The 144,179-nt window shown below is 38.7% G+C and overlaps 2 protein-coding genes across 5 annotated transcripts in view; one reads left to right on the top strand and one right to left on the bottom strand.

Moving 5' to 3' along the window:
• The window catches only part of p2rx1 (purinergic receptor P2X, ligand-gated ion channel, 1), a 24,908-nt gene extending 5,526 nt beyond the window's left edge, over positions 1-19,382 (top strand). Inside the window, exons 3-13 of one of the 2 annotated variants that reach the window (XM_048187864.1) lie at positions 794-865; positions 8,676-8,736; positions 10,789-10,876; positions 12,890-12,970; positions 13,337-13,478; positions 16,407-16,552; positions 16,885-16,975; positions 17,061-17,126; positions 17,838-17,933; positions 18,598-18,642; positions 18,760-19,382. In XM_048187864.1, the coding sequence (XP_048043821.1) occupies positions 794-865; positions 8,676-8,736; positions 10,789-10,876; positions 12,890-12,970; positions 13,337-13,478; positions 16,407-16,552; positions 16,885-16,975; positions 17,061-17,126; positions 17,838-17,933; positions 18,598-18,642; positions 18,760-18,765 (894 nt within the window). In that variant the 3' untranslated portion in view covers positions 18,766-19,382. Of the gene's footprint in view, positions 1-793; positions 866-8,675; positions 8,749-10,788; positions 10,877-12,889; positions 12,971-13,336; positions 13,479-16,406; positions 16,553-16,884; positions 16,976-17,060; positions 17,127-17,837; positions 17,934-18,597; positions 18,643-18,759 lie in introns of both variants that reach the window. The other variant, XM_048187863.1, reaches the window with a different exon arrangement.
• A 12,116-nt stretch (positions 19,383-31,498) lies between these two features.
• On the bottom strand, positions 31,499-134,673 carry camkk1a (calcium/calmodulin-dependent protein kinase kinase 1, alpha a). Of its 3 annotated transcripts, none has more exons than XM_048187839.1 (18): positions 134,003-134,673; positions 95,921-95,977; positions 83,298-83,706; positions 69,197-69,244; positions 68,933-68,986; positions 60,672-60,723; positions 60,363-60,496; positions 53,853-53,889; positions 52,507-52,528; positions 48,456-48,544; positions 44,744-44,943; positions 43,390-43,443; positions 43,125-43,198; positions 41,450-41,537; positions 39,887-40,015; positions 39,386-39,489; positions 35,723-35,770; positions 31,499-33,499 (listed from the first exon to the last, which is right to left on the bottom strand). In XM_048187839.1, exons 3-18 carry the CDS (start codon positions 83,598-83,600, stop codon positions 33,424-33,426), a joined length of 1,512 nt encoding a protein of 503 aa, XP_048043796.1. In that variant the 5' UTR covers positions 83,601-83,706; positions 95,921-95,977; positions 134,003-134,673; the 3' UTR covers positions 31,499-33,423. The 3 variants fall into 3 exon arrangements, with proteins under 3 accessions (XP_048043796.1, XP_048043797.1, XP_048043798.1); XM_048187840.1 differs by lacking the exon at positions 134,003-134,673 and adding an exon at positions 127,003-128,063; XM_048187841.1 differs by lacking the exon at positions 35,723-35,770 and having other exon boundaries at positions 134,003-134,672.
• Between the last annotated feature and the right edge of the window lie 9,506 nt (positions 134,674-144,179).

Raw genomic sequence — 144,179 nt, 5'->3', positions numbered from 1 at the left:
TACACACATATAGGCTATATTCTAAGACTTTAATAAATTACATTTAAAATATATTAAAATAGAAAGCAGTTATCTTAAATTGTAATAATGTTTCATTATTTAACATATTATTACATTCATATTTTTTACTGTATTTATTTGCTGTACCAACCCAAACCATATTCTATAAGTGTATTATATACATTCTGAATAATTGTCACTAGACCATTTGAATTCAGAAAATCATATAAAAATATATATATATTCACTGCATGTCTTGATTGATTGGTAATAATGATAATGCTACCTGACAGTGGTCAGAGTAAGACAGGAAGGCACTGTTGATAATGATTACAAGTTGCTGTAGTCACACTATAAGCTAAAAGTGCTAGCAGAGCAGAGACGTGAGAGATGGAATGACACTTTGGCTATTTGAGGCTGAGGTTAAACATTACAGTCAGCCTCAGACAAACACACCTGCCTCTCTGACACTGATGTAAGCTGAAAATATAGCCATATCTTCAAGCTTTTAATAACAAACCAATGTACAGAGAGTTTTTTTTTAGTGGTTTGTTATAGGTTTAGTTTTTGGTTTCATAAAAAGGACTTTCATCATGTCACAAAGGGGTGTCAAAAACAGAAGCCTTAAGTCATGCATGCACAGTCAACTTCAAAAACTCAATTTCTTAGGCAACCACTGCATTACCAAATACAGTGAGAAAGGATGTAAATTCAGTGTGGCACTCTGGCTCTGTTCTGTAACCCATCACATGCCGGTTTGAGTTTAGCAAGTCATTTCTGTTCTGTTTTCTAGGGTGACTCGTCTTTTGTTGTGATGACGAACTACATTTCTACTGAGGGACAGAAACAGGGCAAATGTCCTGAGGTAGGTAAAAACATGTTTCTTTCCTTTTCTCATCTTTATTATCTTTCATTGTTTGACTCATAGTTGTTTGTGATTTTTGTCTCAGATTAATATATGAGTCATTTCATGACCATCTTCAACCCCTCCCCTCCCCCTAAAACTTATCTGGTCTTTAATTCAGTGCAGATTTCATTTTGTGAGCATGGATAGCTGCATTTAAATGAATAATTTTTTTGTTGAATTCAAAATACACTTGTACATTCAAAAATCTGTGCATGTACGTACATGCTGTTTCAGTTTGAAGGGGCATGATGTTTCTGTAAGTGATCTTCCCTCATTTACATTTATTTCTTTGCCTCATTAAACTCATGGCAGTTGTCGGGTCATGAAATGCCTGATGAAGCATGAATTCAGCTTGCTTGTTTGATGACACATACCATGCAGTTAGAGTTGCAACTGGGCCTGTTCATACAAAATCTTCCCACATCTTCCATTCGGAATGCAGTTTGTCCCATATTTTAGCATCACCTGATATACACTTGAAACCACTGTATAGTTATTGCAGTAACACTTTACAATAAGGTACATTAGTTAATGTATTAAAAAAACGTGAACTAACCATGAGCAATACATTTTTTTACTGTATTTAATAATCTTTGTTAATGTTAGTTAATGAAAATACAGTTGTTCATTGTTTGCTCATGTTAGTTCACTGTGCATTAACTAATGTTAACAAGATTTTAATGATGTATTAGTAAATGTTGAAATTAACATTAACAAAGATTAATAAATGCTGTATACGTGCAGTTCATTATTAGTTCATGTTAACAAATGTAGTTAACTAATGTTAACTAATGAACCTTATTGTAAAAGTATTACCGTTATGGCTTTTGGATCAGTTAAAACGCACTCATGTCAACTTGCAGATCTAGGGTCTCATTTATAAAGCGTGCGTACGCATAAAACGGGGCTGGAAACGTGCGTACGCCAGTTCCCACGCAAAGGTTGTGATCTATAAAAACAAACTTGACAGGAGAATGTGCGCACCTTTAAGCAAACTTTGAGCCGTGCGTACGCACATTCTGGAGACAAAAGTGATATGAATTGAGATAGTAGATGTGCTACTTTCGATCACTTTTCCAGTGACACGCTGCTTTAATGAAAGCGAGGAGCGCTGGGAGCACAATAATTCCTCTTTAAACTAAACTGCAGATGTTATGACAAAATATTTTTTCGAGAATGACGATCAGTGATGCACACTTAACTTCGATATTATGGAAGACACTGCTGGATTCGGTGGTCGAACGGTCCGTTGTCCAGTTTGAATAGGTCCAATAATATCTTACTGTACAACCACAGCTGCAGGAGGTGTTGATGTCGTGTGAAGGATCTTCAAACAATTACCATTTGAAGGATATAATTTAAGGAAAACGATATGATTTGCATGTTTTCTTTATAAAATACTTTGTCAATGACGCGCCGAGTCAGACAATTGTATTTACACTGCAATAAATAGGCCTAAGTAGGCCGATCTGTTTCCACTAAAAATAGCCTATAAACTTCCTAAAAGATATGTTCACCTTATCAGCAAAACTGCATAAAAAAACTATTAAAATACTAACTGGCCAGTGGAAATGAATGAATCAACTCTATTCTAAAACCTTTATCTGAAGTATTTTATACAATTTTGTTTTTATGGATATTTTGATATATTTATTCTAAAACATAAAGAGGATATTGGATGATCTTTATCAATATAATGTGTGGCACAAATTGCATTTATAGTCCATATCTAATATTTTCCAATGTCTTGTACCTTTGACGGTGTTAACCATGGTGTCACGTGGATGGGAATATGTATGGAAATGATATGTAGATAAGGTTATGCATAGTAAAACTAGGCGTCGTAAGCTCCATATATGGTGATTTCGGGGAGGAGACAGGGTGGAGATGCACGTACGCACAATCTTCCCGCTGACTGGGATTTATAAAGGGATTTGTGTGCAGGTTCTGGCGTACGCATGGTTTTATAAATCTGATTTTGTAAATCTTTTTGCGCGTACGTACAATTTTAGTAGGGATCCTACGCACAGTTTTATAAATGAGACCCCTGGTCATTCTGTTCATCAGAAATTTAAATACTGCAAATTTTTCAGTAGATTTATTGCATTGCTCATTAAAGTGTATAAAATAAAAAACAGCTAAAGTCTGTACATCTTATGTACAGTTCCCATTCAGTCGGTCACGTTCGACGTACGACGGACAGACCGACGAATAGGAATCTCGCTAGAGAGGCCAGTCTACTTCGAGTGTAACTAAACGAGCCAATGCACATTGGCATGCAATCATATGCATCAGCTGCTTGCCCTGCAGCGCGGGTATATAATGAGCAGCAGGTGCGTTGCATCTTCAGCTTTTCGCTTCGGAGCCAAACTTCTGCAACAGTGTGAAGAAAGCTACTGAAAGCACGAGTGTTGGAAAACGAGTCAGCTCTTCGAGACGTCTCTTTGTTGCGGTGCAGGCGAACAGCGCAGCAGCAGGGCAGATTTTCTCCTTTGTTTTTCCTTTTGCCTTTTTATTTTGAGCAAAAAGCTGTAGTCAGTGTGAAGGCCGTTCTCAGGGCTGGTGAAACGGTGCGCCTAGAGCGCTAAAAAGCTGTTGTTACAGCTGGTAAGAGAGCGCCTTCAAGGAGAGTGCACACGACAGGCTGCACATTTCCCTGTCTGTGTTGCAGTGGCTTTTCCCCTGCGTGCTTCAGCACCTAAAAGAGTCAGTCCTTGAAAGAGCTTACACAAGTAGTTCGCGTCTTTTTAAAGATGTCGTTCTACTTGTGTGTTTCTGGATGCGGTCGTTACCTGGCGCCTCGGGATGGTCACCAACGCTGTATCGCGTGCTTGGGCTTAAGGCACGCTGAGGCGGCGTTTGTGGACGAGTCATGTACCCATTGTGGGAAGATGACCGTCGCGGAGTTGCGGTCGAGACTCCAGTTCCTGCAAAGGGGCGGAGTCCCGGTCCCCATGCCTCGTTCCAATCCTCCCCAGAGGGTTGCTTTGGGCAGCGGGTCCGGTGACTTGAGGATTACGGTGAGCGTGCTTCCTTCGGGGAACCAACCCCATAGGAACCCTCGCCCCTCTTGCACTCCGCAGCCAGTAGAGCTGCCGGGGGAACGCGGTGGACCACCCCAGAGGTGTGTACCATCCGTATCCTTCGGAGCTCCCCAAGACGACCGGATGTCGATCGCTGCATCGGAGGGTGAGCCTGACGCTTCTGGGGATGACGAGTCGGCGCAGCTGCCTCCTTCGGGAGTGACAACTGTGCCCGATTCAGACCCGGAAATGATGGCTATGCTTTCCCGGGCCGCCAACAGGGTCGGGCTCGTGTGGAATCCTCCACCGTGTCCCGAGCCCTAGAGGTTGGATGATTGGTTTCTCGGGGTGGCAAGGGCTGGTTCTCAGCCCCCCACCCCAGTACCTTTCTTCCCGGAGGTGCATGAAGAGCTCACTGGCACGTGGACGGCACCTTTTACTGCCCGAAACCGTGTCGGTGGGTCCTCCCCCCTCACCACCCTTGATGGCGGAGCGGCGAAGGGTTATACGCGCATACCCCCTGTGGAACGGGCCGGTTGCTATGCAACTGTGCCCTAACTCCACCTGGCGGGGGGAGCCGTCTCTCCCTTCCCGGGCCTGTAAGTACTCGTCGGATCTTACCGACAAGGCTTATCAGGCCTGTGGGGAATGATCTCATGATCCGCAAGTTCTGCAAGAACTTTGTGCCGCGACGGACCTCGCGCTTCGTGCGACGAAGGTTACGGCGCGGTCAGTGGGTCGTGCGATGTCCACCATGGTGGTCCAGGAACGCCATCTCTGGCTGTGTCTCGCGGACATGAGGGATACCGACAAGGTCAGGTTTCTTAATTCCCCCGTGTCCCAGACCGGCCTCTTCGGCGACGCGGTCGAGAACTTTGCCCAACAGTTCTCGGCTGTACAAAAGCAGTCTGAGGCCATTAGTCACATCTTGCCAAGGCGGTCAGCTGCTGCACCTCCACCGCCGGCGGCACCTCAGACTGCCCGTCGCCGAGGGCGCCCCCCTGCAGCCGCCCCCGCTCCCACGCCCCAGCAGCAGCAGCAGCCTCCATCCAAGCGGCGTCGTGGAGCCGGTCGCGGGCGGGGTGCCCAGCCCGTCCAGCCACCCCCTAAGAAGAAGGGTGGCAAGGCCAAGTCCAAGCGGCCCTAGGACGGGCGACCCGGAGATGGATGGGACTGCTCTTCAGGAGGTGGTGACCGCACCGCTCCTTCCCCCGGAGGAGGGCCGGGTGGAGAATCCTTTGTTTCCCTTTTTTGTTCCGCCGCTGGCTCAACAGCCGGCGGTACCCAAATTTTCAATGAAAGAGCAGTTTCCTCTATCTGCGGGTCCGAAGAGGGCTCGGAGAGCAGTGGGAGGGCAAGAACCTCACCACTCTCATCCACCTCTTCTGTCGCCAGCGGACAGCAGCGAGCAGCAGGTAGGCAAAACCTCGACTGCTCCCTCTGTCCACCCGTGGAAGCAGGTAAGTGTTGCACAGCACACTGTGACCCCGCTTCGGGCCGCCTCACACAGAGAGCCTCCCGGGCCGCGTCCCTGCGTTCCACCTCGCTGCCCCACGGCGGGTACGCCGGTGGTCCCCTTGGTGCCGCTTGTGCGATCTCTGGGAGCCTGGCTAGCGCTCCCCAGTCCGTCTCGCTGGCTCCTTCGGACCATCAGGCTCGGCTATGCGATTCAGTTCGCCCGGCGCCCCCCCAAGTTCAGGGGCATCCTCTTCACTACAGTGAAAGATGCCGATGCCCCTGTCCTGCGTGCGGAGATCGCAGTCCTACTGGCGAAGGACGCGATAGAGCCGGTCCCCCCAGCCGATTTGAGGTCGGGGTTCTACAGCCCCTACTTCATTGTACCCAAGAAAAGCGCCGGGTTACGACCGATCTTGGACCTGCGAGTTTTGAATCGGAGCCTCCACAAGCTACCGTTCAAAATGCTCACGCAGAAACGCATTTTCGAATGCATCCGTCCCCGAGATTGGTTTGCAGCGATCGACCTGAAGGACGCGTACTTCCATGTTTCGATTCTTCCGCGACACAGGCCATTCCTGAGATTCGCGTTCGAAGGTCGAGCATATCAGTAGTCCCTTCGGGCTGGCCCTGTCTCCCCGCGTCTTCATGAAAGTCGTGGAGGGAGCCCTCGTTCCCATGAGAGAACAGGGTGTTCGCATTCTCAACTACCTAGACGACTGGCTCATTCTGGCACAGTCTCGGGATCAGTTGTGCGAGCACAGGGACTTGGTGCTCAGTCACCTCAGCCAGTTGGGGCTTCGGGTCAACTGGGAAAAGAGCAAACTCGCCCCAGTGCAGAGGATCTCTTTTCTCGGTATGGAGTTGGATTCGGTCGAACAGATAGCACGCCTCACAGAGGAACGTGCTCGGTCGGTGTTGAACTGCCTGAATACGTTCAACGGCAGGACAGCGGTCCCACTGAAATTCTTTCAGAGGCTCCTGGGGCATATGGCGGCTGCAGCGGCTGTAACACCGCTCGGTCTGCTTCATATGAGACCGCTTCAGCACTGGCTTCACGGCCGAGTCCCGAGATGGGCGTGGCAACGCGGCACGTTCCGGGTGCCAGTCACTCAGGAGTGCCGCCAAACCTTCAGTCCGTGGTCGGACCCTTTGTTTCTCCGGGCAGGAGTGCCCCTAGAACAAGTGTCCCGGCATGCTGTGGTATTCACAGATGCTTCTGCCACCGGCTGGGGTGCCACGTACAACGGGCATGCAGTGTCAGGGGTCTGGACGGGACCCCATCTGCATTGGCACATCAATTGCCTCGAGTTGCTGGCAGTACGCCTTGCTCTGAGCCGCCTCAAAGGCCCGCTACGGGGCAAGCATGTACTGGTCCGTACGGACAACACTGCGACCGTTGCGTACATCAACTGTCAAGGTGGTCTACGCTCCCGTCGCATGTCGCAACTCGCCCGCCATCTCCTCCTGTGGAGTCGGAAGCATCTGAGGTCGCTTCGCGCCATTCATGTTCCCGGTGTGCTCAACCGTGTGGCCGACGAGCTATCACGAGCTGCCAGGAGAGTGGCGACTCCACCCCCAGGTGGTTCAGCTGATCTGGAGAGAGTTCGGAGAGGCTCAGGTAGACCTGTTTGCCTCACCAGAAACCTCCCACTGCCAGTTGTTTTACTCTCTGACCGGGGGAACACTCGGGACAGATGCATCGATGCCTCGAAGTGGAACCTGTTCGTCGAGTGGTGCTCTTCTCGCCGGGAAGACCCCCGAAGATGCTCGATCGGAGTCGTGCTTTCCTTCTTGCAGCAAGGGCTGGAGCGTAGGCTGTCCCCCTCCACCCTCAAAGTCCATACTGCTGCTATCTCCGCTTACCACGACCACATAGATGGCAAATCTGTTGGTCAGCACGACCTGGTCATCAGGTTCCTTAGGGGGGCGAGACGGTTAAATCCTCCTCGTCCCCCCTCCATACCCTCTTGGGACCTCACTCTGGTGCTAAGAGCACTTCAGATTGCTCCCTTTGAGCCTTTGCTATCGGCAGATTTAAAGATTCTGTCTATGAAGACTTTGCTGCTGGTGGCATTGGCCTCCATCAAGAGGGTAGGGGACCTGCAGTCATTTTCGGTCGACGAATCGTGCCTAGAGTTCGGGCCAGGTGACAGCCACGTGGTACTGAGACCCCGGCCTGGCTATGTGCCCAAGGTTCCTACCACTCCCTTCAGGGACCAGGTAGTGAGCCTGCAAGCGCTGCCTTCGGAGGAGGCAGACCCAGCCCTGGCTTTGCTCTGTCCAGTTCGCGCCTTGCGACTGTACGTAGACAGAACTCGAAGCTTCAGGACCTCAGACCAGCTCTTTGTCTGTTACGGAGGCCAGCAGAAGGGAAAGGCTGTCTCCAAGCAGAGGATGGCCCACTGGATAGTGGATGCCATCGCTCTGGCTTACCAAGCTCAGGGCGTGCTCTGCCCGCTCAGGTTGCATGCTCACTCCACGAGAGGTGTAGCATCCTCCTGGGCGCTGGCTCGTGGCGCCTCGCTAACAGACATTTGTAGAGCTGCGGGCTGGGCGACACCTAACACGTTCGCTAGATACTATAGCCTTCGTGTCGAGCCGGTCTCCTCCCGTGTTCTCGCCTCAGGTCAGAGGCACGGAGAGGCCCCGGCTTAGTGTCGGCTTGCTGCGCCACATGCGCGTTCTTACAATTACAGTGTTTTTCTAAAGTAGAAGCCAAATCAATATGCGTGTGATGGTGTGTGACACTTAAAATTGATTTATTTTTTACAACAGATTTAATTAAGTGATGTGACTGCATCTCAAATGCATTTTAGCACTTAATTCAGTCTTTAATACATGAGGCGTAGACTTTGTGTGTGTGTGTGTGTGTGTGTGTGTGTGTGTGTTGTTGATTGAAATAAAGTATTTCTCCTGCTGAACTTGGCAAATACACATATAACCTGCGTTTGATGATTTGATCTGTTTGTACTTTCCAGCTAAGTTGTTTTATACATTGCTAGACATCCTGTCTATTCATTCATTCATTCATTTTCATGCTCTCGGTTTACCTCGGTCTTATTTGTCTTTCACTTGAATCTCTAGGCCTATTTGACTTTATTGCCCTACATGCAAAGCATTGCTTAAACAAATGAGTCTCAAGAATTAGGTTTTGCGGTTATTCTGCCCCTTCTGTACATCCTGTCTCATTTGGATCTCACATTTGCATATTTTCAAGCAAGCAAATTTGGGCTTAATTAGACACTAATAGACATTAAAGTGCCTTTCCCATCTTGTGTGTGTTTCAGCTGTTAGATGGGAAGAACAAGTGCACCTCGGACGCAGACTGTGATGAGGGCAAATACAAACGTACGGGAAATGGTAAAGATTTAACTATTACTTGTTCCGACAGAAGGCACCAGCGCAGCAGACTAACTTCAATTCACTAACAGCAGCCGGGGGACAGGAGATCACTTATTGAGTGTCTTCTCATGGGCATTGTATAATCCTTTTGACCTTGACTGGTAACTAAATCAGCAAAGCAGTGGTCTAAGATTTGTACCGCAAAATTCAAATAAATCATGGGGTAAGAAAATAGGTGCACTTGCACGTAAGCATTTGGTTTCAGTTCCAACTCAGAAATGCTGGGGGCCTAATGAACTCTCGCTCTTCTAACTGACAAACCTGCACATCAGCCATGCTGTCGTCTCCGTAAGTCACTAACATTCATATCAAACATGCTTTGCTCTCTTGCTTTTTTCCTCTTGCTCACTGTTGTCTGTAATTCCCAGAGTTTCACAGGGCTCTTAAACAGATTCAGTTCACAAGAAGTTCCTTTATAACTTTGCCAAGTTTAATTTAATAATTCCTAGCAGCAGCATATGTTTGAGATACAAAGAAAACTGAATTAAAGGAATAGAAAGAAAACATTCTTGGTAGCCAAATTCTACCTTATCATTTACAACAGGAGCTACCCAAACATAAATAAATTAAACTCGTGTTAAAATGAATCTTGTGGCTTTTTTGATATCATTATGATTGGCAAAAAGCTGATTTGTAAAAAAATGCATTCAAACCCACATTACTGACTGATATCCTGATCTCTATGTGGGTCACAAATGCTCAAATATTGACTAAGTTTCACATGCAGCATAGCAGAATGATTTACTCCAGGAATACAGGCATAAGTAAACAGCACTATCTCACATGACTTTAAGTCGTGGGCGACTGGCACAAACTTACAACTAACTTCACCATACAACACATGCTATTAATCCTGTCACATACAGACTCTGAGAACTCGGGCCCCGTTTACACTAATGCGTTTTTGTTTTAAAACGCATACGTTTAGCTACGGTTATGCCTGTCGTTTACACTACCCCGGCGTTTTCGGACCTCGAAAACGGAAACTTTCGAAAGCGCTGCAGACCCCGTTTTAGTTTGAAAACGCCGGGGTTGCATTTCAGTATGAACGGACCTAAACGGAGACTTTTGTAAACGATGGCGCGGCTGCCCACGTTCGCTTTGCGTATCCTTGACGACTGTGCAAACAATAACATGGAGACTGAACTGCAATCTTTGCTGGCTTTGTTGTAATTTTTAGCAGTTAAACTCTGCATTTTTTTTTATACTACAGCTGCCTACATGCGCAAAAAGCAACTGTTTACACTTGTACGCGCATGCCCAGTGTGCTTGAACAGTCATGTGACATGCGTTTTCGGCCGCTGTGGAAACGACAGTGCAGACAAAGATCGTTTTCATTTTAAAATGGCGCTTTAAAACAAAAACGCACCAGTGTGAACGGGGTCTCAGGGTCTAATTTACTGTTTATGCCATGCTTTGGACTGCATTTTATTTCATGGTAATTGTACCATTATGTATTTGATGTGTAGCCTATTTGATGTTATGTGTACTTAATCATTGACACAAGGTTTGTCAATGCTATGCTACCACCAAAGCAAGTTCAGTGTTTGAATGCAAATGTTCCTGGCAATGTATAAAGAGTCAGACTGAAATTACAAACATATGACCAACTGCAATCTGATGAAAGCATTCCTTAATAGCTGGACTGATGGAATCGTCTGCATGCTCATTAATTCGGAGAAAAGTTAATTTAGTAACATCAAAGTCAATGGCTGCCCCTTGCTGAAATCTCACAGTTACTTACTAACAGGAACAGATGTGTATTACCCACACAAATGTATCTTATTTTTTTTATTTTATCTGCTACCCAATATTGTGGCAACATATAACTTTAAATCAATCAATTAGAAAACTACAGACATGATTCAATGATATACTCTGTCATCCCCCTTTGGAGCATGTGATTATGTTTTGATCAAGCTCTTGTTTCAGTCTGTTCTGATCCACTCCAAACCTCAAATACTTCCCCTTCCCTTATAACATTATGGTCTCTCTCAGGGCAAATGACGGGCAAGTGTGACACTACCACCAGTACTTGTGAGATCTACTCCTGGTGTCCTGTTGAAGACGACCGTAAAGTACCAGAGTATGGATGCTTATTTTATTGTTATTGTTGAATAACTGGATCAATCAAATTGGGGTGTCAAACAGTATCTTGAAATAATCAATGTGGCACGACTTTGACAGAACTGGGGCCCGTTCTTCGTATGTCGCTTATTACATCCGAGATCAAATGGCACATCCAAGATGATATCATCGTGCTAATCATGATCCGGCTAATTGGGTTCTTCGAACACACCTGTTGTGTATGATTAGTATCGCTGGATTGAGTTATCTGAGATAATTGCGCGTTCATGTGTTGGCTTAAAAGGGGATATGTATCGATAGTAGAAACATTGATCAGCAATGCAGCGATTGGCTGGAGTCAAGACGGCAACGTAATGACATCATAGAATGAGAAAAGACACCTGACGAAAAACTTGACGAATTTCTAGACATTTATATGGAAACAGCCAAGCGAATAAATGACAGAAGAACGACATAAATGTTAGATAAATGAAATGTGCACTATTATTTTTTTTTTACATGATTACCCAATTATTTAGGCTATATTCACAATTTCTATTATTTGTACATTCAATTTTTTATTTCAATGTTGTAATTAGCAACTAATTTACCTTTGAAGCATATTTGACAGCATTAATTAAAGTTTCTTAAGGGTCAAGATCAAGTTATCTGCATCTCCTGGGCTTCATCAAGCCACTCCCATAATATATGTCGCGGTTCAAATGCACAAATGCATGTATGGCATAGACATCTGTACATCATGTGTGTAAAACTCCAATAAAAAATATTACGTAATTATTCCCTCACGAATGAATCTCTCACAGAGTAAAACTGTCGGTGTCTATATTATGACACTACACGGCATTATAGTGTTATTTGCAAATTTATTTTTAAATATTATTATTGTCCCTGGTTTACATTAGGGTACTCTTGTGGGAAAGTAGCAGAGGCTGGGACAGACTTTAAACATCACCTCCGCTTAAAAAGATGCAATCTAATCCTGTTTACATGAAATAAGCCTGCTCCCGAGCAGGTTTGAGCTTACGGACCTGTTGCTATGACAGCAAGTCTAGGATGAGCTTCGAAGAACCAAACGATCCAAGATCATGCCAAATCGTCAACAATCAAATCCAGCTAACTGAGTTAGCGACGTACGAAGAACGGGCCCCAGGACTTCAGTTATTGTCCGTTTTTTCTTAAAGATGCAGTAAGTGATTTTTGAAAAACACTGTTGAAAGTGGATCGGACCAAGCACCACAACAAACTTGTAGCCAAACAGCAGTAGGGGGCATAGAGCAACAGGGAGATTTGAAGAAAGACTGCAGAAAGAGAGATGGCTGAGAGACATTACAAAAGAGAAAAGGCCAAAAATATCACTGGAAATAGAAATGTTACAATAGGGCAAGAAAAGCTTTCAAAGGCCTGAAAACGGATGCCAAGGTTGTGATGTTTTTGCTCTAGACATGAGTAACATTGGTTTTGAGTGGATGCTGCTTATGTACTTTATGTTAATTTTTTGTTCTTGTCGTTCGTTTGTTGTCTTCACTTTATTTTTCGTGAAGCTTTATTTTGCTGTGCTTCTGCTATAATAAAAGAGACATCCACTCTTGCATTGCATGTTTGTGCATTTTTGGGGTGGAGCAATGAAGGGAGGGATGTGTTTGTTTGGGTTGATTTCAAATATCAACAGTATTAAACAAAAACATTTTCAGGAATCGCTTACTGCACCTTTAAATGTAGCATCTTTTCAGTTAAAAGCCCACCAAAAAAGGTTTGGTTTCCCATAGGCCAGCAATATGTTATAGTTCAACTAAAATGTTTGTTACTGTTTATTAAACAGAAAACACTCACCATTTCTGTATGGCTTGAACTTCATGTAGACATCTTGGGAACAAGGGAATCAAACTACATGCCACAGTTGTCTTAAACATAAATGTATGTTACCTGGAGCATGTGACAAATTGTATTTAAAATGGTTTTGAATCAGCCCACAGCCTGATCCATTTAACTTTGTTTTGTCTCTCTTATGTAGCCCTCCAATCCTGTGGACAGCAGAAAACTACACACTGTTCATCAAAAACTCCATTACTTTTCGCCAGTTTAATGTAGTAAGGTAAATGCTTTCTTTTCCAAACTTTTAATGTTCTTTGTGGTATACTGGAGACTCCTAACAAATCAATTCAAACTGTATATCTTATATGAAAACAAAAAGTCAACTTTAAATGAGAAGAAAATATTTTGAAAGTGCCTTTCTTATAAACTTTAACAGGGGGTTCAATGGAGGAACTGTAGGAAGCCTTCATTCATTGTTTAACATCAAATTAACTTTTGTGAATTTGCAATAAGCAACATAAAAAAATGTTTGTACACTATGTCAATATGGTCCTTTACACATTGAAGGCCAGGCTTAAAATGCAACACACTGTTTTATCTATACGTTTTGTCAACGTTCTCCTCACATTTTTCTTTCTTTCTCTAGGAGTAACTTGGTGGAGAGTGTAAACCAGAGTTACATCAATACGTGTTTGTATCACAGCCAGACTGATCCACTGTGTCCTATCTTCAGACTAGGAGACATTGTTGAGCGCTCCGGGTTCAATTTCTCTGAGATAGCTTGGAAGGTAGGTTTTTGTCATTGATGATTGTAAATACACACACTCACACACACATTTGTTTTTTGTGAATTGTGGGGACTGCAGGCTGGCCATTTCAGTACCTGGATCCTTCTTCTACACAGCCACGATGTTGTAATTGATGCAGTATGTGGTCTGGCATTGTCATGTTGGAAAATGCAAGGTCTTCCCTGAAAGAGACGACGTCTGGATGGGAGCATATGTTGTTCTAGAACTTGGATATACCTTTCAGCATTGATGGTGCCTTTCCAGATGTGTAAGCTGCCCATGCCACACGCACTCATGCAACCCCATACCATCAGAGATGCAGGCTTCTGAACGGAGCGCTGATAACAACTTGGGTTGTCCTTGTCCTCTTTAGTCCGGATGACATGGCGTCCCAGTTTTCCAAAAAGAACTTCAAATTTTGATTCGTCTGACCACAGAACAGTTTTCCACTTTGCCACAGTCCATTTTAAATGAGCCTTGGCCCAGAGAAAATGCCTGCGTTTCTGGATCATGTTTAGATATGGCTTCTTTTTTTACCTATAGAGTTTTAGCTGGCAACGGCGAATGGCACGGTGGATTGTGTTCACCGACAGTGTTTTCTGGAAGTATTCCTGAGCCCATGTTGTGATTTCCATTACAGTAGCATTCCTGTATGTGATGCAGTGCCGTCTAAGGGCCCGAAGATCACAGGCATCCAGTATGGTTTTCCGGCCTTGACCCTTACGCACAGAGATTGTTCCAGATTCTCTGTATCTTTGGATGATGATATGCACTGTAGATGATGATAACTTCAAACTCTTTGCAATTTTTCTCTGAGAAACTCCTTTCTGATATTGCTCCACTATTTTTCGCCACAGCATTTGGGGAATTGGTGATCCTCTGCCCATCTTGACTTCTGATAGAGACTGCCACTCTGAGAGGCTCTTTTTGTACCCAATCATGTTGCCAATTGACCTAATAAGTTGCAAATTGGTCCTCCAACTGTTCCTTATATAACTTTTCTGGCCTCTTATTGCTACCTGTCCCAACTTTTTTGGAATGTGTAGCTCTCATGAAATCCAAAATGAGCCAATATTTGGCATGACATTTCAAAATGTCTCACTTTCAACATTTGATATGTTATCTATATTCTATTGTGAATAAAATATAAGTTTATGAGATTTGTAAATTGTGACCTGATCCAGCAAAATGAGTCACAGTGACCCAAATTTCAAAATTTTTATATATATAAATGCTAAACCAGGCTGAAGCTCAAATTATTTTAAAGTATTTATTTGAATTAACACTTTAAGACCTGAAGGCTTTTTTAGAGGTTTTTTTTTTTTTTTTTTCTGAGCAACACACACAAAAGTAAAGACCCATAACTCCAAAACTGTAGCAAGGCGAGTCAAAAGGTAGGTATCATTTGATAGAAAACATTTAAAATTTTAAGAAAATATAAATTACATTACATTTGGACATTTTCTTGCTGAGAAACAGCTGATAAAAGACAAAAATATATATACTTTTTTTTAAATAATTTTTCTTTTTTTTTATTTGACATGGAATAACTCAGGAACACAATAAGATCGCTAAAAAATTTTTTTTTGGTGATGCTCTCCTATATGTGAGTTGCATCTGGTTCAAATTTCGTGGTGATAGCATAAAGCATAGTTTGAAAAATTGTTGTTCATTTTTTCCGCAGCCAGGTGGCGCCAACGGGCGGTAAACTCCGGTTTAGAGGCGCTTCTCAGCACTCGTTAGGAGTTTTTCAAAATGGTTAGATGCATTAAAAAGATGAGATTCTAAGCTTTAAAATGATATCTATTTTGTGTTATTCCACGTTGGAAAACGAACATGGATGGGTCCGGGAACATTGGATACACACTGCATCCCGGAGAGATGAGAGACATGTTTTTAGCCAAGTATGTTAAATCATTCCGTGAGTAATATCTTGTGATCAACGCAATATATTATATTGATTTTGGATTCATTTTAATCTTGAGAGTCTGCTTTAAATATTGATGTGCCATTTTTATGATCTGTGCATTTTTCATGAAGTTATGAGCACGTGAAATATACATACTTGTATTCAGTTAGCAGCTGTGCTGTTTTTGTTGTAAACGCATATTACTCAGACTCATTAGAGGGTGAAAACAACGCAACAGAAGCATGTTGGAGGCTTGATATGAAAGCTTAAAGTCTCTGGTTTTGTATGCAAAAAGAATTTTTGTGCTACCTATATGGATTCAATTTTTATTGGCTTTTAAAGAGAGACACGCAAATGGGAGTTTTATTTTATAACGCGCGCTAGTCTGACAGGAGGATGGCTGGACCGATCGCGTGCCTATCAGTCGAAACGGGGCTTCCCATTGTTAAAAATCAGCGTTTAGGTCAGTGTGTTTACATTTCTAAGCTGTTTGATTGGTTCTATACAACGTGTAACACCATATTTGTAGAGCAGAGATAATGACGTTTCAGGGGATACCGGGAAATGATCATAAGTGACATGAGGAGTTGAGAAGTTCATTTCCAGCGAATTTAGTAAAACCATGTCAAATTTAATAGCCGTTTAAATACCTTTACTCAATTATCTGGACTATGAAACTTTGGGAGATTATTTTTGAAAGTATGTTCTTTGAAATTAGCTTAAAAAAAATAATCGATTTTTTCATTGTTTTTCCACATTATTGTCCCATATCTTAAAATAGAACGTTGCGACTTCCGACTCATTTCGCCAGATCGGGTCACAATTATTGAATTCCTTTTTTATTCACAATTTGTACAGTGTCCCAACTTTTTTGGAATCGGGTTTGTATTTAAACACACCCAACATTCAGTTATTACTATAACATTATTTATTAAAGGTTTACACAAGTATTATTGTTGTAGTGACTGGAAAAGACAGATGAAGATAATCCTCATGATATTTCCTGTGTGATGTGTTAGGGTGGTGCTATAGGAGTCCTCATTGACTGGGACTGCAATCTGGACCTGAATATTAGACACTGCAAACCAAAGTATGAATTCTATGGTCTTTACGGAACAGGGAAAAACGACAAAGAGGAGAAACCATCATTGGGATACAATTTTAGGTGGGTTAGAAAGTTTAATCCCTTATGAAAACAACAAACCTTTTGGAAACCGATGTGTAAAAGAGACAAACACGGCTATATAATGAAGTATTTTAGAATTTTCACTGCATAATCAAAGATTATTGGCTAATGTTCATGTTCCCTTAAAAGTAAAATTAGAGCTAAACTGAGAAAAGGTCAAACCTGCTGTACTGTGTTATTCCTAAGTCTGTGAACTTCAATGAGATCTCTGGAAAAAAATGAATAAAAATGGTTTTGAAGAACTTTATTAATATCTTATCAAAGCCTGGATTCACTACTTGAAAAATGATCTGTGCTACTGACTCTTTCAGATATGCTAAATATTATGTGGAGGATAAAGTGGAGAAGAGAACACTAATGAAGGTGTATGGTGTACGGATAGACATCATTGTTCACGGACGGGTAAGCATATTTTACTTATGGATCATTTACAAAGAAATTACGGCACATGCACATTTCAATTTGTGTCTTTCACTTTTTCTCACAGGCAGGAAAATTTGATATCATCCCAACGCTGACGGCCATAGGTTCAGGAGTAGGAATCTTTGGAGTAGTAAGTGGTGTACTTGTTCTGCAGCAACAATAACAGCAGCAGTGTAGCAGATCTATTCCACCAAGACCAAACATATCAACATTTTCATATCCATTACCATGTCAAACACTCTGAGAGTTGTCATGACAGAAAAGCTTTGTGTTCTAATGTCCATGTAAAAAGATGCATTAATGTGTAACTATATTACACAGTTCTATGAAATACTTGATTCTGATTAGTCCACTTTGGTACTCTGTGGCCAAATAATTTTGTAAATAAATAAATCCACTACCCTTCAAAACTTTAGGGTTGGTAAGATTTTTTTTTTTATTCTTTTAAAAGAAAAGGTCTCTTATCCTCAACAAGGTTGCATTTATTTGATCAAAAATCAGTAGTGAAATATTACAATTTAAAGCAACTGTTTTCTATTTGAATATATTTTAAAAATGTAATTTCTTCATGTGATGGCAAAGCTACATTTTCAGCATCATTACTCCAGTCTTCAGTGTCACATGATCTTTCAAAACATTCTAATATGGTGAACCATTTCATGTTTTCAGTGTTGAAAACAATGCTGCTTAATATTTTTATGGAAATGTTTTTTTTTCAGGATTTTTTGATGAAAAGAACAGCAGTTGTTTGAAACAGAAATCTCTTAACATTATACAATCAATGCCAACAACAACTATATGTTTACTGAAGTGAATTAATATTTGTTCTATTTTTTTTAAGGCCACCGTTGTGTGTGATTTGCTCCTTCTATATTTACTTCCAAAGAGAGATTTCTATAAAAGCATGAAATTCAAGCATACAGAAGTCCAGGAAGAGGTGAGTGTTGACTTTTGAATGAATAAACAGTATCCTGGATTTGTGATTGCTGGTGTGTAGTAACTTTATACAGATAGTATATTAGATGCTGGTTACTTATGGTAGTTCACTAGATGGCAGCAGAGACACAAATTTAGATGACATGCTAGAAAACGGTTACTTGAGCGGATGCAGATGCAGTGCTGTTTCCAAACATTTACATCAAGCTACATTCCCCTAGCGTCATTATGGAAACATCCAGGATACGCATAATTAAAATGTACTCATATGGTATACAAAGCACGCCTCACTTGAACTTAATGGAGTCTGTGTGTGTGTGTGTGTGTGTGTGTGTGTGTGTGTGTGTGTGTGTGTATGGGGGGGAGGAAAAGTACAACTACAAATGCGTCAGCAGATATCTTACTTTTGATCAGTATGCACGTGGGCAGTTAGCGAAACTACTGCATTCAAGTCCATGCAACACCACGGCTTCCTGTAGATATCTTTGCAGTGATAGTTACCGTAGCAACGCAGCAAATTGACCAAACTTGTCTGTTATGGAGAAAAAGTGAGGGCACATCTTAACCAGCAGGACTCCCACTCTAGCAGCTCTCTGAGAAAGAAAAACATTGTGGTTGATAAGAGCTGGGGAAATAATCTCAGATATACATTTTCCCATCCACAGAATCCAACCTTGCCCCCGTCAGAGAAAGAAAGAGAGATACAGAAGGTAACATACCATTTAAATCATTCAACCACAGGTCCCTGTAGAATTATAGCGTGTCTCCATAAACAACTTTTCAATTTTATTTGTGGTCAGAGTAATTCAGATTTTTGCTGTGCACAGGAGTGAAGTCAGACGGCTGCCATGACGACTACTGCACTGAAAAAAACAACAACACCTTAAGACGGTCCGAAGGAACTGTCAAACATCACTTTTCTTTTCTAAATTAATTTCTGTCCCAAACTACTGAAAACATATTCAATTATTGTTTTGATTTAAGACAGCTAATCTCCACTGGGTGTGTTAGTAGAGAGGCTCAGGGCTGTAAAGAAACAATTTTATAAGGTGTTAACAGGGTGTACAGAGTTTTTTACAGAAATTTTATTTTTGTCTTTACAAACAGGGTAATGTCTGGATATGTCACCCATATATTGTACAAATCTAGATACTGTATCTCCTTAAAAGAGTTATTTTACTATTCTTCTTGTAGCAAGTCAAACTGTGATGCAAACTGTGACCCTGTGATTTTTGTGTGAATTAACGTTTAGATGGTCAATGAATCATCTGAGGCTTAAAGGGTTAGTTCACCCAAAAAATAAATTATGTTGCTCATGCCGTTCCACACCCGTAAGACATTCGTTTATCTTCGGAACACAAATTAAGATATTTTTGATGAAATAAGCCTGCATCACCAGTAATAACACTTCCTTTTTCAGTGCCCAGAAAGCTACTAAAAACATTTAAAACAGTTCATGTGAGTACAGTGGTTTAACCATAATATTATAAAGCAACGATAATACTTTTTGTGCGCCAAAAATAACAAAATAGCAACTTTATTCCACAATATCTAGTGATGGGTGATTTCAAAACACTGCTTCATGAAGCTTCGAAGCTTTATGAATCTTTCGTTTCGATTCAGTGGCGTGATTTCAGAAATCCCGCCCTGGAGCTGATTCTAAACATTTAATTGGCCATGTCAATCACAATAACGATTGCCTACACCCAACCCTGGTCCCTAAACCTGCCAAAGTCCAAAACTGCCAGAGTCACGTGAACTATTGAAGTTTAAAAACACTAAAGATGTAACGAAGCCTCGTTTACTGAAATCGTGATTTTGGCTCTCTGAACCAATGATTTGAAACAAATGATTCGCAAAGCTTCAAAGCTTCACGAAGCATCATTTTAAAGTGCCCATCACTATATATAGTGGAATATTTTGTGGAATATTTCGCTATTTTGTTATTTTTGGCGCACAAAAAGTATTCTCTTTGCTTTATAATATTAAGGTTAAACCACTGTACTCACATGAACTGTTTTAAATATGTTTTTAGTAGCTTTCTGGGCATTGAAAAAGGGAATGTTATTGCTGGTGATGCAGGCCTCACTGAGCCACTGGACATGAGGGTGAGTAGTTAATGACAATTTTCATTTTTGTACTGAGCCAAGAGACATAGGACGACTCATCCCAACCACTCATTCAGGAAATCTGTTTCTTAGCTGTGCTCATGTTCTGTCTCTAAAAGTTTCAACATTTCAGGCCCATATATTTATTTGTTTGGAAAGTAGTTGTGCAGTCATTGCTGCAAAAACACAGACAGACAGATCAGGTAACTTAGAGTTCAGAATTTCTGCACACTCTTTCTTCTGACATAAAATAGTTTAATCTCAAATCAAAATAAAACCCTTTCAGGATAATACCCCCCACCCCACCCCAACATGAAACTATGTACAATCTTGCACAGTTTGAAAATCTGACAGACCACAAAAGGCTGTTTGGTTTTGTTGTGTACAAAATACTACTGTTATATGTGTGACTGTGTGTGTGTGTGTGTGTGTGTGTGTGTGTGTTGGATGTAATAAATTCACATGGACATCAGGTGGATGGTCACTCTGGGTTGCTTTACTGAATCTGTGACAAGAGAAGTCTGGGAAAACAGCACCAAATATCTGATGAGAATACAGCACATCGATGTCGCATATAAAGTCAGCAGGACGAGCTATGAGACTCTGATTATATACATTTTCTCAAATTGATCGTGAACATATAGTGGACAAAATTCTAAATAAAGCAAACCTTATATAAAACTATATATAAAATATAAAACACTAATACAGACAACTCACATTAATACAGTGAAAATATAAACTCAAGTAACCATCATTTTACATATTTTATATAAATGAAATGAGGAGAGAAGAACGCAGCCCTAAGACGGCGCAGTTACACAGGAGAACATGTGCGAGACGACACAGCACATGTGCTAATAGCTAACACTCAGCTAATATTTTAACAAATAACATGACAAAAACCGAACAAAACACATACCTGGGAAAACAGCACCAAAAGGCTTATCGGCAAACAGTGCATCGATGTTGCATATAAAGTCTTAAATGAAATAAACAGAAGTTCAAAGTTTACAAGTAGGCCAATTAACACACTCTTCATCGAATAGTCACAAATAACACATATTTTACTCGACTAGCACAACTAGGAGTTAACAGACAAAACAAGTAAACTTGTGTAGTTTATAGTTCAAACTTAGGCTTGGAAATGATCCAAACTTAGATGGAGCAAACATTGATGCAACTTACCAGCAGGACGAGCTATGAGACTGATTATATAGCTCCGCCCTGCAATATCATGTGCAGTAACAACAGTGACGCAACAGCCATTGGAGAGTTTCCCAATTTATACTGAATAATAACAATAATAAACTAACAAAGTTAGTTCCTTGAAAAATAACTTGAGCACCACTGTGTGAATCACTTCTGACAACTCGTTGATTATCAACTTCACATATAAGTCTGTTAGGGGGCCTAACTGATCTCCCTGTAGTGTAGTGTAGTGATGTGACTGGTTAATGTGCTAGTGGGCTGTTTGCAAATAACAGGAACATCTCTGTTATCAGGTACTTGCACACAACTGGAGGACTCATTGGGCTTAGATGCAGGTAAACTCTGTGTGCTCTGAAAAGGTTCAGGAACGTGCTCAGTTTCTTGACTGTGCTGATCATTATCAGAACACTGAAGGAGTCATCTCAATAGGGATGTCTGAATCTTCACCACAAGTGGCATCCTGCATAACATCACTGTTCCATTAACCATTCAGATGTCTTTGAAACAGGATCAATATCATCCATGAGAGCAGAATCAAGAGCACTGCCATGGGTAGCATCGGTGGAAGCTGATCGAACCGACTGCTCCTCATCATCCTTCCAGGATAAGAAATTCACTGGAAGTAACAGGTTTCTGTGCACCACTCTTTCTTTGCCAGTCTGGACATCCTTAATCCTGTACACATTAATCTCTGGTCTCGCTGATTGTACTTCATAAAGAACAGAGTCCCACTTGTCTGCAACTTTGCTCCTGCCTTTTTCTCCGCGGTTAGCCAGCAAAACTCGATCTCCCACTGCTAAGGGTGAACCTCTGACCTTCCGATTGTAAAGAATGGCATGGCAGTTCTGCTCTTTGAGACTGTGTTTCCGGGCAATTTCTGCAGCTGTGCTCAGGTCTCTTCTCAGCTCAGAGACAAACTGATGGCTGACCACCCTATCATCACAAAGAACATGCTGAAACATGATGTCGATAGGTAGCCTCGGGATACGCCCAAACATAAGATAAAATGGGGCGAGACCGGTCGTTTCATGAACAGTGCAGTTATAACTAAAGGTTAATGTCCATAGAAGCTGTGGCCACTTCGCCTTAGATTTGACTGGGAGAGCTCTTATCATATTCCTGAGTCCTGTTAAAACGCTCTGCTAACCCATTACCCATAGGGTGGTATGGTGTAGCGTGTGATTTTTGAACACCAGCCATCTCAAGCAGGTTCTTAATGATCTTGCTTTCAAAGTTTGCACCCTGGTCTGAATGTATTCTCTTTGGAAATCCGTAAACGCAGAAGTAGTCAATCCAAAGGCAATGAGCAACTTGTTTAGCAGACTGGTTTTGACAAGGGAAGGCATGTGCCATCTTAGAGAAATGATCCGTTACTCAACGACTTTTCCTGAAATCTGTTCAGCTCTCCAAAAATCTATACAAATGAGCGGCATCGGCTCAGAGATCCGAATGTGCTCAAGGGGCGCATGAGCATCTGGCTCTGGAGTTTTCCCAACAACACATCTCTGGCGGTTCTTTACGTAAAGCTTCACCCCTGGCCAAAAGAATCTTTTAGCTGCAAGGGAGAGAGTTCTTGCACACCCCTGGTGTCCGGCGGCATCATGAACGCCACGGAGAACATCATGCTTCAGAGAATCAGGTACAACATACTGAAAGAGTTTTCTATTCATCAGTCGATCCTTTTTCATTCTGTACAGCACATGATTACGGATCTTTAGTTTTTTTCCAGTGCTTCAAAAGGTTAAAGGACGTTTATGTCTGAGAACTTAGTTGATGACTCTACCGACTATGTTGTCTTGCTCTTGAAGACTGGCGAGTCTGGAAAACGGGATTGCAACAGATGGTTCTTCAATGGAGCTGAGTTGGACTGGCTACGGGCAAAGGACTAACTCCATCATCACAGTGAGCATCCAGGGCAGCAGAAACTTCAGCAGCATCAAAGGATCTGAGACATGAGTCATTCATGTCATTCTGCAGCTCATTCTCAGTTTCACCTCCACTGGCAGCCTGCACATTCTGACAGTGGTTAGTGACACGAAAGACATCTTGCACAGTACTGGTAACAACACCATTGACTTCATCAAAGAGGGAAATGTAAGGTTCTTTCAACAGACGATGGCTGACACAAGACTTAACAAAGGGCTCTCTGCTCAAAGCATCTGCAACAACGTTCTGCGTGCCTGGCACATACTTCAGGTCAAAGTTGTATGCAGCGAGCTTTGCCACCCATTGCTGTTCACATGCGTCCAATCTGGGTTTGATTAGAATATAGGTCAAGGGGTTATTATCAGACCATGCTGTGAAACGTCTCCCTTTTAGCCAGTCGCTAAACTTATCACAAATAGCTCACTTTAAAGCCAGAAATTCAAGTCTGTGTGCTGGGTAATTAATCTGAGACTTCGAGAGTGTTTTGCTTGCAATAGCAACTGGACGTGCAATTTTCTCATCAGGAGTACCTGAGATAACACAGCTCCTATGCCATCAAATGAAGCATCAGCAGAGAGAAAGAAGGAATGACTGAAATCTGGGTGAGCGAGAGTCACACTGTGCACAAGTTCTTGCTTTAAGATTACGAAAGCATCTTGGCACTCACTAGTCCAATCATAAGGCGAAAGCTTCACAACACTGAGTCGCTTCCTCATACGACCAGACTTCTTCTGAACTTTATTCTGTGACCGATCTGATAGGAGACTAAACAGAGGTTTCGCCTTAGCAGAACAATCCTGAATGAAGTGCTGATAATATAAAATCATACCCAGGAAAGATCTGATCTTCTTTTGAGAAGAGGTTATACCATCAGCTTCCATGAGATTGACAGTCTGGATGTCATTGATCACCTTAACTTTCTCTGGGTCAGTCTGAACACCATGCTCAGTGACAACATGTCCCAAGAACTTAACAGATCCCTGAGGAACATGCACTTCTTTGGAGCTAGCTTTAAGTTATGTTTAGACAGGCGTGAGAAAACCAGCTCTAGTCGGTCAAAAGCTACCTGCTCGCTTGGAGCGAAAACCATCAAATCATCCAAGTAGCAAAGAAGGCTAGTGAAATTTTCATCACCGAACACGGACATCATCATCCTCATAAAGGTTGCTGGCCTGTTTGTCAAACCCTGAGGTAGACGGTGTACTTCTTATGCTCTTCAAACAAGGGAACATTATAAAAGCCAGAAGTTAAGTCCATAGTTGAAAAGAAAACGTTTCCTCCCAGGGCTGCAAGTGCATCTGCTTGGTGTGGGAGTGGGTGGGCGTCCTTTACTGTCTTCGCATTCAGGCATCTAAAATCTGTACAAATACGAAGGTCGCCATTCTTTTTCCACACCAAAACTAATGGAGATGCATATTCACTCTGAGATTTCCTTATAATGCCCTTCACTTCCATCTCATTCAAGACAGTGCTCAGCTTTTCATAGTGGCAGGGGGCTACACGTCGATAAGGGAGTCGAAATGGCTTCTCGTCCACCAAGTGATTTTTGTGGACAAAGTCGGTGGCTTCCCCACAGTCCATCTTTCCATGAGAAAAGGTTGACTCGTACTTCTCAATGAGATTCAGAAGGCTATCCTTCCACTCATCTTTCAATTCACAAGCATTCAAATCCAGATCCTGCAGTCCTAACTTATTCAGCACTGTTACGGCCAGCTCGTTTCAAGCCACAACATAAAAAAGAAATGACACACCACCGTGCAATCAATACAAATTAATTTATTGATTTAACAAACATAATAATCACAAATAACAAACATAAATCTAGGGGAAAATAAAATATCAAGGGAAATAACAAAATAACAATAACAAAATCTTAAAACTACCAAAATAAGAAATGTATAAATAAAGAAAAAAAATAGAGAGAGATGTCACAAGAGCTGCTCCTGGGAGAACAATCCCACCAAGAGTGCTGCTCAATAAACAACCCTGAGTCCTTATATAGTCTACACCCCTAATCATTATTAATTAATTAATTAATCAGAATTGACACAGAACTCCCACACAGTCTGCCACCAACAGGTAGAGAGAAACACTCAGGGTCGTCACAAACACGTTTGCCCTCTCGTTACTGGTCCGCACATGACTCGCTGGACTCACAGCACACTGAACATTACTTTTCAGGGACTCAGGAGTAGACAACTCTTCAACAGCTATACAGGTAAAAACATCCACGATCTTTGTGTTTTTCTTAAGAACGAATACTTTGTCTATAGGGTTCATTATTTTGAACGGCACCCATCTACTGCCCCACATAGGTGTGATGACTCTCCCTATGATCACATTCTTTGGACGGCATTTACACAGGTTTGGCTCAACAATGACTGTGCTCCCCACAGAAACAGCTGCTGACTCAGGAAGCTGAGCCCAAGCAAGATGCTCATGGTGTGGTTCTAGAGTTATTTTCTCCTTCAACATAGCTGTGCCCACCTTGTCAGGCATGTCTTCTCTCTTCCATCGTTCCACATTTGAAAGAAGATACAGGAATTGGTGACATTCAATATCAGAGTTAGCTGGGCTTGACACAAGTCTCCAGTATCCTTCAGTTTCCTTCATTATTTGAATCAGCCACTTGATAGCGTTGCTACCCAGGATCAAATCATCGGTCTGACCTGGAACGACTAAAACTGGAACAACCATCTTGCAGGCATAGACTGAGAGTTCAAGTTCATACATCACTGTTGATGTAACACGTTGTCCACCACAGCCTACACTGATCTACAGCACAGATCTACACTGTTCTCCCTTAAGTGTAGATCTTCTAGTTTCCCAGCCCTTGAGAAGACGGAGATTTCACTCTCTCAGGACAAACAAAGCGTTTTTGTCACGACAATGCGTGAGGCCAGAATGATTAGGGCTCGAACAGACAGTGCATGTTAGGTCATTAAGTCCTTTTATTCGAGGCAGACTTCCGTTGGGCCTTGAGCGTCGACTTGGCTCTTTGCTGGTGGACTCCTTTAACAGGACTTTTTCCAACAGGCTCATGACTCGCTCTAATGCAGAAGCTTCCAAAGACTTAGACTGCTGGACATCAGAAGTTCGAACTGTCGAAGTGCTGCTGTCGACAGTTCCACTTCAGCTCAGTTCACAGAAATTTTTGTGGGTGCAGCATGACTCACTGCAGATACAAGACTGGTTTTGAGTGATATCCATTCAAAATATCTTGAACGTCTCGCACAAACCATGCATCAATTGTTTTAGATCGAAAAGTGATGGCAAGCTCTTTACAAGGGCAGTGACTGATGAACATGCGGGTTACCTCTGTACCAACCTGTTCTTTCAAATGTTCTGCGGCGACGTCAACTGTGCGGTTTAACCTGAGCCAGTACTCACAGGCATCCTCATCTGGTCTGGGTAAGGTGGTATAAAAGTCAGCCAGTGGGAGAGGAGAGCAGGGAGTAGCTTCAAAGTATTTCCTGAGAATACTAAAGATAGGATCAGGGTTATGCACAATATCAATGGCACTGTTCCTTATGCCAAATCTGACCACATCTCTTGCCTTGCCTCTCAGATGGATCAATTTCCTCCGCTTGTTGCTCTTTTTTTCTAATTATTACATTTTATGTAATCTCTCATGACATCAATTCATTCACTTAAGTCAACAGTATCAGAAACTTCACCTCTAAAGCTAGGCGGTTCTTTCACATTTCTGGAAATGGACAACTGGCTTTTGTAGTAAGTCCAGCATTTGTGAAGCTGATCGATCTGCTGTCACATTTTTGGAGGGACGACATACTGAATGTGCATCAACTGAATGTGTTGGGCTGAGTATGGTGACAATACTGTCAGCAATTTGCTGACCAACTTGCCTGATTATGTCGGTCAATGCAGTGATTACATCTGGGGACTGTGCGTTAGGGAATGGGGTGGAAGAAAACACACCTTGGTGCACTACTGAAGCATCTGATTCATGACTAGTGGACGAGCCCCCACAAACTAATGGATCTGAATTGGAAGCATGACTGTCTATGAACACGCGCTTCACACTGGATATCGGGCACACTGAACTGTAATGACTTTGGTACCTTCAATAAACCCCATCCTCTACCTTTACTTCCACAGATTGGAGTGTTATAGTCATCAAAACCACTCAGAATAAATATCAGCACACAAAAAATGAATAAAATAGATAGAAGGGGGAAAAAAAGAATTCTAGAAAGTGCTGTTAAACCATCCTTTGTAAATGTCTTTAAATCTCAAATTCTCAAAGTCTCTCAGTGAATAAAGTTTCTCTCATCTGATCAGTTTCTGTACAAGATTGTGTCCACCTGACTCCAGCGAAAACACTAAGATGAACCCTCGGCCACTTCAGATATCATCTTGATTGAAGAAACAACAAGTCACGGCACCAATGTGACTGTGTGTGTGTTGGATGTAATAAATTCACATGGAGATCAGGTGGATGGTCACTCGGGGTTGCTTTACTGTATCTGTGACAAGAGAAGTCTGGGAAAACAGCACCAAATAGCTGATGAGAATACAGCACATCGATGTCGCATATAAAGTCAGCAGGACGACCCACACAGCAGGAGACTCCTAGGCGGATCCGCATTCAAGTCGCCAAACCCGCATGACTGAAACGGACCCAAATGGACCCGCCACGGAGGTAAGGTTTTAATCGCGGATGCAGCGCGGAGCCACGGCAGGTCCGCAATCCGCCTTCGTTGCAGATCTGTCACTGCGCGCAAGTAGACGCCGATACGGGTCCGTTCGCGGATACGGTCCGGAAGCCGCGATACCTCCGCGGCGGATTCTTTTGCTGTGTGGGGAGCTATGAGACTCTGATTATATACATTTTCTCAAATTGATCGTGAACATATAGTGGACAAAATTCTAAATAAAGCAAACATCCAAGAAAATAAAATGTAAAAAACACTAATACAGACAATTCACATTAATACAGTGAAAATATAAACTCAAGTAACCATCATTTTACATATTTTATATAAATGAAATGAGGAGAGAAGAACGCAGCCCTAAGATGGCACAGTTACAGAGGAGAACATGTGCGAGAAGACACAGCACTGTGCTAATAGCTAACACTCAGCTGAGGCTAATATTTTAACACATAACATGACAAAAACCGAACAAAACACATACCTTGGAAAACAGCACCAAAAGGCTTAGGGTGTGTCTCAATCAGTTCCCTAGCTCCCGAGCTCGTGAATCAGTATATCGTGTACACGAATTCGGGCACTGGTAAGGACAGTAAAAGCTGCTGGTTCACTACACATTGGGACACTTATGACTCTATTTCCGGCGACGTGACAACGTCCTCATTGTACAACATCACTACTGGTATTTATGAACAACAACAGAGCTGATATTTTCTGACATTACTTGTAATGTTATTTAAAGTACATTATGATTCATTATTTGCTTATGTGCAACATTTCAGCCGTGAATAAATTATAAGTGTTAGCTAGATTATGCTCATTACCTGTCTAGCGATGTATGTTTATGCTGAAATATAATAAAATAACGGTTTGTATTTTTAAAAACATCTATCGTATTGTTATGTGTAGTGAGTTGGCTCACGTGATTCAAGTTTCGCGCTTCAGAACTTCCGTTAAGGGAGCATAGTGAGCATCGATGCTCCCTGGTTTTCACGGTGCATTGTGGGATTTTTCAGGGAGCGTTTCAGTGCCCTGGAAGGATTCTGCGATTGAGACAGCCCTTAAAATGGCTGACTCCCTGGTCAGTGCCCTGACTACTGAACTAGGGAGCTGATTGAGACACAGGGTTAGCCTATCAGCAAACAGCGCATCGATATCGCATATAAAGTCTTAAATGAAATAGAAGTTCAAAGTTTACAAGTAAGCCAATTAACACACTCTTCATTGTATAGTCACAAATAACACATATTTGACTCGACTAGCACAACAAGGAGTTGACAGACAAAACAAGTAAACTAGTTTGTAGTTCAAACTTGGGCTTGAAAATGATCCAAACTTAATTATTAAGACGGAGCAAACATTGATGCGACTTACCAGCAGGATGAGCTATGAGACTATATATATACTAATATGAGATTATATAGCTCTGCCCCGCAATATCATGTGCACTAACAACAGTGATGCAACAGCCAATGGAGAGTTTCCCAATTTATGCTGAATTTAACAATAATGTTTTTAAACTGGTGCATATGTATTATTTTTAGTAGTTCATTTTAATTGGTTGATTCCATGCTCATTTTTATCATAAACAATGATAGCCTAATAAAAAGCTAAATGAAAAAATATGAAGAAGGAAACGGAGTCACCTGTGATATCTTTATTGTCTTTGATTATGTCTATGTGTACAAAAAGCATGCAAAAAATAGCATCTTTATATGGTTTGGTACATATTTACATAGAGTTGCATTCAGTGCTTTCTCGGGTCATGCTCTTTTTTGTATATTTCCTTTGAATTTTTGTAATAGTTACATTCAGATCAATGCAGCAGAATACAGACGTCTATAAATAACCAGCAATATCAGGCACTCTGACACAAATAACTGGGCAGTTCAAACTGCAGGTATGTGAGCGAGACAATTTATATACATTAATCAATTCTGATATACTTTGAATCAACATTTGTAAGAAAGGGAAATTAAAAAAACATAAAGCTTTGTTTGCAAGAACGTTTTGCAGCTACAAAGTGTGTCAAAATGGCCACTTTTCTCTCACTTCTTTAAGAGACTCCTGTCAAACAACAGAAACCTTTATAAATTCGGGTAGACAAATGATCAAACCTCATCTATTGCACATGAGCTGAAACCTGGAAAAAGAAATAAAGCCTTCACACTTTAGTTGATTGCTCAGACAGGCATTTGCTGCATATGTTTAGCTTATACAAAAGTCCTGCAGGAAACAATTTAAAGGGGTTTTAGACATTATTTGTTTTAAATCTCAAATATCACATACATATCAAAAGGAATTGTAAAGGTTATAGCAAGTTAAGGGACATGCCGTACATCAAGACACTAACAGGTGCATAGCATACATCAAGAAGTAACTGACAAGACTATGCGATTGATTACACATATAAGAGAAGAAGGGGGGTCATTTAAAACCATTCGATGAAATTATACGCATACAGTAAACACACCTTAGAGCTCCTGGACACAGAATATGCTACTCCATTCTCTTTGTATTTCCAGAACAGCAGTGTCCAGACCCTGAGTACCACATACAGAATCTCAATACACAATGGAAATGAGACTCCATTTAATGCCTGAATCAAATACTCTATACAAACAGACCAAAAAAAGACTAGTCGTTTGGCACTGAAAATAGTTTTCCTGTGTAATTCAGTTTAAACAGAAAATAGTATGGGCAAGAACCAATTTAGAAGGAGTGTGTGCATTAGAGAGGGTCAGAGAGAGATGGGGGAAGAGACAGAACAAGGGAAGAATGTGTAGGAGTCAGAAAAATAGACCACCATCTGCACAGCATATTAGTGAAAACATAATGAAAGCGGTTCACTGCAGTTTATCAATCCATCTTCATATAAGCAATAATGAGTCATCTAAACGACTGACATCGGTTAAAGGTTTCCTCTAAGCACTTGCTGTTTACTAGAAATAATTGGCAGCTGACCTAATTATGTCAAGCTTTATTCTCTGAAAATGAATTAAAGGGACAGTTCACCTCGAAATAGTCCAAGCCATTTATATGGACTCTATCTGTTTGTAATCGGACTAGTAGCCTACTACTAGTCACATGTAACCACATCAATCGGAATTAATTTGCCAAATCCTATTGGAATTTCATCCGGATTTAAGGGGTGGTTTAAACCTTTTCTAATCTGTTCAATAGGACAACAAGTAACTGGGGTTTTTATGCTTTTTTTATAAAACGGTTAGTTCCTGTCCTCAATTCTGATTGGTCAATAGCTGTGTTTTATTCAAAATAAAACACGGCTATGACCGCTTCACCCAACGGTTCTGTGTATCACTACACAACACCCTTAGCAACCACTCTTAGCAACGTAAACTGTATGTTCTCAATTGACACTTTTCATTGAAGCTTACTGTATTATGTAGAAGAGTATTGTGAGAAAGAGATCAAGTGAGCGAGTTTATTATCTGCATTCAGATTTAGCATTTTCCTTCAGGTCAGTCCTATGTTCATAATAAAAAAATCTGTTTAAATGTCTGATGTATTATCTTGTCCTTTTAACAGTTAAGGGGTTTTCCCGTGACTGACAGCGCTAGTCAGAGCATTTGTCAGTTGCGTCTTGTTCTGTGTTCACAACAATTCTGTCTTTTCAATGTAAAAGTATTCGCTACTGACTGACACACTCATAAAGACAGTCTTTGCTGCCATCTAATGGCGTAATAATGTAACTTCTGTTGCTGTTCACGGTCAGGGACTATTTTTTCCGGCGGAAGGAAGGCTTTTAGTGACAGTTTACTTCATGATAGTTGCATTGATTCATATTTTTGGCTTTAATATTTGTTTTGTGTGGTAACCGTTTTATAAAAGCAATAAGGTACTTGCGGCTAGTGCTGTATCGTGAATAAGTCACGACTTATCCACGATACAGCACAGCCTCTCATATCTTATTGCTTGCTAAAAGCATTACCTTGAATGTGAATTTGGAAATTTTCATTCAGCTGGTCTACCATTTTTCTAACTCATTGGTCTGAACAGACAAACTGCATGTGCAAATTGGTCAGCGTTTCGTGCCAAGCATTTGTGTTGGTATAAACAGACCTTTGGTAAATGATAACAGTATTATATTTTGGGTGAACTGTCCTTTTAAAACTGAAACACGCTCAGTGATGATTTCACAATAAAAATCTAAATAATATGAGTGATCTGTGCATGTAATTAAATATCTCGACCACCAATGTGCATTTACAATGGTTGTCCATTCAGAATCTCTTTGTACTTTCAATACACGGTTCAAAAAAAAGAGGATGATGGGTTTGCCTGACATACGATCCCATGTAAACAAGGGTGTATTGTTTTGGACGGAGTTAATACAGGCCGTGAGGGACTGTGATGACATTGAATGGCAGTTCACTTTCGTTCTACAGATAACCACCATGTTCAGATCCTTTCCTCAATTGGCTTGTCTGTTTTGAGTGAAACTGACTCCCTCTCCTTCCACATCAGTGCACACTCGCTCGCCTCGGTGGCATGTTTGCATGTTTGTTGGAGCACCCGTTTGCACTGCTGACTGACAAATAGGCCTTTTGGAATGTGAAGACTTGGTAAACAATGACACATTCTGTTCCTGTAGAGACAAAGCACTGCAACACGAGAGCCCTGCATCCGGTGCGATCCAAATGTGGGATTTCTGACATCGACAAACATGGAGAAAAAGCCCTGTTCTAGATAATGCTTATACCAAATGTATGTTTCATGAGAAAGCCCTGTTTGCTAGAATTGACTGAAAATACAGACATTTATACATCAAGAGCTCTTTTAGTGTCTAGTAGTTACATAAGCCCCTTTGATTCACACTACAACACTGTGTGTGTGTGTGTGTGTGTCTGTTAATAAATTGTATCTGAATGAAATGAGAACATTTTGATAGTATGAAAGAAATGGAAAGCAACAGAGAAATGGAAACACCATAATTTGGAAAAGGCCATATTTCAGGCATGCTCTGACGGATAGGGAATTGCACATTAACATATACAAAAAGGCAAGACACCATAGCTATTATTTTATACACATGTACAAACGTTATGATGGCAGCACACTGCATCAATGCCATCACTGTTTTTAGCTTTATGAGGTGCCGTACCAAGTTAATATTTTAGCATCTTTTGAAAATGCTATAGTTTTTTGCTCTAGAAAGCTTATGACATAGTCTGTCTTTCAAACAAACCTGGTCCACTATAGATTCCTTCCAAAATCTACTTGTTCAGCCAGGATAAGAGAACAAATGTAAAAAGATCCAAACTGTGTGAAGGAGAAAGTTTGGTTTTCCGATGGATTACCAAGGCCAGGTTTTCTGAGACTTAAAAAGCAAGGAAAGTGATTCTTGTGCAAGACTGAAAAAAGTGAAAAGCCTGAATGACAAGCAATAGCTGAATCCAGTTCAATGTCAAGGTGAGCCTCAAGTCGGTGGAAACAGAGTGTAGTGTAAGTTTAGTCGTTTGGGTCATGATCATCATCTGCTCAAAGGGTTGGAAGTGTCTGAATGGAGAAGTGCAGACAATGAGGAACGCTTCAGGATCTATGGAGACACTCAAGAGGTGGGTGGTTCGTCCTCATGCAAGTCCTCGAGCTCGACTTCTCTTCCAGCCTCTCCACTGCTCCCCTTTCTGAGAGAGAAAGAAAAACAGAGAGAGAAATTAATCATTATCTTTCTAAATGATCCATGCTTTGATCCAGTAGTTGATCTCGAAAAGCCAGACTTTTGACTAACTATAGTCTATAAAGTCTTGTCCACTATACTCAGGCCAAGAATCGCCCACATAATCACAGATGCTTTGGCATAAAAAAAAAAAAAAAATATCAAGGCAATTAAATTTAATTGAAATAAAATTGATAGATAGAGGCTGTAAAATCAAGTTTTGAATTTCATTTAGGGAATCAATGATACCACAAAAATAAAATAAAAAAACGCTGCACTGTGAATGGTTGTACAGAAAGAACAGAAGAAATTAGCAGAAAATATATGAATACTTTGCGATTTTTGTCTGGCCAAGTAACAAGTATAGATTTTTTCAAAGACACTGTGCTTGAGAATATCTATTTAGTTGTTATTAAGTCCCTCAAGCAAAAATTAATATTTTTGATGACACAAATCTCGAAAACTTCAAAACAGTTAATACTTTGAAAGTGTCACTGTAGCAGCTTGGGTCAATATATATTAAAGGGATAGTTCACCCAAAAATGAAAATTTGGTGTTTATCTGCTTACCCCCAGGGCATCCAAGATGTAGGTGACTTTGTTTCTTCAGTAGAACACAAATGATGATTTTTAACTCCAACCGTTGCCGTCTGTCAGTCGTATAATGCATGTAAATGGGAACTCCATCTATAAGAGTCAAATAAACACGACAGAGAAATCCAAATTAAACCCTGTGGCTCATGACGACACATTGACGTCCTAAGACACAAAACGATCGATTTGTGCGAGAAACCAAACAGTATTTATTTAATTTTTTACCTCTAATACACCACTATGTCCAACTGCCTTGAGCATCCAGTGTGTGAGGTGTGTACGCGCTCTGGCATAGTTTAAAGGATTAGTTCACTTTCAAATAAAGTTTTCCTGATTATTTACTCACCCCCATGTCATCCAAGATGTCCATGTCTTTCTTTCTTCAGTCAAAAAGAAATTAAGGTTTTTGATGAAACATTCCAGGATTATTCTCCTTATAGTGGACTTCACTGGCCTCCAAACGGTTGAAGGTCAAAATTACAGTTTCAGTGCAGCTTCAAAGGGCTTTAAACGACTGTAATTTTGACCTTCAACCGTCTGGAGTCCATTGAAGTTCACTATAAGGAGAATAATCCTGGAATGTTTTCATCAAAAACCTCAATTTCTTTTGGACTGAAGAAAGAAAGACATGAACATATTGGATGACATGGGGGTGAGTAAATTATCAGGAAAAGTTTATTTGAACGTGGACTAATCCTTTAAACTATGCCAGAGCGCGTACACACCTCACACACCGGATGTCGTGCGCTCAAGGCATTTGGACATGATGGTGTCTTAGAGGTAAAAAATTAGATAAATACTGTTCGGTTTTCTCGCACAAACCGATTGTTTCATGTCTTAGGACATCAATGTGTCATCACGAGCCGCAGGGTTTAATATGGATTTGTCTGTCGTGTTTATTTGACTCTTATAGATGGAGTTCCCATTGATTAAAAATCATCATTTGTGTTCTACTGAAGAAACAAAGTCACCTACATCTTGGCTGCCCTGGGGGTAAGCAAACAAGATAAAAAAGATAAACATCAAATTTTCATTTTTGGGTGAACTATCCCTTTAAATACTACTGATATATGTTAAATAGTAAAACAGGAAACAGTTATTTTAAATGGTTTTTTGAATAGAACATTTAAGCACATTACTGTAACAATATATAATTGTAAAGCACATTGCTGTCCCTTTATATCATAAAACAAAAATCTGTTACATGCATTAAACAGGAGTGATGCATCTGTAGCCCATCTGTGGCTGAAACTATCCAGTATAAAACACTGAAAACTAGAAAAGTAGCACATTGACACAAACAATCTTGGAGGAAACACAGATGAACATGGGAAGGTTCTCTGCAGCAAACACAACTGCACACAGAGTGTACATACTGTAATGGGATTCAATGAAAGACCACAACATGATGTGTTTCACAGGCTTGGACTGTACCAAATACTTTCACTGCCATAAAAGTAAGAGAAATGCCACACAAGGACAGGATGGAGGCTGATATGACTTTTTCACTGACCCGTGGGAATGCATGGAGAAGGGCAGGGAATCTAACACAGGGCTTGAGTGACAAATGACAATGACCACCTGTCACAATGAGTTACCTTAACGAGGGCTGGAGTTTAAAAGAGGGCCGGAATGGCCAAGAGTCCCTGCAGCAAAGAGAGAGAGTGGAGGAAAGGGAGGAGAGCATCAGCAGTTTCATGTGAAGCAAAGCAGCAGGAACCAGGTCATTATAGAGACGACAGTAAGTTATTGCTGGTCAGAATGGCAATTACATCGATAGTCGACATTAGATTACATTTAAGTCGAGACCTGCAATAATTCAATACATTTAATTTATGTAAATGGACAGCATTAGCTTCAACTACAAAAAAAGAGAGATGCATGCGCCAGACGCTTTTTAAAAAACTTATCAAATGCCATGCATATTTGTCCAGAAGAGACAGTGTTTAACTCCTCTATATGACAAACACCAACAGGAAATATTACCATCTCCAGTCTGTGCTTCATAAGCATATGAATAGGTTACCCACACTCAACCTGCACTCTGTGGCTAAAAAATTAGAGCGATTTTTAAAGGTGCTGGAGGCCAGAAAAAAGTCCTGAAATGTAATAATGTGCAGCCATATTTTCATCACATCCAACAAATGAGTAGCGATACGGCAATTTCTTTCCCCATGCTCCCAGACAGGGTTGGTTCAGTGATGTGTATAGTGTTATACCGTGTCCTAACCAGGCCTGAAGCAACAACTTTTACACAGAAAGCAAAATGTGTCACGATGCAACAAACTGACAGTCAATAATAACACATTTCGTTTAATATACAGCTTTGGAATGGCGGGGTGGTGCTATCTAGCAGAAACAGAAAACTATAGGCTGACAAAATGCACTGATATTAAAATAGTAGCTGAAACCAATAAGCCTTTAATCATTCTGAGGTTATATAAATGTGTGTGTATATATTATATATATACATAAACTGACCTTTTCTTTGACTGACTGAACTCCAAGCGCTATATTTGGCAAAAAGCAAACACAGCACACCACCCAAAACACACCATATATTACCTACTGTGAAGCATGGTGGTGGCATAATTTTGTTGTGGGGGTGTTTCTCTTCATCAGGGACTGGGCATTTGGTCAGGATTGAAGGGAAAATGGATGCTGCCAAGTACATCCAAATTCTTAAGGAAAACCTGCATCCCTCTGCTAGACAACTGAAGATGGGCAGGTCATTCACCTTCTAACACGACAATGATCCTAAACATACCGCCAAAAGAACAATGCAATGGCTTAAGGACAGGAAGGTGAATGTTCTTGATTGGCATCTGATAGAAAATCTGTGGATGGACTTGAAAAAAGCAGTCCATTGCCACTTAGCACAAAATTTGACTGAACTTGAGAGTCATTCTGCAAGGAAGAATGGGCAAATATTCCCTAATCTAGGTGGGCAAAACTAGTACAGACATCTCCAAAAAGATTAATGGCTGTAATTAAAGCAAAAGGTGGCTCTGAAGTATTAAATCAGGGGACTGATGACTTTTCCAACCCTGTTATTCTAGTTTTTCCATATTTAATAATCCTCCAGAATGCTTTAAAATGATATTTTCACTTTGATGATGAGGGTTATAATGTGTACATATAGCTCAAAAAAGTTAGACTTAATTTATTTTATTTTCCAGGGTGTAATGTGACAATTTCAAAAGGCATCACTATATTATAATTGAAAGCATGAAAGGTGGATTTTGAGATTTGTTAAAGATTACATTTAACAGTGTTATTTAAGTGAGCACTAGATGGCAGAAATATAGGTTGAGCAGGGACAATGAAATGTCATGTATTAGATATATATCCAGTAATGGCAGATCACTAGCCGATATGGTCCCTGTACTATATTATAATGTGCCTGTGCTAAAACAGTTTGATAAAGTGTCAATATTCCGATAAAATAAATATTTAAGAGCGATGTAGAAATAATTAATGCAATCTTCATAAGTTTCACAAGAAATGACTTGTCTTCACAGAGTAACAACTGCAGTCAATTGAGTATGCATGAATGTTTGAGAAAGGGAGGGAGAGTGTGTGTTCGGTGTGTACAGAAAGTGTGTGTTTAGATGAAAAAGGTTATTAACATTGTGGGAGGTAGTGTATTCAACCTGACACTAAATTATGGATGACATGCAAATGGGCACCCCTGACAGCTGGAGATTTAAAGGGACATACAGTAGGGATTTTCAAAATTACGATGATGGCTTTCTACCAAGTGGGGGCACTGCTGCTTTTTATCCGTTTAATCAGAAATGCTACAACTCAGAGGGAACAACTAACCGACAAATGGCTAATAAAAAAATTATAGAGGTAAATGAAAATACATTCTTGGAAAAGAAGTCACCGGTCACAATATTGATCCACCTCATTCCCAATCGGATTGCACCTTTGTCAACAGAGAGAGGCCACACCAAACAAGCATGTCAAACAACCTTTTAGTTTTGATTATATGAACAATAACTGCATATGGCACATCAGGAAAAAAACAAAAACAAAATAAAAAAATCAATACAACCTATAACAGAGAGCATTCACCACTGCATTAAAATATTCACAAGGCTGACTTTGGTCTATCTGGGATGCATACAGAGATAACCACCAGACTGTTTGTATTGATCCAGGGCATTCAGAAGACAGGGAGCAACCCTCTGCTGATTCTGACAGGCATCTGACAGACAGCACACAGAGAGGAAGAGTGAGAGAACATTCTGCTGTCCTTGAACAAACCCCCTCTAATGTGGGAAAAGCAGCAGAGATGACTTCATGGAGACACTTACTGTCGCTCTAGTGGGCAGATACATTATCGGCAAAAAGCCCCTGAGAATAACTGTCAAAGGAAAGATGGTGCAAACAACATCCAGAGGAATTCAAAAGAACTGAATTATTGTTGTGACCTTTTTAGAACTTGTGTATATCTGTATATATAAATGCTGAAAATGAAAACTGAAATTTACATTTATAACTATAAAAATGCAAATAATGTTCATATATATATATATATATATATATAGGGTCAAAAGTTATGCTCATCAAGCCTGCATTTATTTAATCAAAAATACAGAAAAAAAACAGTAATATTGTGAAATATTATTACAATTTAAAATAATGGTTTTCTATTTTAATATATTTTAAAATATAATTTATTTATTTGATGCAAAGCTGAATTTTCATCAGCCATTACTTCAGTCTTCAGTGTCACATGATTCGTGACTGATCAAATAAATGCAGGCTTGATGAGCATAAGAGGCTTCTTTCAAAAACATTAAAAATTACAGGTACTGTGTGTATATATATATATATATATATATATATATATAGAGAGAGAGAGAGAGAGAGAGAGAGAGTCAGCCATCTCCTCAGTGCAATGACGAAGAGAAAGTTCTAGACAGGAATAGTGAAAACATCAAGTCCTGAAGCTCTGAATGTTACTGCAAGAGAAAAAAGACTGAATCATGCTACTATGGAAACGTATGCTGGCGGCAGGAGAAGTAATGGGTGACTATTAGCACACCTTTCTGTTCAAACAGATAGACATGAAGTCTGAAATATCATGGTGCGACCTTGAATGTGAGAGTGAAAAAAGCAAAGAATGAAAGAGATGAAATGCTGAAAGATTTCTGATGAAAAGGAGAGTCATTTGTATTTGTGCAGTTATATTACTATGGTTTCTAGTTGGTCTTCAGTTGCGTTGTTGTTTGTCAGTTTGGAACACTTACATGAGAAGACTGCCGGGAGCAGACATGGATCTCTCTTCTCGTCTGCTGGGACACTCAAATGGATTCCCAAAGGAACGCTTCCTTAACATGGCTTTCACCAATATCTACAGCATCAAAAGGAAAAGGCTTAACCTCCTTTACATATACAGTATCAGGGCATGCAGAAATACAACATTCACAAATACAAAATAGAGAAATGAAAGAAGAGCGGTCAGCTAAAATACGCTTTTCATTTACTGAAACATGATGGCGAGGAGGACTAATTCCAGGAAAGTCATCAGGGAAAAGTTTACAGTTGAGAAGCAAGGTCAGTTTGACATGTGTTGAGGTTTCAGTTTGTTTGGTTAAGGTCAATTGTGTCTTAACCTTCTTATTCATCCACTCATTGACAGCAGTACGATGCACTAAACACATTTGGCTTGTGTGTGTTCATGTAACTACAGTTCAGCAGCTCGTGTTTTTTACACATAGAAACCCTTGTTCTTTCTCTGTTTCACTTACCACAGCAGATAGACTTGGGACAAACTTCACTGAGTTCTGCACCTCCTCTTCAGTGACTTCTATCACAGTACAGTGCTCCTCTTCTAAAGGCAAAGGGTCTGTACCATCCTGAGTCACCCAGGGGTCCACCTGAAGATACACACACACACACACACAGACATATATCACAGACACTGACATTACGTCCATTTATATTGCCTATCCTTTCACCCATCCATCTATCATCTATCCTCCCACCCACCCATCCATCCATCCATCCTGGCAATCTCTAACCTTCTAACCATCTGTTTATCCATTATTGCACCCTACCATTTATATGTCCGTAGATCCATCAATACATCTATCCTCCATCCATCTGTCTATCTGTCCGTCCCTCCGTCATCTGTATATCCATCCATCCATCTACAGTTACATCAATTTAGCCATTATCTATCTGTCCATTCATTGATCCACTTGTCCATCCATCCTTCAATTCATAGGTCGATCTATCTAACATTCTATCCATCCATCCATCCATCCATCCATCCATCCATCCATCCATCCATCCTTCAATGCAACATCCACCATCTATCCATCCATCCATGTTTGAAGATCAGTCCATCCATACATCTTTTCTTACATCCATCCATTCGTCCATCCATCTATTGTTTCATCCATCCAGCCATCATATATCCATCTATTCATCACTCCATCTATCCGTCTGTATATCCATCCATCTATCTATTGTTTCATCCATCAAGCCATCATCTATACTTACATTCACCCATTCATCCGTCCATCTATTCATTGGTCCATCCATTTAATCTTCATTCCATTAATCTGTTCATCCATCAAACCTTTCATCTATCCATCCATCCATCTAACCATTCATCAAATCAGAAAAAACATTAAAGAAATAAAATATTTGTCCTAAAAACAAAGTTAGACTTAAGGATATGAGGGTAGAGCTGTTGAGTAAATGTAGGCCGTGCAGCTCTGATTAACGTGCGCTCTGGGGATCGCTGCTTTAATGGAACATTTTCTGGGTAATGACATGCAGGCAGGAGTCTCTGACGGCCGAATGTGTGTGTGCTAATTATTCACACTCACTGTCACATTGAGACAGCAGATGGAAGTTTCCAGAACTGAACCAAAATCCTTTCCCATAGGGATTAGCTGATGTGTTTCTGTCCAAACACCAAGTCTGCTAGATGGTGCAGAAGCTATCAGAGATATTGTGTCACATTCACACTATCCCTGAATGTGGCTCAGGAATGGTCTTTGATAGAAATACTGGAGCTATTGTGAATGAAGGCTAATGAGACATTTCTTTTTGAAATACTGACTATAATTTGATGTTGAACTCTCTTGCTGGTATGCTATGCAGGAAGAACAATTGAGGCATTGATTAATAATGCTACAAAGCCAACAAGTCAAATATGGACAACAATTTCAGTGTAAATGCACTCCTCAGTGAACAGTAACTCAATATCTTGCAATACAGAGTTGTGAAGATGAAGGCGGAAGGAATTACTTGCCACTTTCAATCTAAGAAGTGCTCCTTTCCGTTTTATGTAGACTTACTTTGATCTCAGGAACGGTGATCCTGGTGTCTGGGTTTTTGTCCAGCATTCGTGATACCAGGTCCTTCAGCCCTTCACTGACAGCTGGCCTGAGATATCACAGAAACACAGAGCAAACAGCTGAAATCTGATGGTACTGCTAGACAATAACAGTATGCTATGCTTTTACAAGAGGTAAGACACACTGCAGACAGAAGACACTGTTTCAACACACTGCCTCTGTAACAATCATAAGGGCTCAACTGTACTAAACACAAAAGAAAAAGAGGATGGATAGAGTTAATTAACTTATAGGAGCTCTGCTTACATGAAACAACAACAACATATACTCAGCATAAAAATAATAGTTCTCTCACTTTCAACTGTTTTTGTTTCATCTTTCTCCTGGTGATTTTCAGAGTCAGTAGAAAGGTCTCTTTTGTATCCTGTTATTGTTCTTGTGACCTTCATTGTCTACCACCTATAAACTGTTAGAGTCTTATGGACTGTTCCACAGATGCATGTTCATTAATTGTTTATGGTTCATTGAACAAGCATAAAAAAACTTGTTTAAACCCTTTTCAATATGTAAAGATATGTAAAGCTTATTTGGATTTTACAAAATTATCTTTAAAGTACAGTATCCTAAAAAAGGGATGTTTCTTTTTTTGCTGAGTTTATTAAAAAAAAAAACACTCCAGCACCTTAAATAGGTACAGTAAGACTAAAGAATTAATAATTAATATCATCACTGTTATAGAGTATGGTAGAGAACAGTAGAATAAAATGGTGTAGTATAATAGAGTACAGCAGTAACACAAAAGAGCAGAGTTATACATTACAGTGTTGTTGTCTTTTTTCCGGTTAGAATATCCAAACATACTTAAAACAAAATGTATTTATATAGTAAAATTTGCTTTCAGAGAATATTTCTTGGATTAGGTGTATTCTCTCAAATAATTTTTCCTCATTCTCTTAATTTCTTTGCTTGTTTTAAGGTTTACGCTTAGAAAAGAAACCCAAAAAGTGAGTGAAGATGTGAGAAGAGTGGGAAGAGGTATAGTAAAAACTGTCACACAGTTATAGTAAATTATTGTAGAGTTTTAGTACAGCACTCATTTTAATTGTATTTGTCGCCAGGCAGGGAAATATCAGATTAGGTAACACACTACTATTAAAAAAATATATTATAAAAGAGTAAAACTGTCTTGCAACTAGTCATGCATTTATGTATAGCAGAATCTGATCATAGAAAATTCTGATCATAAGGGTTCAGCTGACAAAATATTGGGAACCCCTGGTCATGTACACTTTATTTGATTCACAGTGATGACATTGTGATATCTGACAGTTAGTTTAGCCACTGAGAACACTGCAGCATGACATCAGGGATCAGTGTGTGTGTGTGTGTGTGTGTGTGTGTGTGTGTGTGTGTGTGTGTGTGTGAGAGACGCTCTTTCATTTGCTGACAATTTGTCATGCACCAGATGACATGTAGCCGGATGGCCTCTGGCCTTCCACACACAAACAACAGACTTCATCAACATATTATTTAAACAAATATCATACATAAACCAACACGCCTCAAAATAGCATTCATCTCACATCGTCATACACTCATCTCACAACATCTCTGACATTTCCTCTCTGTATCTGTGGAACGGCAGATGCGTCACACACAGCGAGGGGCGACTTACGTCTCAGGGAACTCCACCGGCTTACACTTGATCTTATTGTGAAGTGCCAGAATGTACTCATCAATAAATGGGCACTGGAGGACAAGGAAGAAAAATAGAGAAGGAGAGGGAGGGGAGGTTAGATGGATGAGTGATCAAAATCATCAATCACACAAATGTCACTGCAGTAGCACACTGGCCCCTCCATTGATCTTACTGATAGATAATTCCACAATGAAGAATTACTGCTATCACTCTGATCATATCAGCACATGAGCCGACTCACCTTCCCATACACAAAACAGTAGAGGGTCACTCCCATAGCCCACACATCCAGAGCCTGAACAAGACACAACTTCTGTTATACTGATGCAGGAGCTATTGAGATAAATGGAATTCCTTAAAGGGACAGTTCATCCAAAATTTAAATTCTGTTGTCATTTATTTACTCTCATGTTATGCCGAACCTCTAAGACTTTCTTCCTTGGCATGCAGAAAATAATATTTTAAAGAATAGACTAACGTGTGCTAAGTGAGGGATCAGTTAGATTTTTTTAAAAGAAAATAATAGAGAAATTGTATTGCTCAAAGATGCATTAAATTGATCAAAAGTGACATTTCTAAAATTACAAAAATAATCTATTCCAAAGAAATGCTGTTCTTCTGAACTTCTTTTTATACATGGCTAAAAAAATGGTTTCCACAAAAATATTAAGGAGCATACTGTTTTCTACGGAAGAGGATTAGGGCCAAGCAATAATAAAAAAATAAAACCATCTCGAGATTAAAGTTGTTAAATTTAGAGAAAAAACTCGTTAAATTGTAAAAAATGTTGAGAATAAACTCGTTAAATGACGAGAAAAAACGTGTTAAATTTCGAGAAAAAAGTCGAGATAAAATGTTGAAATTTAATAATTTAACGACTTTTTTCTCATAATTTAATGACTTTATTCTCATAATTTAATGACTTTTTTCTCAACATTTTATCTAGACTTTTTTCTCGAAATTCAACGACATTTTTCTCATAATTTAACGAATTTGTTTTCATAATTTAACGACTTTTTCTCGTAATTTAATGACTTTATTCTCAACATTTTATCTCGACTTTTTTCTCGAAATTTAACACGTTTTTTCTCGTAATTTAACGAGTTTATTCTCAACATTTTATTTAGACTTTTTTCATGAAATTTAACAACTTTAATCTCGAGATGGTTTTATTTTTTTATTATTGCTTGGCCCTAATCCTCTTCCGTAGTTTTCAACATTGATAATAATAATAAAAAAAGTTTCTTAAGCATTAAATCAGCATATTATGATTTCTGAAAGATCATGTGACACTGAAGGTTGCTGAAAAATCAGCATTGCCAACACAGGAATAAATATTAAAATAAAACATATATTAAAATAAAACCATTTTTTGTCTGTATTTAATCAAATAAAGCCTTAGTGAACATAAACATCTTTAAAAATCTACCGAACAGTAGTGTAACCCTTTGACACATTCATGAGAGTTCATGAGAACAGTAGCAATGACCCATTCATAAAAAAAAATTTCTTTTGAGCCTAATATGGTTCACAAAATCAGTCTGAATTAGCCTATCACAACACATATCTGCAAAATCACCACAGGCAAGCATTACCTTTCCACTAAAGCTCTTGCGGTTGTCTGACAGTGTCTCTGGAGCCATGAATGCAGGAGTACCAGCAGTGCTGGAGAGCATGGCATCGTTACCCTCGAACTGGTTACTGACCCCAAAATCGGCGATCTTGACATGGCCGTCATCTCCAAGTAATAAATTAGATGGCTTGATATCCCTGTGAACGATCTTCTGATAGTGCACTAAGCAAAAAGACAAAGAATATCAGAGAAGGAATGAGAAATAATATTTCAAGTATATCATCTAAAAGAATAATCAGAAAAAGGAGTCATTTCATAAGTTCAATTTACTGACAATTAGCTTCAAATCTCAAATTATTATTATTATATTATATTATGTGAGGATCATCAAACTTCTCAATGCAACATCAGAAAGTATTTATAATTCAGAACTGATCCATCCATCCTGGCATAAATTCAATATAATACAAATCCATACTTATACTGTACAACTTAATTTTGACCAAAATGTCAGTTTTTAAGTCAAAACAAGTTTAATAAAGCTACTAGGTTGAGCATAGCAAATGAATAGGAGGTACAAAATCAAGTGTGTCTGACTGCAGGAGATCTCAGCTTAACTAAGGACAGCAGAAAGGATCAAGAAGGTCACCCTAAGGACACAGAAGCTGAATTTGATTGGTTAATAGATGCCTTCCTGTCTCAAGTGGTCAATCAAAGCTAACCTGCCCACCACTTATCATCTTTGTCATGTGTCATTACTGGTTATGTGTGACAACAAGTGCCACGTCTCAGACGTCTTCAGATGACAAGCATGGTAATGAAAAAAGAAAATCCATTAAGGAACAAAGACATGTGTTCAAAGTATTAGCAGGTTATTGCATATAATTATTTGATCAAAGTCAGCAAAGCAAGGTGAATGTAACACATGGAGTATGCCACAGCTTATGTAAGGTGTCTCTATCATAAAACCCCTCACAGATTTTTTAGATAACTATTTATTAATAGTATTGACATGTCACCCTGAGGTAACTAGCATAATGCTAATAAAATAAACAGGATATGGACGCATACTCTGATTGCAGTCCCCAAATTAAAGACACACAAAGGAGTTTGTTGTGAACACAGACTGATTTGCAGCGAAACATGCAAATGGCCTGTTGCCATCCAGACGGTTGCCACAGCGAATGTTGCCTGGTTAGTAGGATTCAAATGAACTGATGAAAGCCGAGTTTCCACTCAAGCAGAACAGACACTTGGCAATCAACTCAGCTTAGCTCATTCTCCTATTTAGAGCTACCATCTCATTTAAAAGTTAAATACAATTTAAGCTCAATCAACATATATGTTGATTAACTTAAAAATGATTTTGCCATCGTTTTCTTTTAAAAAAGCAAAAAAACAAAAACAAAAAAAAAACTAGGTTACGATGACACAATAGAAGTGAATAGGGCCAATTGTTGGAGAATTTAGAGGCAAAAATGTGAAGTTTATAATTTTGCAAAAGCACTTGCATTAGTCGAATGCTGTTTCCAGTCAGTAGCCATGTTTACATAAACACTTTTTGTTTGAATAAAGTCATTCCGATTGATGAATCCAAACATAGAGTTTACAAAAATACTAAATAAAGTGGTTGGGTTTATGTGCACATTTATATGTAACAAGATTCATATCTTCATATCATGCACACACTGAACGAACAGTTTCCCGCTGTTGTCACATTTTAACCATCCTCTTTTTCTGTCTTAAAAAAGCAGACTTAATATTTATCAATCTATTTTGGGTCCATATTAGTAGATGACGAGCACACAAAGCTTTGTGCCATGATGCTTACATTAATCAAGCAGTAAAAAAAGCCCATTCCCACGTTCAAAACAGGCTGTCTGTGGTTGAGAGTCAGAAGCAAGAATTTTAGATTGATACGACAGTCATTTATTATATTCAATAACAACATGAGCTTGTTTTGTGCGTCATAACACCATTTCTTAGTCCAAAAATTCCCGATTTCTGTTTTCAATCCAATCAAGTGTTTACATGTCCTATCAAATGGATTAGAAAAGGTTTATCCCACTTCTTTCAAACAGATTCAAATTTCAATCAATTTAGGCATTTTTATTCTGATTGAAGTGTTTACATGGAGCATTTTCAATCGGATTGGACTTTTAAGACGATTGTAATCAGAATACAATGCTCCATGTAAATGTACCTATTGTTAAAGGGATAGTTCACCCAAAAATTAAAATTTGATGTTTATCTGCTTACCCCCAGCGCATCCAAGATGTACGCGACTTTGTTTCTTCAGTAGAACACAAATGATGATTTTTAACTCCAACCACTGCCGTCTGTCAGTCAAATAATGTGGGTCAATGGGAACTTCTTTTATAAGAGTAAATAAAACTTGCTTAGACAAATCCAAATTAAACCCTGTGGCTCGAATTTTTACCTCTAAAACACCACTATGTCCAACTGCGTTCAGCACTCGTTTAGTGAGGTCTGATCGCGCTCTGACAACTGAAGTGATGTCTAGCACTCATTGAAGTATATGCGCGAGACATCATTGCCGCTGTCTAAGCAAGTTTTATTTACTCTTATAAAAGAAGTTCCCATTGACCCACAATGTAAGACTGACAGACCGAAACGGTTGGAGTTAAATATCATCATTTGTGTTCTACTGAAGAAACAAAGTCACCTACATCTTGGATGCCCTGGGGGTAAACAGATAAATACCAAATTTTAATTTTTGGGTGAACTATGCCTTTAATTTGCTAGGTTACTGATTATATCCTAGTTTGTTTCCATACTTATTGATTAGTTTCACCTGTGTTTCATTGTTTGCTCTGTGTATTTAAGCCCTGTGTTTCTGTTACTCCTTGTCGGTTCTCGTTAAAGTATGGTGTCATTTTTGCTCCTGTGATTATTCTAGTGTTTGTTCTGAGTTGTAAAGTTTAATAAAGACTGTGATTGTAATCTCCCTCATCTTCATCGTGAGCTGCTACCACACAAGACGTGACAATTTGAGGTATAAAGCTGTTTAAATGGTCATGGTAACAAAGTTGTAAATTTTGATATAACTTTACACTGAAAAGGTTAGTAATCTGTATTTTTTATACAAAAACCATGATAACACACATATTGTTTACGTTTTGTTCCTTTGTAAGTGCCTCAATGTTACCCAGATTTTTGCTTTTGGAAATGAATTTTTGCCACATAATTAAACATTATGCCACATGCTGTTGACTGAACTTAACTTTTACTTCACACAGAATATTTCTTTAACCAATATGGAATCTTTATGTTGCAAAATAAAATCTATTTTTTTATATAACTCATGTCTTCTTTTGACAGATGAGAAGATCAGAACGGCCTTTAGAAATAGCACAGACTTGTTTTCATCAAGAAACGCTGACCTCCCCCACGCACACATACACGAGCGCACTGCCACATTCACTCACTTCATTAGCCTAACAGGATGCCATGAAGAGTTAGAACAACAAACACAGATATGTTCCTTGAGACAGAGCTCTCTTGGGTCTTTATTTTTACACAAGTAATGATTAATGTCAGCCGTTCATCTGTAGGAGAGTTTGCTTTGCTCTTCTCTCCCGGGATTTATTGAACTTCAGATGCTCTGTTACAAAAACCAAGTCAAGGTGGTCTCCTTAGTAACTAAGAATGGAACCCAGCGAGTTCGACCTGGCAATTTGAAAATGGCTTTTAAAATAAAGGAAGTGACTCACAGTACTCGATGCCCAGAACAATGTCTCTGAAGTAGTGGCGGGCCTGGTCCTCACTGAATGGGCTGTCGGTGGGGACTTCCATCACAGGGCTGGTGACCAATGGAGACATTTTATTGTAAGTTTACTGATAAAGTACTAATAAAAGACGGAAAGAGAATACAAAGATTCATGAAGAGAAATTGTGAATGAAATGACACGTAGAGAAATAACCTCAAACATTTAGTCTAGGAGAGGTCACAAAATCATTTTGAATCAATATGTCTGAAATGTCACCTTGATGCAGTTTCAGCATGAAACCAGCTTGAATAATAACAAATATTCTGATGTAGTTCAGTTTTTTTTTTTACATACCTTGCAAAAATGCTTACTGGCCCCACCACAAAAATATGATCGATTTTATTTTTTGCAATCTGTTTTTATATGCAGAAGAAAAGGTAACACTTAAAAATATGGTTCATTTGTTTCACAACATGTATACAGGTGCTGGTCACAATTAGAATATCGTGAAAAAGTTAATTTTTTTATTGTAAATTATTTTAAAAAATGAAACTTTCATTTATACTAGATTCCGTACATGTAAAGTAAAACATTTCAAAAGTTGTTTTTTTTATTTTTTTTATTTGTTGATTAGAGCATATAGCTAATGAAAGTCCAAAATCCAGTATCTCAAAATATTAAAATATATTTCCATTTGAGTTTCATTAAATGACCATCCCTAAAGTATAAATTTCGGGTATCTCTTGTTCTTTGAAACCACACTAATGGGGAAGACTGCTGACTTGGCAATGGTCCAGGAGACAATCATTGACAGCCTCCACAAAGAGAGTAAGTCACAGAAGGTCATTTTTGAATGTGGTGGCTGTTTACAGAGTGATGTATCAAAGCATATTAAATGCAAAGTTGACTAGAAGGAAGAAATTGGGTAGGCAAAGGTGCACAAGCAACAGGGATGACCACAAGCTTGAGAATACTGTCAAGTAAAGCCGATTCAAACACTTGGGAGAGCTTCACAATGAGTCAAATGAAGTCAGCGCATCAAGAGTCACCACACTCAGACATCTTCAGGAAAAGGACTACCAAGCCACTTCTGAAACAGAAACAACGTCAGAAGCATCTTACCTGGGCTAAGGAGAAAAAGAACTGGACAGTGAACAGTGGTCGAAAGTCCTCTTTTCAGATAAAAGTAAATTTTGCATTTCATGTTGAAATTATGGTCCCAGAGTCTGAAGGAAAACTGGAGAGGCACAGAATCCAAGCTGCTTGAAGTCTCTTGGGAAGTTTCTGAAGTTAGTAATGATTTGGGGGGCCGCAACGTCTGCTGGTGTTGGTCCATTGTGTTTTATCAAGTGCAAAGTCAATGCAGCCATCTTCCAGGAGATTTTGGAGCACTTTATGCTTCCATCTGCTGACAAGCTTTATGGAGATGCTGATTTCCTTTTCCAGCAGGACTTTAGCACCTGCCTACAGTGCAAAAACCACTTCCAAGTGGTTTGCTGACCATGATATCACTGTGCTTTATTGGCCAGCCAACATGCCTGACCTGAATCTATGGGATATTTTCAAGAGAAAGATAAGAAACAGTCGATCCAACAATATATAGATGATCTGAAGGCTCAATAGTGCCTCAGCAGTGCCACAGGCTGATCACTCCCATGCCACACATCACTGATGCTGTAAGTCATTTGCTGTATTATGTGCTGCCGACCAAGTATTGAGTGTACAAATGAACATACTTTAAAGAACTTGAACTTTTCTGTTTTGAAAATCCATTTTTTGATTGATCTTAGGAAATATTCTAATATTTTGAGATACTGGATTTTGGACTTTCATGAGTTGTACGCTCTAATCATCAAAATTAAAAAAAAAAAAAAAAAAACTTTTGAAATGTTTTACTTTACATGTAGGGAATCTAGAATATATGAAAGTTTCATTTTTTAAAATCATTTTAAAATCAACTTTTTCACGATATTCTAATTATATGACCAGCACCTGTACAACATTTGAGTTTAATAATGTACTAGTAAATATTTAAAGGAACATTAACTAAGATTAATAAATGCTGTAGAGGTATTGTTCACTCTTAGTTCATGTTAACTAAAGTACAGTAGTTAACCAATAAAACCTTATTGTAAAGTGTTACAGCAGAAAAATAAATGTATTCCTTGTATAACAATATATCACTTCAAATATTTTTAATACTTTTCTCTATTTATGGAAGGAGAAGACAAGTGCAGGCAAGTGACGTATATGTACGCAATTTCCCGTGAAAACCATCCCATCAAGTCTAAAATATAAAACTTATAACATGCTTATAACATAGTGAATCAGGGTAAGACAAAAACACATTTTGGAAGAAAGATTGTATTTACTCATAATTTAAATTTAGTTAATTTAGAACAAAAAAGTTACATGGTGTACCTTTAAGTTAGCAAGACATTATAACTAGGGCTGCCGCCAAATAAAGATTTTCCTAGTCGACTATTAGTCATTAATTTAAGCCATTAGTCGACTAATCACACATTTATATTAATTTAGTTACTTAAATATATACTGAGGATATTACTAAATCATAATGAGCGTTTAATATATATAGGTGTAATATAGCCTATTCCACACTTAAGTGCACGAATAAAGCTTGCCACAAAGCACTGGTAGGAGACATTTTAATTATTTATTAATAAACTAGTGTTTTCTGAGTCAGTGTCGGCTGCAAAGATGAAGTTGACGATGCTGCCTAGCCATCTCCGCATCTCCGTTTCATACGGAATACATAAGCAGAGAGCATTTCTTTCTTTGAGTTTAAAAGTAGACATTTCAATCTTTCTATAGATATATTTCTCATGTCTGTGTGAGGCAAGTAGCTGAGTTTCTGTTCATTTTTTGTGACGCACTCCAGTTCAGGTAGACTGAGACGGCAGAAAGCGCATCCTGTTTGTTTTCTTTATTTTACAAAGGCACAAGTACAACATTTTCTTGTTATTGTGAGTTTACACAAATAAAAGTAGACCCTTTCGTTTCGAATGATGTATTACTCTTATCTGTATTACCAAAAATGACAACTTAAAAGTATTTTAAGTTGTTTCCGCTGTTATCAGAAAAAAAATATTTTTCTGTAACTAACCGACAAATTTTTGGTCGACTAAGCCTCTTCTAGTCGACTAACGATTAGTCGACTATGACGGGGCAGCCCTTATTTTAATACGAGACAAGGCAGCACTGGGCAAGTAAGAGACATCAGTGAGAGAACAGAGGATGCTGTGAAACTACATGACTGCAAACACAGTGGATGGAATCCTTTAAAATGAACTGTGACTGTGAGATTTACATAAAAACCAATCACAAAAACCACTTAGCACAAAACAGGGTCCTCAAAGGCCATTTCATTCATTACCCACAGGCAGTGAATCACGATTGAGCAGAAAGGCCAAACATATTCAGCCAGGTCTGGTGAAAACAGACCATTCTGTAATTATGCAAAGTAAGTTTTAATCTGCTCTTTTCAAGGCAGAAGCCCACAAACACCAGGGATACTAAACAACACATTTCTCTCCAAAACAAAGCCAGGCCACTTGGCAGAAACTCATATTCAACCAAAGTAAAATGTCACATTTGAAAAAAATAATAATAATAATGAGGTCTTATAATAAACTGGAAGACTGTTGCCCTTTAAATGAGCAGAGAAAGCAACAGAATAAATAAACACTACAAGTAACAGAAGTAATGCAGAAAAGATTAACAATGAAATTATTTTATATGCAGAGAGAAAAGTCTATTCAATAACAAAAAAGCAAGAAAAAAAGAACTGATCTAGAAAAAGACATAAATAAGAGCCTGAATGAGAAAGTACAAATATAAGCATTTAATTAATCCCTTTGGAACAAGGGAGGAAAACAGGGAAAACTGAGTCAGATCTAAGTGATGACAGATGTGCAAGACTGCAGGAGATGAAGGAGGAATGGAGTGATTAATGAAGGACAGAGGATGAAAGATGATGCGGGGAAATCATGTATGACGTACAAAATAGGTCTAAGTGGACACACAGAATACTCACCCCTTCTGCATCAGCTCAAACACTGTGGAGAGATCAGATAGAGAAAGTCACAATGAGAGTGAAAAGACATATTACAGACAAATCAGTGCACTTTATGAAATTTAATGTTCAAAGTCCTCATAAAATATGTCATAGCCTTATATGACCTGACTCTCTTTCGCATACAAGTAAGATATGTGCCTTTATTCGCACCATTAGTCAGTGGTGTGAACTCATTTAGGATTTTGCAGCAGTCCATCGGCACAAACACCTTATATTCATTCTTACAGTATGAGTCAGAGAAGCCAACTAAATGTGGCACACAGTCTTATGTATGAGACACTTATTCTGCCTATTAGGAAGACAGGCTGCACAGTTTGATCTATTTGAAATAAGCCAGTCTAAAAAGTAAAGTTTGTAATGGTAGACTTCAGGGAGTTTATACTGCCAAAAGTTTTGCAGCGACAACGCTCAAAGGTCATTAATTTTCAATGAGAGTTGGTGATGTGAGACAATATGAGTGACACTGATGAGACAAAAGTGAAAGAGTTTAATTTTATGTAAATGAGCAATGAAGCGATGTGACGACTAGCAATGAGAGCAATCAGTTGAATACTGCAACCAATGAACACATCCTGACAAGAAAGAGTCTAGCATGCATTATTTGTAAATATGTGGTTAATGTTGATGATTAGAATATTATCATTCAGAAGTGTCAGTTCGGTACGATGTTTTTATATTTTGGTCTCTTATGCTCACCAAGTTAGCATTTATTGGATCAAAAATACAATACAATAGTCATATGTGAAATATTATTCCAATTTAAAATAATTGATTTCTATGTCATTTATTCCTGTGACGTTAAAGTTGAGTTTTCAGCATCATTTCTCCAGTCCTCTGTGTCACATGATCCTTCAGAAATAATTCTAATATGCTGATTTGGTGCTCAAGAAACATTTCTGATTATCAATGTTGAAAACAGTTATGTTGCTTAATAGTTTCCCTCAGGATTCTTCAATGAATAGAAAGTTCAAAACAACAGCATTTATTTGAAATATATATATATTTTTTGTAATATTGTAAATATTTATACAGTCACTTTTGATTACTTTAATGCATCCTTGCTGAATAAAAGTATTAATTTCTTTAAAAAAATCTTACTGACCCCCAATCTTTGAACTGTAGTGTAAATACAATTGAACAATACAATGGGTCTAATGGATGTTTTAGACTGACCATGCACAACTTTGATAAAATAACAACTGATCAGGCATTAGCTACTTTAAAAACACCATTATTTGCTGAATCTTTTACACATAGGTGCCATTTTACCACTAAAATTATATGGCAGCAAAAAAAGAACATACCCATGTGAAGGTTGTCCTCTGCTGGATCATCCAGCACCTGAAACAAAAAATGTATTATTAAAAAAAAAATTACTTGCTACATGCAATGTATGATCTTCACCATTCTTGGCGTCTATGAAACTCTGTGACATCCATTAGTAGGTTCAAAGCAAAGTATAATTTTTTTCTTCACTGATTATGTTGGGAAAATCTGTGGAATTAATTAAAAATGCTCAAATGTGTTCAGTGGAACAATACTGTTATGAAAGGGTTAGTTCTGACTAATGAAAGTTCTGTCATTAATTACTCACCCTCATGTCGTTCCACACCTATAAGACCTTCGTTAATCTTCAGAACACAAATTAAGATATTTTTGATAAAATCCGATGGCTCAGTGAGGCCTCCATTGCCAGCAAGACAATTAACACTTTCAGTGCCTAGTAAGGTACTAAAAACATTTAAAACATTTCATGTGACTACAGTGGTTCAACCTTAATGTTATGAAGCAACACGAATACTTTTTGTGCAGCAAAAAAACAAAATAACCACTTTATTCAACAATATCTAGTGATGGCCGATTTCAAAACATTACTTCATGAAGCTTAGAAACTTTACGAATCTTTTGTTTTGAATCAGTGGTTCGGAGTGTGTATCAAACTGCCAGTCATGTGATTTCAATGGTTCACCACTGGGGGGCGTGACTTTGGCCGAATTCTCGCCGCTTCATAACATTAAGGCTGAACCACTGTAGTCACATGAACCATTTTAAATACGTCTTTAGTGCCTTTCTGGGCATTTGAAAGTGTCAACTGCTGGCAATGGAGGCCTCACTGAGCCATCGGACATCAAAATATCTTAATTTGTGTTCCGAAGATGAACGAAGGTCTTACGGGTTTGGAATAACATGAGGGTGAGTAATTAATGACATAATTTTCATTTTGGGGTGAACTAACCCTTTAACAGCATAAAGTTACTGTAGAACTTGTGTAGAATATTGTGAGTTTAATTTTGCAGAATTTTTCAGTGTTTCAGTGTGTCTACACATTAGGACAAGGCATATGGGATTTCAACATCAAAAAAGCTGCAAACATTACAGTGGAGCTTTGTGGAAAACATACTCTTCAGCAACAACAGTATTTCACAGAGAAAAACAGACTTTCTGACGCTACATACTGTGTGTGAGAGACAGTATTTTAGTGTTTAATTATTGTCTCAGCTCGCTCGGCTATAAAGCTGTGTTCGCAAATACTATATGACGGGGGAAAAAAATGTTGAAGCGTATATAATTCTACACCACTGCTTGGAAAAAGTTGCTTGTTACTGGAAAAGCTAGATGCAAAAGCTACGCTTAATTTGAAAACAGCCAAGCTACTGGCACAGCGTCGCTTTTAGTTTTACACCGGTGATGAGATGCGATAAGCATCAGGTGCACCTCATCCTTCACTGCCAGCAGAGCTCCATTTCTGTATTCCTCCACTCTTGACTTAAGACTGTACTTGGGCCGACAGTAGGAGAGGCAGGTGATTGGAGTGTAGGTGGTTCCTGTGCCTCACTTCTAAGATTCCTTTAAACATTTTTCATGCTCCGTTTCAATTTTCTCTTGCGCGCACTCTCTCAACCCTCTTTTCTAATTTTGCTGATGTACGTGGGTGCTGCTGTGATTGAAGAGCACTCAGACGGAACCATGGGGGGAGAGAAGGAAAGGCGCTTTTCTCCTTCAGCACCCCTCCATTCTACCTTCCTGCGATCAATCGCACTCATCTCCGCATCCTATTCTCAGGACATTATGGGCATCTCTGTTCAACAGATTTACTTCTAGCTGATTTTCATTGTGTTGCTATTATTTTGTCCCCTCTTTGGCACAAATTACATAATGACACATGATTAGTCTAAAGTCTGGCTCAGTTATTGAGTGGTTCGTGCAGCTGAGTCCAGTTCCTTCCAAATTGAATCTCTCTCTGAGATGAAATCTGGAAGGAATTCTATTATGTTTATTAATTCTGTTATGTGTATTATCTATATTGTATTTCCCATTTAAACTTAAAGTTTACTCTGACTGCCAGAGACCTAGTGTCAAACAACATGTCTTCCAAGTGGTCAGTCATTAATCAAATAATTAATCATTAATCAAATCATTCATTGGTTTGGAAGGAAGGAGGATAAGAGAGCAGGAAGTCTGAAAGAAAGAAAGAAAGAAAGAAAGAAAGAAAGAAAGAAAGAAAGAAAGAAAGAAGTGTATTCATTCAGAAAGAATCAAGAAAATAAAGGAAGTTTGAAAGAAAGTTTAGATGGAAGGAAGTTCAAAGGGTCATGAATTGAGGGGAAAAAAAGATGGTCCCACTTTATATCAAGTGGCCTTAACGACTATGTACTTACATCAAAAAATAAGTACAATGTACTTATTGGGTTCATATTGAATTGCAAAACACATTTTCAGCTATTGAGGTGGGGTACGGGTAAGGTTAGGGAAAGCTTTGGTGGTATGGGTAGGTTTAAGGGTTAAGGAATGGGTCAACAGTGTAATTACAAATGTAATTACAGAAATTAATTATAGATGTAATTACATGCAGGTGTTTTTAAAATATAAGTACAATGTAAAAACATGTATGTACACAATAAGTGCATTGTATCAAATGATTAATTTAAATGTAAGTACATAGTAGTTAAGGCCACTTAATATAAAGTGGGTCCAAAAAGATTTTTGACATATAAGAGGTCACTGTACTATAAAAAATATCCTGTGAGTTTCAGAACTCAAAACTTCCTCATTAGTCGAAAAACAGCTTTTATTGAAACCAAGTTCCCAAAATGACTCTTTTCGGATTTTATCACATTATGATGTAATAGTGCGACGAAAGACCGCCCCTGCAGAAGAAAATCAATGCCTACTTCCACATCATTGCCTCTTTTGCTCCGCCCACTGATCACGCATGTCATGTAGTAGTAAATACAAGAGAGATGCAAAACACAGGATTACTCCAGCAACCAAACGATAGAGATGCCTCTGAGGTTTACAAGACGTTTTGAACTGCCAAGTTATGGAAAAATACAGTCTTTGCCTTTCTTATGATTATAACATTAAGAAAGCATGGATGAACTTTGCTTTTAACAAAGCTCCAGATCATGTCAGTAAGACACTCATGGTTTGTTTGCTTCATTTGATTGCAGATTCACTTTTAAACAAGACGTTCGGCGCAGACTTTTCATAGAGACTGAAAATAAAAAATGATGCAGTGACGATTATATATTCGAATGTCACAACACACAAGTGTAACTATTGCTTTGTCTGTTAGAGATCGTTTTATATGTACTGGGTATTTATTAGGGGTGTGACGAGACAGGTAGATTCTCGAGATTGAGTTCACGAGACGAGACGAGACAAGATTTTTATACACTATTTTTAAGAAATCCTCAATGGCAAAATACATGACTAGAAAAAATATTCTACAGGTGCATTTAAAATGTTTTAACTAATCATCTTGTAATGAATGTCATTTCAGTTCTACTTTCTGAGTATGAATTATCATATGCAGTAAAAGACAATTACTCAAGTACTGTACTGTGTTTTGCCACTAACTCAACTGACTGACTTCTCTCCTGTATGATTTCAGTCTCTTCAGACCTTACTGTAGATGATTTATGAGCCTTTACAACTTTTGACCTCCTAACTGAACTCCTTTCTACAAACTGATCATAGAAATAAAAACAGTAAAAATGAAAATGTTAAGACTTTACAATAAGGTCTCATTTATTAACATTAATTAACCAACATCAACTAACAATGAGCAATATGTGCTACATTAATCTTTGTTTATGTTAGTTAATAAAAATAGTCATTCATTGTTAGTTCATGATAGTTCACAGTGCATGTTAACAAATGAAACATTACTGTTTGTGCTTAATAAGATTAAGAGAAAACTCTTATTTATGGAGTCAAATTAATGCCTTAAAGTTTTGCAAAAAAAATAAAGTTTTGCACACAAAAAAAAAAGAAGTGAGCAATAAAAAAATGTTTTGAAAACAAAAATAAAGAATTGCAAAGGAAAAATAAAGTATTGAGCGGAAAAAAATAAGTTTTGCAAACAAAAATAATAAATTGCAAAATAAAATAACGTAGTGCAAAAATAAAAATATAATCAGTTACAAAAATCAATGACAGCTGTAATCCTATTTTATCTTTGCCACATATTTTTCATTCTCAAACCTACTAAATCATTTGCAACACTCATTTTATTCTGCGTTTCAGTTTTCCTTTGCGCTGCACTTTTCTGCGCGATTCTCTTTATGGCACAGGTTTGACGTGGGGGTGGAGTCAAGAAACGGGGGCACGCCCCCGCGAAACACGTCATCGGCAGGAGACGCAGATCGCAACAGAACAGATCAAGCATAGAGACAGAGCGCATTTATTAACCATGTCAAAGAATTATTTCACCTGTCGCCGATTACGTTCCCCTCCAATGCATTTCTTATAGTAATATGACCCGTTGCTCTCTGTCTCACTGCCTGTATCCACTTTTGTGTCCTTAAACATTCATTTTTTGGGGTCGACAGCTTATAAAAACTTATTTCTAGGTTTTTTAGCTTGTTAGTTGTGCATTGTCACGCAGCAGCTTTGTTCTGTTTTTTGTAATAAGTCAGAAAAGACAAGAAGGCAGCCTCACGCAATACAAAGTCAATGGAGACGGTTGGATTGTTTTCCCCTCGGTGGGCGTGGTTTTCAGATTATAATAAATGCGCTCTGTCTCTATGCTTGATCTGTTCTGTTGCGATCTGCGTCTCCTGCCGATGACGTGTTTTGCGGGGACGTGCCCCCGTTTCTTGACTCCACCCCCACGTCAAACCAGTGCCATAAAGAGAACCGCGCAGAAAAGTACAGCGCAAAGGAAAAACCGGTATCGCGAGCGCACGCTTGACTGAAACGCAAAATAAAATGAGCGTTGCAAATGATTTAGTAGGTTTGAGCATGAAAAATATGTGGCAAAGATAAAATAGGATTACAGCTGTCATTGATTTTTGTAATTGATTATATTTTTATTTTTGCACTACTTTATTTTATTTTGCAATTTATTATTTTTGTTTACAATACTTATTTTTTTCCGCTCAATACTTTTTTTTGTTTTGCAAAACTTTATTTTTGTGCTAAACTTTAAGGCATTAATTTGACTCCATAGTTATTCATTTTTATGGTAACACTTTACAATAAGTGCGACCATAATCGCACTCTCTCAATATTCAAAGTGCAAATAAGACCAAATTTTTCTGTGATACAGAGCTAAGAGATGGTTACAACTACACTGCCCAGCCTAAAATAGCTTTCATATTGAGAGATTTGCATTCATCAGGGAGCCGCTTTCAAAATGCGGAGTATTGAAATCGTGTTTGAATGCGCGCTCGCGTTTACTTTCACTTTCAGCGATCGCGCGTAACTCTGTAAATATGGAGCGGCGGCGACCGTTATCCAAATGAATTAAATGTTTTTTTATTTAAATACAAAGCAAAACGACAGTGGAGGCGTAATGTAAACGCAGTGGTGGCATATTCTTTCCTAATCATCCTAACCACTCTGTCATGGCAACATCACGAGACTACTTTTTGCCTCGACGAGAAATCTCGTCACATTTTAGTCTCGCGAGATCTCGTGACAAGGGATCTCGTCACACCCCTAGTATTTATACTGCAGTCAAACTGAATAGTTGTGATTTGCTGTTTTTTCCTTTGCTTCTGCATTTAAGGGGTTAATAAGGGGGATTCCTTGATACGGAAGAAAGCACCGATCGAAGCCATTCACTGTGATCCTGAATAAAAGCTTCAGTGAGTGAGATCTTCTGTTTTGTCATCAGTAAGACATTACAACATGTTTCATTTTATTTAAAACAAGACACTGCAAATGACAATGTATATGTTTTTCACTTTATCGAAAAGGATGAATGATGAATAGCTTATAAGAGCAACAGTGCGGCAAACGTTGGTACATTCATTCATAATTCGTTTACATGAATCACTGTAAGTTATCATTTGTCAAGGTAACTCAGTACTTAAACTTTATTTGCCACAACCAAGACTTATAGCATATGTAATAAGCATAAATGTTGCATATTGTTGGCAAATGTTTTAACTACAGTATGTAACAAAATATTTTTCAACATCTGAAATTTTCTAAACAATTACACTCGTGTAATGGCAGGGATGTTGAACATTATTTGAATATGCAAAACTGTTACAAAATCATAGCAGTGAGCGTTTACTGCCAAGTCTTTAATGCGGCACGCCCAACAAAATGGAGTGTTTCAAAGAGAGGGTCAAAAACAGGATAGAAATTAGCCTATTACTTTTAAATGATGATGTTTTTTGGTGTAAAAATCGTGAAAACTCAGAGAACATTATAAAAATAAAAAAAGAACTTTACAAGAACTTTTCGAAGAACGGATAGAAGTTCGCTTGTTATTATTTTCTCTATTAAAGTACTATTAATTAGCATAAGTTCATAAACAGTGGATTATATGAATGAATGGATTTGTCTGTAATCCTTACCTCAACCAGTTTAACTATGTTGAGGTGGTCCAGTTTTTTCAGGATGGCTATCTCCTGGTAAACTCTCTCCAGAGGACCAAGCACCTTGGGCTGCTCCCCCTGGGCCGCTTTAGGACCTCGGGGAGGAGGTCGGCCTGCACAGCGAAAGAATGATTAAGAATAAAAGGAACTTGGGATGCTGCTTCATTTAAATACTGAATTCTTCAGCTAATATAGAGGCCCATCTGCCCCAAAGAACAACATCTGTTGTGCATAACATCTGCATACATCTGGTTTCAAATTAAAACTTAATGTAAATGCCATACATACGAGGGAAACCATACTGTTTCATCATCTTCTTCTTGGATACCACTTTCATTGCCTGCAAAACAAAGAAGACACAGATACTATGAGACGAATAGACAATCTTGCAAAGAATATAAAGATATCTGAACTATTCTACACAGAGGTCTTCTCAAAAACAACTTATTTCCATCTGCCTGAGCCTGTAAAGTGAGTGACATAATCAACTGACTTTTTTTCCATTTACATACTAATCAAACAAAGCTTTCATAGAGTTCAATCAACTGCAGTTTGCTTCTGGCCTTGATGGGACACTCGAGATTCTTCTCACAGCTGTGTTCCTGTGCAGGTGATTGCTGAAGAGAATGCAGAAATTTGGTCACAAACAGTGAGTGACAGGCAATAAGAAGCACGCAGATCAAAGTGCTTGTGGTTTGTAAATCAGCTAGTTTATATGGGTTTTTCTCAAGAAAAGAAAAATAAATAGCTTGAACCGCTGATGTTTGGATCAGATGTCTTTACAAGCAATTCAAATGTTAATCAAATAAATTGCTTTTGGAACACAGAACTGGGCTTTTAAAACATGTACTATACTGAGTCATCTTTATAATGGAAGATGTCCATTACAGAAGAATTGTGCACCTGTGTCTTGTCTACTTTTCTACTGGGTTTCTAGCACCTGCAGAAAACATGAGGTTTCGTAATGAGTGAGTGCTGAACTTCAAAATTCATTCTTTTGTTTTTCATGGCACACTTTCACATATCGTCATGGAAGGAATTCAAACTTTAACCGAAGCACATGTTAAAACTCTGTGGTCTTTTCCTTTAATTTTTCATGCTATAAAATCCAATATCTCAGAATAATAAATGTTTAAAAGGCCCCTTCATTTTAAACCATGTACAACTTTAGATTTAGAATCCATAAGAGTTAGCAATAAGAAAAAGTGCTTTTCTCCTCGGCCTCAAGGACAGCTGGAGGAGGGCTACATCTGTAGAGCTGACGAGTTTAAATAACAGTTCACAAAGAGTGAAGAGGAAAACATGAATGTTTTATGAACATGTCAGAGGTGAGCACGATGAAACAAAATTGCTATTTAGAATGCAGCAGGGACGGAAAGAACTGAAGCGTCAGAATATAAATGACTTGAAACGATGAGATGAATCAGCAAGTAAGCAATACCTAAATACAGTTTTGTACTATAAAAATACAGTGGGCTCCACAAGTGAAAATGCCTCTATTTTGCTATTAATTTGAGATTTTTAAATTGTATAACTGATACACACACACACACACACACTACTGCTCAAACGTTTGGAGTTGGTAAGATTTTTTAAATGTTTCTGAAGAAGTCACTTAAAGGGGAGGTTCACGTTTTTTTTCTAGGCTTTATTGTGTTTACAGGGTGCAGTTTAACATGTCTTAATGCTTCGTAAAAAAAAAAAAAAAAAAAAAACGCCGTATTTTTCATATATTTTACCTTTATTCTACACCACTGTTTCCCTTCTAAAAATGCTCCTGGTTCTATGAAGCCCCTCCCTCAGAAATACACAATGGGCTCAGTTTGGTTAGCTGGCCCAGTGTATTGTGATTCGCTGTCCGGAACACGGTGTCACGATTCACATTGTCCAGAAATGGCACGCCAACAAATACCAATAGAAGTTTGCTGGTGTGATTACATAGAAGTTTGTTGAAGTATAAAATAGAATTTAGCTAACTGGCAAGCAAAGCCAAACCGCGTTGGTCTTTGTTTATGCCCCAGAAACGATATAACTTTATAAACAATAAAACATACTTACATATTGGGGCCCATAAACAGCAGCTTCTGCTTTTAAAGTGGGAACTGCTTCATCTTTCAGTAATAGCCTCTGTGCAAAACCAGCATTGAACCTGTGTAGATTCTGGAAGCTGTCTTCCGTAAAATGTGCAGCACAGACTGCTAAATTAGCATTATAATTGTCAGGAACAGAATTAAACATAAATTTTAAACATTGTTCCTGAAGTCAGCGTCCCTAGGAAGCCCAAACACAAAAGACTTGCATGCTTGCAACATGGCCACTTTGTTGCATGTTCACAGGGCAGTGTTTATGTTAATTTCAGTGTTTATGATGTCATCAACCCGGGAAGAAGGTCGTTGTAGTCCACACCGGTCGTAATTGTAGTCATTAAACTGCCTTATAACTTTAAAAGACAGTATCTCCATTTGCACTGAACTTTCAGCGCTGTAACTTTGCAGATAATGTTTATGCTCAAGCAGCAACATTACACACTAACTAAAGTTAAAAAAGTGAAATTGCAATGAACCACCCCTTTAAGCTCAAGAAATCTGCATTTATTTGATCAAACATACAATAAAAACCATAATATTGTGAAATGTTATTCAAATTTAAAATAACTATTTAAAATATTTTAATATGTAATTTATTCTTTTGATGGCAAAGCCGAATGTGGTGTGTGTGTATAGTATTTTCACCCCCCCCCCCCCCCGCCCCGCCCCAAAAGGTTTTAAGTCAGTTATTTATATCTTTTGCTGTAGAGTGCCAGTAGGAAATATCAGTTTATATTTCCAAACATTCCTTTTGCCATTAATTGTAATAATCCAGTGAGATTTTTGACACAAGGTGTCTCACAACAGCCAGTATGCTCCACACAGAGATCTGATCTCACCATCATCAAATCTGTGATTACATGAAGAAACAGAAAAAAGACCAGAATAACAGAATCCAGAAGAACTGTGGCCGTATCTCCAAAGCTACAGTACTGTGAAAAGTTTTAGGCACTTGTGTAAAAATGCTGTAAAGTGAGGATGCTTTTAAAAAATAAAGTCATAAATAGATTTTACTTATCAATTCTTCTATTAACTAAATCAAATCAATATTTGGTGTGACCACCCTCAGCTTTTGTCCTAGGTACATTTGTGCTTGTGGTTTGTTTATCAATTAGTTTATATGGGTTTTCTTGTGAAAAGAAAAAATAAATAGCTTGAACCGCTGATGTTTGGATCTGATGTCTTTACAAGCAATTCAAATGTTAATCAAATAAATTGCTTTTGGAACACAGAACTGGGCTTTTAAAACATGTACTTCCTGAGAAACGCATACTGAGTAATCTGTGTCTTTTTATAATGGAAGATGTCCATTACAGAAGAATTGTGCACCTGTGTCTTGTCTACTTTTTTCCTGGGTTTCTAGCACCTGCAGAAAACATAATGAGTGATTGCTGGACAATTTCAAAATTCATTCTTTTTTTCATGACACACTTTCACATATTGTCATGGAAGGAATTCAAACTTTAACCGAAGCACATGTTAAAACTCTGTGGTCTTTTCCCTAAATTTTTCATGCCATAAAATCCAATATCTCAGAATAAAAGGCCCCTTCATCTTAAACCATGCACATTTTGCTAGGTACATTTGCGCATGGTTTTTCAAGTAACTTTGCAGGTAGGTTTTTTCAAGCATCAGTCTCAGTTTTTTCTGTTTCTTCATGTAATCACAGATTCGATGATGGTGAGATCAGATCTCTGTGTGGAGCATACAAAAATCTCACTGGATTATTACAATTAATGGCAAAAGGAATGTTTGGAAATGTAAACTGATATTTCCTACTGGCACTCTACAGCAAAAGATAACTGACTTAAATTTTTTATTTTTATTTTTTTTTGCTGAAAATACTAATGTGCCAAAGTACCGTACAGTACCATACAGTACAGTACCTTTTGCACAGTACCGTATATACACTCATTTTCTACTCAACTCAACTTAATATGGGGTTAGAAGTTGTAGTAATTTTGCTAAATGGGATTACGTACTATACATTAACATAATAATATTCAATATTCGCCGCTTTATCTACGCCAAAAAAAATAAAATCCACTTTTTTTCATAAATTAAGTTTAAATGACAAGAAAATTATCAAACTGAATGTTTTCTCAACTACGGTTGAAAGAGAGTGAAAGAGAGAAAACAGCTGGATGTTACCAATGGGAGAAATTAAAAAGAAACTTTAAAGGTGCCCAAGAATGCTTTTTCACAAGATGTAATATAAGTCTAAGGTGTCTCCTGAATGTGTCTGTGAAGTTTCAGCTCAAAATACCCCATAGATTTTAATTAATTAATTTAAATTAATTTTTTAACTGCCTATTTTTGGGGCATCATTAACAATGCACTGATTTACACTCGGCGCCGCCCCCCTTAAATCGCGTGCTCCCTGCCACACGAGCTCTCGACTACAGGGAGTGCAGAATTATTAGGCAAGTTGATTTTCTGATCATATTTTTTTCCCAAGCACATTTTACCAATTCCAATCCACATCAATCTTAATAACTACTATTAATATTGTTTTTAATCATTTATAAGTGATATATAATTGTTCATGAAGGCTGGAAATGAAAAATGCCTTATATTCAGGTGTGCAGAATTATTAGGCAAGTTTTCTTTTACAGGCAAAATGAGCCAAAAAAGAGATTTAACTCAGACTGAAAAGTCAAAATACTCATGAGAAGGACGCAACACTAATGCAATACTAGAAATTGCAAAGTTAAAGCATGACCAAGGGACAGCAAAATGCTCATTGGGTCAGCGGGGTCAGACAAAAACAGGTGGAAAAGAAAAGACACGTTAACTGCAAAATAATTAAGAATTATGTGTGAAACCATCAGGAACCCTTTAGTCTCCAGCGCCACCATTTTCCAGAACTGCAACCTACCTGGAGTCTCCAGAAGTGCAAGGTCTCAGGATCTCAGAGACTTAGGTTAGCTAAAGAATCCTAAAAAATGACCTGCACTTGATAAGAATCACAAGCTGAAGTGTTATAAAATACATGAAGACTGGGTTTTTATAGGCCTTATAAACAGACAGCTTGAGAGTGACTCCTGAAGGACCAGCACCACATCCTCTTGTACCACTGTTTGAAGAATTTATCTTCCAGAATCTGGCAGTAAGTTTTGGAAGATCATTTTTAGTCCATCTCTGCAAGACAGACATTTCAGGATAAGAGATGGACTAAAAGTGAACTCAAACACCTTACTGCCAGATTCTGGATAAATTCTTCAAACAGTGGTACAAGAGGATGTGGTGCTGGTCCATCAGGAGTCACTCTCAAGCTGTCTGTCTATAAGCCCTATTAAAAAACCCAGTCTTCATGTATTTTATAACACTTCAGCTTGTGATTCTTATCAAGTGCAGGTCATTTTTTAGGATTCTTTAGCTAACCTAAGTCTCTGAGATCCTAACACCTTGCACTTCTGGAGACTCCAGGTAGGTTGCAGCTCTGGAAAATGGTGGCGCTGGAGACTAAAGGGTTCCTGATGGTTTCACACTTAATTCTTCACCTTAATTCTTAATTATTTTGCAGTTAACATGTGTCTTTTCTTTTCCACCTGTTTTTGTCTGACCCCGCTGACCCAATGAGCATTTTGCTGTCCCTTGGTCATGCTTTAACTTTGCAATTTCTAGTATTGCATTAGTATTGCATCCTTCTCATGAGTATTTAATAATTTTTGACTTTTCAGTCTGAGTTAAATCTCTTTTTTGGCTCATTTTGCCTGTAAAAGAAAACTTGCCTAATAATTCTGCACACCTGAATATAAGGCATTTTTCATTTCCAGCCTTCATGAACAATTATATATCACTTATAAATGATTAAAAACAATATTAATAGTAGTTATTAAGATTGATGTGGATTGGAATTGGTAAAATGTGCTTGGGAAAAAAATATGATCAGAAAATCAACTTGCCTAATAATTCTGCACTCCCTGTATATTACAGTGCATTTACAAAGTTCACACAGCTAATATAACCCTCAAATGGATCTTTACAAGATGTTCAGCATGCATGCTGCATGCATGCTTCGAATTATGTGAGTAAAGTATTTATTTGGATGTTAAAGTTTTATTCTGAATGAATTTGAGGCTGTCCTCCGTGGCTAACGGCTAATGCTACACTGTTGGAGAGATTTATAAAGAATGAAGTTGTGTTTATGCATTATACAGACTGCAAGTGTTTAAAAAATGAAAATAGCGACGGCTCTTGTCTCCGTGAATACAGTAAGAAACGATGGTAACTTTAACCACATTTCACAGTACATTAGCAACATGCTAACGAAACATTTAGAAAGACAATTTACAAATATCAGTAAAAATATCATGCTATCATGGATTATGTCAGTTATTATTGCTCCATCTGCCATTTTTCGCTGTTATTCTTGCTTACCTAGTCTGATGATTCGGCTGTGTGCAGCTCCAGACGTTAATACTGGCTTGTGTAATCCCTTGAACATGGGCTGGCATTATGCAAATATTGGGGGCGTACACCCCGACTGTTACGTAACAGTCGGTGTTATGTTGAGATTCGCCTGTTCTTCGGAGGTCGTTTAAACAAATGAGATTTATATAAGAAGGAGGAAACAATGGAGTTTGAGACTCACTGTATGTCTTTTCCATGTACTGAACTCTTGTTATTTAACTATGCCAAGGTAAATTCAATTTTTGAATCTAGGGCACCTTTAAAACATGCATGAGAAAGACTGAAAGAGCAGGAGAAAAGACATGGAGAATTCATTCTACCGGTAAAGAAAAAGAGATTGTGTGGCAATTGTGAGACCGGTAATACCCTGCTCATAGGTTTGTGAGGCCAGTGGAGTGTAAAGGCCAGAGACAGGGGCAGTCTCACTCTACTCTGCCTTTATGAAAGGATTTGATCTCTGTCCTCTATTCATCCTTGCTGTTATATATCCAAACAGCATGAATTAATGAATATAGCTGGGAACTGAGAGCTATATTTTGCTTTCAGACACACTGTCTGTTATGACAGATGATTAAAAGAAGGAGAGGAAAATATTCAGATGTGATCAGTAGACCTGCAAAATATCACACCTAATACCAAATAAGACCCCTTTATCCTGATACATGATGTCATGCTGTATCCGTGCATTTCGATTCTAGTATGTGCATGCTTCAGAAAAACCAATAAATGCTTTTTTTCCCACTGCTGAGTCACCCAGTTTATATCTCATATATATGGTCTGACAGAAGAGGATCCAGGAACGGCCTTCTGCTGTTGAAAGCCCATTCTCTTCAAGGTTATGATTTCAGCTGTGCCTTTCTCCTGTTGTGAGAAGTGCTAGTTTGAGTGTTTGTGGCCTTTTTCTCAGCATGAAGGAGTCTGAGCCATCTCATCTGAACTCTCTCATTAACCAAGTGTTTTCATCCAGTGAATAGGCTCTCAATGGAGGTGATTTGCACTACTCGTACAATAAAAAGATTGTGGTGCACAAACGCCTGTCCATCCTGGATCTCTGAAAACGCCACGTTTAGCACCACCAACAACAACAACAACATGACAATCCAAGTCATTTAGACTGTATGTTTTCCTTATTCCACACTTAAACCTTTTAATCATATATGCATCATGCATTATCATGAGCCTGCATACACAATCATAATACAACATGAAAATGCTGAGTAGGGTATTTTTATGTCACACTGCAGGACATTTTAAAATATTCAGCTATTCTGGCACACTGTTTCCAACTGTTAGCTCCCATATGCTGCCTGCATCCACAAAAATAAACACAGCTTTAACTTATTTTATGCTTATTAATGTTGAAAATCTCACTTTCTGTCACATAGACTGCATGGAAAAAATGACCATGAAAACAGTTCTGCATAAATGTGACAAATATAATAGTAGGAGGATAAAATCCACGCCCCCCCCCCCCCCCCAAAAAAAACAAAACAAAACAACAACACAAAAATACATTTATACATTTTACATTTTTAGTTAAACACTGCTTAAATTAAATTAATTTGCCAATTAAATAAAAGTATCAGAGGTAAATCATGATTTTTTTCTATCTGTGTTTGTTCAGTTACTGTGTGCATATTGTAATCCACAGTGATGGTGTTTGTGGGCTGATATGAACAGCTCCAAATAAAATTAAGGACTGCTGCACATTCTTGCCATCACTGTTATATCACAATCCTCCCCCATCTGCTCTCATTTTCATTACCATTCAATCTATCCTTCCTCTCCTCCATCGTACTTTCTGTCATGCCTTTTTTCTCTTTCCAATCTCTTTTCCCCAGTATATTGTTCCTTATACCTTTACTTTACATCCTCACTCACAATACACACCGCATGACTGTGTTCAAAGCACCACTAGCATAACCAAATTCAATTTTGCTATACAGGCCACCCCCAACAGCCTACAACACTGTACTAGTCAGTAGTTAGAACAATGTAACAAGGACATCCAAATGTAAAATAATTGTTATTTTAAAAGGTACTTACATAATATTTGTCATCATCTTCATTGTATGCCAACTTGACAACACCATATGAGCCCTTTAAGATAGAAGATACAAAAAATATGTAGATTGTGATGAGTCAGACAGCTAAACAAGACTGAGACTGTGCTGAGGGTCAGTAAGAGTCAGTGTCTCAATGTCTGAGTGACTGCTATGAAACACAATATGGCAATAGGATTTTACTTATTTCTATATGCATGTCGATTATCATAATATCACAATATGACCAAGATGTAGGTGGGCTTACCTTCCCAATCTCACTCTTTAACTTGTACTGGTTAAGTTGTTGGCAATCCTGAAATTGTGAGAGAGCGAGAAAGAAAGAGACAAAAGAACAGAGACAGAGAGAGAATTGAATCAATACCAGCTGCACACACAAAGGAGCCGTGACACTATATTAATATATTACACACCAGAGGGAACATGTAAGCCAGTTACAGGCGGAAACAACATATCTCTGCATTTGTTTCATAACCTATTCCACAAGGGAAGAATGGAAACTGTGAAAGAAAAGATTTTAAAAAATAATGACTATGATAGCAAATACCGCAATCTCAGTTTCCCATAGCCTGACATTTGACTATTGGCAGAACATCTGATCCACCTTGGAGTTAATTCAGTTCAAGAAAGGACATTTAAATATTGATTTTCATTGAAGATCTTTTACCCAGCTTTTATTAATTTATATTGAGGTCATTTTAAATAATAATTTAATTTATTTAATATGGAAAACAAGATGTAGTTCTTAGACATTTGTGTAGACAAATTCAGCAATGTATATGTATAATGCTGCGTCCCAATTTGGATATTATCCATCCTAAAGAGTATTTGAAATTAGAATTAGTGTGTCCCAAATCGTAATACGTTTAAAAATTAGTATTCCAAAGACATCCAGATGGTCTACTTTTTCAGGTTAGAATGTGAAGTGCAGATCAGTGCACAGTCTAACGGCTAATATCGCCCACAACTCATTGCACACTGGACGAGGGTTAGAACTACAAACACAAATAAAAAGTGTTAAAAACTACAAACATGGCGGATGTGCCAGTCCGATGGTTAAGTAGAGAGGTTTAGATAAAGGGGTTTGAGTGATTAATAATCAGTATCTAACCTGATGAAAAGATATTTATTCAGTGTTATCCACATTATATTTAATCTGCAACAGCATTGTGAACTTTTGCAAAGATAAGTTTGGTCATTAACTTTTAATTGCATCATTATGCAAACTACACACACAAAAGAGGAGTTCTCCACATGAAAGACCCACGACTGGCATATCAACGTGCTACATTTCTATCTGAAACGGTAGGAAATTAAATTAAATTGAATATGGAGGATTTTAACTGTGACAAGATTATTGACAGGGCTGTCTGTTAAAGACGCAGTTATGACAAAGTAGTATGTCCCAAAGCTTGCCTACTGATCTGCTACACAATCAAAAGTATGTACTTTTTCAGAGTATAAGTAGGCAAAATGGGACGCAGCAATAGAATGAAAACAATCAGTATGAATGTTGAAATGGTTGTTTAATTTACCACTTTTTAAGAGCAATTTGAAAATCCTAATATGGACAATAAAAGCATTTTCAGTATGTTTTTGACCTCTGTTTTTAATAAGCCATCACATCATTGTGGTCCAATTCATATCTGTATCAACAGCTGCAATTAATATCTTTTCTAAGTCAAAAGATTTTTTTCCACACTTGCACTAAGTATTTTTGAGCGGGCACGTGGTTAGGGATGTATTATTATTTCCATGACAATGCGCAATGCTTGTCACGTGAAAACCCTCCATCACAGTAGCGCTGTAAGACTGACGTATTGGTTTTATTTCAATTTTCCTTTTTTATTAACTACATAATGAAATATCTGATATTCCAATTCTATTTTGTCTGTTAACATTTAAAAGTGCCATCGAACGTTTTTTTACCAGATGTAATATAAGTCTAAGGTGTCCCCTGAATGTGTCTGTGAAGTTGTAGCTCAAAATACCCCATAGATTTTTTTAATTTTTTTTTTTTTTTTTTGAGGCATAATTAGAAATGCGCCGATTCAGGCTGCGGCCCCTTTAATTGCTTGCGCTCTCCGCCCCCTCTCAAGCTCTCGACTCTTATCATTGCATAAACAAAGTTCACACAGCTAATATAACCCTCTAAATGTATCTTTACAAAGTGTTCGTCATGCAGCATGTCTAATCGCGTAAGTATGGTATTTATTTGGATGTTTACATTTGATTCTGAATGAGTTTGATAGTGCTCCGTGGCTAACGGGGGACATTTATAAAGAATGAAGTTGTGTTTATGAATTATACAGACTGCAAGTGTTTAAAAATTAAAATAGCAACGGCTCTTGTCTCCATGAATACAGTAAGAAACGATGGTAACTTTAACCTCATTTAACAGTACATTAGCAACATGCTAACGAAACATTTAGAAAGACAATTTACAAATATCACTAAAAATATCATGTTATCATGGATCATGTCAGTTATTATCGCTCCATCTGCCATTTTTCGCTGTTGTCCTTGCTTGCTTACCTAGTCTGATGATTCAGCTGTGCACAGATCCAGATGTTAATACTGGCTGCCCTTGTGTAATGCATTGAACATGAACTGGCATATGCAAATATTGGGGGCGTACACCCCGACTGTTACGTAACAGTCGGTGTTATGTTGAGATTCGCCTGTTCTTCGGAGGTCTTTTAAACAAATGAGATTTATATAAGAAGGAGGAAACAATGGAGTTTGAGACTCACTGTATGTCATTTCCATGTACTGAACTCTTGTTTTTTGTTAGGTTCAACTATGCCGAGGTAAATTCAATTTTCAATTCGATGGCACCTTTAAATCAGACAAATTCTCTGAATTGCAGTGCCAATCGCCCATAGCGTTATAGATCAGTTAACATGATCATTAAAACGTAAATTTATCCACTTCTCCCGAAAGACATGAAAGTAAGTGGCCAGTGAACTGGGTAAAAAATAGAGTAAATTTTATAGTTACCTATACAATGTGTGATATCAATAAAACATGTTAAATTATGAAAGGATTATTATTGCTGCTTCCATAGACATCAGTGCGTATTAAAAACTATATATATAAAAAAAATCCTAGTACTATGTGTACTTAAATGTCAGAAACCTAAACTAAACATTATATGGTTGAAAACACTGTCATAGTGAGAACAACTGTCATATGATACATGATACAAGTATCAAGATTATCTCCACCATTCATGAAATTATGACTGAACCGTTCCACAACCAGGGTCAGAACAAGAACATTATTAAAGATGAAAAGGCAGTTTATTTACAGATAATGTAAAAGTAAGATGAAGAGGCAGAGAGAGGTAAAGAGAAAGAGGCAGAAGAGGGGAAAGTTGGACTGAGTCCAGACTATTACTGGCACACACTCAGCGAGTCTTGCATTGCAGTAAACCTGCACCTGCACACACAAGCAGATGGTCAAAACTCACCAACAACAAGAGCAGAGGAGAGTACTTTGCATTTTTGTGCGTCACATTTAATTTACAGGAAAACATAGCTTAAAGAATGATTAACTAGAAGGAAATTTGTTACATAAATATTAGAGATGCACTGATACTAGTACAATTATGGCCGATACCAATAAGCCACTAAACACTTTTGTGTTATGTCCTATATTTTTGTCTTTGACACAATAAATAAAAAATTAAACACTAAAAACTAAAACCATTTTCAGAAAATTTAGGCATCACAACACTAATACGTATAAAGTATGAAAAAAAGATATTCATTTTGATATTAAGATTACTGTTACAGGTGAGGCTCCCTCTCCGCTTCCTCCGGATCATCAGAGGGAGCTCTCACCAGAATATTGACTCATATTTCACGCCACACACACATATCCTTTGCGAAGTCTTGATTTGCTACGGTGGTCATTTCTGAGTGTTTCTATTGTGGATGGTTATTCTGTGTTTGATCTTGGACTGTTTACTGTTGTTTGATTCTCTGCTGCTCACCCCAACTATTGCCTGTTTATTGGATTGTGATTATAAGCTGCCTGCCCTGACCTTTTGCCTGATTTTTGGACTGTGTATGTTTGCCGCCTGCCTCGACCCAAGCCTGTCCCTGTTTATGATTCTGTTTTGCCTTCTCCACTGCTACTGTGGTGTATTGACCCTGTACTGTTTGACTCTGACCAAAATAAAGCTGCAGATGGATCCTCACTCCGCTGATTATTATTATTAGTGTTTTAATTATTAATTTTAAGTGTTAGAGTGCAACAAATGCAATCAAAATGTAAAAATAGAGAAAATGAGCATTATTTCATCAGCTGATATCTAAACACATTTTTTTTAATAATCTCTAATATTGACCTATAACCAATATGGAACCATATATTGTGCATTCCTAATGAAAATGAGCAATATTATTATCATCACATTATTAATTCACATCATTCATCAGTTATTCATATTGTCATGGCTTAGACAGTAAAGAACAATAGAGCCCTTACACTGTAAACCATAATGCTCAAAATACTTAACTGGTTTGAGTAGGACAAACTTAAATTAAACAAATTAGTTCAGTTAGATAACTGTTATGAGTATTTAGAACTTTCTTTTTCTTTTGAGTTCACAGCACTGACATATTTCACGTAAAGTGAACTGTTTCATTGTTTTGAGTTGTATGAACACATTTCTTTTCATTTAGACGAACTTAAGTTTAACTGAAACTGGGCTGGGATTTCTGTTTCCCAGCATGCTTTGCCCATGGCACTCGAAAGGGAGAGTAAATGCTAAAATTAAGTGTTATATAATGTTTTTGTGCAAGATTAATGGGAAGGGAGATTTAGTAGTGATTAGTGTTTTGTTATGCTAATTTAGAAGAGTTTCTGTTAACACTCTGAGGTCTGAGGGTATCGCCGGCGATACCACCGCGGTTTTTTTCTTACCAGTGTGAAAGAGACTCAAAATACTCCGTTAATGTTGCACATACAATTAAGAGTTATACACCATTTTAATCTGTGGAATATCTTCTTTTATTTGTGTACACTCAGAGTAAAAACAAAATGTTGTGCTTTTTGTAAAATAAAGAAAACTAACATGATGCGTGATCTCTCGTCTCCCTCTGAACGAAGTCCAATCTGATAGTTCTCAGAAAATGAACTGTAACTTAGTGAATACTAATCACAAAAAAATTAGACTTATGTCTAAAAAAATGTTGAAATGTCAGGTTTTAAATCGTGTAAATCAAATCGAAAACAAACATTCTGTGTTTATGTAATCTGTATGAAAAGAGAGCCATGTCAGAAATCCGTGATTCAGCTCATTATCCGCTAATGCGGCCACGCCCACGGAGGGGCGCTATTCAGAGGCAAATACTGAGGCAATGCATGCATTCATCGTCTCAATCGTGTATTTATTGTCTTGAAAAGTGTGTTGAATAGCCATAGTTAGTGATCTCTGTCCTCTGTTAGTTCGGTTAGTTCCTGGATTGCCTATTCTTCTTTAGTGCTCAGGCATTTGTGGACTAAAGGTGTACAGAGCGCCCTCCGGCTGCAAGTATGAATTGACAGTATCCAGCACTCATAGTAATGATAATAAATCCTGAATAAATATTACTCTTCTGTATAGAAAATTGACAAACATATGAGAATCCATCAATATTTCTCCAAATGTGCATGCTTTTAAGCTAAAAGCCTATATGAAATGCCATAGAGGTAACATAATTGTTCAGAAACTTTGCATCACAGAAATACATTATATTTTAAAGAATATAATAGAATACCATTATTTTAAATTGTAATAATATTTCACAGTATTGCTGTTTTTTCTGTATGTTTGATTTACACCATGATGAGATTTGAATCATGATCACAGAGGGGTTTTTCACAGCCTACCTGACTGAAAGGCCTCATTAATATGCAAGTCATTTCAGGTCATTATTATGTGATTCTTTTATCTTCTCAGGTGAGAATCACCCATTATACATGAGGATTCACGCCTCCACGCATACTGTGTTTCTTTTTTATTTAAATCTCTCTATTGTTTTATATGAACAAGCAGGCAGCATAATTTTTACCTCATTTTGAAGCAAAAACTCTAGTCTACAACCTCAAATACCCAGAAGTCTTGTGAACAAAGATTTAATATATATTTTTTGGCTTTATTTCAGTGACTTAAGTTTTTTGTTTTTTCAATAACCACGCATAAACGTTATTCCTTCAAAAACATAAACATGTACATACATGTTCCTCACATATTATTGTAGCCTAGTTTGTGCTGAATACTGAAATAAGGCCAAAAAAAGTATATTAAATCTGTGTTCATAAGACTTCTGGGTATTGGAGGTTGTAGACTAGAGTTTTTGCTTCAGAATTATGTAAAAATTATGCTGCCTACTCCTTCATATAAAACAATAGAGAGATTTAAATTTTATAAGACACTTTTGGTCAAGAAACACAGTATGCATGGAGTCGTGAATCATCATGTATAATGGGTGATTCTCACCCGAGAAGACAAAAGAATTGAATAATAATGACCTGAAATGACTTGCATATTAATGAGGCCTTTCAGTCAGGTAGGCTGTGAAAAAACCCTCTGTGATCATGCTGATAACAGGATTAAAGTCCACTCAGGACAAAAAAAAAAAAACATGATTTTTGTGATCTCATGCATGCACGTATTATTGCACATGATATGAAGAAAATTTTGTATAGGCCTATGTTAAATTACACTACCAGTCAAAAGATTGAACACATTGCCATTATAATGTTTTTAAAAGAAGTCTCAAGTCTCTAACCAAATAATGGTTTTCTATTTTAATATACTTTAAAATATAATGTATTTCTGTGATGCAACGCGTCTGAACATTCCTACCTCTAGGGCATTTCATATAGGCTACTATATTTGTTATATTATAGAGCCTTAATGTTGATGTGCAGTTGACAAACTATACATCATTAAAAAGATCTAGGACTCAAGCTTCACATTTTGACTCTTAAAATCTTATATTGACCATAATTTCTTAATATGCTTAAAAGCATACACATTTGGAGAAATATTGGTGGATTCTCATATGTTTATATCAATTTTCTATACAGAGGAGTAATATTTATTATTCTATATTTATTGTCATCATTATGAGCGCTGGATGCTGTGTTTTTAATTCATACTTGAGCCGGAGGGCGCTCTGCCCCTTTTGTCCACAAATGCCTCAGTAAAAGAAGAGGCATATCATGTGACAATCAAGGAACTAACAGAGGCAAGAAATCGCTAAATATGGCTATTCAAAACACTTTTGAAGACAATAAATACACGATTGAGATGACGAATGCATGTATTGACTGAATTTGCGTCTGAATAGCGCTCCCTCCGTGGGCGTGGCCGCATTAGCGGATAATGAGCTGAATCACAGACTTCTGACATGGCTCTCTTTTCATACAGATTACATAAACACAGAAGGTTTGTTTTCGATTTGACTTATATGTTTTAAAACCTGACATCTTAACGTTTTTTTAGACATAAGTGTAATTTTTTTGTCATTAGTATTCACTAAGTTACAGTTCATTTTCTAAGAACTATCAGATTGGACTTCGTTCAGAGGGAGACGAGAGATCACGCATTATGTTAGTTTTCTTTATTTTACAAAAAGCACAACATTTTGTTTTTACTCTGAGTGTACACAAATGAAAGAAGATATTCCACAGATTAAAATGGTGTATAACTCTTAATTGTATGTGCAACATTGATGGAGTATTTTGAGTCTCTTTCACACTGATAAGAAAAAAACCACGGTGGTATCGCCAGCGATACCCTCAGACCTCAGAGTGTTAACTAAATCTTTTATGTTAATTGCTATTAAAATGTATGAGTTTACTAACTCAGTACTTCAAGTTAGGAGCAATTAACAAACATGAATACTACAAATTCAAAACTTGGTAGTTCTGCTTACTTAAAATTGGGAACATCATTACTCAAAAAATTTGATGTATCTGGTTTACAGTGTACTAGAAGCAAATTACATACATTTTTCATAGCACTCTACACATTCTATCCATAAATGTCTCAAATTTGTTTGTCTCACAGACTCCATAAAATCAAATTCAAACCATATTTAATTTCATACTTAGAAGAAGAAGAGAGCAGAAATATCCAGGTCTAGTGATGCAGGAGGTTTCTTGTTGTCTGTGTTATTATAATTCATAAACTGGTGGGTTCTGAGGAAAAATCATCCACAACTAACTTCAAAACTGATATGCTTTCAAATTGTTGTCTACAGATGACAGCAGATTTTCCAGGCCGCTAATGCTATTGTGTAGATCAGGTTATGCTTCAATGAGATTTCACACCTATAAACAACAGAGCACATGCAACTCTACATACATACAGTACATGCTCTGTAGTTTACTTGCAGAGTCAGATCACATCTGAGACCTGTCATAACAAATAAATGCCACTTCTTCTTCCTGTGAAGGCAGAGATGCCTCGGAGGGGATATGAAAACTGAAGGATTATAAACAGAAAAGATGAATGAGAAAGACAGAGGACATAAAGAGGGAAATTTCGAAAGAGAGAGCTGAAGTTTTCACAGAGGGAAATAAAACGTTTAAGTGTGACAGTCGAGGATTAGAGCACAAGCTCAATTTTCAGTTTGGTCCTCTTCCAGGTTGGTCCTTTTTTTTTTTTTAAACCCAGATTAGACTGGATAATCTTGGGTTTAAGTACGATACAACCATATTGTGCATTCAAATGTTGTACTACGATAACATCTGGGATCACAGTGTGTAAGTGGTGTAGGTTTGTGTGCATGTGTTTGTTGGTAATACTGGAAGTAGAGAGAGCGCAAAGCATTTTATAGAAAGGACATGAGTGCATCATGGCCAAAGGTGAATGAAGAAAAAGTACAAGAGAGCAAACTGGAAAAGGGCAAAAGGGAAAAAGAAACAGAGAAAGAGCAAAAGCAAAGAGAAAAGAAATATCCAGCCATGTGAAACCTGACAGTCAATTACTTTGACTGCTCTGTGTTCCTTAACCAAAACAGCCTCACATTACTGCTCACACTTCAGCTGGAGTGTCAAGGTGTGACGCGCACCTCACTTGCGGAGAGGAGAGTGTGTATGACAGCTGTCTGAAGTCTGTGGGAAGAAATGACAGAGAGAGACAAGACTGACTTTTTTCCCCCCCGGTAAGTCAAAGAAAACAGTAGAGTCTCTAAGATATGACTGGACAGTGAAGGAGAAAAAGGATGAGGAATAGAATGAGTGGTTGAGACCATTAGAAACAGGATCAGGTTAAGAAGGGAACAGGACACCTCAACCTCAGAAAATCATTAATTATAATCCACATAAAATGGGTCTCATTCACTAATTACTGTATCAAAATTGGAGTCAGTTTGTTCTTCCTCTGGATCTAATGTTGACGAACCTGGATTACTGTAATTAAAGAGGCGTGTACCTACAGTTAGTAATTAGCATAATACACACCCAGATCATTTCCATGTGAGGTATTTACTCTAGGGACACTTAGTTTTCTGTAATATATTTTCTATATATTATTTTCCATTTTTAAAAATATAATAAACATTTAGTATAAATTCCATGTTCCTAACTACTTATTTTTGAATTAACACCATTTAAAAGTTTTGGGTTTTTGAAAGAAATTAATACTTAATTTCTTATTCTAATTGTAATACTTAAATTAATCAAAAGTGTCTGTAAAGACATTTACATTGTTAAATAATTTTTTCTTTTCAAATTAATGCTGTTCTTTTGTTCTTTCTATTCATTAACAAATCCTGTAAAAAATTACGGTTTCCACAGAAATATAAATAGCACAACAGTTTTCACACCAAATTGATCGAATATTTTTGATCAAATAAATGTAGACCTAAGCATAAGAGACTTCTTTTAAATATATATAAAAAAAAAAAAAAAATTACAGACCCCAATCTTTTGAACTGTAGTGTACATTTAATCCTCAATTACTTATTGATCATGATTTCTGCATGAAAAAGTTCCTACGCAGGTTTTATTAACAATTATGGAGCGTACACACAGTTACTGAATGAGAAGTATTGTAATAAAATTCCCTCAAGACACAGCATCCAGTAAAAAAAATTATACATTGCATTCTTATTCTTCATGAGAATGTGTGCTCAATTGCTCATTACACAACATATTCTTTCTTTTATAATACAGCTGTCAATAGATTATTTGAGAAAAAAATCATATCATTAAAATAATTATTCAAGATTACTCATGATCTTTTTGCCCTGATTAATCTCTATGATCCATGATTAATTGAACTTGCCTCTAAATATATTTTATTCTTACAAAATGCCATGCTTTCAGTCTGAATGCTTTTACATCTTGTGTATAGTTTTTGATGATATTTCATACTTGTTGAGCTTCAATGATTATTAAATTCCTCCATACAAAGACTGCAAATTACTTTATTCTATTGCTGTTAAAAGCACAAGCGCTTACCGCAAGGTCATGATCCGACCACTTCCATATATTAATTACTGACTCTGTCTCTTTCTGTCTTTGTGCTCTTCCTGCTGACAAAAACACCATGGCGTAGTGGTCTAAAGCGGTTACACAACATTATAACTGCTTTACTCCAACCCAGCTTTTAAAGTGCATGCTGATGCACTTACTAACGATAACTTATTTACAAATCGGACTCATCCACTGGAATTCACTTACTGACTCAACTTGATGAGCTTGATTTGTAAACAAATCATTAAGAAGTTGTGAACCTTTTTTGTGAAACCACATCAATGACAGTAAATAGCTTAAGAGCTAAGAGTGTTTTCCCCTCTGTGGCTATCACTGGAGAAGCGTGAGAGCAGATGAGGAGAACTCGACCAGCTGATGCTCCTCTCAGAGCAGTGTCAGTCTTCAGAAAGACGTAAGCTCCATCAACACACACAAACATATAGACAGGAAGAAACGGGGCCATACACACACATTACAACAGCCAAACACGCATAGACCACCTCTACAGGTCAGAACAAAGATATTCTTTAATAGGAGCCGGTTGTTACGAGAAGGGGGGATGCTGAGGCTGTGTATGAATGAAAGAAGCCTTATTAAAGTATGGCTGTATGAGTCACCACATGACCTGTCCTGGACACTAATCACAGGAAATGAGTTTTGCTTCAAATACACACACACACACACACACACACACACACACACACACACACACACACACACACACACACACACACACACACAGCACATGCTCTTCATGCTATGTAACTAGAAAGACAGTCAGGTGTAACCAGATTTCTCATATACCATCAGCATTTAGCAAATAGACATTAAAGGTGCCCTCGAATGAAAAACTGAATTTATCTCGGCATGGTTAAATGACAAGAGTTCAGTACATGGAAATGACATACAGTGAGTCTCAAACTCCATTGTTTCCTCCTTCTTATATAAATCTCATTTGTTTAAAAGACCTCCGAAGAACAGGCGAATCTCAACATAACACCGACTGTTACGTAACAGTCGGGGTGTACGCCCCCAATATTTGCATATGCCAGCCCACGTTTCCAACATTATAAAAGGCATTAGACAAGGGCAGCCAGTATTAACGTCTGGATGTGCACAACCAAATCATCAGACTAGGTAAGCAAGCAAGAACAATAGCGAAAAATGGCAGATGGAGCAATAATAACTGATATGATCCATGATAACATGATATTTTTAGTGATATTTGTAAATTGTCTTTCTAAATGTTTCGTTAGCATGTTGCTAATGTACTGTTAAATGTGGTTAAAGTTACCATCAGTTATTACTGTATTCACGGAGACAAGAGTGCCGTCGCTATTTTCATTTTTAAACACTTGCAGTCTGTATAATGCATAAACACAACTCCATTCTTTATAAATCTCTCCAACAGTGTAGCATTACCCGTTAGCTACGGAGCACTATCAAACTCATTCAAAATCAGAAGTAAACAATATAACAGTATACAATACTCACATAATCCGACGCATGCATGACGAACACTTTGTAAAGATCCATTTTGAGGGTTATATTAGCTGTGTAAACTTTGTTAAGGCACTGTTTAAGGCAAGCGCGAGCTCTGTGGGCGGAAAGCACGGGATTTAAAGGGGCCGCAGCATAAAATCAGCGCATTTATAATGATGCGGCAAAATAGGGATTGAAATGATGAACTGAAACTTCACAGACACATTCAGGGGACACCTTAGACTTATATTACATCTTTTAAAAACATAATCTAGGGCACCTTTAATATATTTTTTTATCAATATAAATATATTTCATTCCAAGAACCTCACAAACTTTGTATTCCATTCCATCCTTGCACAAATCTGCTTACACACAAGCAGCAAACAGTTAAGCCATATGACAACTTTGTTTGAAGAACAGGTTGAAATGTAATTAATTCTGCACAAAATCTTGCTTCTCATTTGCATTTGCATACTTTACAGTGTACATTCAAATAAGCCACATGTCCACCAGGTTTTATGTTAGTTAAATCCTTGAATTTAAACTATATCAAGTTGGCCGCAATGTCATATTCACAGTGTTTGTATGTAAAAAATAGCATTATCTAGTCTTTTTTTTTTTTTTTTTGGAAAAAAATAAAATAAAATAAATGATTTACTGTGTAAACAGACTTACCATATTAAAGGTGCCGTAGAACTTTCTTTCACAAGATGTAATATAAGTCTAAGGTTTCCCCTAAATGTGTCTGTGAAGTTTCAGCTCAAAATACCCCATAGATTTTTTTTAAATTAATTTTTTTAACTGCCTATTTTGGGGCATCATTAACTATGCACCGATTCAGCGCGCGGCCCCTTTAAATCTCTCGCTCCCTGCCAGACATTAATACTGGCTGCCCTTGTGTAATGCCTTGAACATGAGCTGGCATATGCAAATATTGGGGGTGTACATATTAATGATCCCAACTGTTATGTAACAGTCGGTGTTATGTTGAGATTCGCCTGTCTTTTAAACAAATGAGATTTACATAAGAAGGAGGAAGCAATGGAGTTTGTACTGAACCCTTGTTATTCAACTATGCCAAGGTAAATGAAATTTTTGATTCTAGGGCACCTTTAATACAAAGTTCTGTCATGAAACTCTAGATGGCACAGGCTAATAGGTCCTTAAACTCAATCTGTTTGTAATCACATCATTATCCATAGGACACAGCTGATTGGTTCCTGCTGTGTTAGTAGCCAATGAGCTTGCGTGCTCAACCTTCAAAATATTTTGGTAGCATTGCCTTAGCAGCGCTTCAGAAACCCTCCACCTTCCCCAGCTCCACCTGTATAGATCTGCTGGGGGTAATTCAAGTACGCTATATTGTATAGCAGCAGCATCTCTTACTTGCTCACAGCAGTGTGTCATGCATTGGCAGTAGTGAGTCCTGTACTTGCTCTGCAGCAGCAGCGTAGCAGATCTATTCTGCCAAGACCAATCATACAACCTTGTCGTACCCATTACCATGCCAAAGATTTTGAGAGTTGTCATTACAGAACTTTATTTATTTTCCACTATATACCATTTCTTTTACCATTTACTTTCTTTTTGTACCATTGTACCATTTACTTATTAGTCACACCTGTAAATTTTCAGGATTCACAACCACATTCTCAGAAATTCTGCGCTGTGTGAACAGAACAGGACTGGACAACTAGTTGTCTGTCACGTCATACAGTACAAGAGAGCCGTTCTTCTAAGGTTTTTTGTGTGTGGTTTCGCTTTCGGTACCTTCCAGCGACAGAGATATGCTGTGCGTCATCTTAAGGTTTTAAGATCCAGTCACTGTTCTCCACAGGAGCGGCTCCCGTAAGTTTTGTTTCTTTTCGAAATTCAAATGCCGTGTCATGCGCGAGACGTCGCAAAGGACATGACATGCGAGTGCAACGGTTAAAGACTCCGGCTAGCGCGTGTTTACATTGATGCTGCTCTTAATGAAGTTTGAATGGATGAACTCGCCGTTCAATTGGTCTCTTGTCATGTCAAAAGTGATGAGACTTTTCAGTTTTATGGACGTCGCCATCTTTAATATTACGTTGGTCACTGTCGTTATGGTTACTTAGAATTCGGGCTTGACTCTCGCTGCATGTTCATACAGACAGTTTTCTAGACGCTACTGTAAGTTGCTGTGTGAACGGGAAATTTCGAGACTCACACCTGTAAGTAAATGCGGTTGTCAATCCCAAAAACTGACAGTGTGAACGTGGCCTAAGATATCAGTCATCAAAAATGTAATGTATCAACCACTTAAGTTCTAAAAATGAAGGTATATTAATGTAAATGATGAATCATATTTCATACACAACCATTGCAATTTCAGCCAATATTTAAATGTCTCTCACCTGCGAGTCTGAGATGGACACTCGTTTGGACTCGATGGTTGGCTGTCTGGCTATTCTTGAGTAGCGGTCAGCCCCGCCCCCAGAAGACACGTATGTCCCTCTCTCCTGCAGTGACATCTTCCTGCCTGACAGGTGTGGCCTCTTCGGCAGAACTTTCTTAACACCAGTCCCATTCTTCACTACACTGAAGGAGGTATCAGACCTTAGGGACACTGCGGACATCTTGTCAGTCATTTCAGCAGTCTGGGAAGATTCTGGGTCAAGATCCATCCCCACGCAACCAGGATCACTGCTCATCGCCATGATGATGCAGTAGGAGGAGCTTGAAGGCAGGGAGGAGGGGTGTGTGGGGTTTTTTGCATTAAGTGTTAAATCTTGAACGTTGGTTTGCAGTTACAGGAAGCTGTGGCTATATAGACAGATACAGAGAGGAAGGAAGAGACAAACAGAAACAATAGGAGTATGTTATTGAAATGTAATTTGGACAAAACTTTGAAAAATTTTCCTCGTTTAAGAAAGCAGGAGCTGAATGTTTCCAAGATGGCCACCGAATGGACTTCCTTTAAAGCAGCACCTCAGCAAACCTGGGGGCTGCAGGATGACTTAATATGAATTATATAAATAGTAACATATTAATTCAAAATGATTATAAATATAATAAAACTATCGAACTTAATTTAAATGCAAAAAAGATTGCCGTATTGAGTTGCTGCTAATCTGTTTAAAGGTGCCCTAGAACTTTTTTTTTAAAAGATGTAATATAAGTCTAAGATGTCCCCTGAATGTGTCTGTGAAGTTTCAGCTCAAAATACCCCATAGATTTTTTTTAATTAATTTTTTTAACTGCCTATTTTGGGGCATCATTATAAATGAGCCGATTCAGGGCTGCTGGCCCTTTAATTGCTCGTGCTCTCCGCCCACGGAGCTCGCGCTTGCCTTAAACAACATAAAAAAAGTTCAAACAGCTAATATAACCCTCAAAATGGATCTTTACAAAGTGTTCGTCATGCAGCATGTCTAATCACGTAAGTACAGTGTTTATTTGAATGTTTACATTTGGTTATGAATGAGTTTGATGGTGCTCCGTGGCTAACGGCTAACATTACACACTGTTGGAGAGATTTATAGAGAATGAAGTTGTGTTTATGAATTATACAGACTGCAAGTGTTTAAAAATGAAAATAGTGACGGCTCTTGTCTCCATGAATACAGTAATAAACGATGGTAACTTTAACCACATTTAACAGTACATTAGCAACATGCTAACGAAACATTTAGAAAGACAATTTACAAATATCAGTAAAAATATCATGTTGTCATGAATCATGTCAGTTATTATTGCTCCATCTGCCATTTTTCGCTGTTGTTATTGCTTGCTTACCTAGTCTGTTGATTCGGCTGTGCACATCCAGACGTTAATACTGGCTGCCCTTATCTAATGCCTTTAATAATGTTGGGAACATGGGCTGGCATATGCAAATACTGGGGGCGTACACCCCGACTGTAATTCGCCTGTTCTTCGGAGGTCTTTTAAACAAATGAGATTTATATAAGAAGGAGGAAACAATGGAGTTTGAGACTCACTGTATGTCTTTTCCATGTACTGAACTCTTGTTATTTAACTATGCCAATGTAAATTCAATTTTTGAATCAAGGGCACCTTTAAAGTTTAAAGCTCAACTTTGTTGCACTGACAATAGCCCCTTTCACACATACAGTCTTTATTGGTAAATTACTGTTAAGAAATCTTTTCAAAGATCTTTTCAAAAATACTGGTGAATCAGTTCTGTCAATTTCCTGGTATGAAAAGTTGTAACATTACCAGAAAATTATCGATATGATGCTATGTGTGAACAAAGATTATATGGCCGGTCACACTACACTTTTCATTCCATTGACTTGCATACATGCATGCGAGTGCTGGAGACCGGAAAAGCAAGCTCATCCAAAGACGTCTAGGATTTCGCTGCATTCCAAAGTTAAATCGATGAACTCTGTATAGAAGTTCGATACACCACAGTGTGACCTTTTAGCTGAATTAAAAGAATGCAAATTTTTGCAGTAAAGTGGGGTAATAGTATATTCTTTACATTTTGGATTTATTGTCATTTGTTATATGTTGACTTAATGTTTAAAAAAAAAAAAAAAACGCCACAGAATGTGACGTCATATCACAACTGTTGCAGCGTCTATAGACATTTTGCATGCTCATAGTCTAGTGTGACCGCAGCATAAGATTATGATTATAATAAAGCTCTGTTGGAGCTGTTTACACTAAGCTCTTCTGCTTTTAATTGTTTTAACATGCGCTATGGCCATCTGACCGTTGCAGCGTGTCTCATGCTCAGAACCCTTGGAACTGATGTGTGAATGGTAACCGGTAAAAAGATGAAACGCCGTTGCTTGTGTAATTTTACAGTCATTTACTGGGATTACTGTGTGAAAGGGGCTAATGGTTGTGGTCACTTATGTCGCTTTAGATTGCCAACTCTAATCGACAATGAACAACAGAGAACAGACAAACAAAAAAGAAATTTAAATATAAGACTTTTCTATAAAAAACAATGCTTGAAGTGTTTTGTAACCAGACACATGACGGAAAAAAGAAAAGATGGCAATATAGCTGATTTTGTATCTTCATTCTATCAAACCTTTATTGCAAGTAGAAAAATGTGTGAACATTATCAGTCCTCAACTTCATTTTGGGCTCTAATGAGGGTCAGTTATACCTTGATCATGCTCTCCATGGCATTTTTCTGGCATTAACTGTGTGGAGGGTGTGAATATTACTGGCAGCAAGGTGCCAATGAAGTCATCCATACATGACCGGCTAATTGAAAAAAAAGTGTGTTTCTCAGGGAGGCCAATTTCCTCAGACGGGAGATAATTAGGAGCCACCACTGTGAACAAGAACTGCTTTGTACTCACTGACTTGTGTGCTCGTGTATGTGTGTGTGCATCCTATTTCCCTCAGAGCCTTTAGACTCAAATAATCTATCTGTCTGTCTGGGGATTGTTTGTGGAAGATTGAGACAGTGTCAGTCTTTTCCTCTATCCATAAACAGGCTGCGTGTAAGACGGCTGCCTGAGGCCTATTGATTAACACTGCAGAGTCAGACTCAACCCCCTGCAACAAAGCTAGAAAGCTAACAAATCATTAGGAACATTACAGGACCCTGAAACCAAACTGCATGTTACGTCAAACAATGAAACATTAAAATATACAAATATAAACAAAACAAAGAAATGTGGAGAAATAATCACAGAGAATTTAAGTCAGAAGTATAAATATTTGTGCAAATATATATACACACACTAGCGTTCAAAAGTCTCGGGTCAGTAAATTTTTTACAAACTTTTTTTTTATTATGATGTACACTTAATACATTTTAAAGATAAATAAATAATTGCTAAAAATAATGACTAAACAATATTTGTTAAAGCTGCTGACTGCGATTTTTGGCCCTCTAGCGGTTAATAAACAGAACTGCACGCGTCTTGCGGAGGAACATTTTAGCCGGAGCTACTTTTCTCCGTGTATGTCTATGGCGAGTCACGCAGTTACTGTGATACTCTGCGGCGAGTCCTACCAGTTCGGTCTGAAATAGTCTGAATATAAACATTTATTATAAGTGTACCATAATGATTCAGGATAAGACAAAAACACGGTTTGGAAAATGGATTCATGTTGTATATTTTCATTATATAATTTTTGTAAATTTGTAACACAAAAGAAGTTGCGGACTGCAGCTTTAACAGAAAAGATATATGTCAATCTACCAAGCTGACACGGTCATATATTTCACTTCCAAAATCTCCCCAATTTATTTACAGTACATATTACCATACCAATAATCCCATAAAAAACAAGCGTGGTCATATGAAAGGGTTAGTTCACCCAAAAATGAAAATTCTATCATTAAAGGGATAGTTCAGCACTCGTTAGTAAGGTCTGATCGCGCTCTGACAGCTGCAGTGATGTCTCGCTCTCATTGAAGTATATGCGCGAGACATCACTGCCGCTGTCAGAGCGCGATCAGACCTCACTAAGCGAATGCTGAAAGAGGTTGGACATAGTGGTGTATTAGAGGTAAAAAATGATATAAATACTGTTCGGTTTATCGCACAAACCGATCGTTTCGTGTCTTAGGACATCAATGTGTCGTCACGAGCCGCAGGGTTTAATTTGGACTTGTCTATGCAAGTTTTATTTACTCTTATAGTAGAAGTTCCCATCCACTAGCATTATTTGACTGACAGACGGCAACGGTTGGAGTTAAAAATCATCATTTGTGTTCTTCTGAAGAAACAAAGTCACCTACATCTTGGATGCGCTGGGGGTAAGCAGATAAACATCAAATTTTCATTTTTGGGTGAACTATCCCTTTAAGTACTCACCCTCATGTCGTTCCAAACATGTACAGTAAGACTTTTGTTCATCTTTGGAACACAAATGAAGATCTTTTTGACGAAATCTGAGAGCTTTCTGTCCCTCCATTAACAGCTATGCAACGGACACTTTGCCACTTCAAATATTTTTAAAAAAGATTGTAAAACTAATCCATATGAATTGAGTGGTTCAGTCTTATTCCGGTTCCAGTTCTATTCACATATAAACACATTAATCATCTCACACATCAGTTGTGGTAAACAGAAGCTCAAGCATGTTTGCTTGATGTGCAAGAACCAATGATGTTCATTCTCGTGTTACTCAACACGTTTGAGCATCAGCAAGAACCAGTGAGGTTCATTCTCATGTGTTACGCAGCACGTTTGAGCTTTCGCAAGAGGTTTGTTCTCGTGCATCAAATAGCTTCTGTTTATGTTCGATGACCAATGTTTATATGTAAATAAAAGCATAAATTAAATCTATTCATCATATAAAGCGACTGAGTCTCTTCAGAAAATTTGTCAGTTGCATAGCTGTCTATGGAGGGACAGAAAGCTCTCAGATTTCACCAAAAATATCTTAATTTGTGTTCTGAAGATGAGCGAAAGTCTTACGGTTATGGAATGACATGAGGGTGAGGAATTAATGAGAGAATTTTCATTTCTGGGTGACCTATCCTTTGAAGGGTCAAAAAATGTATGAAGCTCATAACAGAAGAACAGAAATTAATACATTTATGTCAGCCAAATATTTGTCTTCTAACTGTCTGATATTCGGGACACAGTGAATATGCAAATAGTTCACACATTGGCTGAAGTGTCCAGAATTTGCAAAGACTGAGCAGGAGTACCTGTCCATCTGCTGGTAGCAAGGGCACCGTTCGCTCCTCTCACATTAGTGTCTCTCTTATGATCAGACATTGTTTCCTTCATAGAGAGAGAATCAAAGCAGAGCTGGACATCTGACTGAGTCTTTGTTTTATAGATAAAAGAGATGGAAATACAAAATACAGCTCTCTACATGGAAATAAGAGCAATAGAAAGCAGGAGAGAAAGACATAGGAATGAATTTCTTTATCCATTCTCATAATACCGTTCCACTAATCTCCCTTCATTTCTTACTTTTATTGTCTCGTTCCAATGCAAACCATTTCAGAGAATCCTCTATGAGGGGGCATGGAGAATTACCATAGGAAAAGCAGCTGAACAATACAAATGTCATCACAACTAAATCCTTTCTGTCCTACAGCGAGCCAGAGAGACTGAGGCATGAGACAGGCTCCAGAAACAGAGTGAAATCCTGTAACGCAAATGTCAAGGGAACCACTCTCGATTTGACGTATTTGGGACACGTCCCCTTATTCTATTGCTCAAGGTTACTCAAAATATACAGGCACCAAACATGGGAAGTTTTCTTCTACAAGCCCCAGATGCCGTTTAAAAATTGCACAGGCCCAACTTAACTGAATATGGCTGATATTAAAATGTTTTGTTGGCCTGTACTGAACAAAGAAAGTAAAAAAATAATACATAAAAATAATACGTCTTGTCTGCGCATATATCCACTGATCTACAAAATCTCTGAACCAGAAAGAGTGATAAATGAGAAATGAATGAAACAATGTGCAAAATCAATCTACTTTTAAATGTACAAATCTGACATGATCCGTTACAGACCTGATTTCTGGATTAATACAATGCTCATTCAGTTTATCAAAACAAGAAAATATGTGAGCAAAGGTAAAGCTGATCTGATATTGTATCTCAAAGTCAGTGTGGAATATCAATGCACAACTCAAGTGTATCTGCACATAAATGTATCAATAAATAACAAGGTTAACTCATGAATATTAATTAGGTTATGTGCCTGGACAGTCTAGCAGGACTACCTGGCAATGTCAACACAATCTAATTAATATTCATGAGTCAGGCCTTCAAACTAACATACTGTAGCAGGAACCCTCATTCTAAAACTCATTCTGGCATCACTGACTATACCAGAGCCCCTGTTTCAGTACTGGGTCATGGCATTGTCCTTCTGTAAGGCTCAGCACTGGGGGCAGTTTTATCTCAATGCTACCAGATGATTTAGGCCAGGGCTGTTTCTGGGACATACAAACAACAAACACATACCCACTAAGACAATGATGACAACAACTTTGAAATGCCTTACAATAAACACACACAGACATACTACACAAGAAACATCTTATTATCAATGTTGAAAACAGTTGATATATAAACAGCTTAATATTTTTTTGAAATCTCTGATGCATTTTTTCAGGATTCTTTGATTAACAGAAAGTTCAAAAGAACTGCATTTGAAATAGTAATCTTCTGTAACAATATAAATGTCTTTACATTTCTTTACTGACTAGACTTTCAAAAAGAGATAGGATGTGTACACTTTTTTCACACTTTCTGTGAAATTATGATAATTCTGTGAATATATTTAAATATGTGTTGACAGTGTGCTCATTAACAGCCTAAAGCAGGGATGGGCAACTTCAGTCCTGGAGGGCCACTGCCCAGCAGAGTTTAGCTCCAACCCTAATCAAACACACCTGAACCAGCTAATCAAGGTCTTTAGGATTAGTAGAAAGTTATAGGCAAGTGAGTTTTTATCAGGGATGGAGATAAACTCTGCAGGACACTGGCCCTCCAGGACCGGAGTTGCCCATCCCTGGCCTAAAGGAACTAAAAGGTAGTTCCTGTATAAAGTTATCAAAAGCTATCAGTCAAATTAAAACAAACACTGTACTGTATATCATACTATTATTTGTCAATTTCAGCACAAATGTGTGCAGTAATCATTCAAACACTATCTATAGACATCTGAAATGAACAGTTACAAGAGCGCAATGTAGGGCACACTGCATATTACATCCACAAGGCAAACACGCACCCTTAGCTTGTCAAAATCCAGTGCACTAAGCAAAATCATGTGCTGGAGTGTTCCATTAGACATACAGGTGATGTTCACTGTAAACATCATGATAGTGAGTAGAGGTAAACAAGCAGGTATATACACCGATCAGGCATAACATTATGACGACTGATAGGTGAAGTGAATAATACTGATTATCTCTTCATCACAGCACCTGTTAGTGGGTGGGATATATTAGGCAGCAAGTGAACATTTTGTCTTCAAAGTTGTTAGAAGCAGGAAAAATGGGCAAGTGTAAGGACTTGAGTGAGTTTGACAATGGCCAAATTGTGATGGCTAGAAGACTGGGTCAGAGCATCTCTGTTGTGGGGTTTTCCCGGTCTGCAGTGGTCAGTATCTATCAAAAGTGGGCCAAGGAAGGAACAGTGGTGAACCGGCGACAGGGTCATGGGTGGCCAAGGCTCACTGATACACGTGGGGAGCGAAGGCTGGCCCGTGTAGTCCGATCCAACAGACCTGCTACTGTAGCTCAAATTGCTCAAGAAGTTAATGCTGGTTCTGATAGAAAGATGTCAGAATACACAGTGTATCACAGTTTGTTGCATATAAGGGCTGCATAGCCGCAGACCAGTCAGGGTGCCCATGCTGACCCCTGTCCACCGTCAAAGGTGCCAACAGTGGGCACGTGAGCATCAGAACTGGACCACGGAGCAGTGGAAGAAGGTGGCCTGGTCTGATGAATCACGGTTTTTTTTACATCTCTTGGATGGCCGGGTGCGTGTGCGTCGCTTACCTGGGGAACACATGGAACCAGGATGCACTATGGGAAGAAGGCAAGCTGGCAGAGGCAGTGTGATGATTTGGACAATGTTCTGCTGGGAAACCTTGGGTCCTGCCATCCATGTGGATGTTACTTTGACATGTACTGTACCACCTAGCATTGCTGCAGACCAAGTACATCCTTTCATGAAAACGGTATTCCCTGGTGGCTGTGGTCTCTTTCAGCAGGATAATACGCCATGCCACAAAGCAAAAATGGTTCAGGAATGGTTTGAGGAGCACAACAATGAGTTTGAGGTGTTGACGTGGCCTCCAAATTCCCCAGATCTCAATCCAATTGAGCATCTGTGGGATGGGCTGAACAAACAAGTCAATCCATGGAGACCCCACCTCGCAACTTACAGGACTTAAAGGATCTGCTGCTAATATCTTGGTGCCAGATACCACAGCACACATTCAGGGGTCTAGTGGAGACCATGCTTTGGTGAATCAGGGCTGTTTTGGCAGCAAAAGGGGGACCAACACAATATTAGGAAGGTGGTCATAACGTTATATTATATATATATATATATATATATATATACACACACACGAACAATTCTCTTTTTGCCACATTATGCTACTTGAACAGAAAAAAAATTATCCCGAGTCTTCACATCCTCCAAGGCAGATGGGCATTTTATAATAATGTAGGTGAGGCACCATAAGAGAATTCTTGGTTCATCTTTAAAAATAGAGATTTTGACTCATCCAAACACATTCTTTCGCAACCATGGAAAGTGAGAGACTAATGTTACATGCTACAGGTCTTAAATGCCCTGAAATGTCTTCTGTCTTCATATCTTCCCATGTAATCGGTGTTAGGTGTCACTCTAGTCGCTCACCCAGATCTCTGTAACAAGAGATGAATCACTAGGCCTATATGGACCTGAATGATCTCATCTATGAATGTTTGCTTATTTGTGTTTTTTTCCCCTTATTATTGCAACTTAAACAAGTTCTATGTTAATGTTTAAATAGGAGGGCAGATCTTAATATAATTAATTTGGCTAATCTGGAAAACCTTTTGGTTCCTGTAGGCTAAAGTGTGTTAATGAGAGCACTGTCAACACATATTTAAATATATTCACATAATTATCACCATTTCACAGAAAATGTGAAAAAAAATGTGGCCAAATTCTAAGGCAGGAAAACACGTATCCTTTGTTCAAAACACAATACCAGAATGCTTTGCGGCGAAGTAAATCCAAGATGGCAGATAAAGCAAAAGAACTGAAATCTAATGATTAAAACAATTTAATCAAAAAACGATTTTACCCAGTATCTGGGCGATATTTTTTATGCTATTATGCGAGGGCATCACGCAAACTCTAGAGAGGTGACCCGCTTTGTGTCTAACAGGCTATCTTAGCAACATGCTAATATCAAACCCTTTTTTACAAAATCTGTAGAAAATAGTATAATAAATGTAGCTTCCTTAGCTCAAATCACGGCAAATACTTTTGAGGCTAGTCCATGACATTATGATTTCTCCCAATCTCCTCCCTCATTCTGTCTCTGGTAGGCTAGCAAGTATAGCTGACTTTCTAAACTCTTCTAGACAGGCCTGTCAGCTCCTGCTAAAGAGAATATAACTCACATTGTGTTTTTCTGTGTGTGAGTGTGAGTTTGCATTCACAGATGCTTCAATTGTTCTCCCAGGTGCTGGATATCCATTTCAATCCATGACATTTGTATGCAGTGTGCAGACGTTATTGAACACACACACACACACACAAACACACACACACACACACTGGCAGAGCTGATCTCTAGCAGACGTCCTTGTAGAAGCGAAGTGCATTTATGCGGCTGTTAAAGCAAGTCCCTCCGGAAGAGGAGGAATTTAGAGCAGAGTGAAGGATATGTGAAGAGGGAAAACAGGAGGAGGAGAGGTGAACGACTGCAACGCTCTATGCCCACGTTCTGCCTCCTCTCACTTCAATTCAACACCAAAGCTTTGATGCAAACTGTGAGGGAACAGCGCCCAAACGGTTCTAGCGCTGTATCAGTCAGTGGGTGGTGATCTAGAGCGGGAACCATGTGCTATTAGACAAGATAAACAGCAAACTATCGCTTGACTAAACACAGGGAGAAAGATGTGCTTTGAAATAGAACATAATGAATGGTGTGTCACCATAAACTTTGAAATCTTTCTACAGTCTACAACAGTGGTTCTCAACTCGTGAGTCATAGAAAAAAATGGTAATGCAATTATTAAAAATATATGAACATCCATATTTAGGACAACACAAATGTTTAATTTTTTAAAAGGGAGGAAAAACTCTGTCAAATCCATGTCGCTTGGTAGAAGCTAATTTAGGCAGATGCCAACATGGACAGGTGCACAACATTATATATACACTGCCCGGCAAAAAAAAGTTGCTGTTTAGATTTTAATAGGCAAATTCTTAAGAATCTATGAATGGATCATTATTACAGTGATTATTATGTTTCTAGCATATTATATGTTTTGCAATGGTTCTTTAACCCTTAAAGATGGAGTGTGAAGACACATCCCATATTCCAGGATGACAATGTCAAGATTCATCAGGGTTAAAATTAAGAAAGAATTGTTTAGAGAGCATGAAGAATCATTTTCACACATAAATTGGCACCTCTGAGTCCAGACTTTAATTTCATTGAAAGTCTTTGGGATGTGCTGGAGGAGACTTTACAGAGTGCTCACCTCTTGCATTGTCAATACAAGATCTTGACCAAAAATTGATGCACCTCTTGATGGAAATAACATCACAACATTTATTTCCATTGAGAGGTGCATCATTTTTTGGTCAAGATCTTGTATTGACAATGCAAGAGTTGAGCACTCTGTAAAGTCTCCTCCAGCACATCCCAAAGACTTTGAAAATGATTCTTCATGCTCTCTCTCAACAATTCTTTTAACCCTGGTGAATCTTGACATTGTCATCCTGGAATATGGCCATGATACAACTTAATACATGGTTGTTTAAGAAATGAAAAGCTACACACTCCATCTTTAAAGGATAAAAGAACCGTTGCCAAACATATAACATGCTAGAAACATAATAATCACTGTAATAATGATCCATTCATAGCACTCAAACACTCTCAACCAGTGTTTCAGCCACAGAAAAACAACAATAAAACAGCTTGAGAATAATATCTCATGTAGCATTATATTTAAGTCATGTAGTGTCCACAGCATGTTAGTTCACTAGAGAAATGAGCTTTAGAGGGGAGCATTTTAAATATATGCACTATATTAGCTTATATATTTATTAGATTTACTTTACCTGTTAGTAATATCTTAATTATTTAATATATGTTTAAATAAATTTGTCATGAAAACAAGTTATGGCAGTAACTGTGTAAATAATTATATTTCAAAAGTGAATTTGAGTAGAAAATAACAGAAAATTAATTTTATAACTAGATTTAGAAGTTAGTGCAAAACCTGCCTTATGTGCAATTTACGTGTTTTTTTATTTGAATGTTATTATATATAAAACTAAATGGCAGCTGAATTTAATAATTTGGGCTCTGTTGTTAATTGTAACCTTTAATATTATAGTTATGTGCAAGAACAGGCTCCCTGTATATAGTTTACAGCATTAGCTGAAATAGATTTTTTTTCTCCTTAAGGAAATGTCAATTATAATTGAATTTATTTAAAGAGAGAGACACAGAGAGAACAGTTTTTATTTAAAAAAAAGAAAAAAAGCAATTTTATCTTTAGGTTTCTCCCCCCAGCTGTACCAAACCCATCCCGAACCGTGACTTCAATACCGAGGTACATACCGAACTGATTTGTTATGAAACAAAAAAAAACTTTACATTTAGTAACAAACCATTAAAATCATACAAATGCTATAAATCACACTTTTGATTTTGTTTATACATTTACAAAATTGTAAATTGTCCAGCTGTGGTGAAACCAGTTGAACATTTATTGGATGAAAGCAAAGCCTAAATAGAAACTTATTTTACAGACAGAAAAGGGTAATCATGGTTTAACCTAGCAGATAACCTGACTGTCAGGTTTTTTATAATATCCTGTTTTCTAAAGCGTGTTAGTGGGGTTGGCTACTAAAAAATATGTGATTAAACACAAACTGTTTCTAGCAACTGTACATCTAAATGCATAGAAAAATATTGCTGCAAAACATGAAGCACTAGAGTACAGTTTTACCTTCTGAAGAGTCTATAAACAGCTATTACTTTCCCTTTAAGAGGCTGAGGGAGAGTGGGAGCACTGATGAGATGAATATTGACAGGCTTTAAACTGCTGGAGCGTACAGTGATTGAGGACACGGCCAGTGTACATGCAGATGAATACAAATGGGATTTCACACATGGAGGAACAGCTAGACAGATTACAGTACAAGTGCTTAATATGCCTCTTACAATTGAAGCTGCCCTTTTAAACCGATCTACAAACATCTTGATGTAATCAGGTGTAAAGTGTGATATTATAAAAGGATCTGTCAAAAATAATTGTAAAAGTAAGGCAGTGATAATAAAGTGGATCTTATCAAGTAGGACTCACCTCAGTATTGCAGCATTCAATGTTTCTTCCACTCGTTTCCCTACAGCATAAAGCAACCTGTGAATGATACAAATAAAACTCTGTTAACCTAGTACGAGTTTATGTCAACACAAGGAGTATGTGCATGAAAACCCGTTATTAAATATAAATATATTGTGTATCTATCCTGAAACATGAGCTTTACTTCCTTCTCAGAAAGTACATAGCTGTTAGCACTGCTGGGAAGACATAGAAGTAATTTGAAAGTAAAATAAAAAAATTATACTTTAAAATATTTTGAAGGTGATCTACAGGTGATGTAACATTTATAATCTGTATGACAGGGTAAGGGTGGAATTCACTATGACGAATGAATCAGCTCTTTAATTTTTTTTTTTTTTTTTTACATTGCTGTACACCGCATCTAGATATATGCCTGATTATAACACTCTTCTGCATCATTTGAGGAATTACTGCTGCCATGATCACTAGAAAAAGTACACAAATCTTTTAAATGAAATTTCATTTACCTCCTGTTTCTGCTATATTAATAACAACTGGCAAATAAAGTTTTGTGAACAAGACAATATCTACAGTGGCAAATCACAGTAACTCATTTTATCAAAATACCGTTTTGACTAAAAATCAAGTCTCTTAGATTATGATCTTTCTTCTGACAAGTTTTACTCAACAGGATAAATGTGTGAAAACTGAAAAAAATTCAACCCAGAAACTGTATTATAATAAGCCTACAGGAGGTATTTTTTGTTGAAAAGTATAGCAATAACTTGATTTTAAAACACACAGCACTGTACGACTTACACTACTGTGTAAATTTTCTTTCAAAAATTAATACTTTTATTCAGCAAGGACGCATTCAATTTATCAAAACTGACAGTAAAGACATTTACAATGTTTACAAAAAAAAATATATTTCAAATAAAATCTGTTCTTTTGTTCTTTCTATTAATCAAAGAATACAGAGGGAAAAAATAAACTTTATTCAACTGTATTAAACTTTATTTTGCACATTATTCAAACTTTTTATTAAATATTTTGTATGCATTTTATGAAGTTGTGCCTGAAGTAAAACTACTATATGCGTTCATTCAACGTTTCAATGATATCATTTGTCATGACTCAATGAAACTCAATAAATCACTATGTGGCAGGTATTAGCTACATTATTAGATGTTATTTTGTGGGTTTTATTGAAAATGCCACCAAGGAGGATGTTGGCTAAATCTGGTCAGTCGGTTTTGGATTTTGCTCATGTGCAGGATGTGAATGGTAGGAATGTCCACAGAATTATTTCTAAGCACAGTGAGACCACTACCATGAACCAGAATGGTTCAGAATGTAAAGTGCAGTGGCTGGTCAAGGAAGACTAGTGTGCATTTTGACCTGCAGATGAAAATCAACTAAATGTGGGAACACCTCAAAACAGTTTCTAAAGACCTGGATGAGATGGGAAACTATGAGAAACCTCCAATTTCATCTTGAACTGTAAGCCAACAGCTACAAGAGGCTGGGTTGAGTGGTTATTATTAAATTGCCAAAGAACATAAGGATTGGGGTATGTTTAACAGTCCAACAAGTAAAAATTTCCATTGGATGGTGTCCGGTATATTTGTAGGAAACGAATGGAGTGTTTTAATACCAAATGCATGCGTGGCACCATTAAGCATGGCAGGGGAAACATAATAGTTTTGGGGAAGCATGTCTGCAGCAGGTGTTGGAAGGATCTAAGTTGTTAGCACTTTGAAAATGGACCAATACTTGGGAATCCTGCTGAACACAATGTAGCTAAGTATGGAGGATCTGTTTGGAAAGCAAATATGTATTTTCCAACATGATAATGATCCCAAACACACCGCAATGCAACACAGTTGTCCGAAATAAATGTTCAAGCTCAGCATTTTGAAGTCTTCAATTGGCCTCCTCAGTTCCCTGACCTTAAAGCCATTATAAACCTGACTTGTCATGTAGGTCTTCCAATGAACCTCAACTTTGGGAAGAACTTAAGGAAAGAAGTTAAGCACGACACAAGTTTAGTAAGTCAATGCCCAGGAGAATGGCTGCTATAAACAAGGGAGAACCAACAAAATATTAATAACTGATTACATTGTAGTCAATGTATGCTTCATTTCCTGTGAGCTTTTTTTTTTTTTTTTTTTTTTTGCATATAAAATCCATATTCCATGACATGCTGGAGATTTCCTTTCTTGCCAAATAATTTTGCCATTTTAATACCTTAAGCAAGTTTAGTGTATTCTTCATATATTCCCAATATATCATTCTCTTCATATTTTGATAGTTTAATTGAACCTGAAGGGTCATTAAAAGCAAATATTGTGCAAATATCCCCTTCGCCTATCAGTTTTGGCCATTACTGTAAGCCAATGCTCATTCTAACCAAGTTTTCCTAATTACAATTATTACATGCAGAACTTGAGACAGGGAATGGTTAACAGGGAATTTCTAAACTTAGTAAACAGAGGAGAGCAGCAGACAAGCTCAAGTACCTTCACACAGTAAGAGAAGAATTACAGCCCTCTGTTTCAGCAGGAATCCAGACGGCCATTTTCTCGGAAGTATGTGGACAAAAAGGCCACTTATAAAAAAAGTCAAGCTCTCCACATGCAAGAGAACCAGCCAAAACAACTTGTTCGCCTCCTCCAGACAAGATGTCTGGGTCTGTTGACAGCAGAGAGCTGAGACAAGCCCCGAAGCCTGTTATGTTAGAGTTACGTCGGCTAGGCCTGGATTTCAGAGCAAATGTTGGATGCGGCACATGTCACAGGGCTCTTGGGTCTGGTTTGCTGTCTTAAGCCACAAGTCTTAATTTCAAACATGAAGCAGCACCATTAAAACCTATTCAAGTCAGCAAGGGAACAAAACAGAGCTGCCAGCAGACTCAAGTGGGATGGGGATTTCAGAGGAGGCTGTCAGAGAATGCCAGCGTGAGAGGGTGAACGGCCAAATGATGACTATTCTCAGAGAGAATACGCTCTGCAATGATGAAAGAAAGAATTGCACTTATGAGCTATACAACAGAGAGAGAGAGAAAAGGAGAAATGCCCAACTGGATATCAGGCAGGTATAACAAAGGCAACCGCGTAGAGACGGTCTGAAACCAGATACTAATTTAAACACATTACTGTGCATGAAGACTGCAGGGTCCCTCAGCAAATTGTCCAGGGCCTCTCTGTTATCCATCTGCTTAAAGCTCCCCCAGGAACATGAAATGTGAATTTAGTAGGCACTTATAAGTGACAACAATACCTTTTATGGATTACACAGTCTGACATGCTCATATCATCAACCAACATGAACAAAAGATACTATGTACAATAGGCAGAGAAGTGCAGAGTAGTTGTAAGTTCAGAGTAGTTGTTCAGAGTAGCTGATATATATATATCAGTTGTATATATATATATATATATAATTGCTATTACTGTACAAATACTGCACATTTATATCCTTATGGTCATTAAAAAGTGAGTAAAAAGAGTTATGCTGCATTTATTTGATCAAAAATACAGTAAAAACAGTAATACTGTGAAATATTTTTACAATTTAAAAAACTGTTTTCTATTTAAATATAATTTAAAATGTAATTTATTGCTCTGATGGCAAAGCTGAATTTTCAGCAGTCATTTCTTCAGTGTCACATGAAGAAATCCTTCTAATATGCTGATTCGGTGCTCAAGTAATATTTCTTATTATCATTGTTGAAAACTGTGTGCTGCTTAACATGTTGGTGGATTTTTTTCTTCTTCTCAGGATTCTTTAATGAATAAAAAGTTCAAAAGAACACAGTTTTTTGAAACATAAATATTCTGTAACATTGCAATTGTCATTATTGTCACTTTTGATTAATTTAATGCATTCTTTAGTAAATAAAAGTTATAATTTCTATGAAAAAAATACTGGCTTAATACTTAAATTATGGCTAAATAGTATTTAATAAATAAAATACTTCAAGGGTTAGTTCACCCAAAAATGAAAATTCTTTCATTAATTACTCACCCTCATGTCGTTCCACACCCTTAAGACCATTCATCTTCAGAACACAAATTAAGATATTTTTGATAAAATCCAATGGGTCAGTGAGGCCTTCATTGCCAGCAAGATAATTAACACTTTCAGATGCCCAGAAAGCTACTAAAGACATATTTAAAACAGTTAATGTGACTACAGTGGTTCAACCTTAATGTTATGAAGCGACGAGAATCGGATTTTATAAAAAATATCTTTTTATTTTTGTGTTTCAAAGATGAACAAAGGTCTTACAGGTGTGGAATGACATGAGGGTGAGTAATTAATGACAGAATTTTCATTTTTGGATGAACTTACCCTTTAAAAGCACTAATGGCTGCATGAGAAAAGCCTGTAGCATTTACTCCGACACATGCACAGCCTATCTCATCTGTGGCTGTTTCTACCTGTAAAATACAAATGCAACACATCATTAAAACTGAGGCTGAATTTTCTTTAGACTTATACAAGATACACTATATGAAATTCACAGTATCACACATCCAGCAAACAGCTTTAATGTCTGAAGCCTCTGGGCATGTGCTCTGACCTACAGACAGCACTACTGCTTACTACAGCACTGTAGCTTAATTCATACAGTAATGGACAGCAGAGACTAATCCTCACTGCTGATGTGGTGTGATCAGACTGATTCATTAATCACTGGTAATCCCACACTAAGAACGGACACAATATGAGGACAGAGAGACAGAGAGGAACAGACTGGAGTGACAACAGGAAGTTGATGACAACAGAGAGAAAAAAACACTGTGACAGAGGAAGAGGGAAACTAAGGCTGTAAATCATTTAAAATTGTTCCTCAAATGATTTACATGACATTCATCAGATTTAACCGCATATTAAAATTTGCTGAGAAAATCCCACAAATAAAGATATTTTAAAGACATCACTGTGGCAGATGAAAGCAATGGATAGATATGGATAGATAGATAAAATGTGGCTAATATCAAGTATAAGCATATCACTGACCCACAGTAACAGCAATCTTTTTTTGCTGTCGATTTGTCCGAGGTAGACTACTTCACTATTTTTGTGTCTCATCAACCGCACCACATTTTTTAAGATGTTGTCAAGTTGCTTGTCACTGCCATATAAAGAAACAAATTATGTTTTAAAGGTCAATTTTAAAAAACTGACAAGAAAATGAAGAGATGTGATGTGGAAATCATAGGAAGCGGCCTCAGCATCTACTTTACAATCAGCAACAGCTTTATATTGCATCCATTAAGCCCTTAAGAGGGATCCATTTCAAACCACACACACACACTTGTGCTAATGTGAGTGTGGTTCACATGGGGGCAGCAAGCAGGGGACATTCATTCTCCTCCCTACACTCATTCTACAATCACGCAATCCTCCTCTTTATCTGGAGCATCTCATCTTGCCTCCTTACTGACTCATTTTAAATGCTTAATTTGAATGAATAAAATCAGACAATCATAGTGGATTTTTAAAGACATTAAAGTAGGCTAAAGGTGCCCAAAGCTTACAAAAGAGTTCACGATGGATATGTCACGAACACCATCTCTCCAACTCTCTAGAATAGCTGACAAAGAGCACCAAATGAAGGCATGTCAATTCTGTTTTGCCAGTTAAATTTGCAGTGTCATTAGAACAAAAGTTGTAGTAAAAAAAACTTTGTATTGTTAGAGAAAAAAATAAATGCTGTTCTTTTGAATTTTCTATTCATCAAAGAATCCTGAAATTTATCACAAATTGCACAAATTATATTAAGCAGTGCAACGGTTTTCAATGTTGATAATAATAAGAAATTTTGAGCACCAAATCATCATATTAGAATGATTTCTGAAGGATCATGTGACACTGAAGACTGGAGTAATGATGATGAAAATTCAGTTTTGCCATCACAGAAATAAATCACATTTTAAAATATATTAAAATAGAAAACAGGTATTTCAATTTTGTTTTACATAATATCTTTTCAAAAACCATACAAATATTTCACAAGACTCATTAAAAAAACAGTTTTTATTATTTATCGGGCTGCACAATTTATCACGATTAAACCGCCCGCGATTTGGCAAAGCCTGCAATTATTTTATGCGCAGCTAGTCAGAGTCGTACGGCTCTGTGATCGGTAGTAAATGCTTCTCCATCTGAAAGCCAGAGGGCGCTCTTGCGCATAAACTCCAATATGCCCTGCCGCAGAAGAAGATAACATGCGTCATATCGCTGTAGCTGAATAAACAGAAGATTGAAACGCTTTGATTGATTATAAACACACAACTGCCTTATTCTGTATAAGAAGCCACATCATCTCACAGAAGGAAGCTCAACTGTCGTTATGAAGTGAGTTTGGAGTAAAAACATGTTATTAAATGTTGTCTTTCGTTGGACAAGATGTTGAATGCTTCTCATGTCTGGAAAGATGTTTGATGCGTGTTGCTTTTCTTCAAATGTACATTATAAGCAACTCAAACTCGCAGTGCTTTCAGATGGATTAGCATTTAGAGCCATACTTCATTGACAAGCTGTGCTTAAAAAATTAATCACAGCCTTTGCGATTTCATAAATGCACTAAGAATCACGTTTAAGCGATAATCGCGTTTAAGTTCAATATTATTTTTTGTATCGTGCGATAAATCTTGCAGCCCTAATTATAAAGCTTTTGATTATGTTTTATGTTGTAGAATTCTGTTTGATAGACGTGTGACATACAAAAGTACTTTACAGTACAATGTCAATATTTCTCAAATGTTCCTTACATGTTTAGTGAGGGGCACATTAGTGTAATTAAAGCTGAAATTAACCATGATAAATGAAATGAAAGTGTCAGTTGAGGTCAGGGGTAAAATTGGATTACACGCTTGAGAATCAAGCTTGAGATCTGGTTTAATTTAAAACTAAAAGCCAAATAAGCAGCAAGGGCACACAAGACCACATCATAACCACATTATTTCATCTAGAATCTCACCAAAGACCTTGGGCACACTAGGGTGTTGCTACACCTATCAAGAAAAAGGTGTTCATATTGTCAAATCTCAAACTATTCTTCTATCCTGCAACTTCTAAATACAGCATGTCTGAAGCATTCAAAACGCACATTTTCATTTACATTTATATTTGCATTTAGCAGACACTTTTATCCAAAGTGACTTACAAGAGAGTGTGTGCAGTGTCAGGTTTGAGTGTGTCAGACTGTAATCTGGGTCCCTTTAATTGAATAACGCAGATTATCTCAGTGAAGCTACTATATCCACAGTCGCTGTCACACTCTATACCACTGTTGTCATCGAGAGAAGACATACGAAACATCATAATTCTACAGACTGTAAAAAGACGACTCAGAGACATATTTAAGAACAAAAATAGCAGCAAGCGCATTCCCTGCCAAATCCTGAGCTAACCTCTATGTGCCCTACTAACCCCCAGCTAGTGAATTTGGGATTAGCGGATGGAAAGAGGTAGAAGAGCCTCATTTAATTTACTCACACGGACCGAGGACTTCCTGAGAGGTCGGCTGGTGGATGGAGGCATGATCCAGTTCTACTGGGGGTCAGGGAGGGGACCCAGATGAAGAAGAACCCATTGTTCATAATATGGGACATCCAGGGACATCCCCTCCCTGCACTGCATAAGACGTTGCTAAGACCTCCAGTGCGTCCCTTTACACGGGTCACCGCCTGTCCAGGAACAGGGCAACCGGTGTGGGTGGGGCATAAGAGGAGGAGCTTCTGGTGTTTTCCCATTTCCCATATCCAAATAAAACGTACGGACCAGCATAACCAGCTGACAGGATGTGCTTGACAGCGTTTGATGACTAAACAGAGATAAAGCATGCTGTGGGGATCGGATCCATCTGGGGATATCCTAACTGAAAAAAGCTCTATAAACAGTGAGGATGCATTAGAGAGAAAGCACACACACAGAGCACTAAATTTAGCAGATGGTAATCATCATTCATAAATGATGAATGGTGGAAATTCATGCTTGTCCTGAAAGAGTCTGGACCTCACTCAACTCACACTCCCCCCCTATAAAAACAGCCCAACGAGGAGGACAGTTCTTACACACGCAAAAACACACAAGGCTCTTCCTACCCCACAAAAAGTCCTTCAAACAGCTGAATGTAACGTCTTTACATTACACACTGAGGCATTTAAAATTACCATGTTCTCTGTGATCTGGCATTTAAAGAAACAATGAAAAAGTTAAATGCAGAAGATGCAACAATAATGGGGTCTTCTGCACATTCATCCTCCTGCTGGTTTGGCTTCCTGGCAGCTGTCTCGGATGCAAAAGGACATTTTAATGAGGAGACTTACTCTCAGAGGACCACTGAGGATTTAGATGTCTCAAAATTTGACAGTGTGGGCGAAGATGTCAAAGACAGACCCGTGTTTGGACAGCTATCACTCAAGAATGGCTGAATCAGCAACACTTTACAATACAGTGGGACTTGACACGGCACTTGCATACTGTTGCACTCATGTTGATTTTATTGCTTCTACTGTTCTCATTTGTAAGTCGCTTTGGAGAAAATCACCTGCTAAATGACTAAATGTACTGTAAATGTACAGTAAATGTCGTGCTGCTTAAAGGATTCGTTCACTTTGAAATGAAAATTAGCCCAAGCTTTACTCACCCTCAAGTCATCCTAGGTGTACATGACTTTCTTCTTTCTGATGAACACAATCAGAGATATTTTAATAAATATTTTGACACATCTGAACTTTATAATGGCAGTGAGGTGAAGAAAGTGCCTCCATCCACATCCATCCATCATAAACATACTTCACACGGCTCTGGGGGGTTGAAGGGTTAGTTCACCCAAAAATGAAAATTATGTCATTAATGACTCACCCTCATGTCATTCCAAACCCGTAAGACCTCCGTTCATCTTCTGAACACAGTTTAAGATATTTTAGATTTAGTCCGAGAGCTTTCTGTCCCTCCATTGAAAGTGTATGTACGGTAGACTGTCCATGTCCAGAAAGGTAATAAAAACATCATCAAAGTAGTCCATGTGACATCAGTGGTTTAGTTAGAATTTTTTGAAGCATCGAAAATACATTTTGGTCCAAAAATAACAAAAACTACTACTTTATTCAGCATTATCTTCTCTTCCGTGTCTGTTGTCAATCCGCGTTCACGACTCCGCAGTGACGCTGCTTGTGACAGCGGTTACTGCTGTGTAGGAGCTTCTTCCATCGCTCTTAGTTCTTCGTCCGTGAATTTGGGTTCAAATAAATATGGCTGAGCAAAAAAAATTCAAGTCTTCCTCTGTGTCGAAATCCTTAGACATGTTTCGTTTACAGCATGCATCTCCCTCAAGGCAGGAACACACCAAGCAGACGGTCGGCCGTCGGGCAGTTTTTCTTCGTCGTCCGACTAAGTTTTCTCAGTGTGTTCCGCGCCGTCGGCTGAAGTTGGTCATCATCGGTTTTTTTTCGGCCAATTCGAAATGTTGAATCGGCGCTGGAGCTCGTCGGTCCGTCGGGCCATCTGATCATTCTGATTGGCTGTTCAGCTACTGCCACCTGCTGGTTCAGACAGGCATTTCATCTCACGCAGGCGCAGAACTGACGTGCTACTTGGCCGTCGACTGTTTAGCGTTGGTTTGGTGTGTCAGGGCAACTTTAGACACAGACGCTGCCGACGTGAGCCAACCCCACAGTCTGCTTTCATCGCCACTAGATTGTCGGCGTCGGCTTGGTGTGTTCTGGCCTTCAGACTGTAAACGAAGCTCGGGCGCACCAGATAACACGTCAGCAGCGTCTTACGTGAACGCGGATTGACAACAGACCCGGAAGAGAAGACAATGCTGAATAAAGTCGTAATTTTTGTTATTTTTGGACCAAAATGTATTTTCGATGCTTCAACAAATTCTAACTAACCCACTGATGTCACATGGACTACTTTGATGATGTTTTTATTACCTTTCTGGACATGGACAGTATACCGTACATACATTTTCAATGGAGGGACAGAAAGCTCTCGGACTAAATCTAAAATATCTTAAACTGTGTTCCGAAGATGAATGGGGGTCTTACGGGTTTGGAACGACATGAGGGTGAGTCATTAATGACATAATTTTCATTTTTGGGTGAACTAACCCTTTAATATTCTACTCACAAAGAAAGTGTAAAACTCTCGCAGTTCAAAAAGCGTACGCTACGTCCTACGCCTTCCCTATTCAACAGAAAAAGCTTAACTGACACGACACCAGTTCCATTTTTTCGTAATTTGAATACGGAAGGCAGTCTGGCGGGAGCTAGTTATTTTACTTCATAACTTGTTAAATGTGGATTTTTTTTTTTACAAATTAACTAATCCTTTAATACTTTTATGGAAACCATGATAAATTTTTTCAGGGTTCTTTTATGAATAGAAAAGTATAATTCATTATTAGTTTATGATGCCTAGTGCATTAACTAATTTTAACAAACTGAACCTCTCTGGACAGTGTTACCACTATCACTTGAATGAATGAACAGTAAGATGGATTGGCCATTTAACTACATAATGTAAACAGGCCACTATTTTTCTTCACAGAAAATAACTAATATGGATGCAAAAAACTAGACTACATTTAACAGGAGATCTTGTTATTGGAAAGAAATTGGTTTGCTTATGACTACATGTTATGAAATTTACCATTGCCTGTGTAATTGTGTCACCCTTCATCTAGGCAAATCCAATTAAGAGCACTGGAGGCTTGAAAAGAGAGGATCTGGAAAACAACTCAACATGGACTGACTGTGTGTGTGCAAAGAGAGAGTTTACAAGCTCTTTGCACAGAGTAATGGCTTTGACTGAGATAAAAATGCCATTTTTAATGGTTTTCTTAGTAGCAAAATAAGGGAAAAGACATAATGTTGCTGATAATCACATAAAACCCACTCAAAATAAGTTCTGGGAATTCTAATTTCATTCAAACAAAATCTAGCTCAGATGACATACTATATGAACGCTACTATGCAAAAGCACAACATATATCCAACAGAAACGAATGTACATACTGTAGATACAGTAAAAGTGGTATTCAACACAATGAAGAATGAAACCAACAAAACAAACCCCAAATAGAACAAAAAAGGGCTGACCCCTTCCGGCAAGTCCAGAAATGCCATTGAAGTAAAAGGGCAATATGCAAATTTAGTTAGGGAAATAATGTGGCTCAAAATCAGAATAAAGGAATTCAACCTTTTTTTTTTTTTAGATAGAACAGTCGAGTCTGAGCATCGGGTGGGATTCTGGCACTGTCTGTTGGCTTTTTACGTTGTTTTAACATTCCTTCAACTGTGAAACACAATGATTTTGAGTCTATATATACTCTCTCATTTCAATTCAAAAGCCACACAGCACTAGACGATGAGGGTAAACACAATCAAGAGATTACTGACCGTGTGTCCATTAGAAATGACTAAACGTGATGTGGATCATTTTAAGGAGATCAGAATTTCACTCACAGTTGTGGCTCTTTTGATGGGCGGTAGTTAATCTGCAGTCTACAGTCTCTTTACATTCCATAATATATTACAGATTTATGAGTACTTTGAGGATTATGAAGGTTTTTATATGCTATGCAGATAACAATACTGCAAAAAATAATGCAACTAACATAATTTTACTTGGTGTTTTAGGAAATTCAAACTTAGCCCTTTTAATGACGCTGTATACTCACAGTAGTAATAAATGAACAGGGCTGAGCTGTTTTATTGACTAGTTTCACAGTGTATAACATGAGCTTTGGCTGTATCTTGACATAAAACAGCATTGCTTTGTCAATAATTAAGCTTAAACCCATATATAACATACTGTAATATAGACTATCTGAACATGGACACTGTCTACATCTTTTCTCTAGACTTCATTGGACAGCAGTATAATGGTGAGATGACAGCTCCCTGTGTAACACTATCTGTGGCGAAAGGTCATTATGCCAAAAGACAAACATGATGCACGCCATATCAGGAGATACAAACACTACAGACTAAAAACAGCTCCACTGCAATAAGGCCAAGCAGAAACATCTATGGATTTCAATGCTAGGAAATCTGAAAAATGAAAATGAAATGAAATATGAATGGATGTGCAAGAAAAATGTTACATGCTCGCTATGGGCTAATATAACAAAGTACTAAATTATATTAACATAATATACTGATCATGTTTGCTTTAAAAAAATGTGTCAGTCACTGTTGCTTTTGTTATCAAACTATTACAACTATTAACAAAATATTAATAAATACTATATTAGTAATACAAGCCGTAGCCAAAATTATTGGCAGCAACATAAATTTTGTGTTTCACAAAGTTTGCTGCTTCAGGATTTGTAGATTATTTTTTCATGTTTCTATGGTATACTGGACAACAATGAAAAGCATATCATATGTTTTAAAGGTTTTTATTGGCAAAAACATTCAATATTAGCATAGAGTCAGTATTTACAGTGTTGACATTTCTTCTTCATAACTTCAGCAATTTGCATGCTGGATGTCAGCTTCTAGGCCAAATCCTGACTAATGGTGATCCATTCTTTCCTTGTTAGTGCTTAGAGTTTATCACAATTTGTGCTAGTCCACTCGCCTTTTGAGGTCTGATCACAGGTTCTCTACGGGATTAATATCCCGTAAATTTCAATGTAATGATCTCCAATCCACTTCATTATCTCTCTTGCCTTGTGACATGGTGCTGCATCATGCTGGAAAATGCACGGATCATCATCAAATTGCTCCTGGGTCGTTGGGAGAATTTGCTCTTGCAGGACGTTTTGATACCATTCTTTATTCATAGCAATGTTTTGGGGCAGAATTGTGAGAGAGCCCACTCCATTGGATGAAAAGCAACCCCACACATGGCTGGTCCCAGGATGCTTCACTGTTGGCACGACACAGGACTTATGGTAGCGTTCACCAGACACTCGATTTTCCAGATGTTCTAAACAGTCGGAAGGGGGCTTCATCAAAGAAAATAACTTTCCACCAGTCTTTTGCTGTCCAATCCTTGTGCTTCCTGCAGAATTTCAGTCTATCCTTGATGTTTTTCTTGGAGAAAAGTGGCTTCTTTACGGCCCTTCTTGACACCAGGCCACTGTCTTTGCTTTTGGATTCACTCACACCCACCGGCTGTCAACGTTGAGCAAGGGCTACACTGGTGGTGACACGATTCAGTAGCTGATTCCACAGGATGAGACGGTCCTGGCACTTGCTGGACACTCTGGGACATCCTGAAACCTTCTTCACGGCAGTTGGACCTCTCTTCTTTGAAGTTCTTGATGGTCCAGTGAATGGTTCTTTCAGGTGCAATATTCTTTGCAGCAATTGCATGTGATGCCATTTTGATGTAAAGCGATGATGGCTACATGTCTTTATATAATAAATAATACTAAAATAAAATTGGTGTCAGTCTGGATCTGGATTGTCCAGTTATAGCCTAGGAAAATTCTCAATGCAAATGCATTAAGTAAACTTCCCTTTCACAAATCAAACTGATTGCAATACAGTACAATGTTGCACTCACTCACTTTCATAAACTAACTTCAATAGGCAGCACAAAACGTAATACAGAAACAAAATTAAGCTTCTGCCAAACAGTCGCTTCACAATAAGAAAGTGATCACTCAAAGCGAGCGCTGCTTCATGATAAAAGTGTATCCAGTCTTGTGTTCTCTCTCAGTATCCAGCTGTCTGCCAAAGCAGGCCAATCCATGCAGATGGGAAGGCAATCTGTTTTAATGGTTCTTTTCTAATCACCATATTAGAATAGTTTTAGCCAGGGCCTGATTTACATATCGCCAACATTTGTCATGTTTTTCAAATGAGGTCTAGAACCTGAGCAGATTTAATTAGACGACATCTATATATGCCATTCAGTATCCTAGAACATTAAACTGACAAGCTCATAAAGGAGCAAATAAACTCATTAATTGTAAAGTTGTCTGGATCTCAAAAATACATTCACACAAATACTAACACATCACTTCACAACTCTAAATTCATAATAATTTACAACGTAACAGCATGATTGAGTGATTGGTTATACTTTATAATAAGATTCTATTTGTTAACATTAATTAATGCATTGGGTATTATGATGAACTAACAATGAACAAAACTTCAACAGCATTTAAACATTTGTGGCCCGAAACCAGAGTACTCCCCCGTATACCTGGCTGAGATAGGAACTAGCTGAGAGTGAGGAGTCGGGTGAGTTGGTTTATCCATAGCAGTGGTTCCCAAACCTGTCCTGTAGGACCCCCAGCACTGCACATTTTGTATGTCACCCTTATCTGACACACCTACTTCAGGTCTTGCAGTCTCTACTAATGAGCTGATGAGTTGAATCATGTGTGTTAGATGAGAGACATCCAAAATGTGCAGTGCTGGGGGTCCTCCAGGACAGGTTTGGGAACCCAATCAGGGTCTACCCAATCATTATGATAGGCCTTCAATCATACTGATTGGGTAGACCATATGAACGTGCTCCTCCCGAACTTTGTTAATAAAACATAATTTCTTCTGTGAAACATAAAAGAATTTATAGAGGTAGGAGGTTGGAAAACTTTGGAGGTAGGAGGCTTTTGACACAGTAGACCATAATGTTCTGCTGTCCCGTTTAGAACAGATAGTGGGCATCAGAGGTTCAGCCTTACATTGGTTTCAGTCTTATCTGACAAACAGGAGTTTTTCTGTCAATATTGGTAAATTTCGATCTTCTTCTGTACCATTGACCTGTGGGATTCCTCAGGGCTCCACATTAGCTCCTATGTTATTTTCTCATGCTCCCTCTTGGGACTATCTTTGAAAAGTATGGCCTAAATTATCATTGTTATGCAGACGACACACAAATATATTTTCCTCTTAAACATAAGAATGGTGTAGAACAGGTGGCCACTTGCCTTTTGGATATTAAAGGTGTCCTAGAACTTCTTTTTAAAAGATGTAATATAAGTCTAAGGTGTCCCCTGAATGTGTCTGTGAAGTTTCAGCTCAAAATACCCCATAGATTTTTTTTAATTCATTTTTTTAACTGCCTATTTTGGGGCATCATTAACTATGCACCGATATATAAGTTGCGGCCCCTTTAATTCTCGTGCTCCCCCTCCCCCGGAGCCTGCGCTTGCCTTGAACAGCATAAACACAGTATACACAGCTAATATAACCCTCAAAATGGATCTTTACAAGATGTTCCTCATGCATGCTGCTTGCATACATCGGATCATGTTAGTTTAGTATTTATTTGGATGTTTACATTTGATTCTGAATGAGTTTGAGGCTATGCTGCGTGGCTAAAGCTAACATTACACACTGTTAGAGAGATTTATAAAGAATGAAGTTGTGTTTATGCATTATACAGACTGCAAGTGTTTAATAATGAAAATAGCGACGATTCTCTTGTCTCTGTGAATACAGTAATAAACGATGGTAACTTTAACCACATTTAACAGTACATTAGCAACATGCTAACGAAACATTTAGAAAGACAATTCACAAATATCACTAAAATATCATGTTGTCATGGATCATGTCTTTTATTGCTATTATTATTGCTCCATCTGCCATTTTTCGCTGTTGTCCTAGCTTTCTTACCTAGTCTGATGATTCAGCTGTGCACATCCAGACATTCTGCCCTTGTTTAATAGCTTGATCATGGGCTGGCATATGCAAATATTGGGGGCGTACACCCTGATTGTTACATAACAGTCGGTGTTATGTTGAGATTCGCCTGTTTTTCAGAGGTCTTTTAAACAAATGAGATTTATATAAGAAGGAGGAAACAATGGAGTTTGAGACTCACTGTATGTCATTTCCATGTACTGAACTCTTGTTATTTAACTATGCCAATATAAATTCAATTTTTAATTCTAGGGCACCTTTAAAGCATGGATGTCTCTGAATTTTTTAAGTTTGAATGAGAGTAAAACTGAGGTTATGGTGTTTACCCCCTCTGATGTACATGGTACAGCAAATGTAAATCTTGGTGTTCTAGCACCTTATGTTAAACAATGTGTGAAAAACCTGGGCGTGGTGTTGGATAGTGCCCTAAAGCTTGATAGACAGGTCAACCAAGTTGTGAAGTCAAGCTTTTACCAGCTGCGAACCCTGGTAAAAAATAAAGCCCTTCCTTTCATTTACAAATTTTGAAAGAGTAATACATGGTTTTATTACCACAAGGCTTGATTATTGCAGTTCTCTTTATCTGGGAATTAATCAATCTTCCATAAATCGCCTTCAGATGGTTAAGAATGCTGCTGCCAGAGCCCTGACAGGAGTTCGCAAACGGGGACATATAACTCCTGTCCTCCAGTCACTTCACTGGCTACCTGTGCATTATAGGATAAATAAGTTCTTTTATTACTTTTTAAGTCATAAAATGGATTAGCACAGTCTTACCTTTCTGATTTGTTGACAGTCCATCAACCTACAAGAGCTCTTAGGTCTGCCAACTTGAGGCTCTTAAGCCGCGCACACACTTAACGATTGTAAGGCCGATTATGAATGTAAATTGATACTTATGACTGATCGCGCTCAAACGCGTCCAGTCAGAGCCAGTTGCGTTCAGTCTGCGATTACAGTCGGTGTTCAAATTCCATGTGTGAGTATATAAATCGGCTCCAGTCGAAGGAAACAATCGGTAGGTGTGTTCAGTTCAGTCTTAGAATGTTTCAGCTAATCGTTAGGTGTGTCCCCGGCTTAAGTGGCTCCTAGATCTAGGCTCAAGACTAGGGGAGATTGAGCATTTTCCATAGCTGCACCAAGATTCTGGAACAATTTGCCTATGGAAATTAGAACTGCCCCTACTCTGTCCATTTTTAAATCTAGGTTAAAAACTTTTTTTTTTTTTTGATCTGTCTTATAATATATGACTGGTGATGTAGTTGTCCTGGTTTGATGTTTTGTTGTCATTCATCTGTGACTTTGTTGTTTTTACTTTGTACAGCACATCGGTCAACGGTAGTTGTGTTTAATTGTGCTTTATAAATAAACTGAAATTGAAATTGAAAATAAAGACATTTTGAGAAATGTCAATGATCACCATCACACTTAGGATGTGTTCACACTTGGCATGTTTGTTTCGATTCCACCCTAACCCTGGTGCGCACCAAACAAGCAGACGGAGGCCACTGAAAAGGTGGGTCTCTGTCTCGGAGTCTCCGGACCAAAAAACAAAAAAAAACAAAAAAACAAGAGACCCAGAATACAAGTGTGAAAACACACCCTGAAACTAGTTAATAGCAAAGTCACCTTGTGTAATCCTACAGCAATCAAGGGATCCACACAACCATTCGTGGATTATGTAACTAATGCAGATTCTATCATCTGTCAAATTTTCTAACCAACCTTATGCAACTCAGTGACACTGATAACTCACAATATAAAACGAGTGGGAATAGGTTTCTCTCTACTCATCTAACTATATTCTGTCTCCCTGTAGACGCATCTGAAGGCATCACTGATGGCTTTCAAGTCACTGCCGATTTGAGTGAGATAAAGGGTATTTGATCTCTTCCATTTTCTTCTAACACTCAAGTGCGTTGGAGTGATCGTCTAAGTATTCCAACAGTGACCACCTCAACACTTCATAGACAATCAGGGCAGTGCTTAACAACAGCCATACAGTTTATGACATTTAGGTATAATGCATGGACAAAAAAGGAGAGTTTATAATTAGCAAATTTCTTTTCCTCATATTTTGTAACAATTCATTTGATTTCTAGCTGAATTCATTACACATCCTGCTGGTTCATATGCATCAATCTTAAAATATAAATTGCTTGTGTTGCTCAATAATTGGTTTAAAATAGCAATAATTAAATGAATTGCAAATCATTAGTGTTCAATATTTAAAATATATACTATATTAAAAGGACTGTTCACCCAAAAATGAAAATTCTGTCATTTATTACTCACCCTCATGTCGTTCCACACCCTTAAGTCCTTCGTTCATCTTCGGAACACAAATTAAGATGTTTTTTATAAAATCCGATGGCTCAGTGAGGCCTGCATCACCAGCAAGACAATTAACACTTTCAATGCCCAGAAAGCTACTAAAGACATATTTAAAACAGTTCATGTGACTATAGTGGTTCAACCTTAAAGTTATGAATACTTTTTGAGCACCAAAAAAACAAAGTAATAACCTTATTCAACAATTTCTAGTGATGGGCAATCTCAAAACACTGCTTCATGAAGCTTCGAAGCTTTACAAATCTTTTGTTTCGAATCAGAGGTTGGGAGCGTGAAAGTCACACGATTTCAGTAAATGAGGCTTTGTTACGTCATAACTGTTTCGAAATTTCGATGATTCACGTGACTTTGTCACTTTGATTCACGCTCCGAACCACTGATTCAAAACAAACGATTTGTAAAGCTTCGAAGCTTCATGAAGCAGTGTTTTGAGATCGCCCATCACTAGATATTGTTGAATAAAGTCATTATTTTGGTTTTTTTTGGCGCACAAAAAGTATTCTCGTCGCTTCATAACATGAACCACTGTAGTCACATGAACTGTTTTAAATACGTCTTTTTTAGCTTTCTGGGCGATGTAAGTGTTAATTGTCTAGCTGGCAATGCAGGCCTCACTGAGCCATTGGATTTTATGAAAAATATCTTAATGTGTGTTCCAAAGATGAACGAAGGTTTTACGGGTGTGGAACGACACGAGGGTGAGTAATTAATGACAGAATTTTCATTTTTGGCTGAACTAACCCTTTAAGTTGTTCCAAACCTATATGAGTTTCTTTCTTCTGTTGAACACAAAATAAGATATTTTGAAGACTGTTGGTAACCAGACAGTTGACAGCAACCATTGACTTCCATAGTAGGAAAAAAATATAATGGAAGTCAATGGCTACGGTCAACTGTCTGGTTACCAACATTTTTCCAAATATCAAAGTATCTTCTTTTGTGTTCAAATTCAACAAATTCATACAGGTTTGGAACAACTTGAGGGTCAGTAAACAATGACAGAATTTTCATTTTTGGGTAAACTATCCCTTTAAATAAATTCTGTTCCATGCACAAATGCCATAGTGTCAAGTTGCTAATCGAATCGAATTGGGTATTGAATAAAATTGTTTGAAATTTGCAAAAATCTCTTGAATCGATTCACTGTCAGCCCAAAGATTCACAGTCATACTTTTTTTTGCAAAAAAAATGGTCCTTCCCCTTCTAAACTGATTTTTTCCCTTCTGTTAATGAGCTAAAAGTTAAAAAAAGGGGGAAGAAAAACACCTGTGCGTTCTTAGCTAAAACTCCCTGCTGTCACATCTGTACATCTATGCTGTCTATGTCACTGTTTAGCAGCTTTCCTCAATGCAAAGGTTCGCTCAAAGTTTCCCTCAAAATGTGTTTACGAGCTCCTGCCATCTGTTGAGGAAAGAATTAGTCTCCAGATTGAGGGCTTTGGGGGTTGTTTATTTCCAAACCCTGTACTCTAGAGACGTGATTAATTGGTTGGTGAAAACATATCCCTCTCCATAACTCCTGCAGTGAAGCCTGGCCTGTGTACACACGGTGAGACGACCAAGGCAATATTAGTAGATTTAATCTGAAGTCTAATATGAGAGCCACTGAACGCTGGCCGCTCTAATAGGTTTGAGTACAGAGCACTAAAGTAATGAAGTTTTGCCGTTTCATCTGGCCATCTCATTTAGCAGCGAGAAGCAGCTCCCACAGAGAGGCTTGAGTTTCCTCTCTACCTGTGCTTTCTGACACAAAATACTCAAGAAGAACCAGAGTGAAGCCTTTTAGATATTCAAAGAGAAAAGGTCAAGCTAAATAAAAACTTAACTTGCAAGGACTAAACAGAAAAAAGATTTGCTTTTCAAATTTATTCAGCACAACAATTAGGATGAATGTTTAATTGAAAAAAACATTAAAATTAATTCATTATAATTACATTTCTACTTTATAAAATTATTATTTTACATATTTTCATTTAATAATATGTTTAATTTTTTTCTAGGTTCAAATTTTGAGATTTTGAATACAAGACTGTCAATGTGGTCATATGACAACAAGGCTACAATGAAATAAGATACAGGGCTTTATGGACCGGAGATGATCTAATGACAGATTTTCACGCTGAGCAATAAGAAAGGGACACGGGCATGAGCCATCTGCTCCTTCCGTTGCTTCACCTGTCACTGAACATAACAACAACAAAAACAAGAGTCCCACAATCTGTAGATCGCCGTCTCAATCAGCAAATCAATCCTGTCTGATCAGAGAAACCTGAAACCTATGATTCAGTCCGTGTACAGGAGGCTCCTGCTGTTGCAAGTACACCTGCAAAGGCTCAAAACTACTCTAAATTTTTTTCAAAAACAAAGAATTGGATTATTAGATTATGTACAACGTCTTAAAAATTATGCATTCAACACTACCGCTCAAAAGTCTTGTGTTGTGTTGTGTAACATTTTTAAATGTTTTGAAAGTCCCTTATATCTGGACCACACTATGTTGCTGTCTGGGAGACAGACTGTCCAGTTGTAACAAGTATGTTCTGTTTTGGTTTCGTTTTCAATGTGTTCTGTTCCTGTTTTGTCTGCCTGAGTTCCTAGTTAGTTTCCCTGGCTGTTAATTAGTTTCCACACACCTGTTTCTGTTCACCTTGATTACGTTCCCCATGTATCTAAGCCCCAAGTTTCGTTCTGTCCTGTATCATCAGTGTTTAAAGTGGCTGTGTTCACGTTTAGCTCCTGCAGCCTCCTGTGTATTTTTTTTTTCTTTGTGGATTTATTAAAGACTGTTTTACTTCCCCATTCCTTTCGTTGTGCGGCTCATTACACCCACCGATCGTGACATCAGTCTGTGGTGGTCAATTTGTGACTCTTACTGCAGGTTACATTATGGTGACAAGTGACTCTTGTCAGAATATGCCTACTCACATACTATATAGTTACATGCTAAAAACAGTACAGTATGTGAGCCGAGTAGTATGTCCAAATGCATAGTATTCATAAAACCATAGGCGAAAAGTACCCATGATGACTAACTTCTGGTGAGATTTTTTTTAAGAGAAGCGTAGAAACTAGAAAATATGTGAGATAGAAAACACATGAATTGAAAAACCCATGTCATGACAGAGAACCAAAATGCTTTCTCTGAAAGCTTTAAATACAGTTAATTTGAATTTTTAACATTACTTTTACATATTAAAACTGATCTGGCTTTCTACTGACTTGACCTTACACTAGTTTTAAAACACTACTTATAGTACATAAATGAGGCAAACTGAATGGCCTAAACCTCATTAGCATACTGAATCTCTCACTTACCCTATCCTTCCATTACACCCCCCCCTCCCCCTTTCTCTCTCTTTCTCTCTCTCTCTCTGTCTCTCTCATGCATGCATAATGGTGATGAATATTTGGGGGAATCCTCAGGCTGAGGGATTAGCATTAGCAATGTGTTAAAATCCGAGTGTTTCCACAGACTTCTGATGCTTTCTCTCTCTCTTGAAGGGAACACAGAGCCTGGAGACAGTGACTAGTGGGGCACAGGGCTGATAGCAAGGTTCTTAACTCCACTCACAAACAAAAATACACTGCCACTGAGCTCACATGAAACCGTCTTCCTGCTTGCATCACAGTGAATATGATACATTACAAACCCTGCTTTTTGTTTTGATACGCTGTTTTCGCACTACACAGCGCCACCCAGAACTGGTCTTTTAATTAAATTTTACCTCACAAAGACAGATAGGTCCCCTTTGTACCTGGTATTAACATGTATTTTTAGTGGTTTTGTGATCTAAACTTTTCAGAGGTGGTCAGGGGTGGATTCTGGTGTAAAGGTGTAAATATTAATGTGTAGAGATAAGGATGCATGATATATCTGTACCTTTTTTCAGTATAGGTTGATATAGGTCTACTGGATATATATCAGCTGATGTAAGTGCATTTAATGTAAATTACCTTAAAGCTGCATTCCGTAACTTTTTTTGGTTAAAAATGATCCAAAATCAATTTTTGAGCAAGTACATAATCAGCCAGTGTTCAAAACTATCTCCTTATCTTAGCTCGATTCACAACGGTAAGCTTGTAATAATGTTTTATAATAAGAGCGACATGGTGGATTTCCGCGGGAAATTCGAACATGCAGCAGTTCCTTTGTGCGTCATTACATCACGTCCGTAAACAGAAAAAAGGAGTCCCGTCCAGGCTAGTCGGTTTTATCACGTAAGGATGCTGCTGTCACAGACACGCCAGGCTCCACCTCACCACAGTACCCACGCACCCAATCACCAGCGTACTAATCACCGCCACCTGCATCTCATTCACTCTGCAATCACCAGCACTACAAAGCCACCACACTCACACACACTCACTGTCCGGTCTCGTTTGCACTACAGCACTTGTATGCTTACCTCAAGGACTCCCTATCGACTTACTTACCTGCTCCAGCGATCTCCTTCATCTCCTTCGTCTCCTGGTCCCTTTGTGTGCTTACCTACCTGTGTGTGTGAGTGTCTCCAACGTCTCCCTCCATATCATCTCAGCTCACGGATCTGCAAGTTAAACAAGGACAGTATCACTTTCTATTCATCTCTCAAGAACCTGATATCCACTGCTTTCACTCTGTGCTCTTCATATTGTTCAATAAAACTCACCTGGATTGCTTTTATCTCTGCCTCCGTGTCTATATCATAACAGAAGACCGGACCATAACAACTTCACGGCATGAGCACCAACGATCCCTTCCAGGAGCTCGTGGACGCGCTGCGTCGAGCACTCACACCACAACCCTCTACATCGTCACCCTCCAACACGGCTGTCTCCGCACCCGCCAGCACTACTCCTTCACCTGCATTCACCGCCAGTCCCATGGCCAAACCGGCGCCCTACTCTGGATCGGCGGAGGAATGCAGCGGATTCCTTCTCCAATGTGAACTGGTCCTGGAGATGCAGCCGCACCTCTACACCACTGATACAGCTAAAATAGCGTTCATTATTTCACAACTGCAAGGGAAGGCTCTTCAATGGGCAGATTCGCTATGGACCCAAAAAGGCCCAGTCGTCAAATCCTATTCGGCGTTCGTCTCCCACTTCCGGGAAGTATTTGGGAAACCTCTGACAGATTCCTCGACTGGTGAGAAACTCTATAATCTAAAACAAAGAAATCTCTCTGTTAACGAATATGCCTTGCAGTTTCGAACGCTAGCCGCCACCGCTGACGTGGTTCTAGGGCGCCCGTGGCTGGAACAACATAACCCCAACATCTCCTGGCGCACGGGCGAAGTCCTGAAGTGGGGCGATCACTGCTTCCCAGACTGCTTCCCAGCGCTTCCTGTTCCGAAATCTCCACTACCCCAGTCTCTACTCGTCAACGCCACGTCCATCGAGAGCCCGGTCGAGAAGCGCTCCGTGGATGTTCCCCCGGACTACGCCCCCTTCAGTGACGTGTTCTGCCCGCAACGCGCCTCCAAGCTTCCTCCACACCGGCCATGGGACTGCGCCATCGATCTGCTACCGGGTGAACCAGTGCCCAGGGGACGCATATACCCCCTGTCAATACCGGAGGAGAAGGCCATGGAGGACTACATCCAGGAAGCACTCGAACAGGGTTACATCCGTCCGTCTACTTCCCCTGCTGCTTCAAGCTTCTTTTTTGTGGCTAAGAAGGACGGAGGCTTGAGGCCCTGCATCGACTACCGTGCCCTCAACAAGATCACCGTAAAATTCCGCTACCCACTTCCCCTCGTCCCAGCGGCCCTGGAACATCTCCGCGGTGCCACTGTGTTCACCAAGTTGGACCTCCGCAGCGCGTACAACCTCATCCGGATACGTGAGGGGGACGAGTGGAAGACCGCCTTTGTCACGCCCACAGGACACTACGAGTATCTCGTCATGCCGTATGGCCTGGTCAACGCCCCCTCCGTATTCCAGGATTTCATCCACGAGGTGCTCCGGGAGTTTCTCCATAAGTTCGTTCTGGTATATATCGATGACATCCTCATCTACTCCCGGAGCTTGGCCGAACATCGCCACCACGTTGCGGAGGTCCTCCAGCGCTTACGGCAGTTCCATCTCTTCCTCAAGGCTGAAAAATGCTCATTTCACCAACCCTCCGTCCAGTTCCTGGGGTACGTAATTGATCACAGTGGCATCCGGATGGACGAGGGGAAGGTCTCCGCTATACAGTCCTGGCCCATTCCTACTACCATCAAAGAACTCCAACGATTCCTAGGTTTCTCCAACTTCTACCGCCGGTTCATCAAAGACTACAGTACTATCGTCTGTCCACTCACCAACCTACTCCGTCACCAGCCCAAGTCTCTGTCCTGGTCTTTACAAGCCACCAACGCCTTTGAAACCCTGAAAAGAGCCTTCACCACCGCTCCCCTCCTCGTCCACCCTAACCCGGATCTCCCGTTTATCGTGGAAGTGGACGCTTCTACCACCGGAGTGGGAGCGGTCCTATCCCAGCAGCAGGGGGTACCAAGTAGACTCCATCCATGCGCCTTCTTCTCCCGCAAGCTCAACCCGGCGGAGGTCAACTACGACATCGGTGACCGCGAACTCCTGGCCGTCAAGCTTGCCCTCGAGGAGTGGAGGCATTGGTTGGAGGGAGCAACTCACCCTTTTCAAGTTCTCACCGATCACAAGAACCTTGAATATCTAAAGGCCGCTAAGAGACTCAACCCCCGCCAAGCTCGCTGGGCCATGTTCTTCTCTAGATTCAACTTCTCCATCTCCTTCCGCCCTGGTTCTAAAAATACTAAAGCTGACGCTCTGTCTCGCCTCTATGCTCCTGAGGAGAAGCCCGAAGAGCCTGATACAATTCTGCCGGAGTCCATCTTCGTGAGCCCCATCCAGTGGTCCGAAGAAACCATTCCCTCCTCCAATGCCTCCACACGCACTCCGCCGGGTTGCCCTCAAGGCTTGCAATACATCACACGGGCACGTCGCACTCCACTCCTGCACAGCATCCACTCATCACTTGGCACTGGTCACCCGGGGGTCAATGAGACCCTCTCGTTGCTCAAACAACGCTTCTGGTGGCCCAACATGGCCAACGACGTCAGGAGGTACGTGCAGGGCTGCAGGGAGTGCGCCATCTCCAAGAGCCCACGCCATCTTCCAACCGGCAAGCTCTTTCCTCTGCCCGTTCCTGAGAGACCCTGGTCACACCTGGGAGTGGACTTCGTCACCGATCTCCCCGAGTCTGACGGTCACACATGCATCCTGGTGGTGGTGGACCGCTTCTCAAAGTCCTGCCGTTTGATACCCCTGGAGGGTCTGCCTACTGCCATGGCTACTGCAGAACTAATGTTCAATCATGTTTTTCGCTATTATGGATTACCTGAAGACATCGTCTCCGACAGAGGACCCCAATTTGTCTCCCACGTCTGGAAAGCCTTCTTCTCCCTCCTGGGTGTGACCGTCAGCCTATCGTCTGGATACCATCCTCAGTCGAACGGGCAGACGGAACGGAAGATCCAGGAGATCGGCCGCTTCCTGCGTACCTTCTGTCACGGCCACCAGAACTCCTGGAACCAGTACCTGGGTTGGGCCGAGTACGCACAGAACTCCCTCCGCCAAGCCTCAACTGGACTAACACCCTTCCAGTGCGTACTCGGCTACCAACCCCCGATGTTCCCCTGGGACGGGGAACCCTCCAACGTTCCGGCAGTCGACTACTGGTTCCGGGAGAGCGAGAGGGTGTGGGACTCAGCTCACCACCAGCTGCAGAGGGCCCTGCGCAGACGCAAGATGGCAGCCGACCTTCGACGCTCCGAGGCTCCTGTCTACCAGCCGGGGCAGAAGGTCTGGCTGTCCACCCGGGACATCAGGATGCGTCTGCCCTGCAAGAAGCTGAGTCCCCGCTTCATTGGCCCGTTCACCATCCTTCGGCAGATCAACCCCGTCACCTATCGTCTCCAACTCCCAGCACAGTATAGTAGAATCCATCCTACATTTCACGTGTCCCTACTCAAACCTCACCACCCTTCTGTTGTTCCCTCCACAGAGCCTGACGTGGCAGCCGCCGAGCCCCCCCTTCCACTTCTTCTAGAGGACGGCACAGCCTACGTGGTCCACGAGATCCTGGATTCCCGGCGCCGTGGTGGTAAACTCGAGTACCTCGTGGACTGGGAGGACTATGGTCCCGAAGAACGCTCATGGGTTCCCAGGAATGATATCCTTGATCCTCTTCTGTTACAGAACTTCCATACCAACCATCCAGACAGACCTGCCCCGCGACCCAGGGGAAGACCACCACGACGTCGGGGTCCGCGGCCCTCAGGAGCGGGCCGTGGGAGGGGGGTACTGTCACAGACACGCCAGGCTCCACCTCACCACAGTACCCACGCACCCAATCACCAGCGTACTAATCACCGCCACCTGCATCTCATTCACTCTGCAATCACCAGCACTACAAAGCCACCACACTCACACACACTCACTGTCCGGTCTCGTTTGCACTACAGCACTTGTATGCTTACCTCAAGGACTCCCTATCGACTTACTTACCTGCTCCAGCGATCTCCTTCATCTCCTTCGTCTCCTGGTCCCTTTGTGTGCTTACCTACCTGTGTGTGTGAGTGTCTCCAACGTCTCCCTCCATATCATCTCAGCTCACGGATCTGCAAGTTAAACAAGGACAGTATCACTTTCTATTCATCTCTCAAGAACCTGATATCCACTGCTTTCACTCTGTGCTCTTCATATTGTTCAATAAAACTCACCTGGATTGCTTTTATCTCTGCCTCCGTGTCTATATCATAACAGCTGCTGGTAGCGGATCATTTATAGCCTTTTTCTCACAGCAGCTGAAATAATTAAACTTATCATTTTGATGGCGGATTTTAATCCAGAAAGATCCAAATGACAATCATCAGTGACAACTGCGTAGTCAAAAAGCAAAAGGCTTCAGACTGTTGAATGGCTACAGAAATTGAAATCTACAGGTAATGCTAATACACACACTAAATACACATAGTCACACAATGCTGATGTTGTTAACATTAACAATTTGAGAACAATATAACAGTAATAATAATTTGCACGGTTTGGTATGATCAGAGCTAAGCGATCGTTAGATTTAATCATCATTGGCATCACGATTTATTGTAGGCCTAATGCCTTTTTCCTCAGTTGGTCAGAACAAAAGTGGCAGAAATGTTACTTACTTGTTCAGATGATATTTTCCAGTGAAAATTCTTATATTGGTCATACTTTCAAGACATAGAATCTGTGATTCTGAAGTACAGTATCCACACCGGTGCGGTGACTGACAGCAAGCATTAGATTCATCCGCGCTGACGAGCTGTGCCGACGCACAACGCACGTACAGATAACTGTTCCGCATATGACTGCAATTGCAGGTTTCAAACAAGAGATGGCGACAAAGAGGAAAAATCACGGACTGCAGCTTTAAGTTAATCTTTAAAAACAGTAAATTTTTAGACCCTCTGATAGCAATCCTAGGGATTAAACCAGTTGTGTTACACAGTAGGAAAAAGATGTATTTATTACAGATATTACTGATAGCAGCCAAGAAAGCCATTACAATAAAGTGGCTTAAAAATGAGTCACCAAACCAAGCTTAATGGCTAACAATTTTGAGAAATATTTACACTATGGAAATAATTACTTATTCGTTGAGATTACACAGGGAACTTTTTATTGAAAGATGGGCACCATTAATGACGGTGATGGAGGACCATTAGAACTAACTGGTTATATTTGCCAGGGGAACTTGAATACAACCCATGTTTTGTTTTAAGTTGATGTTTGTTTTGTTCAAATTGTTTGCTTTAAATTTTGTTAATGATTTTCTTATTTCTTCTTTTCCTTGTATTTTTGGACATATTTTTTTGTGGAATTGATCATACATGTAAGGATGCGTGAATGTTATGATCCCCTGTAAAGGATATTGTTTCTGTGTGCAAGTAATTGTTGTAAAAGGAGATCTGAAGAACATTCAAAAAGTAACAAAAAAAACAGTAAATTTTTAACAAAATTGTTACATATTATTATATTTTTATGCTTCATAGAAAGCGATGAAATTACTACATTCAAGGTCCAGAAAAGTAGTGAAGACATCGTTAAAATAGTCAACGTGACTACAGTGGTTTAACCTTAATGTTAAGAAGAGATGAGAATACTTTTTGTGTGCAAAAACAAAACAAAAATAATGACTTTATTCAACAATATCTTCCCTTCTGTATCATTCCCCAATGCAATTTACGTTGCAGCGCTTCCAGGTTCTACGTCAGAATGCCAGCTCAGTATTGGCCGAGTCAACGTAACAAAGTGACGTGTGATTGGCCATTTATTATCGAAAATAAGCAGTAGATATTATTTTTTTTATCTGTCAAAATGAAGAAAAGCCTCATGAATCATTCCCCCAATGCTTTTAAAATTTGGTAAATGAGCACAGCCTCTGATGCATTATGTAACTACCGCTCTACATTTTGCACAGGTAAGTAGAGATAAATACAATGCAGCTAAAGAACATCCAGATATTATCTGGATATGGAATGCATGTTAATGTCAGGTGTAAATGGGCCAAAGAGAAAGGACAGACTATGTGATTGTGCCCTTTGACACACACAGCAGGGGGCAGAAACACAAACTGTATATCTGTGGCCTTTTCAAGAACATTAGATACAATCTCACAGCTAACTGATAAGCACCAGGTTAAAGAAGCTCTGGCTCTGCCGTGCAGGTACAATTACAGACTGATTCCATATAACTGCTTGGGGAGGTTTACATACCCTTTTAGATTTGCATTGTACAATCAAGATACAAACATAACTGGGAACAGGTGAAAAAAAAACAAATATAAGAAAAGCAGAAAGAATGTTTAGCATATCTTTCAATCTTTCTAAGGAATATGTGAACAAGCCTTATTTAAAAGCAAAATACAGGAAAGTAATGGACAATTAGACACAGACAGGCACGTACGCACACACACTGCGGTTGATGAGACCTACATGACTGCATTATTCTCATGTGTATACTGAGGAAAAACACTCAAGCATCACTAAACCAAATACAGTGGAAGATGTGTCAACAAACCTCAAGGTTTCTGGAATCCCTTATTCCACAGAAGAGCCTGGGGAGGAATCACACTGTTATGTCAGTATAAGGACTGACTAAGAACAGGAGATCGTTTTGGTTGTTTTAAAACTGTTTACAGAATTACAAAATTTTCATTGCCAGCATTATTTCAAAATAAGAGATAAGGCCATGCATACACAGTGATTGCATGACAAAGGAGTATGGTTATGCATAAAGCAGAGTGCTAAAATCATATTGATGGTGCAAATAAAGCCAGGGACACACTTAACGACTAGCTAAACCATTCTAAGACTGAGCTCAACACACCAAGACAGTTTCCTTAGGCTAAAGCAGATTTAAATACTTACACGAGGAATATAAACAAACACAGACTGAACGCAACTGGCTCTGACTCAGCATGTTTGGGCATGATCAGTCTAAAGTATCTTAAGTATCAAATTACATTCATAATCGGCCTTACAATCATTAAGTGTCTAACTCTTAAAAAGGGTCAAAACTATTAAATATCAAATACTAGGGAATAGAAAAAATAGAACCTGACAAAACAGGATGTCAACTATATTTGGCGGTTCATTATATGTGACCCTGTCTGGACCACAAAACCAGTCAAAAGTCGCATGGGTATATTTGTAGCAATAGAAAAAAAATTCTATTATGCCAAAAATCATTAGGATATTAAACTAAAGATCATGTTGCATGAAGATATTTTGTAAATTTCCTACCGTAAATATATCAAAAATGTATTTTTGTGAGTGGATAAGCATTGCTAAGGACTTAATTTGGACAACTTTAAAGGCGATTTTCTCAATATTTCGATTTTTTTGCACCCTCAGATTCTACATTTTCAAATAGTTGTTTCTCGGCTTCATTTAGGTCTGGTTTCACAGACAAGGCTTAGATAAAGCCAGGATTAGGCCTTAGTTAAATTAGGACTTTTTAAAATGTGTAAAAAAACATTACTGCGGTGCATCTTAAGATATTTTAAGATATATCAGTGCAACTTGCTTTCAGTTAAAACAGCTCAAACATGCATTTTAGTCTGGGACTAGGCGTAAGCCTCGTCTGTGAAACCGGACACTTGAACAAAAGGAGATTATGTTGTACATTTTTCAAATACAATGACAGAAACCCACGCATAAATCCCGGTCTTACTGCACACTCATGGTGGAATTTCTAGGGATGAGAGTGATGTGTATGACTGTAGCATGTCGATACGCTGCATAACTGGAGTTCTGATGCATATCCCCTGATGACAAAAGACCCCTGTCTTTATCTCAATACACAGAGAGATCACAAAGCCTGAGCTATAAAATTAAGTCAAGGATTACAAAGGATGCATGATGTGGAGTCTGTAAGCAGACTAATTCACCTCACAAATGCACAGTAATCTCGGCTTTCATCGAAAGATGACAACGGCAGGAATAAAAGACTTATGCTTCAGTACGTGTGCAATCACACACAACTCTTGTTTATACAAAATACCAGGGTGGTGATTGCGAGCTTTGTTCTAGTTCACTGCTGATCAGAATAACATCTTGCAAGAAATTAATGTGCAGAGCTGAAGTCTGAACAGCAAAATCTAGGAAAACAAATGGCCTATCACGGGCATGCCGAACATTAAAATTTGATTAAGACAAACAGACATCCTGTTGCATTATGCAGGATCTGAATTCATTTTCATATAGCTCTATATTAAATCGTGAGACTAACTTGTAACTAATTATATTAATGGGATAAAGCTAGCCCTTTGCAATAAGGTTTGTTAACATTAGTTAATGCGTTATACAATGAATAGCAATTGTTAACAGAAATCATTAATCCAGGTTATTGTTCATTTAGAGATTTATTGTTAATTCATGTTCTTTCACAATACATTATCCTATGTTAATTTATACAACTTAAAATGTTAAAATGACAATAACAATCAAAAGTGCTTTAAAAACCTTATTACCTTACTACTTAACCTTATTATAAAGTGTTACCGATAATTTCAATGTTTATTTGGGTTTGTAATGTCTGAAAGTGTCCCAACTACACTTACTTTCAAGGGTTTGTTTGCTGTCTTTCACGCAGTCTCTTCAAAATTCTTGCCTCCTTACATTGACATGGCACGTTGTTACACTCCAGTTCTCTGTGCTTCTCTCCCACCCTCAGAAATATGTGACAGGAGCACAACAAAGGTCCTCATCAACTCTCTTTTTGTGCCCCCGCCCCACCTTCTCTCGCGTCTCTCTGATTGTCTCTCAAGTCTCTGACAGTAGTAAACACTACGGCTTCACTCACGCTCCACAAGCAGAGAAGAGGAACTAGAGGTGAGATGTGTGAGTGTGTGTTTGCATATGCACAGAGGAGGAGGAGTGCTACGCTACAACACAGTATTCTCTAGTGTCTTTTATTGCTGAATCAGAGTTAACCCAAAGCAGAGGTGACATTGCTGCAATTTCCCCCTGGCTATGAGACAAGTCTGCACACAACAAAGAGGATAAAACATTGCTGCGTGTTGTGTTCCTCTAAAGTCAACATGAACATTTTTCTTTGCACAATTTACTGGTCCTTACCAAATACCATTTTGTGGCTCTTTATTGTGTCTTGACAGATCGCTGTAGCGCCTCATGAATGAACATCAGAAGGAATGTTGTTTCAACCGCGGAAAGACATCTGTACATACCAATTTTCCAAGTTTAAGTCCACCGACATTAATCTACTAACTACCCTGACTGCTTTATTGGACAAAACAGCAGATTCGGCATTATGATTGGTTAGATCACCTGTCAATCAAACTCCCAGCAAAGGGTCAACTGGCAACTCTGAGGTGGGTAATTGGATAATGCTAATCAATAATAACAATTTAGGCATTTTTTAGCAGACCCACATTCAGGTCCGGCTACATTCTAGTATGTAACACCCACTTTTCACAATCCACTGCATTCCCGATGGATAAAATCAAGTCCCGCCCTACATTTTTTCTTTGCTGAACATCCTGTTTCACACAGAAACACTTTTTTGTAATGCAAGAATCAATCCACTCACAGAATCCTAGAATATTGCATTACAGTCATTTTTTCTTAATCATGAAAATTTATGTAATTTAAATTGCACATCACATAATTTAACTGAAGCTAAAATGGTCAAATTGAACATTTAATTTTCTTTGTGTTTTCTGTCGTCCTTCAGTTAATAATTTAACAGCTAACTGAGCTATTTGGAAAACCACTTTTAATCAGAACAATAGAGCGCTATACTACAATGTTACATCACGGAGATAAAAAAGGGTCGCAAACATCGACTTTAATGATAATGTAACAGTGAGAAGGGAATGGGCATTTAAAAAGAAACACATTTTGGATGCTTTTCAAATCTGATAAGCTTATAAACACAACTGTCAGACCTGTGAAGAAAGATGGAGTGTAGTAGTGCTGATGTTGTACAAAATGAATCTGCCACTGCTGTAGTCATATTTAGTAAGAATGATGGTGTCAAATTAATATTCATATAGCTGTCTGCAAGACACTGTTCTGAAAGAGATGATGTCTCTAGTAAAATATTCACAAAGAGACTACCACAAACTGTCTGCACTCACAGCTCAACCCCTTTGGTCAGCATATTTCACAACATACTGACTGACAGATCAGTCTAATTCTTCCTTGCATTTTAATAAAGGCTGATTATGTGTTATCAGTTTAACACACTCACACAGAGACACAGGAAGCTCGCTGCATCTTCTCTCACACTCACCAGGAGCGACTGAGCACGGCTGAAGTGCTGCCAGTAGATGTATAACCTCTGAATTATTCTCTCACATCCAGATCTCAGCGGCCCCTGTGACTGGCTGGCTATGGTGCACTAAATATGATAAATACTGCATCTAGTAGCTTACATTTGGAGAGCAGCCACTTAATTGGCAATTAAAGCAGAAAAGAAATGCCTGTTGTACTCTACACTCAGTATAGAGATAGAGCTATGCAGTAAGACCAGTAAAGCAGCTGAATTTAACCACATTGTTCTATTCCCCATGAATGACCGTTTCATGGCATTCCTAGTTGGCAATACTTCTAGAAATCCTTCAAGCACAGTAGAATCAATACGGTCAATGAGGATTACATTTACAGAGGCAGAAGGGACAGCAATCTGGTGTGTGTTACAGAACCAATCCAACAGGTCAATGGCATGTAATGTATCCTAGTATTGTTTTATAACCCCAGATAATTTAGACCAATCCCTATACTATCTTCCACTCCCTAAAGTCTGGACTGAAATCAGTTTTATTTCATAAACCCTTCTGTACAAGTGACATAAATCAGGGTGTGCAAAAGCAACCTAAAACATCGGTTTGCACACACAAAGACATAATGGGGGTTTTCACATTATATAATTAACAATTTTTCAGTGATTTTCTTTTTAAAGGTGCCATCGAATTGAAAATTGAATTTACCTCGGCATAGTTGAATAACAAGAGTTTAGTACATGGAAATGTCATACAGTGAGTCTCAAACTCCATTGTTTCCTCCTTCTTATATAAATCTCATTTGTTTAAAAGACCTCCGAAGAACAGGCGAATCTCAACATAACACCAACTGTTACGTAACAGTCAGGATCATTAATATGTACGCCCCCAATATTTGCATATGCCAGCCCATGATCGAGGCATTACACAAGGGCAGGACGTCTGGATGTGCACATCTGAATCATCAGACTAGGTAAGCAAGCAAGGACAACAGTGAAAAATGGCAGATGGAGCAATAATAACTGACATGATCCATGATAACATGATACTTTTAGTGATATTTGTAAATTGTCTTTCTAAATGTTTCATTAGCATGTTGCTAATGTACTGTTAAATGTGGTTAAAGTTACCATAGTTTATTACTGTATTCACGGAGACAAGACTGTCGTTATTTTCATTTTTAAACACTTGCAGTCTGTATAATGCATAAACACATAAACACTTTATAAATCTCTCCAACTGTGTAGCATTAGCCATTAGCCACAGAGCACAGCCTCAAATTCATTCAGAATCAAATGTAAACATCCAAATAAGTACCATACTTACGCGATTAGACATGTTGCATGACGAACACTTTGTAAAGATCCATTTTGAGGGTTATATTAGCTGTGTAAACTTTATTTATGCTGGCAAGGCAAGCGTGAGCTCCGGGGGAGGGGAGCGTGAGCATTTAAAGGGGCCGCAGCCTAAATCGGCTTATATTTAATGATGCTCCAAAATAGGCAGTTAAAAAAAATTATTTAAAAAAATCTATGGGGTATTTTGAGCTGAAACTTCACAGACACATTCAGAGGACACCTTAGACTTATATTACATCTTTTAAAAAATCGTTCGATGGCACCTTTAAAAAATCTAATTATTATCATAAATTATAAATGGTATTAAAGGGGACCTGTTACGCCCCTTTTTATGAGATGTAATATCTTTAAATGCAAATAAGCTGCTGCTCCTCAACCCCCTATCCAGAAGAGGGTGGAGCCTTTACAGCTCGTGCCTCGGATACTAACCAAAAACTAACAAAACATCTGTTTGGTTTTGATTATGTCACGCTCACGTGACATTGCAGTTCTTTGTCATAATGAAAGTTATTATTTGCATGCATTTTAATGCCATATCACTTTAAACTTCTGATATATGGTTTTCTGAGCGCACAATTCTGAAGCACGTGCACAGAAAGCTGGCTGTCAGACGGCACGCATCTTGTGAGTATTAAACTAAGCTCTCTTTCACATCTTATTGCACTTAAACTGTCAAATACACACAATGTTATGTCAAAAACACACAAAGTTCACAAACACAGTCAATTATGTTTGTGAAAGTAAACAGCAGGGAAATAAATTGCATATTAGATATATTAGATCTGTATATTAGATCTGTTTTAAAGTGACAGCAGCCTAAATTTACTGCTGTATATGCTGCACTGCTATTAACATGAATCAAACAACAAAAGAAAAACAGAAAAGCACTTATTAAATTAAAGGTCCCGTTTTTCGTGTTTTTTTGAAGCTTTGATTGTGTTTCTAGTGTGCAATATAACATGTGTTCATGTTTCGCGTGTAAAAAAACACAGTATTTTTCACATAATTTACTTATCTGTATACAGCTGTTTCCACTGTCATAAAAACGGGCTGATGACTTCCTTGTTCTATGAAGTCCCTCCTTCAGAAATACGTAACGAGTTCTGATTGTGCCAGCGGTTCCTGTGTTGTGATTCGACAGCAGCTTAGCGAACCTCGCCCGGAAAGGTCACGCCTCTTACCATAACGTGAAGATGCACGCGCTCAGTGTTATTGTAAACATGTCTTTAATTTTACCCTATCAATTTGAGCCGGAATCAGACCCAGTGATTGGACTGCGGGATGAAAACAACAGCGTTTCGACGACATGGCGACAAACACACTCTACAAACGCAACTCTTGTGTATTCCTGTGGGCGGAGGTTAGTCAAAAAACTGTTTTAGTGACGTCATTAAAGAAGGAAGTAGAGGGATGTAGTCCAAACTGGCCGTTCGATGTAGGCGACTTTTGTTAAATAAAATATCTCGCTTGGCATTGAACTTTGAGCTTTAAAATTTTACAGATTTTATTTATACTCTAACAACAACATTACACACTAACTAAAGTTTGAAACATGGGATCACGAAGAACGGGACCTTTAAGGTTTTTGATAAAAACATTCCAGGATTATTCTCCTTATAGTGAACTTCAACGGACCTCTAACAGTTGAAGGTCAAAATTACAGTTTCAGTGCAGCTTCAAAGGGCTTTAAATGATACCAGACAAGGAATAAGGGTCTTATCTAGCGAAACAATCGGTCATTTTCTAAAAAAAAAAATTAAAATGTATATGCTTTATAAACACAAAAGCTCGCTTTGCGCTTCTGCCAGACCGAATTCCGTATTCTTCAAAAAGCTTACATTGTATGTTCTACACCTTCCCTATTCAACTTACGGAACTAAAGCAGCGGCAGTTCCATTTTTCCATAAGTTGAATAGGGAAGTTGTAGGGCATACAGTGTAAGCTTATTGAAGAGTACGGAAGGCAGTCTGCCGGAAAGAGAACTAATCCTTTAATAAGAATACATTTCTTATTTGAATGCTGCTGTTAAATTCTCTGGCGGGGAAATAAACATGGCGGACTGTGTAAAGCTCACTCAGGGGAGGAGCTAATATGGCAGATTCTGTCACCAGTCTTGGGCGGGACCTGTTCCAATATAACGTTACACTGGAGCACATTCCTTAACGACTTGTTTTGAGACACTAGCTGCGTCTCATTTCAAAGGCTGCATCCTCCGGAAGTCACATTTGAAGGCTGCATACGTCATCAAGAAGGTCTTTTTTTTAAGAAAAGTAAACTTATTAAAATTGACTGTGATTCCTTGTGAGGTGTAAAATACTGTAATTTCTTTCTTACTTTGCAATCTAACGGTTACCTTTCTTAAAGGAATAGTTCACCTAGAAATGAAAATTCTATCATCATTTACTCACCGTCAAGTTGTTCAAAATCTGTATAATTTTCTTTGTTCTGTTGAACACAAAGGAAGATATTTTGAATAATGTGTTAAACTGAACAGTTTTGGGGCACCATTGACTTCCATAGTAGTTTTTTTTTCCTACTATGGAAGTCAATGGTGCCCCAAAGTGACCTGGTTACAAACTTTCGTCAAAATATCTTCCTTTGTGTTCAACAGAACAAAGAAATTTATGCAGATTTGGAACAACTCGAGGGTGAGTAAATGATGATAGAATTTTCACTTTTGGGTGAACTATCCCTTTAAATGAGACAGCCTCGATGACATATGCAGCCTTCAGATATGACCTTCGGAGGACGCAGCCTTTGAAATGAGATGCAGTGACTGTTTCAGATTTATGAGGAAAATAACAAACAGAGTGGATGGATTTTTACCACAGTATGATGGTTGTGTACACACACTACAGACAAATATGTTCAAAAACTATGAAATTTTGCATAATAGGTCCCCTTTAAAAAGAAAATAAATGCTCCCTGTTTGAGTACACTGCCCCTTCAGAAGACTATATGCAAAAATTAAATAAACAATAAAAACATGTTCCACTATTTCAGAGCTTACGAACTACCAAACTCCAAAACACAGATACCAGTTTAAGCTGCATTTTCAAGCAGGGTGGGCAATAGTTTAGTGTGAGCGAGAACATTCAGACTGAATTTAACTGTAATAAAATCAACTGAATAAAATTTAACTGAATAAAACTGTAACAAAGTAAACTATACTATGCTTCAGGCATCCCTTGACTCTATCTTCTTGCTGAATTGCTTGTATTGATTACAGTCTTGTTTCATTCAAGTGGCTGGAGATTTTTCTTTTTACTGAAGGTCATCTGAAGTGCAAAAACTTTTATTCAAATTATTCAAATGTATGGAAAAATTTTCTTCATCCTCCCCATAAAAATCAATACGTAACCACACCCTAAATTAGTATACAATACATCCAGTGTTGTCAGCTGTATCACACTTCAACCACTCTTGTTTCGTTATCTTCTTTACTAGGTTAAATGTGCCAATTTTTTTTAAAAGCTAGCTACTTTATAACTTTCTTGAAGTCATAAAATTGTGAATTTAATTATATTCAAATCATATGTTTTACCTCGCTGCTAAATGCCAACAACTATTTGTTTTTTGACGTCATTATAACGTAACAGAATATTAAAAGAAATTATCGGGCTATAAAGAAATAACTATAATGTTTAACGGTTCGTGTCCATTTATCGGGCTTCAGTTCTTGCACAACCTGTGACTCGTGGAAAAACACAAGCGTTGTTTCTGGCTACATTACTCGACTATACCATAGTGAATATAGTGCAATCAGGGTGACAGAAGGGGGCTCTCAGAGTAAGAAACCGCCCATTCGCCTCTCCACACTAAAGTAACCAACTGCATTGTTCAAGCAGCACTGCAACAGTGTTCACGCCAAGTGCCTCGCTTGACCACTGCCGATGCAGATAACCGAAACAAAACACTGTCTGTCACCATCTCCATGCTGACATGATAACTGTACTCACCTATCAACTTGGTCGCGTGTCTTTTGTTCAACAATCTCCCGATCACAGCTCCAGCATTTTGAAGTTGCTTTCGATTTGGCTCAATCCGAAGACACTCGAATCAATCTGTTTTGATGTTTAAAAAAAGTTTCACTTCCAAAATCGAGCTGTCAAAGATCCTCGGCGTGTATCGACGCTTCAGGAGCGTGTAGTGAGTGACAGCTGGCTTCATCAATGTCACTGCTGTCTGTCGCTCACGGGTCTATCCGAGCGAGCATGTTTCTGCCTCTAATTGTGTTGAATTGTGTTCGGGTTTTATGGCGCGACGGAATCTCCGCATCATTTCAGTCTCTTGTGAGTCAGTTTGATGGCATATATCTGCCCCATCCCTCTCTCTCTCTCTCTCTCTCTCTCTCTCTCTCTCTCTCTCTTGCGCTCTCTCTCTCTCTTCCGCACTGCTGACAGATCCCCGACCGATCCAGCGCTGCTTCAAACACTACAGCCCGTCACATGCTCACTGTCTTCAGCTCCCGTTTACGAGCGGCGCTACAGATCAGTCAAGTGAATTACGCGGAATTTAATTGCGTCTCTTATCATGTGCAACATTACCACGCTAACAGAAAGCTTGGATGAACTTCACGATCCATCAAACATTTCCCTTTCTTTTACTATGTTCGGGTCCTAAAGCCCGCCGGGTTCATGGCACACTAGTCTCAGCTTCAGACGGCACGCCCACAGATCGCATTATTCACCCTGGTGTTGTTCTAATGTAACGGGTAGGCATATATAACAAGCAAAGTAGGCTACATAACATAAAAAAAAAAAAATTTCAGGAAAATATCAGTTCTGCTCTTGTTCATAATTACCCGTAGTGTTGTAAAACGAGGACATTGTCATGTCACCATTATGCCAGGCACACATTTAACGACTAGCTAAAATATTCTAAGACTGTGCTCAACACACAGCGATTGTTTCCTGCGACTGAAGCAGATTTTAATACTTACACACGAGATTTAAACACCGACTGTAATCGCCGACTGAACGCAACTGGCTCTGACTGGACGCGTTTGAGCACGATCAGTCATAAGTATCAATTTACATTCATAATCGTCCTTACAATCGTTAATCATGTCCTTGGCTTTAGTGTCTCAATAGCCGCTTTTCCACTGTCGGGCCAGTGTGATCTAAAAACCTGATCACCTCCCTTGATCAAATGTCACACAACCCAACCCATTTCAGCGCGTAGACCATCACCTGACTACGATTAGCTCCGCCTTTCACCTCGGCCGCGCCTCAAGCCCCACTCACTAAAAAATGTTGAGTTAAAAATAACCCAACAAGTAACCCAACTATGGGTTAACATAGCACCTTCCCAACTGTGGGTTATTTTTAACCCAATGGTTGGGTTAAAAGCCAGTTGGGTTAAAACAATAACCCAACAGTTGGGTTAAAAATAACCCACAGTTGGGAAGGTGCTATGTTAACCCATAGTTGGGTTACTTGTTGGGTTATTTACTAACTATGACTATTAACTTTTATTCATGACATTATTTTAATATATAGAATACACTTTGTTTTCTAGATTGTTTATTTGTATAAAATAATATGTTTTAACAAATATATTTTAAATTACAAATGAAATATTGTGGAGCCATTTAATGTAAATATAAGTGTAGTATTATCAAAACACAAGTGTAAATCAATTCAAAACCTACACAAACATGTACAGAGTAAACTCAAAACATAAATAAAATATGTATACAAAACACAAAAATTCAAAATGAACACTATTTAAATATTATTACACTATTTTTTAACTAATCTTATGGTAATCACTACTAATTTAGTAGTAGGCCTAATTATACTAAAGCATACACAAAAGTGTGCAGTAAATATTAAATTCAAAACGTATAAATTTTTTGAGGTCCACAGTGAGGTCGGCCACAGGTAGGAATAATGGAATAGGACTCCGGTTCTATTTTGTGGGTCAACACTGTACATTGTATGCATTGATGTGTTGTAAACATACCTTAAGTAATAAAACCACAAATATGTTGGACCTAATGATGATGATCAAAGTTCTTAAGGAGACAGCAGTGTTGAAGGAACCCCTCTTAATAGTCAACATTTGAAGTGGATCCAAAAAAAAATATGTATATACATAAAAAACTTGGGAGTTCTCTTTGTCCTCAAGGCATCAAGTCATGTGGATCCTGGCTTGTCTCACTGCTCAGGTAATGCATTGTATTAGTGCCAACCTTCAAAGAATAAATAAAGTTTAGTTGGCATGCACTGTGACAACATAAGCAATGTAAAATTATGTAAAAGTTACACTGAAGCAGTGCTGTACTGAATTAAAATATAGTCACTGCATTACACCTGCTGTTAAAGGGTTAGCCCCCCCCCCCCCCCCCTTTATGTAAATGTAAAATTTTACATTTTACATAAAGGGGGAGGGGGGTCTAATGCTATTTCTTGTATTCTGACTTATTTACACTGTTAAAGAGTTGTATTCTCATGCTAAACATGCCCAAAATTTCAAAACACAAGTTGGATGTATGACGGATTCACTATTTCTGGTTTCGGATAGTTTTTTTCGAGCATGGCCCTTTATCGTATCCCTTATCATGTAATAAAGGACGGAATTCCTTGTATGGGCACTTCTCTCTGATAAGCAAGAGCACGCCCATCAACGCATTTCGTTCGGGTTACGGAAGCTAAAAGATTTTTCAACAGTGGTCACCAAAGAAGTGTGTTTTTGGTTGTGATGGAAAGACTGCCTTTTTCAGCTTCCCAAAGAGCACAGCGTTAAGGGAACATTGGATGAAGTTTCAGGGCTCGACAATAAGGACTAGGTGAACGATGCTCGGGACAGTAGACGGAACGGTCACTTGTCTGATCGGGCCAGTGTTGTGGGGTATGCGATATATATCGTCTATGTCTATGATATCGCAATTGTTGATTTAACGATCTGAAATTATCAAGTATGTCCCTCAATTTACAAAACCAAACCAAAACACACCCATTGAGCGCACGCATGCAATATGTGACGTAGTCTAGTAACAGTTAGGTTAGACTAGTGCGCGTGCATATTTAGAGTGTACGCTTTCACTGCGCGTGGTTTAGTCTATTAAAATGCCTTTAGAATGACCCAGAATTCAAGGTAAGGGGCAAAAATGCTCCAGTATATCCTTTATATTTATATCACTTAATATAGTTAACCAATATTACACAGCGCCATTTTTCTCCAAATATCAACAATTACAAATGTGATATTGATTTTATTCAGCGTACAGTTTAATGAACAATAACTTAATATCAATGGACTTTCATTTTAGACACTAAATCGCCTGTTTCACTCCATTTCGCCAACGAAAATAGTTCCAAACAAAGTCCACACAATTGTTTTGATTCTCTGAGCAACACTTCCTGAATTGATCAGCCGTTTGAATGAATCGGTTGAATCCAGTTGAATCTCAATGACTCGCTCTTTAGCAGGGACTTGCTGCCACCTACTGGCGGGTTTAATTTCAGGTTTAAAGTGTCTTTTCATTTTTTAAATAATTTCAAATAACCCTTCTGGGCCTTAAAAATTTTAGTTGCGTGGACTCTTAATGGAGGGACAGAAATTTCTTTAAATATCTTTATAAAGATTTTGATTTGCGTTCCAAAGATGAGTGAAGGTCTTATAGTTGTGGAACAACATGAGGGTGAGAAATTAAAGGGATAGTTCACCCAAAAATTAAAATTTGATGTTTATCTGCTTACCCCCAGCGCATCCAAGATGTAGGTGACTTTGTTTCTTCACTAGAACACAAATGATGATTTTTAACTGCAACTGCTGCCGTCTGTCAGTGGTATAATGCAAGTCAGCGGGAACTTGGACTATAAGAGTAAATAAAACACGACAGACAAATCCAAATTAAACCCTACGGCTCGTGACGACACATTGATGTCTTAAGACACGAAACGATCAGTTTGTGTGAGAAACCGAACAGTATTTATATTATTTTTTACCTCTAATACACCACTATGTCCAACTGCATTCATCACTCGATTCGTTTGGTCTGATCGCGCTCTGACAGCGGCAGTGATGTCTCGCGCATATACTTCAATGAGAGCGAGACATCACTGCCGTTGTCAGAGCGCGATCAGACCAAACGAATCGAGTGGTGTATTAGAGGTAAAAAATTATATAAATACTGTTCGGTTTCTCGCACAAACCGATCGTTTCTTGTCTTAGGACATCAATGTATCGTCACGAGCTGCAGGGTTTAATTTGGACTTGTCTAAGCAAGTTTTATTTACTCTTATTGTAGAAGTTCCCATCCACTAGCATTATTTGGCTGACAGACGGCAACGGTTGGAGTTAAAAATCATCATTTGTGTTCTAGTGAAGAAACAAAGACACCTACATCTTGGATGCGCTGGGGGTAAGCAGATAAACATCAAATTTTCATTTTTGGGTGAACTATCCCTTTAATGACAGCATTTTCATTTTTGGGTAAACTAACACATTAACAAGCAGAATCAATATGTACAGAGCAGTGTAATTTATCAAAGCTAATTTTGTAGTGTTGCTTTTACTTTCATAGTTTCTCCATGACCATCTTTGAAAGACAAGTTTAAAAAAATTGTATTTATACCACATGTGTGTGGACAAATTTCACAAGCATGACATGGTCAATACATTTTTTCCCAAAATAAAACAACCCTTCACGATTCTGAACATCATTAAACTCAGCATTCCATTTCTTCAATAGTTTTTGTTCCAAAGGATCAAATCCATGCAGTTTGCTGAGGAACACCTCAGCAAACTGTCTGAAGTACGTCTAATGAACACATTAGCTTGGCTGTGAGGACTTGCATTCTTTTGATACAAAATCGTTGTCGGTCATTAAACAACTTGGATTCTGTTTAAATTAAAACATAATGTATTAAAATGAAGGAAGACAACTGAGAAAAAAACAAAACAAGAGTAATAAACTGTACCCCAGTGTTTCCCAAACAACCTGGTTCTGTAGTAGCCCTAGCACTGGACATTTTGTCTCTCTAATCCTGATTCCTCCAAGGCCGTAAAAGGGTGTCAGATAAGGAAGACATCAAAAATGTGTATTGCTGGGGATAATCTAGGACCAGTTGAGAACCACTGTCATCCAGCAGCATAAAACTTTCATCCACTTCTTGTTCTGTTACAATAAAACAGAAAAATGAAATATTGTCAGTATTTTAAAAAAGTTGTCACTTATTTAAATAGCTTACCTTCAAATGTTTCCATTAAATAGCAGGTTGTTGTAGTCTTTGCTTCACAAATTATTCCATTTGTCTAAAACACAAGTATAAACACATTTAGTACAACACAAATGCAAGAACTAACATAACGTTAGCTTCATAAGAAATAATAGTACAAAGATGCTTCAGATACCCCTGTAATACATTTACATGCATTACTATATAGAACATGCATTATTAATATACCACATTTCTGCAAATACCAGATTTGCAGTTAGTGTTACTACAGTAAATCTAATAAACAGTAGGTTATTTATCGATAACTACTCATGAACTAATCGTTCATTGGTTGCACAACGTTTTTCCAGGTTTTGCATAGAAGCTGTTGGGAATATTGCGCTTTTTCATCTTACAATATCTTAGATTTTAGCGAATTCAAACAGCACTGTTGTGGTGCCGTATGATCGAGGATCGAGGACCGAGCTCGCGCTCATAGACAGTAAAAGAAGCTCGCGCTGCGTAGGCCGAGCTGATAAACGGTCCGTGCGGCGCGGCTCGGCTCGTCTCAAACGGCACTTTCGTTCCGCATTTCTAAAAGACCTGTACAAAAAAAGTACTTTTTTAAAGTCTGAAGCTCAAATTTAGTTGTCATATTATGAAAGATTATCACGAAGACCGTAAAACATGCGTAATATTGGATAGTGATTGCTGAGACCTACTCTTCCTTAGTAAAAATATAAAATTCAGTTTTAGAATATAACGTTACGTAAGTTAATGTTTCACTACACAATACCTAATGTTATAAAAGTTTTATATACGAAAACGACATGGCTTACCTTCATAATCAGGCTGCAGCAGCTTCTTTCCGTTGACTGTCCCGTTAAATTTTGAACCGTCACGGGATCCGCATTTAACCCAACAGATGGGTTATTAATAAAAATAACCCAACGATTTTAAAAATGACCCAACATTTTTGGTAAATAACCCAACCTAGTGACCCAATATGTGTAACCCAACGGTTGGGTTAATAAAATAACCCAACGTTTTTTACTGTGCAGCTGGCCCGCTTTGGACCAAGGTTTTCGGCGGGCCGAAAAACCCGTGCCTTTGGCACCAAGGAAGCACCGAAGAGGCACGATCAAGCCCCGGAAGTGACAGTGGAAACGCAACCGGCCCTGCTGGCCCGCACTAGCACGCCCGCCTTTGGCCCGGCAGTGGAAACACGGCTAATCAGTGGTGTAGTCGGGGCGATACGCACGCATACGCCGTATGCTTACTTTTTGCTCAGGGCTGTTTGCGTATTACAACTTCTAAGGATCAGTATTTGCGTATACCCACTTGTTTTTTGCTTCGAAAGTCCATAAAATATTGTCCTGTTAGCTTCCCCTTTAACTGTGTGTCCAATGCTGTTGTGTAAACTCGCGATTCGTTGATGTAATTGGTGCATGAGCACTTCTGTCATACCTTGTCCCGCTCATAGTCGGCTAAAAACCAGGCTTCACAGTGCGTGTTCGCGCTGCAGTGAGAGAACTCCGATCAACGCCGCTCGGTGTTTTGAGCCGTGCATTGAGCGCATTTCTCTCACTGCAGCGGTCTCGGCGTGAGAAACATGGTGGTGAGTAAATAAGACTATTAATTAATTATATAGCCTACATAATGCGTTTTCCAAGTTTCCGTACGAACTGAAAAGACCATCAGCGCAACTGAAGCCTTGTTTATAATGCATTAGTGGTGCGGGAATCATAAACATACTAGGCTAACTTTACTCTCTGAATCTTATCAAGCTCCAAAAGTTTGATAAGATTTCCATTCCGACACTGATGATAAAATGTGCGATCCATTTGAATTCTATTGAGAGTTAAACACTTTAAAACGCTATAGAGAAAGTCAAACATGTTTCTATAGGCTATGTGTAGGTTGCTATTTTTCATAACAAATGCTATGATAATGGAAAATGATATAGTTTGACTTCTTATGGCACACTGAAGTAGAAAATTCTGTCAAACTGATATTACATGTATATAAATAATACAAAACTGAGTTTACAGAGGTTACCGGGGAAACAACTCTATTTCTGCTGTTCCATATGCGCCACCTACCGACAGAGAGTGGTTTAAATTTTCATTCAGCCTGACTACTGTTTTTGTTTGTTTGTGAAACTCATGACCACATTTTTAAAATGTTAATAAATTAAATTTTGAATAATTGACTTTTTTAACACCCTTTTGAATAAAATGAAACTTTAATTTCAGATATATAATTTTTTTTTTTTTTTACAGTGAATATAATTCCAAAGCAGCATGTTTAAATAATAGTCAAACTGTAAAGCAATAAAAATGTCAACCAATTTTAGAATGCACTGTATATATTTGTTTTTAATGAAACATGTTACTAGTGAACAACAACATAAAACACATTTACTGGCATGTTTATGTTTATGTTTATGTTTTTTTTTTTTTTTTGTCGGTTTTTTTTGGGAGGGGGGGGGGTCTGGGTAATAGTACACCACTTATTTTTTTAGGACTACACCACTGCGGCTAATGTGTATGAGCCAGGGTCCTTACTGTCCTTAACCGTGCCGTGACCAAATTCGTGTGCACAATATACCGATTCACGACCTAGGGAGCTAGGGAACTGATTGAAATGCACCATATGAAAGGTACTCAGAATTTTCATGATTTCAAAAAAAAATCTTTTTTTTTTTTCCATATACAGTATAGCCTATATACATCTCTAGATATACATATATAGACACACACCTTATTTTCAACAAGTACGTAAACTATTTCCTGTGAATGTGTGAGACTTTGATTCAACTATTTGCACTACAAACCAGTTAGTTTATGATTATGATAATAAATTACAATGATATGATGAACAAATACCAGTTTTCCAATATCATGCAGTATAATAGTCTGTTTTTGTACAGCTAAAATAACAAAGTGGCTGACACTGTAAGTCTGCATGTAGTACTACATGTCATCTGCGTATTCGTGTAAACACAAAATGAGCACAGAAAGTATACTGAAAAAATAGTAAGCGTTTATGGCACAATGGTATCCTGAACATAGCACCGATAATCTCTCACCCCCTTATAATATTGTAAGATTATATGAAAGGAAACCTGATTTAAAGCTGTATTGCTTTTAACTTGGAAGGTTAGGTAGCTGAACAAACAACGTTATGCTCGAGTGTCTATCAATTTGAGAGGCAGTTGCATCATGCCCCATGGGTAATGACAAGTGAGTTCATTTATTCAAAGGTCAAACCCATCTGTTCCTTTTACTTTTGCCTATTACAGACTAATCCGAGTCTACAAGATGGTCTGATGTAAGTAATGGGCGAAGTAAGTTAGCGTGTACATATGCCAGCGGGAATAGAGGCTGTGTTGCATAGGTACCATTATGCTGAGTAAGGAGCTTCTAAGGAAAATCCTTGTCTTTGGGGGAGAGTTTGGAGATCATCATCACAGCACTTGTCATGCTGCTCTAGGTGAAGAGAGGACACACGTAATCAAATGCACCACTTCCTAATGATGATTACACACACACACACACACACACACACATCTAATCCAAAATGAATTCACTTTTACACACAAGATGTTTCAAACACATGTGCACATACACAAGGACTCATTATGGAGCTACTGTGCAGTTTTCCTTTTTGCTGCCCTTTTTTCTCTCACCTTTTATCATCAATAGTGTATCCTTGAGCTCCATTCAGTCTTTTCACAATAACACTCTGAATGTCTGCTGTTGAGTTTGCTATGACTCATACCAATAATTTACACCAATGCTTTTAATATGCTCTTACTGCCACCAAATCGAGGAGAGAGAAAGAGGTAATAGGCAGAGAAACAAGAGATAGATAAGGAGGTAGAAAAAATGGGGGAGAGAAGGAAAGTGGGATTGGGTGGCAAAGTGATTTATCAAGCTGAAGGAAGAAGAAATCAAAAGCGGATCCTTAAGCCTCGAGCACAACAGTGACAAACAGGCAGCTTTAGAAACCTCTATTTAATGTATGTCTGAACATTGAGAGAGAGGAGAAGAAAATGCAATATGATGGGATTATTGCGTCATTTCTCAGTGCAGGCTCACAAATTAGCATAAACTAGCCCTTCATTTTTATGTCCAAAAAGCCATCTTTTTTATTACTATTACAATGCCAATACTGAAGCATTACATGAGTATGATAATGTTTAACAGTGAGATCCATATATGATCAAATGCACATTATAAAATATGGTTTCCACAAATGGACATGATACTGACACAAAACCTCTTTTTTGAAAAACAAAGCTTCATTTTAATATGTGCTGAAAAAATAAATAATTTGCAGTTCAGTAAGTGAGTAATATGTTGATTGTGTAAATGCTCTGACTGGTTCAGTTCAGTGAAAGACTAATTCAAACCAGTAACTTGTCTTTTTGAACTTTTAATTAATAGATCCAGAATTCGTTCAGGAATCAGACTTGGTCATGTTGTATGGCTATGTTTTCAATTCACTATAAAGAACCTGCTCATTAAACTTGTTTGTGAATTGGACCACACAGTCATTCATTCGGGAATCAGGCTACACTGGTTGCACTGCATGTTTTTTGATTCACTAAAAAGAACCGGCTCGTAAAAGTAATTAGTTTGGGAATCGGAATACACTGGTTGCACTATATGTTTTAAATCACTAAAAAGAACCAACTCATAAGATGGGGGTGTGGGGGGTGTGGGGGGGGGGGGGGGGAATCGGGAATCGTACTACACTAGTAGCATTGTATGTTCTGTATGTTTCTGACTCACTAAAAAGAACTGGTTCAGAAGAGTCACTCGTTTGGGAATTGGACTACACTGATCTTGCTGTACGTTTTTAAATCTAACAAGAAACGGCTCAAGAGTCATTTGTTTGTATATGATTTCTTTTGTCATTGTGAATACTCGTACACTGTTTACAGTCATCTAAAAAGTGGTCT

Source organism: Megalobrama amblycephala, linkage group LG4 (assembly GCF_018812025.1).
Source record: "Megalobrama amblycephala isolate DHTTF-2021 linkage group LG4, ASM1881202v1, whole genome shotgun sequence".
Classification (NCBI taxonomy): Eukaryota; Metazoa; Chordata; class Actinopteri; order Cypriniformes; family Xenocyprididae; genus Megalobrama; species Megalobrama amblycephala.
Note: the sequence above shows the minus strand (reverse complement) of the source record. Positions and strands in the feature narration are given on the sequence as shown.

Bases quoted from the DNA above. Each gene is read 5' to 3' on its own strand.
- camkk1a (XM_048187839.1), bottom strand. From the start codon at position 83,600: ATGGCGATGAGCAGTGATCCTGGTTGCGTGGGGATGGATCTTGACCCA. The intron at 68,987-69,196 runs GTAAGCCCACCT...TCTATCTTAAAG, and splicing joins TAAAGAGTGAGATTGGGAAG to GGCTCATATGGTGTTGTCAA. The intron at 48,545-52,506 runs GTGAGTATTCTG...ATTGGTCACCAG, and splicing joins TTTGAGCTGATGCAGAAGGG to CCCTGTGATGGAAGTCCCCA.